Raw genomic sequence first — 134,374 nt, forward strand, 5'->3', positions numbered from 1 at the left:
CCATTGGTCTATCCATCTGTTTCTGTACCAGTACCATGCTGTTTTGATTACAACTGCCCTGTAGTATGTCCTGAAATCTGGTATTGTGATGCCTCCGGCTTTGCTTTTGTTGTACAAGATTGCTTTAGCTATTCGAGGTCTCTTGTGCCTCCATATGAATTTCAGCATCATTTTTCTAGATCTGCGAAAAATGTCTTTGGTATCTTGATTGGGATTGCATTGAATCTATAAATTGCTTTTGGGAGAATGGACATTTTGATGATGTTGATTCTTCCAATCCATGAGCATGGAAGAGTTTTCCATTTTTTGGTATCCTCTTCTATTTCTTTCTTTAAGATTTTGTAATTCTCATTGTAGAGATCTTTAACGTCCTTGGTTAAGTTTATTCCAAGGTATTTGATTGTTTTTGTAGCTATTGTGAATGGGATTGATCTTAGCAGTTCTTTCTCAGTCATGGCATTGCTTGTGTAAACAAAGGCTGTTGATTTTTGTGCATTTATTTTATATCCTGCCACTTTGCCAAACTCCTCTATGAGTTCCAATAGTCTCTTAGTAGAGTTCTTTGGATTCTCTAAGTACAGAATCATATCGTCTGCAAAGAGGGATAGTTTGACTTCTTCCTTCTCAATTTGTATTCCTTTGATTTCTTTTTCTTGTCTGATGGCTCTGGCTAAAACTTCCAGAACTATGTTAAATAGCAGTGGTGAGAGTGGGCATCCCTGTCTGGTACCAGATCTCAGTGGAAATGCTTCCAACTTTTCCCCATTCAATAGGATGCTGGCTGTGGGTTTTTTATAAATTGCTTTGATTATATTGAGGAATGTTCCTTCTATACCCAATTTGCTTAGTTTTCATCATGAAAGGGTGTTGAATTTTATCAAATGCTTTCTCTGCATCAATTGAGATAATCATATGGTTTTTCTTTTGCAGTCTGTTAATGTGGTGAATCACATTGATTGATTTGCGAATGTTGAACCATCCCTGCATACCAGGGATGAATCCCACTTGGTCTGGGTGGATGATTTTCCTGATGTGTTGTTGTACTCTATTGGCCAGAATTTTATTGAGGATTTTTGCGTCTATGTTCATCAGGGATATTGGTCTGTAATTTTCTTTCAGTGCTGCATCTTTCTCTGGCTTAGAGATTAAGGTGATGCTGGCTTCATGGAAATAATTTGGGAGGATTCCCTCTTTTTCGATTGTTCTGAATAGTTTGAGAAGAAATGGGATTATTTCTTCTTTAAATGTCTGGTAGAATTCAGCAGTGAATCCTTCTGGTCCTGGGCTTTTCTTTGTTGGGAGGCCCTTAATTACTGTTTCAATTTCTGTTTCAGTTATGGGTCTATTTAGGTTTTCTATGTCTTCCTGGTTCAATTTTGGTAGATTGCATGTGTCCAGGAATCTATCCATTTCTGATAGGTTTTCCTGTTTGCTGGCATACAAGTCCTTGTAGTAATTTCTGATGATTCTTTTTATTTCTGTGGTGTCTGTTGTTACGTTTCCTTTTTCATCTATGATTTTATTGATTTGGGTCTTTTCTTTTTTTAGTTAGTTGGGCCAATGGGGTGCCAATTTTGTTTATTTTTTCAAAAAACCAGCTTCTTGCTTGGCTGATTTTTTGTAGTGTTTTTTTGGATTCAATCCTGTTAATTTCTTCTCTGGTTTTAATTATTTCTCTTCTCTTACTAGATTTGGGTTTGGTTTGCTGCAGTTTTTCTAGGTCCTTGAGATGTGCTGAAAGCTCATTTATTTGGTATCTTTCCAATTTCTTGATATAGGCAACTATTGCTATAAATTTGCCTCTCAATACTGCTTTTGCTGTATCCCATAAGTTTTGATATGTTGTGTTGTTGTCTTCATTTACTTCCAGAAAGTTTTTGATTTCTCTTTTGATTTCTTGAATGACCCAGTGTTCATTCAGGAGCATGTTGTTCAGTCTCCATGTGTTTGCATACTTTCTGGGGTTTCCTGAGTTGCTAATTTCCAGCTTCATTCCGCTGTGGTCTGAGAAGCTGCATGGTATGATTCTAATTCTTTTAAATTTGCTGAGACTTGCTTTATGGCCTAGTATGTGATCAATCCTAGAGAAGGTTCCATGCACTGCTGAGAAGAATGTAATTGCTTTCTGTGTGGGATGACAAGTTCTGTAGATATCTGTTAGATCCATTTGGGCTATAGTGTCATTTAAATCTACTGTCTCCTTGTTGATCTTCTGTCCTGTTGATTTGTCTATTTCTGAGAGTGGAGTATTGAAGTCCCCCAGTACTATTGTATTGGGGTCTAAGTCTCCCTTTAAGTCCCTTAACATATCTTTTAAATAGACTGGTGCCCTGTAATTAGGTGCATATACATTTATAATAGTTACATCTTCCTGTTGAATTGAACCCTTAATCATTATATAGTGTCCCTCTTTGTCTCTCTTAACAGTTTTTGTATTAAAGTTTATTTTGTCTGATATTAATATGGCTACACCTTCTTTTTTTTGGTTTCTGTTGGCATGGAATATCTTTTTCCAACCTTTCATTTTCAGTCTGCATGCCTCTTTGTTAGAGAGATGTGTTTCTTGTAGGCAATAAATAGTTGGGTTGTGTTCTTTGAGCCAGTCAGCCAAACGGTGTCTTTTAACTAAAGAATTCAGACCATTAATGTTCAATGTGACTATTGATACGTAGTGACTTTGCCCTGCCATTTTCCTGGAAATATTTTCTAGTATATGCTTTGAGCTTCCCATGCTCTTTTACTGGTAGGTGTTCTTCCTTTCCCTTCTTTCATATTGATGGCCGTGTTTCTGTGTTTCTGAGTGTAGCACATCTTTAAGTATCTTTTGCAGGGCCGGACAAGTGGCCACAAAGTCTTTCAATTTCTGTTTGCTATGAAAGGTCTTTATTTCACCTTCATTCACAAATGAGAGCTTGGCAGGATATAATATTCTGGGCTGGCAATTTTTCTCTCTTAGCACCTGTGCTATGTCTCGCCATTCCCTCCTACCCTGTAGTGTTTCTGATGAGAAGTCTGCTGTGAGTCTGATTGGAGATCCTCTGAGAGTAATCTGACGTTTCTCTCTTGCACATTTTAGCATCTTTTCTTTATGTTTCACTGTGGTAAGTTTAATTACCACGTGTCGTGGTGAGGATCTCTTTTGGTCATGTTTATTGGGGGTTCTATGAGCTTCCTGTACTAGGATGTCTCTGTCCTTCTCCAAACCTGGAAAGTTCTCTGCTAGTATCTCGCTAAAAAGGCCTTCTAATCCTTTCTCTCTCTCCATGCCTTCAGGAACTCCTAGAACTCGAATGTTGGTTGTTTTAATAGTATCCTGTAGATTCCCAACAATATTTTTTAGATTTCTAATTTGCTCTTTTCTTTGGTTTGACTGTATCCTTTCCTGTTCTCTGTCTTCTAAGTCCGATATTCTCTCTTCTGCTTCACCCATTCTGTTTTTAAGGCTTTCTAATGTGTTTGTCATTTGATCTATTGAGCTCTTCATTTCATTTCGATTTCTCTTCACTATCACACTTTCCTGTTCTACTAGTTTCTGAGTTTCATTTTGATTCTTCCTTAAAATTTCATTTTCACGAGAGAGATTTTCAATCCTGTCCAATAAGGATTTCTGTAGTTCAAGGATTTGCTTTGGAAGACTTCTAAATGTTCTTATCATAAATTTTTTGAAATCCGTATCTTGCATTTCTTCTATCTCATCATCTTCATAATCTTGGTTAGGGGTGATTTGTTTATTTGGAGGCATCATAGTGTCATCGTTGATCTTGTTCCCTCGATTTCTGTGTTTGTTACTTGGCATAGTTAATTCTTCTTTTGTCACTGTGCGTTTTTTTTTTTATTTTATACTATGTCTGTGTTAAGTGGACTGCCTGCTGTTGGAGGAGCCTTGGAGGTTTGAGATGGGTGCTGCCTGAGAGCTCTGCTTGGTTCTTCCTGGTTAAGGGTGTGCAAAGGTGACACCCTCAGGTTATGCGTGGTAAATCTCTCTCTCTATATTTATTTATTTATTTATTTATTTTATTTATTCAGGAGGTAAGTAATACCGCACGGCAAGGCTGTGCAGAATTGATGGTATTTAGCTACCAGTCTCTGGCTTTTACCCACAGAGTCTGTTTAGGCTCCTCTGGACTCCCACTGGGTTGCCTAGGCTACTGAATTGTAGTGACTCAGTTCCTTAGCTCTCCCCCGTTGATATGTAAATCCAGAGAGGGGGCCTGCGCTTTGTCTCTTGCGAATTCTTCAAGCCTTGCAGCCTTGCAACCTTTGCAAGGTTAGGGGAAAGAGAAACCCCCAAGCTTTTTTCCTTCTTTCCGGTAGTGAGTTTGCTGCACTTTCCGGCCCCCCTCTAGATTCTGACCCCCGTTTCCCCACCAATGTCTCGGGTTATTGAGCTCACCTACCCTTCCAGCGCCGATGTATGGACTCAGAGCCCTGGACGTCGCAAGTCTCCCCACTGTTGTCTGTGTGGCATGCACTCCCCTTCGAGCACTGGCGCACAGACCCTGCGGCTTCCGCGGCTCGGTCCCGTGGCTCGGCTTCCGCGTGGTGGGTGACCTTGTTCTCCCAGTAGGTCCTCCAATTCACAGCCACTCGATCCAGAAGGGTTTCCTCTGCAATATTTTCCTGGTTCTTTTTTCTGAGGCTACCGTAACTCCCCTTTTATTAAACTAAATTTTCCCAGACTATCGGTGCGCGCCCTCACTATTCCGCCATCTTGGCTCCGCCCTGAACAAGCATAACTTAATTAAATAATGGGCAAAAGGCTTGAACAGACACTACAGATAATGAATGGATGGAAAGCAATACAAAATGGTACTCAATATCATTCATCATCTGAGAAATGCAAACTAAAACCATAAAAAAACCACTACACCTGCATCCAAACATTTAAAATTGCAACAAGATGGGGGAATCTGAAAAACATTATTCTGAGTCAACTAAGCCAGTCCCGAAGGGACAAATATCATATGTTCTCTCTGATTGGCGACAACTAACTGAGCACGAAAGGGGAAACCTGTTGAAGTGAAATGGACACTATGAGAAACAGTGACTTGATCAGCTCTTGTCCTGACTGTTGATGTACAATGTAATACTTTATCCATTTAATATTTTTTCTTTGTTTTGTTCTAGTACTGTTGGTTGAACTCTGTAATTAACACACAATTATTCTTAGGTGTTTAAATTTTAACTGAAAAGTGATCCCTGTTAAATATAACAGTGGAAATAAGAGAGGGAGGAGATGTACAATTTGGGACATGCTCAATCGGAGTTGCCCCAAATGGTGGAGTTAGAATCATGCCAGGGGATTCCAATACAATCCCATCAAGGTGGCATGTACCAATGCCATCTCACTAGTCCAAGTTAGGTCTAAGAGTCAAAGGGATCACACAAACAAGTCTAGCGTCTGCTAATATTAGCTTACAAAATCAAAAAGGGAGAGAACGATCCAACATGGGAAGCGGGATACACAGTAGACTCATAGAATGGCAGATGTCCTAAAAAGCACTCTGGCCTCAGAATCAGCCCTTAAGGCATTCGGATATGGCTGAAGAGCCCATAAGAGATTTTAGGCATGGAAAGCCAAGACACTTTGGAAAAAAAAAGAAGAAGAAAACCTAAATGAAAGATCTCTGCAAGTGAGATTCCAGTGGAAAGAACAGGGTCATCAAAGAAGGAGGTACCTTTCTCTGAAGGGAGGAGAGAATTTCCACTTTGACTATGACTCTGTCAAATAAGATTGAAGTCAGCGAACTCAAAAGGCTTCCATAGCCTTGGCAACTCATGACTAGAGCCTAGGGAGATTACTGACACCATAAACAAGAGTGTCAAATTGTTAAGTCAACAACAGGAGTCACTGTGTACTTACTTCTCATGTGGGATCTGTCCTTAATGTGTTTTCCAATGTGAAGTAATGCTATAACTAGTACTGAAACAGTATTTTACACTTTGTGTTTCTGTGTGGGTGCAAACTGATGAAATCTTTACTTAATATATACTGAATAGATCTTCTGTATATAAAGATAATTGAAAATTAATCTTGATGTGAATGGAATGGGAGAGGGAGGGAATGGGGATGGGAGGGGTGCGAGTGGGAGGGAAATTATGGGGGGGGAAGAAATTGTAATCCATAAACTGTACTTTGGAAATTTATATTTACTAAATTAAAAAAGAGAGAAAAAAATTCACTATTACCTATTCAATATTTCATCAGATTGTAAACACTGTTGGTTTATAACAAAAATTTTGAGGTTAAATTTTTTTTTCACATTACATATTTGTGTCTTTATTTTACTTCCCTCTTGCATTAGTGTTTGTGTTGTGCCTAAATTGTAACTTAGGATCATCATTGAGCTATTTCCTCATAAACATTATGTTATTTTTAAAGATAATGACTCTTTATTTTTATTTATTTATTTGTACTTATTTTACAGGCAAAGTTAGACAGTGAGAGAGAGAGACAGAGAGAAAGGTCTTCCTTCCGTTGGTTCACCCCCCAAATGGCCGCTACAGCAGACATGCTGTACCAATCCGAAGCCAGGATCCAGGTGCTTCTCCTGGTCTCCCATGCAGGTGCAGGGCCCAAGCACTTGGGCCATCCTCCACTGCCTTCCTGGGCCTCAGCAGAGAGCTGGACTGGAAGAGAAGCAGCCGGGAGTAGAACCCAGCACCCATATGGGATGTCGTGCCGCAGGCAGAGGATTAACCAAGTGAGCCACGATGCCGACCTCTATGTAATTTAAATTGTTAGAAATACAGATGTCCTACTCTTTAACTGTAGTTTTATTAGAATAATATATCTGACTTGACTATGGAGGGCTTTTCATCCCATATATTAATTGAATTTTATTTCTTAATTTTTGAATTAGTTTTTAGTACTTCAGTTTCTGGTTACATTGGTCTAATGAACCCTCTTTTTGTTTTGATTATATTGCTATTTGTTATGATTATTTCTGCTTCTATAAATTTTCATGTCAGAATCCTGAAGCAGTTTCTAAATTTTAAAACAAAAGCATGGTTTTTAAATAAACATTCCTGGGGCCAAGTGCCATGGCTCACTTGGTTAATCCTCCACTTGCGGCGCCAGCATCCCATATGGGCTCCGGGTTCTAGTCCTGGATGCTCCTCTTCCATTCCAGCTCTCTGCTGTGGCCCGGGATGGCAGTGGAGGATGGCCCAAGTGCTTGGGCCCTGCACCCGCGTGGGAGACCAGGAGGAGGTGCCTAGCTCCTGGCTTCAGATCAGCGTAGCGCCAGCCATAGCGGCCATTTGGGAGTGAACCAACGGAAGGAAGACCTTTCTCTCTGTCTCTCTCTCTCACTGTCTATAACTCTGTCAACTAAAAAAATAAATAAATAAAAATTAAATAAATATTCCTGGAAATTTGCAGGACATGTTAATACCATGTGGATCCAGATCTTCATTTAAAAAAATAGTAACAAGAGAATGTTTTTGTTTTTGGTTTTTTTTTTTGCTTCTATAATTTTTTAAATAAGCATTGCTTTTCTTGATAGAAGGCAAATATTTGATTTTCAACTTAAATGTGGTTATGCTAAAAGGAAAATCATTTACTATAAGTTAGGTAAACCTCAGATAATGAAAAATAATTCAAGAAAAATAAGGCTTGGACCCAGAAAGACAAATATGGTATGCTATCCCTTATAAGTGGTAACTAAAAGTTAAGAAACAAACAAAAAAAGAAGAAAAAGAATGAAATGTCAGTGTGTATCAGTATTGCAGCAAAAATGGTTTTGTAAAACTTTGTTTTATATCTTTGTGAAACCAATGATTAAGAATGTTATATTAGGGGCTGATGTTGTGGCATAGAGGGTAAAGCGTTGTGCCAGCATTCCATATGGCTGCCAGTTCAAGTCCTGGCTACTCCACTTCCAACCTAGCTCCCAGCTAGTGAACTGGGAAAAATAGCTCGAGGATGACCCAAGTACTTGTTTCCCTGCACCCATATGGGAGACTTGAATGAAACTCTTGGCTCCTGGCTTTGGTATGGCCCAACCCTGGCCATTGTAACCATCATGGATTGAACCAATGGATGGAAGATCTTTCTCTCTTTTTCTGTGTCTCTTCCTTTCTCTATGACTCTGATTTTCAAATAAATGAATAATTCCTTTAAAAATGTTATCCAACTATAGTTTTAATGATCTTGATTACTTTATAATTTGTATAGGTGAAATGGTCATTTTCCCATTCAGTTATTGTTTATGGCCATGTCTATATTCCCACTAAACTAGTGTCTTTTGGCTTTTTACTTGTTTAACTTCTTATTTAGCAAAGTATTAAGCCTTTTAGTGTAATGTTAGTTTAAAATACATTATCTCAAAAACTAAAAACCAAAAAAAGGGGGAGAAGGAAAGAGGATAGGAGGGAGAGAAGGGATGAGAGGGACTATCATATGTTCTTAGAATTGTATCTACTAAACACATTGAACCTGCTAGAAACTAATTAAAAATTAAAATGAAAAAAAGAAAAAGAAGGTCTTTACATAATTTGTCAGGGAAGGCAGTGCTGGGGGAAACATATTCTCTTCTGTCTGGACTAACACACGTAGATGGACAAAGACCAGACTAGGAGGAAATGGATAAATAGTGTGAAATGGTGTTTTATAAACCTAAATAACTTTTTGATTCCTATATTAAATGTGTGAGCACAAGTGAACAGCATAAAAATGAATTTCCCACACACACTTTTGGAGGATACTGTGGGACACAAACAGGCAGAGAGAGTATAATGTGAAAGATAAAATGCCTTGGAGCGGGCAGGCCTTAGCGGCGTGAACACGGCTCTGTGTGTGTGACAGCTGGGTCAGAGCCCCTCTGGGCAAGTGTACGTTCGGATGCTGGTGACACAGACATAGACATGTGTACACGGGTTTATATTACACAAGCTAGCATTTTTCTTGTACTGAAAATCAAATTTGCTTTGTAATAGTTTGTACATTTTGCCTCTGACAGCAAACATTACAAATAAACAGGAAATGAACAAGCAATAAAATAAAATACTCACTATAGTAAAGGTTCATTGAAAATGTTCAGATAAAAATGGAAACAACTGTAAAAATATTTCTTTAAGTTTAAAGAATGTAAGCTTACGGTAATTTCCTTATTACTGTAAACACTTCATTTTTCATTGTATCAAATGAAGGTTATTTGACAGAACTTCTAATTAAAAGGATCAATTTCCCAATATATGGATTTCATTGTGTTTTAAATAGTGAAAAGCCACTGATGTCTGTGTTACAGGTGAATATTAAGCAAAGGAACATTGGCAAGGGCGCCTCCCACATCATATCAGCTCATGCAAAGGATGACACAGCCGTCACAGACACCAAGGTTGCTATGACTTGGCCACAGTTCTCATGACAGTGTCATCTACAAACTATTAATAAGCTGGGGCTTAGATAGTATTTTCCACCAGCATTCATATCTTTTCATATGAAAAACAGATAAGGGAGGAAGAGTGAAGCGAAAGCACTATTCTTAGAGAATTTAGCTACTGAAATCTGAAGTACATTAGAAAACTATAGTACTCTGGTCATTTTTTCTTTCTTTTTACAAAATACTTAGCTATTCATTTGAAAGACAGAGAGAGCTAGGAGAAAAAGAGAAGAAACTTGTATTCAGGGGTTAGCTCCCCAAAGGGCTGCAATACCTTAATCTGGGCCAGGATGAAGTCAAGCACTCCAGCCTAGTCTCCCACATGATGGCAGAGACCCCCGTACTGCACTTGAGGTGAGTCCCTTGGCCTTCCCAGGCACTTCATCAAGGAGCTGGATCCAAAGCAGAGGAGCAGAGCTCAAAGGAGCACTATGATATAGGATGTCACCCTCATAACAGTGGTGTACCCACTGCTACACAATTCCAGCCCCTGGTTGCTGAGAGGTGTCATGGGTAGGGGCATGTGTAATCCAGAACTTTATAACTCGTGAAAATTAGCTATAAATTCAGAGAATGAAAGGAACCACAAGAGCAAGACCTAGAGGGTGTTTTTTTTACAGTGTACTTGGAAAATACTTAATATTCAATTATAAATCCTTTAAAATAATATTTAACTAGTAAATCTACACGATGATCAATGATGACAGTAAAGTCAAAATAATTTTATTTAAGGCAGTATATTTCAATAGAGGTGGATTATTATGTCCTTTTTTGTTTCAAGCTGTCTCCAAATAGTGAAATATTCAAATAAATTAAACATATTCTCCTAGCTAAAATTTACACTGCATATGCCTTTTCAAGCTAGAATGTAATCTTAAGTTTGTCGTTACATAATGCAGACCCTTGTAAAGAAAATATAACATACCCATATGTTCTTGAATCTTAATTTGAAAAGTAGGGGCTAATAAGCCTCAATACATATTTTATTGATTATTTGTATTTTGCCAGACTGAAGGGATGCATCTGGTTAATTGACTATGTATGGGTCTTTAAATTACCAGCTGAAATGAACAGTGGTATGGAGGACATTGGATTTATAGATTAAAAAAATCAGCTCTAAAGAAATTGGCTTTCCGTTCTGATCTCAAAGCATGACATAGAACTTACAACATGTTGCCCATAAATCCAATGAGATATCTCATTCTCAATTCTTGGGGAATAATTTGAGTATGTTAAATAATATTTTCAAATTCTAAACATTTAATATAATTCTTTCAGAATTTTTTTTTTATTTGACAGGTAGAGTTAGCCGGTGAGAGAGAGAGACAGAGAGAAAGGTGTTCCTTCAGTTGGTTCACCCCCCAAATGGCCGCTACGGCCGGCACTGTGCCGATCCGAAGCCAGGAGCCAGGTGCTTCCTCCTGGTCTCCCACACAGGTGCAGGACCCAAGCACTTGGGCCATCCTCCACTGCCCTCCCGGGCCACAGCAGAGAGCTGGACTGGAAGAGGAGCAACCTGGCCTAGAACCGGCACCCATATGGGAGGCTGGCACCGCAAGCGGAGGATTAACCAAGTGAGCCACGGCGCCGGCCCTAGAATTTTAAAATAATGACATATGATTGACATTTGGCACAGTGGTTAAGATGCTGCTTGAGACACTAATATCTCATAGAGTGCCTGCTCTGAGCCCCAGCTCTGCCTCTGTATACTCTGTGATGCATCAAGTGATAACTCTAGTACTCTGGTTCCTTCCACCCATGTGGGACACCCAGATTGAGTGCCTGGCTCTCTGGCTTTTGGGTCAGCCTGGCCAAGTCCCAGCTACTGCAGGTATTTGGGAAGTAAACCAGCAGATGGGGAAATCTCTGTGTATTTCTGTCTCTCTCTCTCTCTCTCTGTCCTTCTGTCTTCCAAATAAAATGAAAATTAAAAAAATAAAAATACTTCATAGTGTTAGAAACATGTTAATATCATTTTAAATAGTTTCTTTTTAAATATCTTACTAACAAAATACTCAATCATATTTTCTTGTGAAAAGTGAAAGCATTATGGGTAAGTTTAATTTCATTTTTATTCCCTGTTCCTTGTTTTGTCTTCTTCACCAAAAGTAACTTTTTCTATTTATAATAACTGAAGGCATGCAAACCTCTTATTTAGAAAAAAATACCATTTATTTTGGTCAGAAATCTGAAATTTGCAGTACTCAGATGAGATTCTTAAAAGCTAAGGAGTAAATTAATCTTCCAGCTGACCTGCTGGCTGTTGATCACGACTGTTGGCTGGGCTGAGAAGTTTGATGTGAATCTGAGACAAAATCCCTGAACTTTGCGTCTGTGTGGACCCGGCTCGCTCAGGACATGACGGTTCACTTGCAAACTCATGTAACGTGAAAAAGACATGCAGGCAGAAGCATCATCTCCTCTTCTGTCAGCCTTGGGAATAACCCAGTATCCCCTCGTGTCATGTTGTCGTCATCAAGACAGTCGGAGAATCCCTCCCAGTGTCAAGGGAGTGAAAATGTAGTTTCCAGCTAAACATTCTGGAAGTTCATGAGCAGCCATGCCTATTACTGCGATCATGTTTAGAAAATGCATTCTGTCACAGTTCATTCTTTTGCCATGACCATTTGCATTTTGTCACATGCAAAATACAATCCTCCCTCTTTCATCCAGATTCTCGTTCAGTTGTGGTATCAGGTTAAGATTTGAAGGAAAATGGGATCAGGCCTGTATATATGTGAGGTTCCTTGTATATATTTCCCAAGCCAAAACACTAAGTAAATATTTTAACATAATTACGTTCAATATGAAATATCTATGTACATGGGATAGTTTAAATGCCCTACACATTGAATGCACACCAATGGGATAGGAAAGGTAAGCACTGGGGCTTTTTTCACCCAGAAACAGCAAGCAAAGGGCACCCATGAATCCCCAGCCCATTGCACTTGTAGCATCCAGTGGGCAAAATGCAGTGAACCTTGAATCGTTTGGTGCCACTCTCTTTGTTTTAGTTTGTTTCTGAGACACCGCCCATATAGTCCATGAAATCACCATGTATCCCTCTGTTCCAGCTGAATAGCATGTTCTCTGGGTCATCTGGGAATAACATTAAAATCAGTTAAAAGAAAAAAACCATAACTCAGATATAGGGGCTCAATGACATGAAGTAAATCAGCCTGTAGTACATAAAAACGTATGTGTGTCAAACATCAGCAAAAAGATACTAATTATAAAAGCAACACAATTGAAAATATATTAAACAAAAAGTTCATTAATAGTCCTGAAGGAAGAATGAACTTTACAGAAATGAATCATAGAACTTGATAGTAGATAAAAAGAAATGGTAAATGCAGAACAGCAGAAAGCAAAAAATAAGACTCAAGAACAGATGATGGTGCCATAAGCATAATATATGTGTGTACTGGAGTCCCAGAATTTGTGGAAGTGCAAAATAAGATGCATGTATTCAGATACGCCCAGTGTTTCTTCATTTAGTATGTGTATGTACACAATGTTCATATACTATCATATGTGCAAGGCATATAGCTGTTTCTCATTTACTCACATGGCATTATTTGTATATACACATTATATTTACATCACAGAAAGAAATTCTAGGGAATCACTTTTTTTCAGATTTGCCTAAAAAAATAAAAAGTTTCTAGCCAACAGGCTCTCAAATCAGAATTTAAGAAATTTTTACTTGAATGGCTTGTGATAAAAGGAAATAGGCTTAAAAATTATATTGTAGAATATGTCATGAATAATCTATGGCACTCAACGAAAAACCCATACTCAAATTTGTCATTTCTCTTCATTAATGATGACATGTATATTAAAGGAAAGTCTTGGTCATCAAAATGGACAGTGTAAGGGGACAGTATGAAATAAATCAAACACACAAGAACTACTGAAGAATATCTACTATTTCTTACTACACTGGGAAGCATAAGAGAAAATAATATAAGGTTAGGAAATTAATTAATCAATACAGATCATTCAGAATATGAGGTGTCCTTTATGATCACCCTCTTTAAACAATAGGGCAATGTTTGATCCTGTAAAATGCTGAATTAAAAGCTCACTTAATTTTATGTATTTTCAATTGAAATTAATAATTGTGTATACTATGAGGTAAATGCAATGTTTTGATCTGTGTACACATTGTAGAAAGATTCAATCAAGTTTATTAATATATTAAAATTATGTCTTCTCAAAATATTTATTGGGTGTCATTTATGTGCATTGTACTGCTCTAGGCAGTAGAAATTCTACTGAATTCTTAGTAAAAGAAATTAAGCTAGGAATGAGCAATGTAAATGGGCAAGTTCTGTTTTATGTGAAATGTTGGAAAGCATAATAAAGAAACAAATAATCACAGGGGTTGCTGTAGTTTTATGTGATTGTGTTCCACAGATCCTTGTGTTGGAAGCTCAGTGGTCAGTGTGGCATATGGAGAGGCAGAGAGGGGTTTAAGAGGTGGACAGGTCATTATGACCATTGCCCTCAGAAGGAATTAAAGCAACTGTCCCAGAGATGCTTTAAAATAGTGGGTTGTTTTAAAAAAGCGATCCTTGAGCCATCCATTTCTCTGACCTCCTGACTTGCCATGGGACCTTTCCTTCTCACTTGTTCCTACCATGTTGCCTTCTGTTGGGACAGGATGCAGCCAAGGGTGCACTCACCAGAGCTAAGCCAATTCTGACATGCTCTTGATTCTCCAGAACTGGGAGGAAAGAGACCTCCTCCTGCAGATTTTAGCTAATGCTTCAGATTATATTTGTTTACAAAGGGATAATTGGTCACTCACAAGAAATGAGATTCAGTTCAAGATAGCCATGTTTTATATGAAATGAGACACATTAAACTGCACACATTGAAAGTGTCTATTTCATCTCCCATATGTTCCATGAAATCACCACCACAAGCAAAAAACTGAACAGGTCTATCACCAGACACATTCGCATGTCCTTTCACAATTGCTCCTGTAACCCACCCCCCCCCAGTCTCTGCACATCCCTGCGCAGTCACTCTTCTGCTTTCAATCCCTGCAATTTTTTTCATGCAATTTTATAAAAATGTAATCATACCATAAGTATTGTTTAAACTCTAGCTTACTTCACTCAGAATCTTTTCATCATTCATCTTGTATAGACCAGTTGTTCATTGCATTTTTTGTTGAATGTGAGCATGCTACAGACTGTTTCGTCTTCTGTACATCCATGGCTGCTTGGGTTGTTTCCAAGTTGTGTCTATTGTACGTACAACTACTGTAAAATTTCTTGCAGCAGCACTTGTGCCTTTATTTCTTCTATGAAAATGCCAAGAAAATGATGTCTGTTGAGTTATATGGTAGGTATACATTTAAAATCATAAGGAACTGCCAAAATGTCTTACAAAGTGATAATACTATTTTACTTTCCACAAGCATTGTGTGAAATTTCCAGTTATTCCATGGATTGCGATTTGTGGCTGAGTGTCTCCAATAATCTGCAGGCATCTTCCAACCTTCTGGATTCCTTGTGTAATCCTCTATTTATTAGTGCAGGTAGAATTTACTGTATTCATTTACTCAATAGGATACAAAGTAATGTAACAAAAGAATGAGGAAAGACTCTGGCAATAGCTGATGATGGAATTGGGCCTTCGATTCAGCAATCTGCAAGCAACTGCACCCTCCAACACTACAGTAAGCTGGGGAGTGGATCCTTCATCAGCTGAGCCTTGCAGGAGATTCCAGCTCTGAACAACAGCAATTTAGTAAGAGACTCAGAAGCAGAGGACCCAGCCAAGAGATGCTGGATTCCTGTGCTACAGAGATCATAAGATAATGTAGGTGTGTATTTTAAGCTCTCAGATGTATGTTGACATTTCATCTTGTCATCTAGACGTTGTATCACTTCACATAGTTAAGAAAGATGAGTGAGTACAGGACAAGATACAAGGGTACTTCAAAGAGACTGTAGAAAATATAATTAAAAGAACAATTTTATTTTTATATAAAATACTTGAAATTCATGCATATGAAGTATCTTGAAAAAGTTAATGGAAAATAAGCATTAGAAAATAAATATAAATATCTTTCTATTTTGAATATTTTTCTAATTCTGGACCAAAATATACTTACCTTTTAGAACTATTTTTCCATGGTCCTCTTATGTACCCTCTTATTTTGAAAGATCATGTACATACAAATTTTATTATAGTATTTGTCCAAATTGTTCAATACTTACTAGTTATTGTTATCTATTATTTTGATTAACTTATAAACTAAAATTCATGATAGATAGCAATGAATAGGAAAAATAGAATATGGGCTTTAGTATTCCGCAGAGTTTCTAATGTCCACTGTGGGTCTTGGCACATACTCCCTGTGAGTGGAGGTGACACCACTTCCCACAAGACTTGTGTCCTGTTTGCTAGGAAGTCTGGTCACATAGTCTGGTCATATAGTTTGTCCAATTTTCAGTTGGGTGCTTTCTTAGCTTTAACAGATTTTTATACATTGTCTTCCAAAATTCATTGTCAGATACATTCTTGACAAATATTTTATCACACTCTAAAGCTTATGTTTCCATTTTCTTAACAGTGTCTTTTGAAAAGAAGATATTTTAGACTTAATGAAGTCTAATTTATCTAATCATAAATTTTTCATGAATCACCTTTTATGCTGCACTGACTCATTATTGATCTACAGTGCATGCTAAAATTAATTAGGGATCAATTTCAAGACATCGATTATCAGAAATCTCCCCTGACTCACTGAACTCATGTCTTCCAATAAATATTCTTTATATATGTGTGCAAAATAGAAAATATTAGCAATTGGTATTGATTTGAATAAAAGAAAGCAATACACTGAATGATATAACAGCTTTTTTATAAATTTTGTTCAAGTTTAGGCAAAGTATATATTGCAAATAATATTGGATAAGTCTGAAACTGTTGTTTGTTGCCAAAATGGATTGTAATATATGAATTCTGACCTAAAATTTTGACCCAAATATTTAGAAACATATGAGAGTGTTTATGTTGTAGGATCTAGTATCAGAATCTAATCCAAAGATAATAAGGTGCAGATATTTACAAGTAAATTTTAGTGTGAAATAGACTATTTTTAATACAAAAATTGAAAATATTCTACCTTAGTTAATATTTTAAATGACAAATAATGTTTTCTATGATTAGATGTTATTCATGAATTTGATTTATTAAACTTTGTTCTAGAGAAAGAGGTTTTGAAATAGAAGATTTAAATTACTGGAATTTTTCTATTAGCTTTATGTAATTTTTGGAATGTTATAGACGGTGACTTATTTTAGAGTAAAAAACAAGTGACAACTGAATGGTTTAGAGCTATCTATCTATCTATCATCATCACTCTGCCTTTCAAATAGATAAAAATGAAAAAGTAGTTTCTAAATAAAAAAGAAGTATAAGTCATCACTGAAGTATTTTTTTTTTTTTTGACAGGCGGAATGGACAGTGAGAGAGAGAGACAGAGAGAAAGGTCTTCCTTTGCCGTTGGTTCACCCTCCAATGGCCGCTACGGCCAGTGCACCGCGCTGATCCGAAGGCAGGAGCCAGGTGCTTCTCCTGGTCTCCCATGTGGGTGCAGGGCCCAAGTACTTGGGCCATCCTCCACTGCACTCCCAGGCCATAGCAGAGAGCTGGCCTGGAAGAGGGGCAACCGGGACAGAATCCGGCGCCCCGATCGGGACTAGAATCCTGTGTGCCGGCGCCTCAAGGCAGAGGATTAGCCTATTGAGCCACGGCACTGGCCTGGACTATTTTAAATACTAACTAAACTAGTAAAGCAAAGTAGAATACAGATAGCTCCTAATACCAGAGATGACAATGGAATTACAGACTCGTTTGCTCCTCTTCTTACCAGTTTGTGTGTTATGCTTTAACCAAAGCGATTTGAGTGGAAAGGATTGGATGATTTCCAGTAGGGTCTAGTTTGAAAAATTAGAAGAAAACAGGACACCAAACTTTGCTCTTAGAATGTATACTCCCACACTTCTTGTGTTCATATATATATATATATATATATATATATATAATTTGACAGGTAGAGTTATAGACAGTGAGAGAGAGAGAGAGAGACAGACAGAGGGAAAGGTCTTCCTTCCATTGGTTCATTCCCCAAATGGCTGCTATGGCTGGCGCTGTGCCAATCTGAAGCCAGGAGCCAAGTGCTTCCTCCTGGTCTCCCATGGGGGTGCAGGGCCCAAGCACTTGGGCCATCCTCCACTGCCCTCCTGGGTCACAGCAGAGAGCTGGACTGGAAGAGGTGCAGCCGGGACTAGAACCTGGCACCCATATGGGATGCAGGTGGAGGTTAACCAAGTGAGCTATGGCGCCGGCCCTGTGTTCATATATTTGTATTGACTAATTTTTCAAAAGCAAAAATATGCATAGTGTGTAGTGTATTTGTGCTATTATTGTTTCCTCTACTTATCAGATGTGTTGAGAATCATGGAGAAACTTGCTGGAGTTTTTGAATTTTTGAACTTGTAAATAATGTGTGTTTATGCCATAAGTAAGATATGTAACATGTATGTTTGCTTTATTTTTTATAGGACCAGTATTTAATGAAACATTTCTACAAATGCATTTTATAAAAAATAAAGTTTAAAATAAGAATTTTTAATAAGAAGTTCATTTTTAATAAGAAGTTTTAAAAAAAGAATTATCCTATGACACTGTGAATCTAAAGGCTATACCTTTTGCCTACGGCCTGGTATAGGTCAGAAAGAGTATAGTCAGCTAACCCGAGATAAACATGAACACAAAAAGTGAAACGAGGCGGCCGGCACTGTGGCGTAGTAGGCTTAGCCTCTGCCTTTAGCACCTGCATCCCACATGTTGCAGCTGCTCCTCTTCTGATCCCTCTCTCTTTTTATGGTCTGGGAAAGCAGTGTAGATTGTCCAATTACTTGGGCAACTGCACCTACATGGGAGACCCTGAAGAATTTCCTGGATCCTGGCTTTCAGATTGGCTCAGAGTGAACCAGCAGATGAAAAACCTTTCTCTCTGTCTCTCCCTCTCTCTGTCTGTAACTCTACCTCTCAAATAAATAAATAAATCTTTAAAACAAAGTGAACCTGTAGTTTTCTCATTCATACTCACAGCAAAACAATCAAAGTTTACTTAAACAGATGATGAATGTCACTGTCGCTTTACATTGTTCTGTTACTAGATCGGAGAAAAAGGAAGTATAAATGTAAAAACAAGGGAGTTATTACTTCATGTGCAAGAAGTTCATGCTGAAAAATTAACTAAAAGAGCAATAAGCTGAAATAACTTTAGAAACAAGAAATTCATAACTGTGGCTATATCAAAATTGAAGAAATATTTCAGAAATCATGAGAATTTCAATTAGCCTTTTTTTTTTGGCTAGTCACATCTTTTTTCTCAGGGCGTGAGGGAAGGGAGTTACTAGCCTTTTGAAACCAAGGCTGTGAGACTTTCTCTCTCGTGGCCTCAGAATTGCTGTTTTCAGCACAATAAAGATTAAATTTGCCACAAAATTTGAATGTGGCCTGTGGGCATTTTTTTTCCAGGATTTTACATGTTTCACATATGCCCGAAATGGTACAGACAAAACCTCTACCTGTTGAATATTTTACTTATTGACATCTACGGTTGCCAATCAAGAATGGAGATGAAATCGCCCATTGAACCATGTTGAATAGAATGATGTATGACGAATCTCAATACTGTCAGTCATCTCTGGTCCCTCTGAGATAAATGAGCCACTTTGCCACATACACAGTCTTCCATGCCACTCCTTAAAGAGTGCAAAGCTCAGAACTGCTTGGGGACTTGCAGAAAAGTGAAAAAGGGAGGAAATAATGTGTCATCTCACTGCTTAAAATCACAAAATTAAAAAGCAAAGAACAAGGAGTGAAAAAAGCTTGCATGCTGCTTATATTATTTGGGGAATAATTACACAAGGGCAGCAAGTGATTATTCCATGAGGATATTTCAAAAAGTTTTGGGAGGTGGAATTAAGAGACTTATTTAATGGCAAAAATTTTGAAATCCATGCATTCAAGGATCTTCAAATGAGTATTACACAGAAGCTATGCATGCATTTCAGCTTTTTTTTATCAAAATAAACATCTTTAAATTCCATATCCACTGTTTGAATTGTTGTCATACTGTTACATTTTTTAGTTTTGAAAATTCTTCTATTTTAAAAAGATTGAATTGAATGATAAAGATCTCATAAAGAAAATGCATCCTTTCCAGGCAGCCTTTTTAGATGGCTACAGATACTGGAAGTCATGAATAACAGACAAAAGGGTAACATAAAGTTAAGGCTGAAAGTGTGATTGTGCAAGTTTGGGCTAAAGCCTTACAGAGATCAAAAGGACACAGTGTGAAATCACAGAAAGAGTGCTTTTTTTGACAGGCAGAGTGGACAGTGAGAGAGAGAGACAGAGAGAAGAAGAAAGAGTACTTTTTAAAGATAAGGATGTGCTCCACATATCTTCATATCCAAAACAAAGGAATTTCAGGAAGCTTAAGGGCTGGAGCCAAAGATGGAGAAGGGGTTATCTTCAAAGATTTGTGGATGTGCCTTTTGTCTAATACAGTGGAAACCAATAAAAGCCATGAAAGGCCCACAAGGTAGTTATAAGATTATACTGGCAGAAAAACTATTGGCTTTTATTGAAAAGGATCAATAGAGTACAAAACGAAAGGGGACTTCTGGGCACCCAGTATTTCACCAACAGGAAGCCGGCCTGTCAGATACAACTCAGGCACAGATACGTGCAACCTGTCGTGGAAAAGGAAATCTGAGAACAACTTACAGGGCAGAGTCCCGAGCCCAGAGAATGGAGCCAAAAATCCACGAAGGATCACTCTGAAGCCTTGAGACTTCCATTGGTTCACTCCCCAAATGGCCGGAGCTGGGCCGATCTGAAGCCAGGAGCCAGGTGCTTCCTCCTGGTTTCCCACGAGGGGGAAGGGGCCCGAGCACTTGAGCCATCTTCTACTGCTTTCCCAGGCCACAGCAGAGAGCTGGACTTGAAGAGAAGCAACTGGGACTAGAACTGGCGCCCATATGGGATGCTGGCACTGCAGGCGGAGGATTAACCTAGTGCGCCATGGCACCGGCCCCGATATCATGCTTCCTAATGTTTCCTGTGTCTCTATGTTGCCATCTGCACTTCCAGTGTAAAAGACCCTTTGTCTTTATGTAATAAGTATTATTGAAAAGAGTATGTCTCTTAGATGGAATTCAGGGTGTCACTTGGTTTGTTGCTTTGGGTTTGATTCTAGGTGAGCCCAAAAGTGTATCCTTGGTGTGATTTCTTATAAAATGACAACGAAACAGTGGTTTAGTATGCAGAGGGTTTTTGCCCCCTTTTTTTTTGTGAGATGTGACTTTGAGGCAATTGTGATGATTGTGGAATTCTCACAGTAAATTCAGTGTCCAAAGAGTTGGGTATGAGTAACGGTGTGAATTGTGATAGCCAGGACCTTGTTCTTGGTGCAAAGGGATAAAAAGGGGGCTGTCCCCTTGCACTACTTGCAAGTCTGAGTGATACCATGGCTTATGGCATCAACAGCTGTGCTTCTAGGGCTATGTGACGTGCATGGGACCTGCCCTAGGTCCTGCTGGGAGAGCGCAAGGGGTGCTTTGTCTTATATCATCAAAACCCTAATCTCGAGACTGAGTGATGTGAAATGAACCCTGCTCCTGTCCTACAGGGTGAAAATAAGGTAAACAGGAGGTTTTGCTCTGGCAGGTAAGTTCTAGTACTGATTATTATAGTCCTGGTGTTGTGGGATATAGTAGGTTCAAGTGCCAGATATCCCAGGGAGGCAGCCAGTATTGGAGATGGTGGTAGCCACCTGGCTGCACCACAGTAATGCAGAAAGAGCTCTCAAGACATCATCAGTGTGTGCAAGTTAGTTGAAACATTATAATACCAACTGCAACAGTTGTGGCTTTGAGAGGCTTGGATGGAGCTGCTGTCAGTTTTCCTTCAGCGTGCAAGCTGATTTTGGGGTTTGTGCATGGGGCTCCCATTACTGTGTGCTAGGAGGTGCAGAGGCAACTTCTTCAGGCTGGGTACTATTTTTATATGCTGGTGATGATGCTAGCCCCACAATGCTGAGGGGAACAAGCCAGGATCATGTAGAATGAGTAGCCCAGTGTTTATACCCCAAACTCTCACAGTTGGAGAATGCAGGGAGCCTGCTCTCCACACTGTAATCTTCTCTGACTCTGGCTCTACTTGCATTTGGTAGCAGTGGAAACTGTTTGCTGTTTACAAAGTTAGAACCGAGATCCACCCTGAATCTGCACATTCAATTGAGTCTGGTTCTTCTGGGGGAATGGGGATGGCAGGAATGCAATGTGGCTTCCCTTCTTCAAAGCCAAGTAGTTGCTCAGACCCCGGTCAGCTCCCCCGGCTGGATTTAAGTCAGTGAAGGACTGTGAAATTCCAATGACAGGACATCTGGCGACTTCTTTCTACCTTGCTCTAGGAAGATGCTGACTCCCAGTCAGCTGCTGGCTTCCTAGATGCAGGGTGTGGCCAGTGAATCTGCCAGCCACAGCTGCCTGCCTCTCCTATTTCCTTGTTGTACCGGAGTCTCTGTTCCGTTCTGCCACTTCTCAAATGAGAATTTCTGGCCATCAGTTCCTTGGAAATATGTTCCTTTATTGGTTTTTTGGTACTTTTCTGCTGTTCAGGTCAGTGCAGTGTTCAGTGTATGCTGTTCAGCCAGCTTGGATCTCCACAGATTTTTTGGTGATTTTAAATCTCTTTTTCTTAATATTAGATTAGAAAATATGTTGTATGCTTTTAAAAAGATTTGTTTATTTTAAAGTCAGAGTTAGGGAGACAAGGGGAGGCAGAGAGAGGTCTTCTAACCACTGGTTCACTCACTAAATGGCTGCAATGGCTAGAGCTGCGCTAATCTGTAGCCAGTAGACAGGAGCTTCTTCCAGGTCTCCCCTGTGGCTACAGGGGTCCAAGGACATCTTCCACTGTTTTCCCAGGCCATAGCAGAAAGCTGGATCTGACGTGGAGCAGCTGGGACTCGAACCAGCATTCATATGGGGTGCCAGAACTGTAGGTGGTGGCTTTATCCACTACGCCACAGCGTGAGCCCCTGTTGCAGGTTTTGGATTCAACTTCTTTTTCATATATATATATATATATATATTTAAAGATTTATTTTATCTATTTGAAAGACAGAGTTACAGAGAGGCAGAGAGAGAGAGAGAGAGAGAGAGAGAGAGAGAGGTCTTCCATCTGCTGGTTCACTCCCCAGATGGCTGCAACGGCCAGAGCTGTGCCGATCCGAAGCCAGGAGCCAGGAACGTTTTCTGGGTCTCCCACTCGGGTTCAGGGGCCCAAGGACTTGTGCCATCTTCTACTGCTATCCCAGGCCATAACAGAGAGCTGGATCAGAAGAGGAGCAACTGGGACTAGAACTGGCGTCCATATGGGATACTGGCACTTCAGGCCAGGGCTTTTACCCGCTGAGCCACAGCACCAGCCCCCGTTTTCATATATTTTTACAAGCATCATCACCTATTCTTTGGCTTTTCTGCACATATTGTTAGTCCTGGATTTTTCACAGTTTTTAATTTTTAATGATGTCTACCTTCTATTAATTCTCTTAGAAGTATTCTGGTGGTTTATAAAACCTAATCTTTGTGAGTGGTTCTTTATTGGGTCTTAACCATGAGAACTTGGTGATGAAGATAAAACTCATAAAGTAATATCGTTCCTCACAGACCACAGATAAGAAGTTTCCAGTTCCCAAACTAATGAACATTCAGTCTCCACAAATTCATCAAAGTTAAAATTTCACATTTCTCTCAGTTTACAACTCCTGCAGCTTCTGCTCCAGAAAAGTAGAACATGGCTGTGGCTGTCCGTGTTAACCTGTCTCTCCAGATTTCATGGTGCTGACTTGCCTTGCAACCTCTGGTATATGACAGATCTAAGAAAAGTCATTGAAATTCTTATTGGGAAGTTTTTTGCTGCTATAAGAACCCAAGAGACATGTTTCAAGTTCTTTCCATGTTGGAACTAAAGTGTAAAGTTAATAGCATATTTTATAAATAAGTTTTACCACAGTAAATTTTATTTTAAAAGGAAAAAAAGATAGGCTAAAGAAAATTATTACTCAGCTGTATCATTTACACCATTGCAGAAATGTCTCACATGGAAAGAAAATGCGCATGAACTAACTTATGAAGGTGAATTCTGCTGCAACCTGCCACCATAGCGCCACAACGCACTTGGTCAGTTTATGAATTGCATTACCATACTTTAGAATGTCATGTCTAATTTATTTTTTGTCAGAGAATTCCTTTTTGATTGATCATCTTTAGAATTACCTAAAACACCAAATGTTTTATCAATATTTAATAAATAAGCAAACACACTAAGTATAAATTATGATGAACACAGTTATCAAATTTTCAGAATTCATCTGTCAATGGTATGAACATTAGTAAATACAACAAAAACAACTTGTAAATAATGGTTTCTGTGTTGAAAGCCCTGAAGCTTACTAGCAAACCTGCTGCATTATTAATGTGCAAAGGCAAACTGTTTCCATTTTCATGGAATATTTTAAATGTGCATTTATTGGGAACAGCATTGTGGTATAGCAGGCAAGGTAGCTGCCTGCAAGACTGGCATTGCATTTGGGTGCAGTTCAAGTCCTGGCTGCTCCATTTCCAATCCAGCTCCAGGATAATGTGTCTGGGAAAGAAACAGAAAATAGTCCAAGTATTTGGGCCCCATACACCAATTCGGAAGAACTGGATTAAGCTCCTGGGTCCTGGCTTTGGCCCAGGGCTGACTGTTGAAACCATCTGGGGAGTGAACCAATAGATAGAAGATCGATCTCTCTCTCCCTCTCCCTCTCCTTCTCCCTCTCCCTCTCCCTCTCTCTCCCTGCCTTTCTCTCTGTGTAACTCTAGCTTTCAACAAAAATGAATAAATCTTAAGCAATATTTATTTATTTATGAGTAGAAACAAATATAGTGGTTAGGAGCTCAACCCAGTTTTCCCATGGAAGGCATATAATTGTTTGAACCATCATTATTAATTTCTTTTAAAATATTTAGATAGAAAAAGAATACGGGGAGAAAAATCTTTTAAAAATGTGAATAATACAGAGATGATAATCCTGGAAACAGACATGTAGAACAAGTTAAAGGAGTTGAGAGAACTCTCAAGGAAAACAAACTTGTTCAGGTCTCTCTTACATGCGAGGGTCTGTCTTCATCTCATGAAACTTACAGTATAGATTCCCCTGTTACATATGCCCCCCCCCCGACTGTTGAAGAACCATGTTCTTCAACAAACTCAAACACTTGTTTAGATTTTAAGTGAGAAACAGAATCCTTCTCTGAGTACTTAGAGCTAAAGACAGGAAGTATGGCAATGGCATTTTGCCAGGGAGTTACCCTTTCCAAACTGCAAGTGCTCCTGAAGTAAAGGTTGGGCCAGTGTTTATTCTTCGCCACAACTTTTCAACTCAATTGTCCCCAGTGAAACACCAATTCCTAATAGATCCCTTCAGCATCCCAACTCTCCTTTCAAGTCCACAGAGAAGGATCCACAAGAGACCCTGCCTGGTGGGTCATTAGCACAGACAGAAGGAAACCTGCTGCCCCTATAGTCCCGATGAGAGCAATAAGGACTACCTGCAGCTGATCAAGTTGCTCTGTTGTGCTGCCCAAGACCCTGCCGGGGGATATTCCAAGGCTTAAATGCTCGGAAGGCAAGGCCAGGATAGGCAGGAAAGTTCAAGCAAGAAGCTACTGAAAACCTGCCATGCTGTTTCACTGATACAGTATCATATCCCTGCTGAGGACTCACAGAGAGGAAGGAACCATTTCTGAACTATATTGCCAACATCAATTAAAGTTAGAAAAAAAGACTAAATTAAATCTGTGTTCTCTTTTTAGGAGATGATTTTACAAAGTGTGTGTTACATGATGATGCAAGAAAAGTGCGCATTTTAAAATGTTTGAAACAGATCTGTAATCTCTGTTCCTAATGGCTCAACTCTGCCCCTAGCTTTAAGAGCAACACTCATTCCTTCATTGATATCCTTGGTCAAAATTCCCTGATATTATCAGGACCACGATGTATTGAAAACAACAATATTCCACTTTGACTATGACCCTGTCAGAATAAGATCGAAGTCGGCGAACTCAAAAGGCTTCCATAGCCTTGGCAACTCATGACTAGAGCCTAAGGAGATTACTGATGCCATAAACAAGAGTGTCAAATTGTTAAGTCAACAACAGGAGTCACTGTGTACTTACTTCTCATGTGGGATCTGTCCTTAGTGTGTTGTCCAATGTGAAGTAATGCTATAACTACTACTCAAACAGTATTTTACACTTTATGTTCTGTGTGGGTGCAAACTGATGAAATCTTTACTTAATATATACTAAATCAATCTTCTGTATATAAAGATAATTGAAAATGAATCTTGATGTGAATGGAATGGGAGAGGGAGTGGGAGATAGGAGGGGTGTGAGTGGGAGGGAAATTATGGGGGGGAAGCCATTGTAATCCATTAACTGTACTTTTAAAATTTATATTTACTAAATAAAAAATTTTAAAAAAATTTAAAAAAGAAAACAACAATATTAAACATCATCCAGGCTGCAGAGCTCAGAGGATCATTATCAAACTTCTTAATAGCCTGTCTAGCAGACTTTATGAAGTAATGAAAGTAAAAAACTCAAGGAAAAGCATAAATATGTTTTCATTTAGAACCTATTAGAACTATAAAGTCTACTTCACAAATTTTTTGCATCAACTTACTTAATTATGGTATTTCTATTAGGAAATGATTTCTAAGACCATCAGGCCAAAGGAGGAATTGAGGCACAAAATGAATAATATGTTTTTTATGTCAGTTTATTTATGTGTGCTGCATTTTCATGTATTCCAAGAATATCTTCCCAATCTAATCCACATACCTAATACAAATCATCACTGCCTTTTAAATCTAGTGTGATGTAAAAATGCTTTACTCACTTTTACAGTATTTATTGTGTAACTACGACGTGCTCAGTCCTAAATGATAAGAGGGCTCTAGCACATAAAAGTGGTTACTTCTTTCAAAACTCATAGGAAAGCACAGGGCTAGTAAATAAGCCTAATATACTAAGTATGGTTTGAGAAGTGTTAAGGAATAAAGCAAATAATATACTTCATGCCTTAGAATAACTTTTCATTAATAAAATTGATTCAAATGTAGCTACCTCAAATTTTGTTGAGATTCCCTCAATTGAATTGAAGGCATATGTACCTCCGTCAAAACAAGAATGTAATACATACAACTTATGAGGAAATTGAGTAGTGCTTAAATCATAGAATTACACAAAATCACCAAATTTAAGTCAGTCATTTGGGATAAAGACGCAAATGTTTATGATTGTAAGAAGAGTACATTTGCATCTCCTTAATATAAATACTTAATACATCAGACATGCCATTATTATTTTATTAACCAAATGGCTCATAACAACAGCTAAAGTTGTAGTTCTTAACACTTAATTTCAAACTGCTGCCAATTTGTATGATGCATTTTAAACTGGAGAGATGAACCATACTCTCTGTTGTAAAATATTCCACTCTGGTGGAAGGAAACTGTAGAGTAGGGATAATCATTCAATCATTTAATCATTCAAAAAAAAAAAAAAAGAAAATACAGCATACAATCCCCCACAATCTGCGGAGTTTCGTATCTTTCATCAGAATGATCCTGTTTGTTTGTTTGTTTGTTTGACAGGTAGAGTGGATAGTGAAGAGAGAGAGAGAGAGACAGAGAGAAAGGTCTTCCTTTTGCCGTTGCTTCACCCTCCAATGGCTGCCATGGCTGGCACACTGTGGCCAGCGCACCGCGCTGATCCAATGGCAGGAGCCAGGTGCTTCTCCTGGTCTCCCATGGGGTGCAGGGCCCAAGCACTTGGGTCATCCTTCACTGCACTCCCGGGCCACAGCAGAGAGCTGGCCTGGAAGAGGGGCAACCGGGACAGAATCCGGCGCCCCGACCGGGACTAGAACCTGGTGTGCCAGCGCCACTAGGTGGAGGATTAGCCTATTGAGCCGCGGCGCTGGCCATGATCCTGTTTTTAAATACAAATTGATGACTTTGTAAACTTAAAGTATGTAGACATTGAGTACAACAGTTTAGAATTTTCTGTTTGAATACTTACAAAGGTTTATTTTCACTTTAAAATTCATATCCATACTCAATGCTAATTATTAATCATATCTTTTTTTTAAGATTTTATTTATTTATTTGAAAGGCAGAGTTACAGACAGAGAGAAGGAGAGACAGAGAGAAAGGTCTTCCATGCAGTGGTTCACTCCTCAGATGGCTGCAACGGCCACAGATGGGCTGATCCAAAGCCAGGAGCCAGTAACTTCTTCCAGGTCTCCTACATGGTTGCAGGGGCCCAAGCACTTGGGCCATCTTCTACAGCTTTCCCAGGCCAAAGAGCTGCATCAGAAGAAGAGCAGCCAGGAGTCAAACCCGTGCCCATATGTGATGCTGGCACTGCAGGCAGAAGCTTAGTCTACACCACAGTGCCAAACTCTATTAATCATATCTTAAACACTGTTTTTCAATACTCCCATCACACTGAAATTAATGATTTAACAAAGTGTCCTATCTGTGCGGCAGCAAGTTTCTGTTTTTCAGGTAGATAGCTAAATGCTTTGTGACTCTTAAAATCATGAAGACAAGTGTTGCTTTTTGGTTTTTCTTTTTTTTTTGGTGGGGTTCATAGATTTTTCTTTATTGAGAGACAGTTATGTATGAGGGAGAGACAGAAAGAAAGGTCTTCCATCTGCAGGTTCACTGCCCAAATGGCTGCAACGCCCGGAGCTGGGCGATTCAAACACAGGTGCCAGGAGTTTTTTCTGGGTTTCCCATGCAGGTACAGGGGCCCAAGCACTTGGTCCATCTTCCACTGCTTTCCCAGCCCACAGCAGAGAGCAGGATCGGAAGTGAAGCAGTTGAGACTAGAAGCAGTGCCCATATGGGACAACTGCACAGCAAGCAGAGGCTTAGCTAACTATGCCACAGTGCCTGCCCCAAGTATAGTTTTTAATAATGTGCATTTAATAAAGTGTTTAATAAACTGTTTTTAAACAATGTAAACAAAATAATTTTTATGATCTACTCAGATATTTATGGTATATTCTTACATGTTTTCTATTTGGTTTGAGTCATTGCTACATTATTCCTTGATACCTAAGTCAGAGATCTGAATTTTGCTATTTTTTAAATGAAGTTCTCTTAGTTTACCTAGTCAGTAATTAATGATTTCCATATATGAGGAAAAATATTACTTTTGTTCTAATTTGTCCAGTTATCTCTTATCACATTTTTTTCATTTTTAATTGTAGGTTCATAGTGCAATGAGCTACTTAAAACCAATATTGAACTAGAATTTGCACTTTGTTGAATTACATGTTCTTATTTTTAAATGCTATGGTTTTTTGTTTTATTTTTATTTTCCTGGTAATAACATCTTACACTTCAACAATTGGGGATGATCCAGGTTAAAGCTCTAAATTATTATAGAATGCTTTCATTTATCTTCATTCACATTTGTGAATTATGTCAGATGCATTTCACAACTACTTTCTAATAGGAGAAAAACATTTTTGGTTTGACACATAAATCAAAGCAATTTGAATAGAAACAGTTTCCTTGGATAAATAGTAGAATTATTGAATCAGGAGACAATGTGAGACACAATTGTCTCCTGAAATAATAATTTCAAATAGTTGTTTGGTTAATTCAATTAATTATCCATTTATAAATGGTGAGGGGTTGTATAAGTTGTAACATTTTGAGTCTGAACCCATGATGTCAACACTCCCTAAGAAAAATACTTTATCCTATCTCATTCTCTGAACAACAGTGCGTTGAGAGCATGTCAAGAGTCAGACATTCTACTGTGCCTTAGGAATACAAGGAGATGCCACTGTGTTCCCTCGACTCTCAGCCATTCTCAACAAGTCACTCTCTCCTGAAACAGCCCAAATGCTGTCTGTCATACTTTCTAGCCTGTTAGTTTTATGTGACCATCAAAGCTTTGTCAAGCAGCAGAGTTTCTCAGTGTGAAGACATGAGCAGATGTGGCTGAGTGACATGTTGGCGGGGTCCACAAAGACTGCGTGCTGCAGAGCTCACGGACATCTCTTGGTGAAATGTCATCCATCCTTTCAGCTCCTCCTCTCAAATGATTTGAGAAAGTTGGGCTCCCATCAGTTTCTGAAGGTCTCTACAGGTGTAACAAAGCACTTCTGGGAGGAGTTAGAGTGCCAGAGATTTCCTAGGAAGCAAAGTCCGAATAGTTGCATGATTATCCAATGAAGGAGTCTGTGCTGTGTGTGTTGCGTGTGTGTGAGTCTGTAAAAACTCCATGCCTGAGGTACTGTTCTAGAAGCTAGAAGACAATATTAAATGAACAAATGAAACTCCTCAAATCTATCTATTCTTGTATGGAAAGAGAAAAAAAGTAAGAATATTAATAAATGATGCCAAGTAAACAAATACCTAGTGGATCATATGGAACTAAATGAGAGAAATAAAGCAAGGACGACTCCTAAAGCCTACTGTATTGGTGTGGAAGTGTGCTTTTGAACTCAAAATAGAAGAAGGCCTCAAACTGGGAATAACCTGCAAGCAGTGGCAGGTGTTGAGGAAATCCTTTGGGCCATCAGAGGTAACAGCAGCAGCTGCAAACACAATGACCTAAGGTGGATTGCTGTCCACTGTGTCCAAGAAGCTAGAGGGCAGAATAAATAACAGGGTGCAGAGAAGGAAGTCCAGTGAGAAAAAGCAGAGTGGGCAGGATGATGCAGAGTAAGCAATATGAAGAATTACTTCTTATTTTGCAAGAGATACTACATAATTAGAACATTGAACATTTGGGGCGAGGTCATGACGCTAGATGACTTGCCTTCTGAAAGTCTTATTATAGCAGCCATGCTAAGAATGGCCCACTGAAGACAAGAAAAGGAGCAGGGAAATCAGTTAGAAGATTTTGATCCAAAGAGGCAATGATGTTCAGTTCAGGGTTGTAACATTGACCACTGGTGGTGGGGACATGTGGTCAAATATTCATCACCTAGAGTTTAGGCTACAGAATTTACTGAGAGTCGATGTGAATAGGAGAAAATTAGAGATGCTAGGATTAGTTCCTAGATCCTAGGCCTGAGACCCAATCACAGATATGAATTTTCTAGGGAAAGGGAGACTAGGAGAGAGATTTGCAGAAATGGAGATGAGGGTGTTAAAGTATTACATGTATGGCTTGAAATCCCTGTTACACATCTGTGGTGAAGATATCCACCAAACAGATAATTAGTTGAGTTTAGAAAATAATCAAAGTTAAAGATAAAACTGGAAATCTTCAGCTTACAAAGACCAGATGGGATTTCATGGGCAGTAAGAATGATAGAGAAGAAACCTGAGGGTCCACCTGGGAGATACTCATGTTCACAGTATGAAAGTTTGAGAATGGAGTAGCATATTAGAATTGATATCACAAAGTAGTAAATTATATTTTATACACTTTCAATTAAGGTTCTTATTTTGCAATTTTTGCTAGTCTTCTAATATCCCAACACTTTCTGCCAAGGTAAGTGTTGTCTCAGGCATTAAATAGGTTTCTACATGAAATACTATGCTGTATTTCATGATCAATCAAGATACCAAGACACATGTGAATTAAAATCCCCCATTATAGTTCTTTGGGGACACTACAATGATATATTTCAATTATACCTGAAACCATACATGTGAAATATATAACACAGTTAAAAAGTCATAATATTAAAATTTTTGGTGATTACTCTTTTTAATCAATTTTCCACTTATCTCAAACTATAGTTGTTTTTTTTTTTTTTTTTTGACAGGCAGAGTGGACAGTGAGAGAGAGAGACAGAGAGAGAAAGGTCTTCCTTTGCCGCTGGTTCACCCTCCAATGGCCGCCGCGGCCAGCGCGCTGCGGCCGGCGCACCGCGCTGATCCTGGCAGGAGCCAGGAGCCAGGTGCTTTTCCTGGTCTCCCATGGGGTGCAGGGCCCAAGCACCTGGGCCATCCTCCACTGCACTCCCTGGCCATAGCAGAGAGCTGGCCTGGAAGAGGGGCAACCGGGACAGAATCCGGCGCCCCAACCGGGACTAGAACCCGGTGTGCCGGCGCCGCAAGGTGGAGGATTAGCCTATTGAGCCACGGCGCCGGCTCCAAACTATAGTTTTTATATTACTTTTCATATTGTCACATTAAGATGATCACCCATTACTTAATATTTTAGTCATAGAATTTTAATCAGAAATATAAAAATGAAACCAGTACAGTTTTTCAAAGGAAATGACTTTCATCTACTGAGTGCAAATATACACTGACAAGAACATGAGGATGAATTATTGTTATAAAAATATCATAATTATTTCAGAATGCCTTTTCTCACTATATGTGAAAAGCGTTCCCGTAGATTTTCTCTAAGAACAAAATGTTGCAGTTCTTGGAGAACTGGAATTGTTTACCCAATGATTTTAAATTCAACACTTGTCAAGACCTTGGAGAAGAGATATTGAATAATGATGACTGGGCCCTGCCCATCTCAGACTGAACATTGCACTGTGGCATCACCCCAGAAAGATGTGATGACCTGAGAGCTTCCTGACTCATACCGTCACTCTCTGTATGCAGCACAGTTAGGGCAAAATCACCTGAATTAACCAGCGTCCCATATGAAGGAAGCAGAGGTTGCCCACTAGGAAAACTGCCCATATCTAAGCAATTCTAAAGCAGGCTGTATCTATGGGAAAATCACATTTTTTATGAAAGAATTCATCACACAATGGTTTTACTGCATGTAGTAAATTGGAGTTTATTTACTCCAGAGTATTATCTTGAGTAAACATCTTCCTTATAATGCTTTGTATGTACTACAAACATTACATATATCACACGATACTCTGCTCTTACAGGATGTTTTGTGTTCTTTGTTATATTGTACTATGTTCAATTATATTATCATTATAAGCGTAGCAGTTAATGCTACCATCCCCTGGGCTATAAATATCTTTTAAATAAAATTTTTCTATAATTTATATTTATTTACATACCAACAACCAATTTATTATTAAAAAAATTTCTGTACAAAATTATGGTCTTACTGTGGAGTTAATTTGCAACAAAATGTAATTACATATATAGGATTCTGATGCATCTGCAAATCCATCTAATTAAAAGATCTGCACCTCATAATGGAAAGACTCCATGAGATAATTTATGCTAGAAATGATATTGCCTGACTTACCTCAAGCGGTAGAGTTAGAAACATACCAGGGGATTCCAATTCAATCCCATCAAGGTGGCATGTACCAATGCCATCTCATTAGTCCCGGTGATCAATTTCTGTTCACAATTGATCATAATGATAGGACTAAGCGCCAAAGGGAGCACATAAACAAGACTAGTGTCTGCAAGTACTAGCTGATAGAATCAAAAAGGGAGAGAACGATCCAACATGGGAAGCGAGATACACAGCAGACCCATAGAATGGCAGATGTCCTAAACAGCACTCTGGCCTCAGAATCAGCCCTTAAGGCATGCGAATCTGGCTGAAAAGCCCATGAGAGCATTTCAGGCATGGAAAGCCAAGACACTCTGGGGGAAAAAAAAAAACTTAAATGAAATATCTCTGCGAGTGAGATCCAGTGGAAAGAACGGGTCATCAAAGGGAGGAGAGAACTTCCACTTAACCAAGGCCTTGTCTAAATATGATCAGAGTCGGTGAACTCAGGGGGCTTCCATAGCCTTGGAAACTCATGACAAGAGCATAGGGTGATTACTGATGCCATAAACAAGAGTGTCAATTTGTTAAGTCAACAATAGGAGTCACTGTGCACTTACTCCTCATGTAGGATCTCTGTCCTTAATGTGCTGTACATTGTGATTTAATGCTATAACGAGTACTCAAACAGTATTTTTCACTTTAAGTTTCTTTGCGGGAGCAAACTGTTGAAATCTTTACTTAATGTATGCTAAACTGATCTTCTATATATAAAGATAATTGAAAATGAATCTTGATGTGAATGGAAGGGGAGAGGGAGTGGGAAAGGGGAGGGTTGCGGGTTGGAGGGACGTTATGGGGGGAAGCCATTGTAAAGCTGTACTTTGGAAATTTATATTCATTAAATAAAAGTTAAAAAAATAGTCACATTGAATGTTAATGGCCTGAAGTGTCCAGTTAAAAGACACCGATTGGCTGATTGGCTTAAGGAACAAAACCCATCTATTTGCTGCTTACAAGAAACACATCTTTCCAACAAAGATCCATACAGACTGAAAGTGAAAGGCTGGAAAAAGATGTACCACGCCAACAGAAATGAAAAAAGAGCAGGCATAGCCATCTTAATATCGGACAACGTAAACTTTACCACAAAAACTGTTAAGAGAGACAAAGAGGGGCACTATATAATGATTAAGGGATCAATTCAACAGGAAGATATAACAATTATCAATGTATATGCACCTAATTACAGGACACCAGTTTATTTAAAAGATTTGTTAAGGGACTTAAAGGGATACTTACACCTCAATACAATAGTACTGGGGGACTTCAATACCCCACTCTCAGAAATAGACAGATCAACAGGACAGAAGATCAACAAGGAGACAGTAGATTTAAATGACACTATAGCCCAAATGGATCTAACAGATATCTACAGAACTTGTCATCCTACACATAAATAATTTACATTCTTCTCAGCAGTACATGGAACCTTCTCTAGGATTGACCACATACTAGGCCAGAAAGCAAGTCTCAGCAAATTCAAAAGAATTAGAATCATACCATGCAGCTTCTCAGACCATAAAGGAATGAAGTTGGAAATTGGCAACTCAGGAATCCCTAGAGCATACGCAAACACATGAAAATTGAACAACATGCTCCTGAATGAACACTGGGTCATAGAAGAAATTTAACGAGAAATCAAAAATTTTCTGGAAGTAAATGAGCATAACAGCACAACATACCAAAATTTATGGGAAGCAGCAAAAGCAGTGTTAAGAGGAAAGTTTATATCAATAGGTTCCTACATCAAGAAATTGGAAAGGCACAAAATAGATGAGCTTTCACTGCATCTCAAGGATTGAGAAAATCTGCAGCAAACCAGACCCAAATCTAGTAGGAGAAGAGAAATAATAAAAATCAGAGAAGAAATCAACAGGATAGAATCCAAAAAAAAAAAAATTACAAAAAATCAGCCAAGCGAGGAGCTGGATTTTTGAAAAAATAAACAAAGTTGACACCCCATTGGCCCAACTAAGTAAAAAAAGAAAAGACCCAAATCAATAAAATCAGAGATGAAAAAGGAAACGTAACAACAGACACCACAGAAATAAAAAGAATCATCAGAAATTACTACAAGGACTGTATGCCAGCAAACAGGGAAACCTATCAGAAATGTGTGAGTTTTTTTTTTAACAGGCAGAGTGGACAGTGAGAGAGAGAGACAGAGAGAAAGGTCTTCCTTTTGCCGTTGGTTCACCCTCCAATGGCCGCCGTGGCCGGCGCGCTGCGGCCGGCGCACCGCGCTGATCCGATGGCAGGAGCCAGGAGCCAGGTGCTTTTCCTGGTCTCCCATGGGGTGCAGGGCCCAAGCACCTGGGCCATCCTCCACTGCACTCCCGGGCCACAGCAGAGAGCTGGCCTGGAAGAGGGGCAACTGGGACAGAATCTGGCACCCCAACCGGGACTAGAACCCGGTGTGCCGGCGCCGTAAGGTGGAGGATTAGCCTAGTGAGCCGTGGCGCCGGCCAAACCTATCAGAAATGGATAGATTCCTGGACACATGCAACCTACCTAAATTGAACCATGAAGACATAGAAAACCTAAACAGACCCATAACTGAGACAGAAATTGAAACTGTAATAAAGGCCCTTCCAACAAAGAAAAGCCCAGGACCAGAAGGATTCACTGCTGAATTCTACCAGACATTTAAAGAAGAACTAACTCCAATTCTTCTCAAACTATTCAGAACAATTGAAAAAGAGGGAATCCTCCCAAATTCTTTTTATGAAGCCAGCATCACCTTAATTCCTAAGCTGGAAAAAGATGCAGCATTGAAAGAAAATTACAGACCAATATTCCTGATGAACATAGATGCAAAAATCCTCAATAAAACTCTGGCTAATAGAATGCAACAACACATCAGAAAGATCATCCACCCAGACCAAGTGGGATTTATCCCTGGCATGCAGGGATGGTTCAATGTGCGCAAAACAATCAACATGATACACCACGTTAACAGACTGCAGAAGAAAAACCATATGATTATCTCAATTAATGCAGAGAAACTTTTGATAATTTTTCATGATGAAACCCCTAAGCAAACTGGGTGTGGAAGGAACATTCCTCAATACAATCAAAGCAATTTATGAAAAACCCACGGCCAACATCCAATTGAATGGGGAAAAGTTGGAAACATTTCCACTGAGATCTGGTACCAGACAGGGATGTCCACTCTCACCACTGCTATTCAATATAGTTCTGGAAGTTTTAGCCAGAGCTATTAGGCAAGAAAAAGAAATTAAATGGATACGAATTGGGAAGGAAGAACTCAAATTATCCCTCTTGGCAGATGATATGATTCTTTACTTAGGGGACCCAAAGAACTCTACTAAGAGACTATTGGAACTCATAGAAGAGTTTGGCAAAGTAGCAGGATATAAAACTAATGCACAAAAATCAACAGCCTTTGTATACACAGGCAATACCACGGCTGAGAAAGAACTGCTAAGATCAATCCCATTCACAATAGCCACAAAAACAATCAAATACCTTGGAATAAACTTAACCAAGGACGTTAAAGATCTCTACGATGAGAATTACAAAACCTGAAAGAAAGAAATAGAAGAGGATACCAAGAAATGGAAAACTCTTCCATGCTCATGGATTGGAAGAATCAACATCATAAAAATGTCCATTCTCCCAAAAACCAATGCAATACCAATCAAATTACTGAAGACATTCTTCTCAGATCTAGAAAAAATGATGCTGAAATTCATATGGAGACACAGGAGACCTTGAATAGCTAAAGCAAACTTGTACAACAAAAACAAAGCCGGAGGCATCACAATACCAGATTTCAGGACATACTACAGGGCAGTTGTTATCAAAACAACATGGTACTGGTACAGAAACAGATGGATAGACCAATGGAACAGAATTGAAACACCAGAAGTCAATCCAAACATCTACAGCCAACTTATATTTGATCAAGCATCTAAAACCAATCCCTGGAGTTAGGACAGTCTATTCAATAAATGGTGCTGGGAAAATTGGATTTCCACGTGCAGAATCATGAAGCAAGAACCCTACCTTTCACCTTACACAAAAATTCACTCAACATGGATTAAAAACTTAATCTACGACCTGACACCATCAAATTATTAGAGAGCATTGGAAAAACCCTGCAAGATATAGGTACCGCCAAAAGACTTCTCGGAAAAGACCCCAGAAGCACAGGCAGTCAAAGTGAAAATTAACATTTGGGATTGCATCAAATTGAGAAGTTTCTGTACTGCAAAAGAAACAGGAAAGTGAAGAGGCAACCGACAGAATGGGAAAAAATATTTGCAAACTATGCAACAGATAAAGGGTTAATAACCAGAATCTACAAAGAAATCAAGAAACTCCACAACATCAAAACAAACAACCCACTTAAGAGATGGGCCAAGGACCTCAACAGACATTTTTCAAAAGAGGAAATCCAAATGGCCGAAGGACACATGAAAAAATGTTCAAGATCACTAGTAATCAGGGAAATGCAAATCAAAACCACAGTGAGGTTTCACCTCACCCCGGTTAGAATGGTTCACATTCAGAAATCTACCAACAACAGATGCTGGAGAGGATGTGGGGAAAAAGGGACACTAGCCCACTGTTGGTGGGAATGCAAACTGGTTAAGCCACTATGGAAGTCAGTCTGGAGATTCCTCAGAAACCTGAGTATAACCCTACCATTCAACCCAGCCATCCCACTCCTTGGAATTTACCCAAAGGAAATGAAATTGGCAAACAAAAAAGCTGTCTGCACTTTAATGTTTATTGCAGCTCACTTCACAATAGCTAAGACCTGGAACCAACCCAAATGCCCATCAACAGTAGACTGGATAAAGAAATTATGGGACATGTACTCTATAGAATACTATACAGCAATCAAAAACAATGAAATCTGGTCATTTGCAACAAGATGGAGGAATCTGGAAAACATTATGCTGAGTGAATTAAGCAAGTCCCAAAGGAACAAATATCATATGTTCTCCCTGTTCGGCGACAACTAACTGAGTACCAAAGGGGAAACCTGTTGAAGTGAAATGGACACTATGAGAAACAGTGACTTGATCAGCTCTTGTCCTGACTGTTGATGTACAATGTAATACTTTAGCCATTTTAGTATTTTCTCTTTGTTTTGTTCTAGTACTATTGGTTAAACTCTGTAATTAACACACAATTATTCTTAGTGTTTAAATTTCAACTGAAAAGTGATCCCTGTTAAATATAAGAGTGGGAATAAGAGAGGGAGGAGATGTACAATTTGGGACATGCTCAAGCTGATTTGCCCTAAATGGTGGAGTTAGAAATGTGCCAGGGGATCCCAATACAATCCCAACAAGGTGGCATGTACCAATGCCATCTCATTAGTCCAAGTGATCAATTTCAGTTCACAATTGATCACACTGATAGGTCTAAGAGTCAAAGGGATCACACAAACAAGACTAGTGTCTGCTAATACTAACTGATAGAATCAAAAAGGGAGAGAATGATCCAACATGGGAAGCTGGATGCACAGCAGACTCATAGAATGGCCGATGTCCTAAATAGCACTCTGGCCTCAGAATCAGCCCTTAAGGCATTTGGATATGGCTGAAGAGCCCATGAGAGTATTTTAGGCATGGAAAGCCAAGACACTTTGGGGAAAAAAAAGAAGAAAACCTAAATGAAAGATCTCTGCGAGTGAGATCCCAGTGGAAAGAATGGGGCCATCAAAGAAGGAGGTACCTTTCTCTGAAGGGAGGAGAGAACTTCCACTTTAACATGACCATGTTGGAATAAGATCGAAGTCGGAGAACTCAAAAGGCTTCCATAGCCTTGGCAACTCATGACTTGAGCCTAGGGAGATTACTGACGCCATAAGCAAGAGTGTCAAATTGTTAAGTCAACAACAGGAGTCACTGTGTACTTACTTCTCATGTGGGATCTGTCCTTAGTGTGTTGTCCAATGTGAAATAATGCTATAACTAGTACTGAAACAGTATTTTACACTTTGTGTTTCTGTTGGGTGCAAACTGATGAAATCTTTACTTAATATGTACTGAATTGATCTTTGGTATATAAAGATAATTGAAAATGAATCTTGATGTGAATGGAATGGGAGAGGGAGCAGGAGATGGGAGGGGTGCGAGTGGGAGGGAAAATATGGTGGGGGGAAGCCATTGTAATTCATTAACTGTTCTTTGAAAATTTATATCTACTAAATAAAAAATTTTTAAAAAATTCCATGTGACTATTTTCTTTCATATAATTCTTCCTACACAATTTAATTTCATATATACTACAACCCCACAAGACAACTGTCACTGGTGTAGTGAGTGTTTAGTCAAATGTACTGAGGGTCCCCTCCTTGTTGTCCTTTCTTTTGTTCTTTGTTATAGTCTTCATTTCTGTTTCCTGCTTGGGTCACATTGCTTCTGTCTCAATTAATTTCTCCCTGTCTAGAGCTGTTGTCTCTCCTATTCTGTCTTTAGCAGCTCTGAGGGGGAATTCCATCAGTCATCACTCTATTTTCTTGTGTATGTGTGTGTGTGTGTGTGTGTTCATGCATGTGTGTGATCTCATATGTGATCCTAGTTGTTGTAACTGTGCATGCCTTGCCCACTTCCTCTCCGATTTTATTCCACATCTTAGATTTTATGATTTTTATTTATTTTTCAAAGCAATTTTCATAAAAGAAAAGTACTGCTGTTTTATGTGTCATTGTCCTCTGAGACAAACCAGCTTTCCTACGATCACTAAGCTCATCACTTTCAGAGTCCAAATTCAAATAAAGTCTTGAATAATTTCAGTTTCTATACCCTTTCTGCTCAATGAAGACATCATCAATTGCTACCTTGAGCTCTCGAATATGCTTAGGAATTTTATGAGGACGTCTTCTGTGTCAGCCATCATACAAGAGGTTGAGCATGCTGTGGACAACAGAGCCAGGAGGAAGAAAGTATATAAATATCAGAACTCTCCCAAAATTTCAGGAGCAGGGAAAATAAACACATATATAATCATCAAGAAAATGTGTTATAATATATGCATAGTTATTAAGTATGAATATGGGTTTTGATTATATTTCATAGACAAAATTATATTCAACTTCTCAGATGAAAAGGCATTGTCAAGGTATTGAATGAATGGCAGATAGTAGAAATATTCTGGAATGTTTCTTGTATGTGATGGAGAACTTTTGTTCATTTCAGACATAAAGTATCATGAGACAAGATGTGCATAATGCTAGAAAATAAGTGCTTAACTTGAAAAGCCTAAGTTTGTCTCATTGAGTAGAGGGTGACACCAAGAAGAGATATTTCATAATTTTAGCCTGTCTACATCTATTTTTTTGCCTACTGAAAGACTGCTTCCAAAAGAAAGAAGGAAGGGAGGGAAGGAGGGAATAAAGAAAGGAGAGAGGGTAGGAATAAGGAAGGAAGGAATGATGGAAGGGAGGAAGGGAGGAAAAGTAAAGAAATAAAAAGAAAATAAAGAATGAAATTAAGGGAGAGAAGAAGGAGGAGGAGGAGGAAGACGAGGGGTATGAGGAGGAGGGGGAAGAAGAGGAGGAGGGGGAGAAGGAGAAGAGGAGGAGTAGGAGGAGGAAGAAGATGAGGAAGAGGAGGAGAGGAAGAACAAGAGGTGGAGGAGGAAGAAGAGGAAGAGGAGGAGGAGGAGAAAGAGGAAGAAGAAGAAGAGGAGGAGGAGAAAGAGGAAGAGGAGGAAGAGGAAGAAGAGGAGGAGGAGGAAGAGGAAGAAGAGGAGGAGGAGGAAGAGGAAGAAGAGGAGGAGGAGGAGGAAGAGGAAGAAGAAGAAGGAGAAAGAAGAAAAGAAAGCAAGAGTGAAAGCAAGACAGAGCAAGAAAGAAAGAAGAAAAGAGAGAGAGAGAGAAAGAAAATAGGTAGAATACAACTTTCCATTACCACAGACTAGCAATATTACAGACAGAGGTGATAAATTTTCAAATTAGAGGCAGAACAAAATATAAACCCAGTCACTTTACGTTAAAATACCGAAGTAAAGTTCATAAGAACTTACTGAAATTAACGGCACTACTGAGCAAAGTGGCAGCCCTGCACTGAAGGTCAACCCGAAAAGTTGACTGCAGTTAATAAATAACATGCAAATAGTCGCATGTCTAGTCTGCCTGCCTCCCTCTTCCTCTGCACTGTAACCCCCAGCATAGATATTGTCTTTTCATAATCCCTTGGAACATTCTATGACATGGTAATTAAGCTATGAACAATTTACAAAAATACACAAAAAAATGGGAAGGGAAATCAACATATAGAAAACTTCGTTAAAACTTGCAAGGAAAACGTTCTAGACTATAACAGAAAAGTAAATATTCTTAGCTAAAAAAAGTTTTATTAATTCCTTAAGAAGAGAAACTACAGATTTCTATCTGAATTCATCTGAGATATTTCATATTTATACTTAAATTAACGGTAAGGTGGGGCCGGCGCCGTGGCTCACTAGACTAATCCTCCACCTTGCGGCGCCGGCACACCAGGTTCTAGTCCCGGTCGGGGTGCCGGATTCTGTCCCGGTTGCCCCTCTTCCAGGCCAGCTCTCTGCTGTGGCCAGGGAGCGCAGTGGAGGATGGCCCAAGTACTTGGGCCCTGCACCCTATGGGAGACCAGGAGAAGCACCTGGCTCCTGGCTTTGGATCAGCGTGATGCGCCAGCCGCAGCGCGCCAGCCGCGGCGGCTATTGGAGAGTGAACCAACGGCAAAGGAAGACCTTTCTCTCTGTCTCTCTCTCTCTCACTGTCCACTCTGCCTGTCAATGTCAAAAAATAAATAAATAAAAATAAAAAATAAAAAAATAAAATGGTAAGGTGGAATTAGTTTTCCTTCCAAAGTTTGTTCATTCTGTTGTTTTTTTCATCATTTTGTTATCGTTTCATTATTTCCTTTCTTTTTTTTTCTTATGTTTTTCTTTTTTTAACTTTTATTTAGTAGTAAATGTAAATTTCCAAAGTACAGTTTATGGATTACAATGGCTTTCACCCCCAAAACTTCCTTCCTACCCACAACCCTCCCATCTGCCACTCCCTCTCCCATTCCATTCATTATTTCCTTTCTTAATACCAAGTCCTGAGATAAGGAGCAAGCAGAGATTTTTCTGGTTAGCTCTCCAGTTTACAGATCACACATGACTTTTACAATTAGATACTAATGCCAACAAATGCACTAAACAAAAGAGGGGAAAAAAAACTCTACTGCATGAGAATCTAGGAAAAATTATTTTAGCTTGCACTACAAATTGCTAATGAGACACAGTATTTTAAACAGTCATAAACATCATCATAACCAAACTACTTAAAACATTCAGTTTGTTCAATTCAAGGTATTTCAAATATTTGGTCTAAGCAGTTCTGTTTGCTCCTTTCCATTTTGGATTCAATCCAATATATACATCAGTTCTATTCATTTCTAGCATTTCTTGTGATTTGGTAGTAAACCAATCCTATGATTCTGTGATAAAAGAAAATTCTTATATCTGTTACTTCAAACGAATAGTAAAATCCTCATTTATACTTCCAAAAGACTTTTTTTGTATTTTAAATAACCTTAAGCTAACACAAAAGCTGGTTAGTTCAAAGAACTCCCATAAACTCTCCATGCTGTTTAATCAAGAATTTATATTTTGCGCTATTTGTTTGTAATCATCCCTGTTCCTTTTCTCTGTGAGTCTGACTGTACACAAACACATAAATGGGTAAATATACTAATTTTCCTGTGTCATTGTATGCTTTCTAGGGAAAAGGTATACTCTCATGTAGACATAGTACAAAGTTCAGGACATTTGATATTGATACAGTATAATCATTTAACGCAAGCTTCAAAATGAAATTCCAAGAATTGTTCCAAAAATGTCTTTATAAATATTTCCCTGATTCAGGATTCATTGTAGTATAATGTATTATATTCTGTTGTCTTTTTTGATCCTGATCATTTTTTAAACTTTCTTTGCCTACCTTGACTTTCACAGCTTTGAAGGGCATGGGTAATTATTTTTTTTCTTTTTTTTCTGGCCTGTAGTTTTTTTTAACTTTTATTTAATGAATATAAATTTATAAAGTACAGTTTATGGATTACAATGGCTTCCCCCCCGTAACTTCCCTCCCACCCGCAACCCTCCCCTTTTCCTCTCCTTCCTCCTTCCATTAACATCAAGATTCATTTTCAATTCTCTTTATATACAGAAGATCAGTTTAGCATACATTAAGTAAAGATTTCAACAGTTTGCACCCACATAGAAACACAAAGTGAAAAACACTGTTTGAGTACTAGTTATAGCATTAAATCACAATGTACAGCACATTAAGGACAGAGATCCTACATGAGGAGTAAGTGCACAGTGACTCCTGTTGTTGACTTAACAAATTGACACTTGTTTATGGCATCAGTAATCTCCCTATGCTCCAGTCATGAGTTTCCAAGGCTATGGAAGCCTTTTGAGTTCACCGACTCTTATCTTGTTTAGACAAGGTCATAGTCAAAGTGGAAGTTCTCTCCTCCCTTCAGAGAAAGGTACCTCCTTCTTTGATGACCTGTTCTTTTCACTGGGATCTCACTCACGGAAATCTTTCATTTAGTTTTTTTTTTTTTTTTTTTTTTTTTTTTGCGAGAGTGTCTTGGCTTTCCATGCCTGAAATACTCTCATGGGCCTTTCAGCCAGATCCGCGTGCCTTAAGGGCTGATTCTGAGGCCAGAGTGCTGTTTAGGATATCTGCCATTCTATGGGTCTGCTGTGTATCTCGCTTCCCATGTTGGATCGTTCTCTCCCTTTTTGATTCTATCAGCTAGTATTTGCAGACACTAGTCTTGTTTATGTGATCCCTTTGGTTCTTAGTCCTATCATTATGATCAATTGTGAACAGAAATTGATCACCGGGACTATTGAGATGGCATTGGTACATGCCACCTTGATGGGATTGAATTGGAATCCCCTGGTATGTTTCTTTTTATTTTTTTATTTTTATTTATTTTTATTTATTTATTTATTTTTTGGACAGGCAGAGTGGACAGTGAAAGAGGGAGACAGAGAAAAAGGTCTTCCTTTTGCCGTTGGTTCACCCTCCAATGGCCACTGTGGCCGGCACACTGAGGCCAGCGCACCGCGCTGATCTGATGGCAGGAGCCAGGTACTTATCCTGGTCTCCCATGTGGTGCAGGGCCCAAGCACTTGGGTCATCCTCCACTGCACTCCCTGGCCACAGCAGAGAGCTGGCCTGGAAGAGGGGCAACTGGGACAGAATCCGGCGCCCTGACCGGGACTAGAACCCGGTGTGCTGGCGCCGCAAGGTGGATGATTAGCCTAGTGAGCCACGGCGCTGGCCTCCCTGGTATGTTTCTAACTCTACCGTTTGAGGTAAGTCAGCTTGAGCATGTCCCGAATTGCACATCTCTTCCCTCTCTTATTCCCACTCTTATATTTAACGGCAATCACTTTTCAGTTAAGTTTCAACACTTAAGAATAACTGTATTGATTACAGTATTCAACCAAAAGTATTAAGTAAAACAAACAAAAAAATACTAAGAGGGATAACGTATTAAGTTGTTCATCAACAGTCGGGGCAAGGGCTGATCAAGTCACCATTTCTCATAGTGTCCATTTCACTTTAACAGGTTTCCTTTTTGGTGCTCAGTTAGTTGTCACCGATCAGGGAGAACATATGGTATTTGTCCCTTTGGGACTGGCTTATTTCACTCAGCATAATGTTTTCCAAATTCCTAACAGGGATCACTTTTCAGTTAAAATTTAAACACCTAAGAATAATTGTGTGTTAATTACAGAGTTCAACCAATAGTACTAGAACAAAAAAAAAATACTAAAATGGATAAAGTATTACATTGTACAATAACAGTCAGGACTTTTTTTTCAATTTGAGTTTTAGTTTCACATACATTTTTGAAATAATACATGAAAGTGCTGATATCTCTTTTCAATATGTTAATATCAGGAAGCACATGATGTTAATTTGACCCAATATAGTGATGTCTATTTTATGACTGCTTAAAGATAATCCACCAGATACTTACCATTAAATTTTTATTTTATTTTATAATTCAAAATTGTTATCATCAAACTTTTTCCTGTAACATTGACCTGTAAGATTTATCATCTACTGATACTTTTCGGACTCTTTAATTTCTTTTTCATATTTATGTGTTGTCCTCATGTGGAGAAAGAGTTGCTGTTTCTTCTTTTATTTATTTATTTATTTATTTATTTATTTATTTTTTGACAGGCAGAGTGGACAGTGAGAGAGAGACAGAGAGACAGGTCTTCCTTTGCCATTGGTTCACCCTCCAATGGCTGCCACGGTCAGTGCACTGCGGCCGGTGCACCGCGCTGGTCCAAAGCCAGGAGCCAGGTGCTTCTCCTGGTCTCCCATAGGGTGCAGGGCCCAAGTACTTGGGCCATCCTCCACTGCGCTCCCTGGCCACAGCAGAGAGCTGGCCTGGAAGAGGGGCAACCGGGACAGAATCCGGCACCCCGACCGGGACTAGAACCTGGTGTGCCGGCGCCACAAGGCAGAGGATTAGCCTAGTGAGCCGCGGTGCCAGCCGCTGTTTCTTCTATTTATTGTTACTCATCCATTCACTTCTGTCAGCGTGTATTTACATTATTGTCATTACTATCAAGCCTCTCACAACGATTCCCTTTTCGCTTTACATATGTGCAACCATCCTTTCAACTCGTTCTTACTCTCGGGTCAAGAAATTAATTCAGGTCAGGGCAGGCCCAGGGCAGGAAAAACTTCAGTCTGCAGTGCCGGCATCTCATATGGGCACCAGTTGGAGACCTGGCTGCTTTACGATCCAGCTTTCCACTATAGCCTGGAAAAGCAGTAGAAGATGGCACAAGTCTTTGGGATGCTGCACCCCCTTGGGAAACCCTGAAGAAGCTACTGGCTCCTAGATTGAGATTGGCCCAGCTAATAAATAAATCTTAAAAAAAAGAGCTACAGAACAAAATTGTGTAATTATTTGAACAGCAAGTTCATCAAAAAATAAAATGACAAAGTGCAAGTTTTCTGTCTGTTGAATGTATCTAAAACATAATTTTTTTAACTTTTATTTAATGAATATAAATTTCCAAAGTACGACTTATGGATTACAATGGCTTCCCCCCCATACCGTCCCTCCCACCCACAACCCTCCCTTTTCCCACTCCCTCTCCCCTTCCATTCACATCAAGATTCATTTTCGATTCTCTTTATATACAGAAGATCAGCTTAGTATACATTAAGTAAGGATTTCAACAGTTTGCTCCCACACAGAAACATAAAGTGAAAAATAATAGATGATTTTTTTAAATGATGATGAAATTAGATCAGACCTATTGTCATGTTTAATCACAGTGAGAGTCAAGTTGGGAATTGATAATTTCTTTTTTTTTTTTTTACAGAAGATCAGTTTAGTATGCATTAAGTAAAGCTTTCAACAGTTTGCACCCCCATAGAAACACAAAGTGAAATATACTGTTTGAGTACTCATTATAGCATTAAATCTCAATGTACAGCACATTAAGGACAGAGATCCTACATGAGGAGTAAGTGCACAGTGACTCCTGTTGTTGACTTTACCAATTGACACTCCTGTCTATGGCATCAGTAATCTCCCTATGCTCCAGTCATGAGTTTCCAAGGCTATGGAAGCCCCTTGAGTTCTCCGACTCTTATCTTGTTTAGACAAGGTCATAGTCAAAGTGGAGGTTCTCTCCTCCCTTCAGAGAAAGGTACCTCCTTCTTTGAAGACCTGTTCTTTCCACTGGGATCTCACTCACAGAGATTTTTTTGCGAGAGTGTCTTGGCTTTCCATGCCTGAAATACTCTCATGGGCTTTTCAGCCAGATCCGAATGCCTTTAGGGCTGATTCTGAGGCCAGAGTGCTGTTTAGGACATCTGCCATTCTATGAGTCTGCTGAGTATCTCGCTTCCCATGTTGGATCACTCTCCCCTTTATTTATTCTATTGGTTAGTGTTAGCAGGTTATGTGCTCCCTTTGACTCTTAGTCCTTTCATTATGATCAATTGTGAACAGAAATTGATCACTTGGACTAGTGAGATAGCATTGGTACATGCCACCTTGATGGGATTGAATTGGAATCCCCTGGTATGTTTCTAACTCTACCATTTGGGGCAAGTCAGCTTGAGCATGTCCCAAATTATACATCACTTCCCTCTCTTATTCCCACTCTTATGTTTAACAGGGATTCATTTCAGTTAATTTTCAACACTTAAGAATAACTGTGTGATAATTACAGAATTAAACCAGTCATATTAAGTAGAACAGACAAAAAAAAAATACTAAGAGGGATAATGTATTAAGTTGTTCATTAACAGTCAGGGCTATGCTGATCAAGTCACCGTTTCCCATAGTGTCCATTTCACTTCAGGAGGTTTCCTTTTTGGTGTTCAATCAGTTGTCACCGATCAGGGAGAACATATGGTATTTGTCCCTTTGGGAATGGCTTACTTCACTCAGCATGATGTGTTCCAGATTCCTCCATTTTGTTGCAAATGACTGGATTTCCTTGTTTCTTACTGCGGTATAGTATTCTAAAGAGTACATATCCCATAATTTCTTTATCCAGTCTACCGTTGATGGGCATTTAGGTTGGTTCCAGGTCTTGGCTATTGTGAAGTGAACTGCAATAAACATTAGGGTGCAGACCGCTTTTTTGTTTGCCAATTTAAATTCCTTTGGGTAAATTCCAAGGAGTGGGATGGCTGGGTCGAACGGTAGGGTTATCTTCAGGTTTCTGAGGAATCTCCAGACTGACTTCCATAGTGGCTTGACCAGTTTGCATTCCCACCAACAGTGGGCTAGTGTCCCTTTTTCCCCACATCCTCGCCAGCATCTGTTGTTGGTAGATTTCTGCATGTGAGCCATTCTAATCGGGGTGAGGTGAAACCTCATTGTGGTTTTGATTTGCATTTCCCTGATTACTAGTGACCTTGAACATTTTTTCATGTGCCTGTTGGCCATTTGGATTTCCTCTTTTGAAAAATGTCTATTGAGGTCCTTGGCCCATCTCTTAAGTGGGTTGTTTGTTTTGTTGTTGTGGAGTTTCTTGATCTCTTTGTAGATTCTGGTTATTAACCCTTTATCTGTTGCATAGTTTGCAAATATTTTTTCCCATTCTGTCGGTTGTCTCTTCACTCTCCTGTTTCTTTTGCAGTACAGAAACTTCTCAATTTGATGCAATCCCAATAGTTGATTTTGGCTTTGACTGCCTGTGCCTCCCGGGTCTTTTCCAGAAATTCTTTGCCTGTGCCAATATCTTGAAGGGTTTCTCCAATGTTCTCTAATAACTTAATGGTGTCAGGACGTAGATTTAGGTCTTTGATCCACGTTGAGTGGATTTTTGTTTAAGGTGTAAGGTAGGGGTCTTGCTTCATGCTTCTGCACGAGGAAATCCAGTTTTCCCAGCACTATTTATTGAATAGACTATCCTTGCTCCAGGAATTGGTTTTAGATCCTTGATCAAATATAAGTTGGCTGTAGATGTTTGGGTTGATTTCTGGTGTTTCAATTCTGTTCCATTGGTCTATCCATCTGTTTCTGTACCAGTACCATGCTGTTTTGATTACAACTGCCCTGTAGTATGTCCTGAAATCTGGTATTGTGATGCCTCCGGCTTTGTTTTTGTTGTACAAGATTGCTTTAGCTATTCGAGGTCTCTTGTGCCTCCATATAAAACATAATTTTCATTATCGCAAAATTTTACCTAAAATATTCTTTTAAAATAGTAATTTGAGAGGGTGAACATTGGGATTAGCACTTTAGATGCTGCTTGGGAGACCAGCATCCTATATTAGAGTGCCTGGGTTCCAGTCTAAATCTCTGCTTCTGATTCCAGCTTCCTGCTAAGAAACACCCTTGTAGACAACAGGTGATGGCTTTAAGGACTTAGGTCCATGACACTCAGGTGGAGATTCATATGAACTCTTTAGCTCCTGGCTGCTGCCTGACCGAACCCTAGGTTTGGGGGAATGAACCAACAGATCGAAGATCCCTCTTGGTTTCTGCCTCTCTCTCTCTCCATCGCTCTACCTTTCAAATAAATAAAATTAAAAATAACTAAACAATGGTAAGTTAATTTATTCAATGTAAAAGAGCTCAGCTATAATTTTATACTTCCTTTTTATTGAGTTTGCCCTATCTGAGATAAGACTGTTAAACTCTCTGGGCACTACTCAGATTTGGTTCTGCAGGTAAGCAAACATAGAAGCATCTTCAGTTTCCTGTACACGTTTTTCAATTAACACTTACCCTTTGGATCAGCGTGCTTCTCCCCAGGGTAATGCCACGGGCAGCAAAAATGATGAACTTGCTTTCTCAGACTCCCTCCAAAGCACTGAGCTATTTTAATTGTTGATCCATGTGGAGAGATGATTGATGCGAAAAAGAAATCAGAAGTGCTCACTATCACACTTTATAAAATTCCCTTCCATTTATCATTCAGTATCCAAAAGCCCTCGAGATTAGTTTTGTTTAAAGATTATTTGCATTTAAATTGTAGGGATCTAGTGTAGTAGTTGTATTTTATGACTGAGGTTAAAAGCGAAAGTCATCAGTGGTTTAATCTTTTGTTGTTGTTGTTGTTGTTGTTGTTGTTGACAGGCAGAGTGGACAGTGAGAGAGAGGGACAGAGAGAAAGGTCTTCCTTTTGCCATTGGTTCACCCTCCAATGGCCGCCGCGGCCGGCGCGCTGCGGCCGGCGCACCGCGCTGATCCGATGGCAGGAGCCAGGAGCCAGGTGCTTTTCCTGGTCTCCCATGGGGTGCAGGGCCCAAGCACTTGGGCCATCCTCCACTGCACTCCCTGGCCACAGCAGAGAGCTGGCCTGGAAGAGGGGCAACCGGGACAGAATCCGGTGCCCCAACTGGGACTAGAACCCGGTGTGCCGGCGCCGCTGGGCGGAAGATTAGCCTAGTGAGCCGCGGCGCCGGCCTGGTTTAATCTTTTAAAAACAACATTCCCTAAAGCAACCCAAAGCATGAACGTGCCGTAGTGTTTAGTGGAAAGCTCTCCAGTGAGGGGATACTGTGGAGTCAACAATGTGGAGGAGAAAAAAAAAAGTCTTTATTTTCTGCTAGGTTGGAGCCAAAAATACATTCCAGCAGAATAATAGTTCTTGACGTGGGCTACTTTTTACAAACAAAAATGAAGCTTATTATTTTCTAAAATTACAGTTGCATAAACCAATTGTTTCTCAAGTGTCATGCAGAGTTAACTGACTGCCAGTAACCTAAATTACGTTGTTACCTTACAGTTCAATTTCAAATTGTTAAGCAGAGAAATCTAGAAATGCTTAGAATGAAAACATTAGGCATAAAGTAGATGGCAACTTTGCATTATAACAATTCTAAATAAATTGTACACAATGCAGGTTACAACTGTGACTGTAAAACATAATTATCCATATTCCTTCATTCATTCTGGAGAGTTTGAAGGGTCATTCATATCAGGTAAACAATCATACTTTTCAGTTTTTAACAGGAAATATATCTCATTTGAGTGACTCTTGAAAGCCTTTCATATTACAAAGCTCAAGAGAACTCTTAAATAGCCTCCATAAAATTCTTCAAATTCATCCTATTAATTTTATTTCTATGCTGGTAAGTGCAAGGACACTGTTTTACATTTTACATTTAACAAAAAGAGAGTACATCTAACAAACAGGGCTTTTAGAGGTCTACACAGTTCAGGAGGTGAAGGCTATCTCTACAGAAGGAAGGGGGTGCAATTTTCTCCACTGGGTGCACACTGACTCTTCTCTTCTTGGGAACTTGTGCTGAACAACCTAGAGATTTCACTTGGCCATCATGTGTTCACTAGGTCATGTTGAATAGATTCCTAAGAAATATGGGGGGGGGCTGCGCTTTGCATAGCAGGAAAAGCCGCTGCCTGCCATGCTGCCATTCCATTTGGGTGCCGGTCCTAGTCAAGGCTGCTGCACTTCCATTCCAGCTCTCTTGTGTGGCCTGGGAAAGCAGTAGAAGATGGCCCAAGTCCTTGGACCCCTACACCTTCATGGGAGACCCAGAAGAAGCTCCTGGCTCCTGGTTTTGGATCGGCACAGTTCCAGCCATTGTGGTCATATGGGGAGTGAACAAATGGATGGAAGACCTCTCTCTCTCTCTGCCTTTTGCCTCTCTGTAATTTTGCCTTTCAAACAAATAAATAAATCTTTAAAAAAAGAAAAAGAAATATGTGTGAGAACACATTAGTACACTAATTATTGGAAGTGGATTTTAAAATTCTATCTTTTCTTTATATCTTCTAGCAGAAGACCGGGGGAAAGACTTACATGATTTAAAAAGAAAAGAACAATATTTTTCATAATTTGTATAGTTATTAAATACAATAACCAAAATATTAAGAAAATTGATGTTATTCACCTCACTTATGTTCATACTATTCCAGATGGCACATCTATTTAAACTCACCAAATCTTAAGAGCCTTTAAATATATGTAAATCCATATATGTCTAATCTGACTCAGCAAAGATACATAAAATATAAATATTTTCAATAAAATTATAAAATGCATATTTGTTTTTTGTACACCAAAAGTACTCTTATCTTCCCTGAAGTTGGCATCTAAAACAAATGAATACATACAGATGAAAATGTTTTATAAAATACCACGGAGGTCAATGTGACGCACACACAGGTGGTGTCCTTCCCTGGGGCTCTTGACCCCTGATTCTCATAAGCAGTGGTTTTCTTCCTGGTGTTTCCAGATGTCAGGGGGAAAGAGCAACTTTTAGGAACTTGCCTGATGTTGATGCTCTCCTGATTCTTCCTGGGTATTTTGCATGATATGTCACGAGTCTCTGTCTTATTTCAACCTCCTGTTTTAGAAGGCTTCCTGTGACACCATGTCAGGAAAGCAGGGAGACTGTGTCCTTACTCCCAGCCGGGGTAGAATTCAAGGTTCTCATCTGACTCCCCAGTGCCAGGCAGTCTAGAATTCAGGCTTCTCCACCAGACCGTTGCTTGCACTATTCTAAGAATCCTTATAGGAGATTAAAAAAAAAAAAACCTCTAAATTTGAGGAGTGTCTTTGGGGAAGGTAGTCCAAGTCTCATTGTAAGCAGCCTGGAAGGGTTGGGATCAGTTCATAGGTACCCTGTGGAGGGCACGTAGAGAGGACTGAAAAATGGCACTGGGACTCCTGTTACCTAAATTAGAGAATAATGATATTACCAAAAACCAAATTTTATAAAATTACCCTTAGTAATTTATAAAATTATTTGTAACAATATCATTTAATTGAAAATGTCCCAGCACTGAAGCATATAAAAGTTGTAATTGGCTCAAATTATTTCTATGTTTTCCTTTGATATAACAAATGCAGGTATTCCTGTGTGGCTCTTTCTGACTGCAGCACCACAAATGTGTATGGATTACCAAATTGTGACAACAAATATTGTATATTAAATGATTACAATTATTTTATTATAGCTTTTTAACAGCCTCTATGTACATTTTGCATTCTCAATCATATTGCAGCATAATTAGCCAGAGCACTGTATCACTATATCTTTTTTGATGGGATTGTGTGCACTTACTTTTTCTGCAATCTTTTCTCTTAAATTCTACTTGTTGAAAATTGGATCTGGAAAAGAAAGTAGTAAACTTCAATTATTATAATTTCCATGCATCAAAATAAGACTCAAATTCAAAAATTCTTTTTTAAACAATTAAAATGTAGAAGAAAACATTCCTTGACATAAAATTGAAATATAGACAGCCAAATTCTCATATTCAAAATGCAAATGAAGGTATATCTAAAATTCATACAAAATAGAAAAGCTGAAATGTTTAAATTTTTTATTTGAATATAGCACAGTTGGTATATTTAAAAATATTTGCCAGTAAATGAAATTAAAATAACCTGATTATTAAGGGGCAAAAGACATGAATAACAATTTAAAGAAATTTTTTTTGGAGATAACACATTTGCTAAAATAATCTTTGTTGTAAATTACTCAAAGCTTTTAAAATATGTATAATTTTAAAATTTAACTGACAAAAATTGAAGATACTTTTAGGAAACCATCTGATATTTTAATAATTTATATATTTATTTTAATATTTACATGTCAGAAAGAAAGGGCGAGAGAGGGAGTGAGAGAGAGAATCTTTCATCCACTGCTTCACTCCCCAATTGCCAGCAACAGTCAGGGTTAAGTCAGGCTGAAGCCAGGAAAAAAAGAGCTTCATCCTGGTCTCCCACATAGATGGCAGGAGCCCACGTACCTGGACCATTATCTGTGTCTTCCTGAAAGTTTATGGGGATCTGGACCAGAAACCTGGAGTAGCTAGGACTCCCATCAGTCTGATATGGAATTGCGGCATCTCAAACACTGACTTAACAGGCTGCACCACAGTGCCCATGCATCTTGTGGTGTTTTCATGCCTATGCACATTCTGCAATACCCAACTGGGTGAATGTCTATCTCCTCAAATATTTATCACTTTCTTATGGTGAAAACTTTCAAAAATCTATCTTTTGAAAAAATAGGACCTTACTGCGCAATGCAACCCAAGAATTTCTTACTCCAATCTGACTACATATTGGTACCCAAAACTTATTGAATTTCTTCACTTGGAATTGTCTTTATATACCTTAAAGATAATTTCAAACATCAAATGCAATAATATATTTATGAAGCCCTCAAGGAACTTAACCACTGAGAAAATGGAGATCATCTACTTTCAAGTGCTATGTGCTGTCACTGAGATATTCACATGCGGTTAGCTCAGAAGACAGGGAAAACATCTGGCCAGGGGCCGGTGCCATGGCTCACTGGGTTAGTCCTCCACTTGTGGCGCTGGCATCCCATATGGGCGCCGGTTCTAGTTCCCGGCTGCCCCTCTTCCAGTCCAGCTCTCTGCTATGGCCCAGGAGGGCAGTGGAGGATGGCCCAAGTGCTTGGGTCCAAGTGCTTGGGCCCCTGCAGCCATATGGGAGGCCAGGAAGGAGCACCTGGCTCCTGGCTTCAGATAGGCGCAGTGTGCCAGCCATAGTAGCCATTTGGGGAGTGAACCATCCGAAGGAAATCCTTTCTTTGTCTCTCTCACTGTCTATAACTCTACCTGTCAAATAAATTTAAAAAAAATCTGTCCAGCACATTAGCTTATTTTGTGGAATGATAAGGGAGAAGTAATTACCAGAAGGAAGTAAAATTTGGGTTCAACCTAGAAAACATAGTTGGATGTATTTGACTCAACAGGAGCTGAAACAGAGTTTTTGGCAGAAGTCCATGGGTAGATGTAGGGAGGTTCCAGTGATACTACAACGATTAGATTCATTGCAACCAGAATACTCAGGCTGCAAAAGGGATGTGACGTAACACCCAAGCAGCAAACAGAGCAGGTTATAAAGAGTTAAAAGTTGCAAACTGTACCTAACAAACAAAGATGAATAGATGACAGAATTTTTTTTGACAGGCAGAGTGGACAGTGTGAGAGAGAGACAGAGAGAAAGGTCTTCCTTCTGTTGGTTCACCCTCCAATGGCCGCCACGGCCAGCACGCTATGGCTGACGCACCGCACTGATCCAATGGCAGGAGCCAGGTACTTATCCTGGTCTCCCATGGGGTGCAGGGCCCAAGCACTTGGGCCATCCTCCACTGCACTCCTGGCCACAGCAGAGAGCTGGCCTGGAAGAGGGGCAACCGGGACAGAATCCGGCGCCCCGACCAGGACTAGAACCTGGTGTGCCGGCGCCGCAAAGCGGAGGATTAGCCTAGTGAGCTGCGGTGCCCACCAGATGACAGATTTTTAAATAGAGGGCTGATCTATATTTCAGGGCAATTTGGAGGATACTTGAATACTCCATGGAATAAAGTTCAGTTTCTATTAATAAAGCTTCTTACGGTTAGTAACTATCCTCCAATATGTTTAAATTCACTTTGTAGTAAAACTCTCATCCAGGCTGGTGCTGTGGCTCACTGGGTTAGTCCTCTGCCTGCGGCGTTGGCATCCCATATGGGTGCCAGGTTCTAGTCCCGGCTGCCCCTCTTCCAGACCAGCTCTCTGCTATGGCCTGGGAGTGCAGTGGAGGATGGCCCAAGTGCTTGGGCCCTGCACCCCATGGGAGACCAGGATAAGCACCTGGCTCCTGGCTTCGAATCAGCGCAGTGTGTCAGCCGCAGCGCGCCAGCCACGGTGGCCATTGGAGGGTGAACCAATGGCAAAGGAAGACCTTTCTCTCTGTCTCTCTCTCTCTCACTGTCCACTCTGCCTGTCAAAAAAGAAGAATATTTCCTACTTAAATTCACATTAATCTGGTTTAATATTTTTCCAAATGGTTACAGTATAAACATATGGCTATTTCCTTACAATTATTACATTGTTGTTCATGACAACAGAAAACCAATTTAAATATAATGAAATTTTTTGTAATTTCCTATAATTTAAAAATGTGTAAGAAATAATTTTCTTTTTCTCAAAAGCCACTTTCTTAAAATGAAGAAAGCTAAGCTTTTGCAAAATATTTTAAAATATATTTAATTGTTATTAGGATCATATATATTAAAACAAGATAAGAGAAGAAAGAATGACTTTTATTTTTAATATGTTTCAGATGCATTAGAGTTTACCAAAAGAGTCCATTCCACTTAAATTGCTTCAAGTATCAGTAATACTAAGCTCTTCAAATTCTTTTAGTAAAATTGCAATGCTAAAATTTTTTCAGTCTTGAAAAATCACTTTAGCAAGTGTAGTAAATTTGTGAACATTGCAAAATCTTTGGGCATATATTTCAACTTTTAATGTCAAGTTTTAGTCATCACAATATAAAATTTTCTTTTTATCACATAATGTTTTTAAATATTAAAATTATGAAAAAGATATAAAAAGAATATTGGGAAGTTATTTTATGTTAATTCCTTACTTCTTCCATTCTTTCATATTACATCTTTTCAGATATTTATATATATTAAAATATTCTTTGAGGTAATATTACAAAGTAATAATGTAATATTCAATCCTACCCATTGGTTTAGCCAATGTTTACCCCTTCATAGACTTCTTCCAGGTATGAAAGAGAACTGAGGGATGCCATTGGGAGTGATCAATCTCTCTGAGCATGGGCGCCATTATTTAGGTAGGGTGATACATGGTGTCTGATTGGACTGCTGAAAATTCCTGTTTCCCTCCATTCACCACCCACCATCTAAGCACTGTCCACAGCCTTTGCCACAGGTGGTTGGAAGAAGTTCCTAGAAAAGGGAGTTGTGAAAAACTGGTTGCATTATTGGCCCTAACTTTTCATGCTCTCCTGTGCCTGGGCCTTGGACAGTGTCCTCTCTCATCGACACTGAACTTTACTTTGCAACGTGTTAGACAATGCAGCAGTAAACGAGGCTGGAAAAGTGCCTTTGCATGTCCAGTGTCTGTTGTGAGCACTGCCACCAGCTGGGCTGGCCTGCAGGAAGCATGATGGGGCATGCAGAAAGAACTGAAGCACTTGTCTGAGATCTTCTGCAAGCAGGCAGGTCCCATGTTGAGAAGCACAAGCACGCCTCCCAGGTAGTTGTTGAAGTCACTACATTTTGGAATGGTTCACTACCAGCAATAACAGGTGTGATAGGTCAGCCATTCCTGGGGTGTTCCATAAAGCACCAGTTCTTATGGACCCATTCTCCTCTGGGATCTCCAGACTGAGAATGAAAACATTAGGCATAAAATAGATGGCAACTTTGCATTATAACAATTCTAAACAATTCTGCAGGATCATAGAATAAGAAGATAGTGGAGAATATTGGAGGGAAACACAAAGATAGACTGCTCTCAATATATTTTTTTTGGTTACATTTAACTTTTAAACTTTAAGCCATGTAAATATTTACATACTTATAAATCTAATTTTAAATGAATAGTCCCTAACTATCTGAGACAACTTGGAATAAGCGAAACTTTTGCTGTAACAGAGAGGCGATACCAAGGCCTTTAATAGGAAGTGGTCTTGATGATGACGATGATGACCACAGCATAGGGCTCAGTTGGATTCCTATCCAAAAAGATTCTTATCCAAAAGTTCTAAATTATAACAGCAGTAACCCCAGTAGCAACTCCAGAGGAGTACCCAGTGTTTTTCCCTATCCAGTCTATATTTGATGATCTAGTTGTCAACAATAGGACCCAGGGGTTATCTTATAAACAAAAAAACTTAACTTACTCAACTCAACAATTTCTGTATTAAAATATCATAATTGTGTAGCTCAAAACATTTGCTGAACTAGGTAATCTCTAACTGCCATTAAGCCATTTTATTTTTAGTAACATTGCCAAGAGAGCTATTCTGTTTTTCCACCTAATAATAAATGTTGTAAGCATGACTGAAACAGTGTGTGATTTAAAAAAAAGAGCTTCCCTGTTTCTAGTGATAGAAACATCAATTTTGCTAGTCTTCAACCAGAGCTTCCCTACACACCCCTGGTGGCTATTTGGGTTTAGGTGTTTGAGGAAGACCCTGTCAAAATGTAAGTGTATAATATATATTTGTGCATTTATATATGTAATGGCTAGAGATCCAACCTTCTATTGTTTATAAAATATTTAAATAGAATCCTTTTTGTATTCCTCAAAATGAAACATTTTTGGCATAAATAAGACTTTAAAAATTTGGTGATAACTACAATCATGTGAAAACACTTTAGTGAGAATGAATCTTCCTAGTGTACTGTCGCTCCCCCTCTTCATGGAGGAACGACACTAAACCCTGCCTAGGCTTCATATCCGAGTCACGGCACCATTATGTCGCTCCCCGTCTTCGTGGAGGAACGACACTAAACCCTGCCTAGGCTTCATATCCGAGTCACGGCACCATTATGTCGCTCCCCCTCTTCGTGGAGGAACGACACAGGACCCTGCACTGTTCTCTTGTCTGCTCGGCCCTCCCCGGGTTTGCTGCTGGTTCTTCCCGGGTTGGCTACCGTCCCTTCCACCTCCGTGGAAGGGCGGTTACCCCTAGCCACTTTCCCCACTTCCGCGGGGGAGCGGCACACCGCCGGCCGGCTCTCTCGGGGGCTGCACAGGTGTTCCTCTTAGATGTTCCCCTTAGATGTTCCTGGTGCATGTTGTCTCTCTCCTCCTTTATAGTCCTCTTCCGCCAATCCCAACTCTGCTACCCACACGCCGAGTACGCTGCTCTCCTCCAATCAGGAGCAGGTCCTGCTGTTTATTGGTTGAACTGGAGGCAGCTGTGTAGAAGCTGTTTCTCCCTTCTCAGCGCCATATTGTGGGAGAGCAGATGCATAGAATAAGTCTTAATTCCAGTAACTTAGTCTAGTCCGAGTTGCTCCCCACAGTGTACTGCTTTAAAATGTTAATGTACTCTTCACAAATGATAAATTCAATCTTGTTACATTGTATGCATGAGCAGTACTGACTAAACAAGACTTTAAATTATATAAACATAATGATTATAGCTGTCAACAGAAGATTCAAATCAATGAACTTTGTGCAGTTCTTTCTGTGTGTGGACATAAGGTAAAATTCAGAAATAGCTGAATGACTCATTCGTCCTGTAACTTGAGATATAATTATAATACCAGTGGCAAAACAAAAGATACTACCAGAATAAAGGTTATCATAATGATATATATAGCCAAACATATGCAGAGATGTCCTTACTTAAATGTATATGTGGCAAGCCATGAGACAAGTGAGAATAATAAGTTGCATTTGCTCTGAGGTACTGAACAGACAAGTGTTCCACACTTGATTCCTTTTGCTGCTTCTCTCACAGACAAGACCCTGGTTCAGCTGTCCTTCCTCATCTGGGGCTATCATTTCAATGGTCCCAGCAAGTAAAAATGTACATACCAAATAATAAGCATAAAGCTGGAAAACAATAGAATGAAACAAACTTACAACAGTCAGTGGCAACAGCAAGACCCTTTTCAAGTGATTCCTAAATTGCAAGGACCTGAGGAATAGCTAGCAGAAGAAATAGGAGGTGCTTTAACGGCAGCGAGGGTCAACAAGGTTCTACAGGCAGTGGCTGAGAAGTGGTAATGGAATCCAGATGCAGTGGCTGGTGAGATGGACCTGGTTCTCCAGAACATCCCAGGATAGTAACTTGCTCCTGGGTGTACCGGTGGGGTGACGGGAACCTGAAGACTTAACTTGACAATTTTGGGTGCTTAGAGTCCACACATCTAAAAGAAGGGCTATATAAGCCAAACATGCTTCAAACTAGCTGTATTCTATCCAGTGGCAAAGGCTGCTGTGCCCTTCCTACTTGCTCCATTACCTGCTCCTACTCCGTGCAGTTAATAATGAACTGAAACTTCAAATGAAATAGAGATGCGTTTGCTAGACAGTAATCCTAGAATCGCCTGTGCAAATCACCATCCCATCGTTAAAGCTTGCAGCTTAAGCCCCCAATTTAGTCATCTGTACTCTTTATATCTGTGCTATTAATAGGACAACAGGTGCCTCCTCTTCCCTCTAAGGTTGGAATATTTGAAGAGTTGAATGAATGACTAGACATAGAAATTTATGACCATTATTTCTATTTCTTACAGAATCGTTCAAGTTAGAAGGTAAGATTACACTTGTTAGGTCCCCTGTGGTGGCCAGATTTCTCCATTCTCTAGCTTATATTGTGGACAGACAGTGTTGCAAAAACAAAGTATGCTTTTTCTCATTCACCACATCCCGTCTAAGGGTTTCCCAATCCAGGTGTGACTCCATGGGAAGGCAAAGGAAGAAAAGAACAAAGAGAGGAGAAGAACAGGTCATGGCTCTAGGGACGCACTGTTAATAGAATAAGTACAGCCAGCACAGCATCTCACTAGGCTAATCCTCCACCTGCGGCGCCAGCACACCGGGTTCTAGTCCTGGTCGGGCGCCGGATTCTGTCCCGCTTGCCCCTCTTCCAGGCCAGCTCTCTGCTATGGCCCAGGAAAACAGTGGAGGATGGCCCAAGTGCTTGGGCCCTGCACCCACATGGGAGACCAGGGGGAAGTACCTGGCTCCTGGCTTCTGATCAGCACAGCGCGCTGGCTGTAGCAGCCATTTGGGGGGTAAACCAATGGAAAAGGGACACCTTTCTCTCTCTCTCTCTCTCTCTCTCTCTCTCTAACTCTGCCTGTCAAAAAAAAAGAGTAGAATAAGTACAATCTGTCTTCCCAATGTCCTTTGGTGCCCTGTGCAATCCCCATGCATCCCTTTGTATACCTGCAATACCAGATCTTGAATATGATCCATGATGTCCCTGTGTAAGGGCCCCTTCACTTTCTCCAGATGTTTGAGGTCTCTAGAGAGAAGGGTGTAAGAGGTTTGTCATGAGAGCTCTAAGGCTTCAGTTCCAATGCTTTAGCATGATGGTACCCTGCTTTGTCTTCAGGTCCAGGCTTTAGAGGTTGGATGATCATTAAAGTAATCCTGAAAGTTATCAATGAAGGGAGAGAGAACATAAACCGAGAGAGAGTTATGGCTGTTTTACCACTTCAACAGTGTATTCTACCTATTTTGAATATTCTTATAACTATACTCTGCCCTGTATTCAATAGAAATTGTCTGAAGGATAAAAAGGGAAAATACAGGAGACTCCAACTACTTTGCCCTGCTTTTTTTCTGAAAGAGTTCCAGGAACTGTTATGTTGATGTCATTCTTGGATTTCTTGTTTGTTGGATTTCCAGCTGTGTCTAATTCTTGAACAACAACTCAATGGTTCTCAATACAAGGAGAAAGGTCCTGAAATGCCCAGTGTCTTTTTTTTTTTACAGGCAGAGCGGACAGAGAGACAGAGATAAAGGTCTTCCTTTGCCGTTGGTTCACCCTCCAATGGCCACCGGGGCCGGCGCACCGCGCTGATCCGATGGCAGGAGCCAGGTGCTTATCCTGGTCTCCCATGGGGTGCAGGGCCCAAGCACTTGGGCCATCCTCCACTGCACTCCCGGGCCATAGCAGAGAGCTGGCCTGGAAGAGGGGCAACCAGGACAGAATCCGGCACCCCGACCGGGACTAGAACCCGGTGTGCCGGCGCCGCAAGGCGGAGGATTAGCCTAGTGAGCCGCGGCGCTGGCCGTCTTTTGTTTTTAAATGTGGTTTCCAGAAATGCTTTTTTTGGAAGAAAACTAGGAGGTGTGCCTAGCCACTTGGGTTTGCATGAATTCTATTCATATGTACAACCCTCCAGCAGAGCCAGCCAAGGGGGCAGGACAATGAACCTGAGTCACTGTAATCCACCCATGAATACATGAATCTTACACACCTGGTCCTGGTAGCTTCAACCTGAGTTTTTCTTTCTTTTTTTTTTTTAATAAAAACAATATTTTCTGTTTGTATTTACAAACTAGGGGCTCATTCATTTTCATTAAATAGATAGAAGGCAATAAGAAGAAATTATTTTGTCTCCTAACTCCTAATGTTTTCTGAAAATAGGAAAACATCCCCATATATTGCATCTTTTGCATTAAGGATGGTTTTTGGGGTACAGCATTTGGCTTAACAGAGAAGGCACTGGTTGGGACATTCACATTCTATATCAGATGTCTTGACTTGGCTCTGTTTTCTATTCTACCTTTCTGTTGTTGCTCACCCTGGGAGGCAGAAGGTAACAGGTCACTGCTGCCCATGTTGTATATCCAGACTGGGTTGTACTCTCCTAGTCCGGTCCTATTCAAGACAGGCAATTGTGGACATTTGAGTACTGAACCAGTGAATGCTAACTCTCTGTAGCTCTGCTTTTAAATTAACAATACATAAATATACTTAAATACTTTAACCATCCGTTTATCCAAAAGGTATAGCAACAGACACACACACACACACACACACACACACACACACACTGAGGGAGACCGAGAGCCAGGGAGAGAGAGAGAGAGAACATCCATCCTTTGGCTTACTCCCAAATACCCACAATAGGTCAGGCTGAAGCCAGGAGCCAAGAACTCCATTACAGCTTCCCACGTAGGTGGCAGGGACCCAAACACTTGAGTCATTTTCTGCTGCCTTCCTACATGCATTAAATAGGGAGCTGGATCTGAATCAGAGCAATCAGGACTCAACATGGCAAATGGATATTGTATGCCAGGTTTGCCAGTGGTGATTTAACCTACTCCCCCATGACACTGATCCCCTAAAATGATATTTTTAATCATAAAATTTTGATCTAGCAAAGTGGTGTACAAATTATCAAGCATGTGGTAATATCATCCTTAAGACTGCCAAATTATGAAATTTATTTTATAGATCTTGTCGCTCCCCCTCTTCGTGGAGGAACGACACAGGACCCTGCGCTGTTCTTTCGTCTGCTCGGCCCTCCCTGGGTTTGCTGCTGGTTCTTCCCGGGTTGGCTACTGTCCCTTCCACCTCCGTGGAAGGGCGGTTCCCCCTGGCCACATTCCCCACTTCTGCAGGGGAGCGGCACACCGCCGGCCGGCTCTCTCGGGGGCTGCACAGGTGTTCCCCTTAGATGTTCCCCTTAGATGTTCCTGGTGCATGCCGTCTCTCTCCTCCTTTATAGTCCTCCTCCGCCAATCCTAACTCGGCTGCCCACACGCCGAGTACGCTGCTCTCCTCCAATCAGTAGCAAGTCCTACAGTTTATTGGTTGAACTGGAGGCAGCTGTGCAGAAGCTGTTTACTTCTCTCCCAGCGCCATATTGTGGGAGAGCAGATGCATAGAATAAGTCTTAATTCCAGTAACTCAGTCCAGTCCGGGCTGCTCCCCACAGATCTCATGCTCTACTCCAGGACACTGCACACCTCCTACCCACCCTCAATCTATCCCCTATCTCAGTAACTTTTTTAAAAAAGATTTATTTATTTACTTGAAAGACAGAGTTACAGAGAGGCAGAGGCAAAGAGAGAGTAAGTCTTCCATCCACTGGCTCACTCCCCAGTTGGCTGCAATGGCTGGAGCTGCTCCGATCCAAAACCAGGAGCTTCTTCAGGGTCTCTCATGTGGATGCAGGGGCCCAAGAACCTGGACCATCTTCCACCACTTTCCCAGGCCATAGCAGGAGCTGGATTGAAAGTGAAGCCGCCGGGATTCAAACCAGCACCCGTATGGGACACTGGGGGCGGCTTAACTTGCTGTGACACAGTGCCAGCCTCCTCAGACTTTTATCTGGAATATTATATAATAAATTTTTTCGTAATTTTATCCTTATACAACATAATATGGTTACGGGAATGAAGAAGGCCATCTAATCTTGTCTCACGTAGAAGAAGAATTTCCACATGGACAGGACAGTGAGCAAAGCAAGGTTCATTTGTCAGAAAACTGGTACAGCAGTGAGGAGAGAGGCTCCAAGGGAGGAAGACCCATAGACACTCGCCAGTGTGTGGTCTTTTAAGCACAGTTTGGGGGTAGAGCACTCTAACAGCTCACAGTCAGAGGGCTGGGAAAAAAAAAAACCCTGAGAGGCCAGAACCACAGTCTTGTCTAAGCTGCTCAGGATAAAATACAAAACCCATCAGAAGGCAAGAATTGGTAATTCCTTGCAATACTCCCAATAAAACTAGAAAGTCAGAGGGTGAGAGCGCTACTTCTTCATGCTGAAGGCAGTCTCTGTGGAGAAGCAAGCGGTTAGTCCATTCTTACAGGGACTCTGCCCTTTTCTCATTGCAGTAGGAACTGGACCTTCCCAAATGCTCCTGCCACAGTGCCGTCATCCACAACAAGGTCCTCATCAGGGTGTCAGTGAGGCCAGTGCCGTGCCCTTGAAGCCTCAGAACTGTGAGCTAAGTAAGTTTCCTTTCACTCAACCATAGACCCCAATTCAAGTATATCATCATAGTAACAGGAAATGGATTAAATAAACTTAGTTTAATATTCCTCATTAACACCTAACTAAACCTTGGCTGTCACATGCATCCTCACTGAACTTGTTTCTCCTGAAAGCAAACTGCAGCCAACTCCTGGAATGCCTGCTGCCCCTGCCTTCCACTTGCCCCTGGTTTCAGTTAACGATGGCTCTTGTGTCTGTTTCTGGGTCAGGGAGGCTTACAGCATCATTTCCCTTTGTCTTCCCTGCTGAGTAGTTTCCTGCCATGCTTACCCCTGTGTCTGTAATGTGAAAAACATCCGTCCTACCTAAATTACCATTCAAGTGTAATACCTTTTTTATTTAACCCTGAGTGCATGGCTGCTTCCTTTAATCCTACTCAATCTACCCTGAACAGGGAAATACCTAAAGGAGAATTTACGGTCCCAAGATTCAAACATCATTTCTCAGTGTACTTGGAAATGCTTTCAAAATTGATGTTCAGTGAAGTTTCAGATCAAAAATTGAGCATAGATAAAGCCAAGGTCATGACTAGTCAGCTCACAGTTATTTCTGTAAAAGCTTACCTAGAAAGAACAACCCTGCTGTGCTTTGTATCTCAAATGATGAATTAACATAAGAAGCTGAATTAAAGTATTATGAAATATGGGCCCCATTCTGGCCAAAAAAGTATTCAGGCATGACCTCACCAATTAAGCCGCTAAAGTGATATGACAGAAAGGTCAATGCAGGTTTAAAGAGTGCCTGCAACTCCAATAGGAGCTGGGCTCAGGTGAGCATGAACAGACTAAAGTGACAGAGCCACAATTTATGTATTCTAGAATCTAGAAAATCCTTTGCAATTATGCCCTGTGACTCTAGATTGCTTCTTTTATTTACTTTCGAGAAACATTCAGTACTCATTTGCCTCCCAAGTCCTCCCTGTTCATTGCTTGCAAAGCAGATATGGCATAGTAAAAAATTGACATTATCTGTAGATGGGAAGGAGTTAGTATTTTTGTGATCTCTTGTTCAAAATGTAAAGGACTAACAAGCAGTCTCTGTTTAAACACATAATGTAGTTCTTGAGTCTGAACTAACTTCAGTAATTTCTACACAAACATGCATGCGTGGTCTAAATGTATTCCAAAAGTTTAGTGTGACGACCAAGAACTTTATGAGCCAAATTTATAATAATCTATACTTTGTGGAAATAGGAAGGTTGTATTAAGATATTAGTATATAATTTCTTTTCATCGTTTGATTTATTTCAACATCAGTACTGCTGAAAAAAATCATTAAAAATCCCCCACTTTGTATTTGTTTTCCTATTTTTCTTCCTCTGGAACATATCTGAAAGCTTCCTAACATGTGTGTTTCATGAATCATTGTGAGAACATATCTACCACATATCTGACCCATGAACTGTGAGAAATCATTTCTGACTTTTTAACCCAAGTTTGAGTTCTGGATCAAGCATGAACAAAAAAAAAAAAGGTGAGACCATAAATACAGCAAGCAATTCAAAGCATGAGTAGCAGAACCAGGTTGGGAACAAGATCAAATCAAAGCAGCCTAACACTCATTCTGTTCTCCTACGTCAAGTGTATTAACAGAAATTAAGAGAAAAGTAAGAATGTAAGATCATACTAAGTTAATTACCTAACAACATGCAAATCTCCTCTGAGTTATTGATAAATGGTGTCATTCTGTGGTTTTCCCATCCCCATTCTTCCACTTCGTAGGAGTAACGAAACATCAGATATTGTCAGGTCCTACCTCTGTGTGCATCTATAAACAAGAGGATACACATAAAGCCACTTTGAGCATTATAAAATGACTGTAAAATACTTACCAGCCTTAGTCTATTTCTCTGATTGTAGGCTAAGCATATCGGTCATCAAAATCTTGATGTGTTGTGTTAGAATGTGAATCTAATCAAACTCTATTTCGCATGGGGAGAGACTTCACCTCCTATCCAGTCTAGGCTGTGAGCACGCACGCACCACTCAATCTTAGCTCACACAAACTCATTACAGTTTCTTGACCATGCTTTCATGGGAGAATTTATTTCTTTCTGCAGACACTACAATGCATGGAAATAAGATACTTAGCCTTGACTAATTACTGAATCTGGATTAAGCCCATAAGCATAAAATGTGTTTCTGAAGCCATTCTGACCCTAACCCCATGATGACAGCTAACGTGGGTGTGTATGAAACATTCTGAGTACACATGATCACTAACTAGTGCTCTCAGTGTAAAATGACATTTTGGCTGTTCTTAAGTCTGGCAAGTAGAAGAGAAAGTAGCAATGTAAATAAAACTTACTGGGAAAATAAATTAAAATGTGAGATTGGAATGACATGGAAATTGAGAGTGTTTGCTACCCACAGAAAACTACTGCTAAGGGAGATAGATGCTGCTCATCCATGCTTTGTCTTCAAGGAGCTCAATGTTTAGCAAATTAGACATACATTTCTCTTTACATTAAACAGAACAATCCATTATGAATGAAGGTCTGGAAGCTAAAGATAATGAGAATATTATCAGTTGAGGATTTCAGGTTAACATTGCTATCCTGGGTAGCATCTGAGATGAGAATTAAGGGCCCAGTTGATTTCTTGGTGTATATAATACGTGTCATGAGTACTGGGATACAGTGAAAATGCAGTCCGGGACCTTCTCATACGAGACTTCAGCTGACACAATATTTTACGTTGAATTTATTAGATAGGGTCTAGGTAGTGAATGTTTAGTTCTAGAAAATGAAATGATCAGGAATACACATTTTGGAACAACTACAATAGCCTGCAGCATTGAAACGATTATAGTAAAATGTGAAAGAAAGTAGAAGGCAAGATGAGACAAATGCCCAGTGATAGTGATGCTGAGATAGAAAAAGGAGCCAGGACACAGATGTGAAGTTGCATAAACTGTTGGCCATCAATCATAAGATCAAGGGAAGGGCTGGCACTGTGGCACGGCGGGTTAAAGCCCTGGCCTGAAGCACTGGCATCCCATGTGGACTCTGGTTCCTGTCCCAGCTGCTCCTCTTCCAATCCAGCTCTCTGCTATGGCCTGGGAAAGCAGTAGAAGATTGGCCAAGCACTTGGGCCCCTGCACCCGTGTGGGAGACCCAGAGGAAGCTCCTGGCTCCTGGCTTCGGATCAGCTCAGCTCCGGCCGTTGCAGCCATCTGGGGAGTGAACCAGCGGATAGAAGACCAGTATGGTAAGATCTCTCTCTTTCTCTCTCTCTCTCTCTCTCTTTCTCTGCTTCTTGTATGTCAAATAAAAAATAAATAAATAAAAGAATTAATAAATAAATATAAATCATAACTGATGATATATGTTGTGTATAAGAGAGGATAAATGGATTTTTAAAACATTTTTGTTCACTTTGCTTAAAGCAAGAGAGACAGAGAAACAGTTGGAGAGAGATCTTCCATCCTCTGGTTCACTCCACAGTTACCTGCAAAAAACCAGCCAAGGCTAGGCCAGGTTGAAGTCAGGAACAAGGAACTCCAGCCAGGTCTACTACATGGTTAGCAGGGACCCCACTACTTAAGGCGCCAGCACACCGGGTTCTAGTCCTGGTCGGGGCGCCGGATTCTGTCCCGGTTGCCCCTCTTCCAGGCCAGCTCTCTGCTGTGGCCAGGGAAGTGCAGTGGAGGATGGCCCAAGTGCTTGGGCCCTGCACCCCATGGGAGACCAGGATAGGCACCGGTTCCTGCCATTGGATCAGCGCGGTGCGCTGGCTGCAGCGTGCCCGCTGCGGTGGCCATTGGAGGGTGAACCAATGGCAAAAGGAAGACCTTTCTCTCTGTCTCTCTCTCTCACTGTCCACTCTGCCTGTCAAAAAAAAAAAAAAGGAGCCAGGAACTCAACTGAGGTCTCTTATGTCTCTTATGTGGGTACCAGGGACCCAAGGAGATGAGCCATTGCCTCCTGTCTTTCAGGTGTGCATTGGCATGAAGCTTAACCAGGAAGTAGACCAGGACTTGAGCCCAGACACTCTGATACTGCGTGCAAACATCCCATCTGCATCTTAACCACTATGTCAAATGCCAACCATTTTAACAACGTATATTTATTTATTTATTTGAAAGACACCAAGAGTTCATTACATTATTTTTTTAAAAATATTTTATTTATCTACTTGAGAGACGGAATTACACAGAGAGAAAGGGAGAAAAAGAGAGAAAGGTCCTCTATTCATTGATTCACTCCCCAGGTGGCTGCTATGGCCAGAGCAAGGCCAATCCAAATCCAGGAACCTGGAGCTTCTTCCAAGTCTCCCACTTGGGCCCTCGTCCACTGCTTTCCCAGGCTAAAAGCAGAGAGCTGAATCAGAAGAAGAGCAGCCAGGGCACGAACTGTTGCCTGTATGGGATGTTGGAGCCACAGGCAGAGGTTTAGCCTACCACGCCACAGCAATCACCCCCATCACATTCTTGATATATGACAGTCTTGTGTTTGTATAGAATGTTTTCTATTAGTTACTCATTTAATATTTGATATCTACTTCTTATAAATCAACATATGAATGGTTATTTATGTATTTTTACACTATTTAAGCCACTGTTGGATAATTAGGAAATAAAGAGAAATTTTGAAAATAGAATAACTGGAAATAATTGAAATGTACTCAAAGCTATAAACTATATTAACAAATTTAACAGGAGTCACTTTAGTACATTTCAAACATCATACATTTCAGATAAAGCATAAATAAAAATATTACAGTATTCACTATAACACATATATGTGAACATATCAAGGATGCAATTTTCTTACCCAGAAAGCAGTAATTTATTTATTCATTTATTTTTTTAACTTTTATTTAATAAATATAAATTTCCAAAGTACAACTTTTGGATTATACAGGCTTTTTCCCCCATAACCTCCCTCCCACCTGCAACCATCCATCCCATCTCCTGCTCCCTCTCTCATCCCATTCACATCAAGATTCATTTTCAATTATCTTTATATACAGAAGATCAATTTAGTATATACTAAGTAAAGATTTCAACAGTTTGCACCCACATGGAAACACAAAATGTAAAGTACTGTTTGAGTACTAGTTATACCGTTAATTCATGTAGTATAACACATTAAGGACAGAGATCCTACATGGGGAGTAGGTGCACAGTGACTCTTGTTGTTGACTTAACAATTAACACTCTTGTTTATGGCGTCCGTCATCGCACGAGACTCTTGTCATGAGTTGCCAAGGCTATGGAAGCCTTTTGAGTTCGCCAACTCCAATCTTATTCCGACAAGGTCATAGTCAAAGTGGAAGTTCTCTCCTCCCTTCAGAGAAAGGCACCTCCTTCTTTGATGGCCCATTCTTTCAAAGATGCAATTAATTGCCTCATATTTTCCATATGTTATAACATCCATAATTTCAATTCAGTGACTCATATTTGCTTCTACATTTTGGAATTCTACTGGACTCAAGCAAAAGAGACTAATTTTTCATCAAACTGAGGTCTTGAATTCTGGGTTACAAAATAATTGATTCTTAGGAAAAGTATAGAATTTGCCAGAAAATATAAAAATCTATCAATGAATAGATAAGCTTCAAAAATATACCCATGGGACCAGCATTGTGGTATGGTGCAGTATTTAAAGTCACCGCCATGGGGTTGGCGCCTTGGTGAAGTAGGTTAATCCTCTACCTGTGGTGCCAGCATCCCATATGGGCGCCAGTTCTACTCCCGGCTGCTCTTCTTCCAATCCAGCTCTCTGCTGTGGCCTGAGAAAGCAGTGGAAGATGGCCTAAGTGCTTGGACCCCTGCACCCACATGAGAGACCAGGAAGAAGCACCTGGATCCTGGCTTCAGATTGGCGAAGCTCCGGCTGCTGCGGCCATTTCGGGAGTGAACCAACGGAAGAAGACCTCTCTCTCTGTCTCCCTTTCTCTCCATCTCTCCCTCTCACTGTTACTCTACCTCTCAAATAAATAAATAAATAAATAAAATCTTTAAAAAAATAAAATAAAGCCACTGCCTGTGACATTGGCATCCCATATGGGCATTGGTTCAAGTCCCAGCTGCTCCACTTCCTATCAGGCACCTTGCTGGTAACCTGAGAGAGCTGCAGAAGTTGGCCAAAGTACCTGGGCCACAGCCATTTAAGAGACTTGGATGAAGCTTCTGTCTCATGGCTTCAGCCTGGCTCAGCCTTGGCTACAGCAGCCACTTGGGCAGTGAAGCAGCAGAGAGAAAATTTCTTTCTCTCTTTGAGTCTCTTCCTCTCTCTGTAACTCTGTGAATTTGCAATAGTTTTATCTCACTTTAGATTAACAAATTAAGTCAGTGGGAGATGTGACAACTGGCTTAAAGTCGTAGAGTCAAACCAGAGCCAGAATTTTAGGTAAAAATATTTCAATTCCAGAAAGCATGACCTTGACCACTGTCGGGTTACCAATAGGTGTCTGTGAAAATCTAGTTCATGATTGTGATGTAAAATTCATAGGCACAATTTGATGCTCATACACATTTTAGAGATTTATTTATTTTTAAGATTTTTTTTATTTATTTGAAAGGCAGAGATACAGAGAGAGAGGGAGAGACAGAGAGAGAGGACTTCCATCCTCTGGTCATTTGCCAAATGCCTACAGTGCCTAGGGCTGGGACAGGCAGAAGCCAGAAGCCAGGAGCTTCTTATGGGTCTCCCACATGGAGCACTTGGGTCATCTAACTCTACTTTTGTAGGTGCACTGTCAGGAAGCTGGATTGAAGTGGAGCGGCCAGGAAATCTAACCAGCCCTCTATGGGATGCTGGTGTAGCAGCCTTTGTTTTAATCCAGTATGCCTGCCCCAACACTCATATTTTTAATGTGTCATCTGTAAAGATATATATTTAGAAATAAAGGGCTTATTGAAATTTCAAGTAAAAAGATTTTGCAAATGAACTCTGAAGAAAAAAAGTCTTTGAATATGATCTGTATTTAGAAATATCTAAAGAATTACCAGGGAAAAATTGGTATCTGGCCTAGGAGTAGAATAATGCTGAGAGATGAAGTTACAGCTGACTACAGTTTACTGCATTTTTTATATCAATATGAAAAAAGTCATTGAGATTTTTTTTGTTTCTATTCATAGCCTTTTAGATGTAAATTCATTTATTTGTTCTGCTCATTTTTCACATATTATGGAAATCAGCAACTGCAAGGAATAAAGTATGTATTATATCATAATGTACTGTAAATTTTTTTAAAGATTTATTTATTTATGTGAAAGGCAAGATTACAGAGAGATGGAGGCAGAGAGAGGGAGAGGTTTTCCATCTGCTGGTTCACTCCTCAAAAATCAAAAAAATCAGCTGGAGCTGTGCCGATCTGAAGCCAGGAACCAGAAGCTCCCACGTGGGTGCAGGGGCTCAAGGACTTGTGCCATCTTCTACTGCTTTCTGAGGCCATAACAGAGAGCTGGATCAAAAGTGGAGCAGCCGGGACTCCAACCGGCGCTCATATGGGATGCCGGCACTGGCACTGGCTACGCAACTGCGCTGGCCCCACTGTACTGTCAATTTTAAGTACCAACATCACAACTGAGAAAATACAAAGTAGTTTAAAAGAATGATCAGAGGTGACTTGCATATAGACTAGGAAAAAGCACAAAGTTGATTCAAGTTTTGGAATTAGCTATTCTTTGTTGATAGGTTTTTAGCCTGCATGAAAGATTACATCAGCCTCGAAAGCACGACATATTTTGTTTGCCCTCACACATTATCAGTCTAGATTTGAGATTATAAAGTGTATTTTCCTTTCCTATTATTATTTTTAACATAGATTCCACTGTCAATTCCACAAAGATGAAAAGTTGTGTTAGAAATGTTACGTCACGTCTTTTCTTTTTAATTAACTTCTCTATCTTATCTCTGTGTCTTTTTATTCTTCCAGGACTAAAAAGGGCATTAATCAGAAGTTTCAGAGGAAAAAACATGGGATTCAAAACTTTAAAATATTACCCTTGAAATGCAAAACATAGAAAAATGAATAATTCAGCGCATCACCCAAATGCCTTGAAGAGATCCAGGTGTCTACAGTTCCTTCCTTGGCCTTAGTTTAATCATCTGTGAGCAACTTCCCGAAAACAAGCAGACAAGCAAGAGAGACACACTCCCTCCCCTCATCTCCGTATGTCTTCTCCACTCTTCACTCTCTCCCTTCTTTAGGTTTTTGACAATGTTGCTTTCTGCAAGTATAAGAAGCTGGTTGGGATGGACTCTTAGCTGTTAAGAGGCGAGTTTGGACGCAGCATTCTGTATCTGAGTGCTTCAAATCCAGACACCAGTTTCCTGCTGATGCAGAGCCCTAGAGCCAGCAGTGAGGGACTCAAGTAGTTGTGTTCTTGCCAATCTTGTTGCAGACCCAGACTGAATCCTGGCTTTAGGCTTTCCCCTGACCTACTACCAGTTTTTGCAAGCATTTTGGGAGAGAACAAGTGGATGGGAGCTCTATTATTTCTCTCGCTTTCTCTCTCTCTCTCTCATCAATGCTTACCAAATTAAAAGAAAATAATCTGATAATATCTTTTTCATTATCGTAAATAACTAAAAATGCCTTTAACAGAATAAAATAGTTGTATGATAAAGTCCAACCTGATACTTTAAAAGTTTCATTTCTTTCTTTCTTTTTTTTTAACAGGCAGAGTGGACAGTAAGAGAGAGAGACAGAGAGAAAGGTCTTCCTTTGCCGTTGGTTCACCCTCCAATGGCCGCCGCGGCCGGCACGCTGCGGCCGGCGCACCGCACTGATCTGATGGCAGGAGCCAGGAGCCAGGTGCTTTTCCTGGTCTCCCATGGGGTGCAGGGCCCAAGCACCTGGGCCATCCTCCACTACACTCCCTGGCCACAGCAGAGAGCTGGCCTGGAAGAGGGGCAACCGGGACAGAATCCGGCACCCCAACCGGGACTAGAACCCGGTGTGCCGGCGCCGCTAGGCGGAGGATTAGCTTAGTGAGCCGCGGCGCCGGCCTAAAAGTTTCATTTCAATCTTTTTTTTTACACTTTTACCACACTGGTTTATTGACCAGAGAGGCTGGCTGCCACCACAGGACCTCAAACATTTTCTGAAATAATTAAGCAATATTTTTCCAAAGCTAGTTTATATGTATTAAAAAGTATATCAATTTCATTGTTTTATTAATCCCATGTAAATATGCATACACAAAACTGTTTTCTGGAGTGCTATATACTTGCATAATGAAAGTGACAGATTCAGTTGTAGATTTTCTGTTAATAAACAAAAAGGAAAAAAATCATTATTCTGATACATAGAATAAAGCATTCACACTCCAGTTTCTGCAGTGCAAATTATTTAAAAATATCTGAACAATATAATAACCCACATACCATACCATCAATACCTAAGATGACTTCCAAGAAAATGGTGTTAATGATTACATTGTCCTCTGTTGGCTTCTTAAGACTAAATTCTCCATTGCTTCAACTCAGCTCAGCAAAGATGCTCCATGTGTGTTTCCTAACTAAACGTAGGGATGGTAATGGTCTCTAATTCACTTCCCAAGTGGGTGAAGGGAAGTAATCACAATTAAGTGCTGGTACTTCACATAAAAATCAAGCCATTTCTTCACTAGAAATCATCTAGTGACTTCCTGTCCAGATGAGTTCTGAATTTTTTTAACAAGGTCTACCCTCCTGAGTCCTGCTTTGTTCTGCTATCTCACCTCCAATCTGTGCACATTGATAAACGTGTGACTGTTTCACAAATTAATACAGCGCTTCATTTTATTAGTTAGCCATGATCACCTATTACTTCATTTCTTCATTAATCTATTTATTCGATTAACACTAAAAGAGTGTGTCCAGGTACTATCTAGAAACAAGCAAAAAAAATTAAAATCCCTGTGCTCATGGGGTTTACACTTTTTTTCATTTTCAATTATCTTTATATACAGAAGATCAATTCAGTATACATTAAGTAGAGATTTCATCAGTTTGCACCCACACAGAAACACAAAGTGTAAAATACTGTTTCAGTACTAGTTATAGCATTACTTCACATTGGACAACCCATTAAGGACAGATCCCACATGAGAAGTAGGTACACAGTAACTCCTGTTGTTGACTTAACAATTTGACACTCTTGTTTATGGCATCAGTAATCTCCCTAGGCTCTAGTCATGAGTTCCCAAAGCTATGGAAGAGAGAGAGAGAGCGGGAGAGAGAGAGAGAGGGAGAGAGAGAGAGAATTCGCCGACTTCGATCTTATTCTGACAGGGTCATAGTCAAAGTGGAAGTTCTCTCCTCCCTTCAGAGAAAGGTACCTCCTTCTTTGATGGCCCCATTCTTTCCACTGGGATCTCACTAGCAGAGATCTTCCATTTAGGTCTTCTCTTTTTTTTCCAGGGTGTCTTGGCTTTCCATACCTAAAATACGCTCATGGGCTCTTCAGCCATATCCGAATGCCTTAAGGGCTGATTCTGAGCCAGAGTGTGTGGGGAACAACTGAGACTAGACTAAGTTACTGGAATTAAGACTTATTCTATGCATCTGTTCTCCCACAATATGGCGCTGAGAGAACAAACAACTTCTACGCAGCTGCCTCTCGCCAATTTGACTGATAAGCTGCAGGAGCTGATCCTGCTCCTGATTGGAGGAGAGCAGCATGCTCGGCGTGTGGGTAGCAGAATTGGGATTGGTGGAAGAGGACTATAAAGGAGGAGAGAGACAACATGCACGAGGAACATCTGAGGAACATCTGAGCAGCCCCCGAGAGAGCCGGCCGGTGGTGTGCCACGCCTCCGCGGAAGCGGGGAAAGCGGCGGGGGGTGCCGCCCTTCCACGGAGGTGGAGGGGCCGGCAGCTAACACGGAACGGTGTCGTTCCTCCGCAAGTGAGGAACCGGCAGCTAACCCTGTAAGAGCCAGGCAGAAAGAACAGCGCAGGGTCTAGTGTCGTTCCTCCGCGAATGGGGGAGTGACAGAATGCTAATAGGACATCTGCCATTCTATGAGTCTACTGTGTATCCCGCTTCCCATGATGGATCGTTCTCTCCCTTTTTGATTCTATCAGTTAGTATTAGCAGACACTAGTCTTCTTTGTGTGATCCCTTTGACTCTTAGACCTATCAGTGTGATCAATTGTGAACTGAAATTGATCACTTGGACTAGTGAGATGGCATTGGTACATGCCACCTTGATGGGATTGTATTGGAATTCCCTGGCACATTTCTAACTCCACCATCTAGGGCAAGTCAGCTTGAGCATGTCCCAAATTGTACATCTCCTCCCTTTCTTATTCCCACTCTTATATTTAACAGGAATCACTTTTCAGTTAAATTTAAACACCTAAGAATAATTGTGTGTTAATCACAGAGTTCAACCAATAGTACTACAGCAAAATAAAGAGAAAATACTAAAATGTATAAAGTATTACATTGTACATCAACAGTCAGGACAAGAGCTGATCAAATCACTGTTTCTCAAAATAGTGTCTATTTCACTTCAACAGGTTTCCCCTTTGGTGCTCAGTTAGTTGTCGCAGATCAGGAAGAACATATGATATTTGTCCCTTTGGGACTGGCTTAATTCACTCAGCATAATGTTTTCCAGATTCCTCTATCTTGTTGCAAATGAACGGATTTCATTGTTTTTGACTACTGTATAGTATCTATAGAGTACATGTCCCATAATTTCTTTATCAAGTCTACTGTTGATGGGCATTTGGGTTGATTCCAGGTCTTAGCTATTGTGAATTGAGCTGCAATAAACATTAATGTGCAGACAGCTTTTTTGTTTGCCAATTTCATTTCCTTTGGGTAAATTCCAAGGAGTGGGATGGCTGGGTTGTTGGTAGGGTTAGATTCAGGTTTCTGACGAATCTCCAGACTGACTTCCAGGGTGGCTTAACCAGTTTGCATTCCCACCAACAGTGGGCTAGTGTCCCTTTTTCCCCACATCCTCGCCAGCATCTGTTGTTGGTAGATTTCTGTATGTGAGCCATTCTAACCGGGGTGAGGTGAAACCTCATTGCGGTTTTGATTTGCATTTCCCTGATTGCTAGTGATCGTGAAATTTTTTCATGTGCCTGTTGGCCATTTGGATTTCCTCTTTGAAAAATGTCTATTGAGGTCCTTGGCCCATCTCTTAAGTGGGTTGTTTGTTTTGATGTTGTGGAGTTTCTTGATTTCTTTGTAGATTCTGGTTATCAACCCTTTATCTGTTGCATAGTTTGCAAATATTTTTTCCCATTTTTTTGGTTGCCTCTTCACTTTCCGGACTGTTTCTTTTGAAGTACAGAAACTTCTCAATTTGATGCAATCCCAAATGTTAATTTTCACTTTGACTGCCTGTGCTTCTGGGGTCTTTTCCGAGAAGTCTTTTGGCGGTACCTATATCTTGCAGAGTTTCTCCAATGCTCTGTAATAATTTGATGGTGTCGGGTCATAGATTTAAGTCCTTAATCCATGTTGAGTGGATTTTTGTGTAAGGTGTAAGGTAGGGGTCTTGCTTCATGATTCTGTACATGGAAATCCATTTTCCCAGCACCATTTATTGAATACACTGTCCTTACTCCAGGGATTGGTTTTGGATCCTTGATCAAATATAAGTTGGCTATAGATGTTTGTGTTGATTTCTGGTGTTTCAATTCTGTTCATTGGTCTATCCGTCTGTTTCTGTACCAGTACCATGCTGTTTTGATAACAACTGCCCTGTAGTATGTCCTGAAATCTGGTATTGGTGATGCCTCCGGCTTTGTTTTTGTTGTACAAGATTGCTTTAGCTATTCGAGGTCTCCTGTGTCTCCATATGAATTTCAGCACCATTTTTTGCAGGTCTGAGAAGAATGTCTTCGGTATTTTGATTGGTATTGCATTGCATCTATAAATTGCTTTTGGGAGAGTGGACATTTTGATGATATTGATTCTTCCAATCCATGAGCATGGGCGATTTTTCCATTTTTTGGTATCCTCTTCTATTTCTTTCTTTAAGGTTTTGTAATTCTCATCGTAGAGATCTTTAACGTCCTTGGTTAAGTTTATTCCAAGGTATTTGATTGTTTTTGTAGCTATTGTGAATGGGATTGATCTTAGCAGTTCTTTCTCAGCCATGGTATTGCCTGTGTATACAAAGGCTGTTGATTTTTGTGCATTAATTTTATATCCTGCTACTTTGCCAAACTCTTCTATGAGTTACAATAGTCTCTTAGTAGAGTTCTTTGGATCTCCTAAATAAAGAATCATATCATCTGCAAAGAGTGATAGTTTGACTTCTTCCTTCCCAATTTGTATCCCTTTAATTTCTTTTTCTTGCCTAATAGCTCTGGCTAGAACTTCCAGAACTATGTTAAATAGCAGTGGTGAGAGTAGGCATCCCTGTCTGGTGCCATATCTCAGTGGAAATGTTTCCAACTTTTCCCCATTCAATTGGATGTTGGCCGTGGGTTTTTCATAAATTGCTTTGATTGTATTGAGGAATGTTCCTTCCACACCCAGTTTGCTTAGGGTTTTCATCATGAAAGGGTGTTATATTTTGTCAAATGCTTTCTCGGCGTCTATTGAGATAATCATATGGTTTTCTTCTGCAGTCTGTTAATGTGGTGTATCACATTGACTGTTTTACGCACATTGAACCATCCCTGCATGCCAGGGATAAATCCCACTTGGTCTGGGCGGATGATCTTTCTGATGTGTTGTTGCATTCTATTGGCCAGAATTTTATTGAGGATTTTTGCATCTATGTTCATCAGGGATATTGGTCTGTAATTTTCTTTCAGTGCTGCATCTTTCTCTGGCTTAGGGATTAAGGTGATGCTGGCTTCATAGAAAGAATTTGGGAGGATTCCCTTTTTTTGAATTGTTCTGAATAGTTTGAGAATTGGAGTTAGTTCTTCTATAAATGTCTGGTAGAATTCAGCAGTGAATCCATCTGGTCCTGGGCTTTTCTTTGTTGGGAGGGCCTTTATTACTGTTTCAATTTCTGTCTCAGTTATGGGTCTGTTTAGGTTTTCTATGTTTTCATGGTTCAATTTTGGTAGATTGCATGTGTCCAGGAATCTATCCATTTCTTATAGGTTTCCCTGTTTGCTGGCATACAAGTCCTTGTAGTAATTTCTGATGATTCTTTTTATTTCTGTGGTGTCTGTTGTTATGTTTCCTTTTTCATCGCTGATGTTATTGATTTGGGTCTTTTCTCTTCTTTTTTTTAGTTAGTTGAGCCAATGGGGTGTCAATTTTGTTTATTTTTTCAAAAAACCAGCTCCTCGTTTGGCTGATTTTTTGTAATTTTTTTTTTGATTCAATCCTGTTGATTTCTTCTCTGATTTTAATTATTTCTCTTCTCCTACTAGATTTGGGTTTGGTTTGCTGCAGATTTTCTAGATGCTTGAGTTGCAGTGAAAGCTCATCTATTTGGTGCCTTTCCAATTTCTTGATGTAGGCACCTATTGACATAAAATTTCCTCTTAACACTGCTTTTGCTGCATCCCATAAATTTTGGTATGTTGTGCTGTTATGCTCATTTACTTCCAGAAAATTTTTGATTTCTCTTTTAATTTCTTCTATGACCCATTGTTCATTCAGGAGCATGTTGTTCAGTCTCCATGTGTTTGCATATGTTCTAGGGATTCCTGAGTTGCTAATTTCCAACTTCATTCCTTTATGGTCTGAGAAGCTGCATGGTATGATTCTAATTCTTTTGAATTTGCTGAGACTTGCTTTCTGGCCTAGTATGTGGTTAATCCTACAAAAGGTTCCATGCACTGCTGAGAAGAATGTAAATCATTTATATGTAGGATGAAAAGTTCTGTAGATATCCATTAGATCCATTTGGGATATAATGTCATTTAAATCTACTGTCTCCTTGTTGATCTTCTGTCCTGTTGATCGGTCTATTTCTGAGAGTGGGGTATTGAAGTCCCCCAGTACTATTGTATTGGGGTCTAAGTCTCCCTTTAAGTCCCTTAACAAATCCTTTAAATAAACCGGTGCCCCGTAATTAGGTGCATATACATTGGTAATTGTTATATCTTCCTGTTGAATTGATCCCTTAATCAGTATATAGTGCCCCTCTTCGTCTCTCTTAACAGTTTTTGTGTCGAAGTTTATGTTGTCTGATATTAAGATGACTACGACCGCTGTTTTTTCATTTCTGTTGCATGGAATATCTTTTTCCAGCCTTTCACTTTCAGTCTGTATGGATCTTTGTTGGAAAGATGTGTTTCTTGTAAGCAGCAAATAGATGGGTTTTGTTCCTTAAGCCAATCAGCCAATCGGTGTCTTTTAACTGGACACTTCAGGCCATTAACATTCAATGTGATTATTGATAAGTGGTAACTTTGCCCTGCCATTTGCCAAAGATATTTTCTAATATATGGTTTGAATTCCTTGTGATCTTTTGCTGTGAGGTTTTCTTCATTTACCTTCTTTCATATTGATGACCGTGTTTCTGTGTTTCTGTGTGCAACACATCTTTAAGCATCTTTGGCAGGGCTGGGCGAGTGGCGACAAATTCTTTCAATTTCTGTTTGCTATGAAAGGTCTTTATTTCACCTTCATTCACAAATGAGAGCTTTGCAGGATATAATATTCTGGGCTGGCAATTTTTCTCTCTTAGTACCTGGGCTATGTCTCGCCATTCCCTCCTAGCCTGTAGTGTTTCTGATGAGAAGTCTGCTGTGAGTCTGATTGGTTTCTTTATGTTTCACTGTGGTGAGTTTAATTACCACGTGTCGTGGTGAGGATCTCTTTTGGTCAGGTTTACTAGGGGTTCTATGAGCTTCCTGTACTAGGATGTCTCTGTCCTTCTCCAAACCTGGGAAATTTTCTGCTATTATCTCACTAAAAAGGCATTCTAATCCTTTCTCCCTCTCCATTTCTTCAGGAACTCCTAGAACCCGAATTTTGGTTTTTTTTCACAGTATCCTGGAGATTCCCGACAATATGTTTTAGATTTCTAATTTCCTCTTCTTTATTTGGCTTGACTGTATCCTTTCCTGTTCTCTGTCTTCTAAGTCCGATATTCTCTCTTCTGCTTCACCCATTCTGTTTGTAAGGCTCTGTAATGTGTTTGTCATTAGATCTATTGAATTCTTCATTTCATTATGATTTCTGTTTTAAACTGTTAAATTTAGTGCTACTCTTCCACATTACTATTTTCTCATATCCAAAGGGAATTCAAACAGATCAAATACAAAGGCATCCTGAATATTAGCTATTTTCTAAGTTGTCTTATTATAACTAACCCATTATTTTTTTAATCAACCAGAACAAATTCTGCATCAATCCCAAATACACATTAGAAATGATTAGTGAGAATGTTTTTCAATTGAATTCATAGAAACCACACGTAAGGCCAGAAATAATCCATCATCTGTGCATTCAAGCACAGCAGGAGGAAGGGCTTTGGAACACTTCCTTGTAAGTTTGCCACACGTTGCTGCCTCCACACATCTCGTTCGTGCTGTTGTGACTTGACCTGAGGACTTCCTTTGCGTGCTATGCTGTGGTTTGCCAGCCTGCAGCTGGAAGATGCTCTGTTCCCTGATGGAAGATGGGGCTTTCCCCACCTCCCAGCCAGACCTGCTTGACAATCACTCACAAGAAGTTAGTTTCACTGTTTCACACTGCACATGAATCCTGTTATAATGTGCTTTTGGAATGTGTCTTACTTGACATAATCTAAGATTTTTCAGCATGTATGCAAATATGTGTATAAAGTAACTTTTTATAGAAAAATATTATAAAAAATACACATGAAATGAAATCACCCTTCTCTGACTTTTCCTTCAGGATTCAAAATTATTCCCTTCATAAATGCTCGCCAGGTATGTAGTTTATGTCCCAGTGAAGCCTCTAGTTACTTTCTATAGTCTTTTAGTTATGTGTGATCAAGTTTTACATACCCAGTGGACATATACTGAAGAGCAACAATAATTTCTTGCTTATCTTTGGGTCACCCCTAGAGCATGGTGCACCATCTCTCACAGGGGAACACCATTATCATTTGTGAGGAGGAAAGGGAGAGTAATACCTGTGTTAAATGTAAGGAATTTTTGGCCAGCGCTGCGGCTCACTAGGCTAATCCTCCACCTAGCGGCGCCGGCACACTAGGTTCTAGTCCTGGTCAGGGCGCTGGATTCTGACCTGGTTGCCACTCTTCCAGGCCAGCTCTCTGCTATGGCCCGGGAGTGCGGTGGAGGATGGCCCAAGTGTTTGGGCCCTGCACTCCATGGGAGACCAGGATAAGCACCTGGCTCCTGGCTTCGGATCAGCACGGTGCGCTGGCCACAGCGCGCCGGCCGCGGCGGCCATTGGAGGGTGAACCAACGGCAAAAGGAAGACCTTTCTCTCTGTCTCTCTCACTGTCCACTCTGCCTGTCAAAAAATAAAAAAAAATGTAAGGAATTTTCAAAAAGTTCATAGAAAATGTACATTGTGAAAAAACTATGCATGGATTTAAAATTTGGGGGGTACCCAAATAACATTACAGTGTATTTGAATAGGATCTATTTTGCGGCACTAAGAAGAATATACAGGGTTTCACTGAGGCATAGTGGGTAAAGCTGCCACCTATGATGCTGACATCCCACAGGGGTGCCGGTTCGAGTCCCCACTGTGCCACTTCTGATCCAGCTCCCTGCTAATGGGCCTGGGAAAGCATCCACATGGGAGATACAGAAGAAGCTTCTGGCAGTAGGCTTCAGACTGGCCAAACTCCAGCTATCGTGGCCATTTGGGGAGTGAACCAGTGGATGGAATACCTCTCTCTGTCTCTCCCTTTCTTTTTGTAACTCTTTTAAATAATTAATAAAGAAATCTTTTTAAAAAGGATATACATATTTTATAAGAGCCACTATCTGAGCAACGTGAATTCTGCTACAACTGTCAAGAACAAACCTCAAATTTATCAAAATGCTTGATTAGAATGGTGAAATTGTTGATGCTTTACAACAGTTTATGGGGACAATGCAGCAGAGAAAACAGAATTTTCAGGAGTGTGACTCATTTCATGAGGGAAAGAAGGGACGTTGGTGCTTGGAGAGCCCTGCTTAGGTTGTGCTTTCTCTTTCGTACCAAACTGGCAAAGCCAGGCTTCCTCTCCGGTTCACAATTCTTTGAAGAAATGCTTCAGGATGTTGAACCCATTTGTTGAAGCTGGCATCTCTGTCCCTTCTGCTGATCTTAAGGCATCACTTTTGGCACCCACATCAGAAAGTTTGCTCCACTTTAATTTACTAGTCAGAATTACTTAAGTTAAACCGATGGAGATGGGCTTTGTGTTGTCTGCTGTGTCTGTGTTAATCATGGGTCTTCTTCAATTAGGACATCAATAAGATTACTTTTTCCTCCCAACTCAATTGGATTTTCTGTGACTGTGACTTTTGTCTTACGATTGTCTCATCCTTTTTGAAACTGAGTTATACAAATGTCTAGCTTCTTTGGAAGCATTGCTTCCATAAATTCTTTAAGGTCTATTTAGGTATTTATTTGAAAGAAGCAGTGACAGAGAAAGGGAGATAGATAGAGAAAGACACAGATAGAGACAAAGAGATCTTCCACCTGCTGGTTTACTACCCAAATGATTGTGCAGGAGCCCAGAACTCCATATGGATCTCACATGTGGCTGGCAGGGCCCCCGGTACTTAGGCCATCATCAGCTACTTTCTTGGGTACATTAGCAGAGAGCTGATTGCAAGGAGAGCAGCCAACCCTGGCACTAGGACTTTGATATGGGATGCAGCGTTGCAGGCAGTGACTTAACCTGTTGTGTGATGCCAGCCCTCCTGTTAACGTTTACTAAAACATCATCGAGGGTTTCACTATTCCCCCATTGAAATATTGCTATACATCTGATGTTTGTTCCTGCTTCAGTTGTACCAGAATCAATGGTTATCTGGTAGGGATTTTTTTCAACTAAATATAACTTCATGGCTCAAACTGGATCTTTTTTTTTTTTTTTTGACAGGCAGAGTGGACAGTGAGAGAGACAGAGAGAAAGGTCTTTCTTTTCCATTGGTTCACCCTACAATGGCTGCTGTGGCCAGCGCACCGCGCTGATCCAAAGCCAGGAGCCAGGTGCTTCTCCTGGTCTCCCATGCGGGTGCAGGGCCCAAGCACTTGGGTCATCCTCCACTGCCTTCCCGGGCCACAGCAGAGAGCTGGCCTGGAAGAGGAGCAACCGGTACAGAATCCGGCACCCCGACCGGGACTAGAACCTGGGGTGCCGGCGCCACAGGCAGAGGATTAGCCTAGTGAGCCATGGCGCCGGCCCATTTTTATTTTTTAGAATATGCATTTTCGAGTCGAGCGACCATGGCCAGACGTCCTCGCTCTGGTGGAAATGCCTGGGCGAGGGCGGCGGCAGCGGGTCCTACGAGGAAGGATGCCAGAGCCTCATGGAGTACGCGTGGGGACGGGCGGCGGCCGCCATGCTCTTCTGCGGATTTATCATCCTCGTCATCTGCTTCGTGCTGTCCTTCTTCGCCCTCTGCGGACCCCAGATGCTGGTCTTCCTCAGAGTGATCGGGGGCCTCCTTGCCCTGGCTGCTGTGTTCCAGATCATCTCGCTGGTAATTTACCCAGTCAAGTACACCCAGACCTTCAACCTTCATCTCAACCCTGCTGTCACGTACATCTTTAACTGGGCCTATGGCTTTGGGTGGGCAGCCACGATCATCCTGATTGGCTGTGCCTTCTTCTTCTGCTGTCTCCCCAACTACGAGGATGACCTGCTGGGCAATGCGAAGCCCAGGTACTTCTACACCTCGGCCTAAGGCAGGGCAGAGGGGGAAGAGAATCCTTGCCTCCGAGATCCATTCCAGAGCGAGAAACTGTTGCCCCAGGCTCCTCGGAACCTGTACTCCAGCAGTGTGTATATTATTCAGCTAGGCACAAGTGCTCTACATTTTTAGCTTGGGAGAGAAAATGTTTCTTACATGGTGTTATAGTTTCATATTCATCTTTTGTATATGTTTTGTGGAATTCAACAAGACTTGTTTCTTTTCCATAATTAACCTAGAACATGACAATATTTCCTTGTGTCTATTCTGAACATTTATATTGCATTTGGAAAAGAATATGAACATGAAACTTACCACTTGCTAAGGTGAAACAGAGAAAGCTTCTCAGAGTTCATGATCTGATCAAGTGTTTGTTTTCTTCCAGATGGGATGGGTCTACAAAGGGTTAAAGAGAAGGGGAGGTATTAGTGAAAATGTTCAGAGTCCAAAAGCAAAACCATTTTTTTCAAGCTTTCAGCTATTTAAAGAAGCAACATAGTTTCCTAAGTGCATACTGTATGTGAGGATTTGTCATTACCATCCCGGATCTTTGCTTTCGTGTGAGCCTCACACTGACTTGATATGTCACGTAGGAAAGTATTTCTTCACTGCCCAAAGTCTGCGGCTGTAGCCAGGCCTCTTTGAGAAGTGAAGTGCTATGATGAAATTTTCTCTTTTAGGGTAGTGTACAGGGTTAGGGTGTTGGGAAATGCTGTATTGATACATCCATACTGTTGCGTGTCTGTGTGTTCAGGACTGGTGTAGACGGATCGAGAGATGGACAGTCTAGTTGACCTTGGCTGATAGACATGATGAGGTCATGTTCTAAAGCCTGTTCATTGCCATCACAAAAGTGTCATCAACACAGCCCAAGTATGGATTCTTCATCTCGGGTCTTACTGGGCTTGAATCATGCAGATACAGCTCTAATAGATTGCAACTGTAAGCAGAAACATTTAGTTAAAACCTGGTCTTCCTTGGTAAACAGACTTAACATGACATAAAATATGGAACAGGAAAATTCAGGCAGGTGACTTTCTCTGAATGGCAAATACATATTGGATGGATTATTTTTTTACCATTTGTATTGACATAAAGAAAACCCAAATCATTTTGTATATCAAATCATTATTTTGTAAGTTGCAGAATAAGCCATTGAAGTTTCCATTATGACTTTCCCCCAATAAACCAGGTCTTTAAAAAAAAAAAAGAATATGCATTTTCATGAACTTTCTAAAGACATCTCATACATGTTGAGTCTTTAATGTGATCCTCTCTGATTATCCGACCTGAAATAGTATAATTGAATACTCTTTACAATGCTTTAAATCACTTTTAGTTACTTTCACATTGCGTATTACTTTTCTTCTCAATAATGATAGAAGTCTTATGAACTCAGAAGTGTGTGTGTGCACGTGTCTTTGTGTGTATGTGTTAGTTTTCTGTTATGTGTTTAGGGTCTAGAAAATTATCTGAATAATAGGCACTCCAATAATCAGCATGCTCAGTTCTCAGCAAATAAGCTGGATGAAGGAAGCAGATGCAAAATGCTATTTACTGTGATTCCAATTACATAAAATTCTAGAAAAGGCAAAAATGTAGTGACAGAGGTACAAGGTCAGTGACTTGCCAAAGACAAACAGTACAACAAGGGTAATGAAATGAAGGAAGCAGAAGAACACTTTCCTTAATGTGATAGAAATACTCCGGAAATGGGTGATTATCAGCACTCTGGCCTCAGAATCAGCCCTTAAGGCATTCAGATCTGGCTGAAAAGCCCATGAGAGTATTACAGGCATGGAATGCCAAGACACTCTGGCAAAAAACAAAACAAAACAAAACAAAACAAAAACTAAATGAAAGATCTCCACGAGTGAGACCCCAGTGGAAAGAACAGGTCATCAAAGAAGGAAGTACCTTTCTCTGAAGGAAGGAGAGAACTTCCACTTTGACTACGACCTTGTCTAAATATGATCAGAGTTGGTGAACTCAAAAGGCTTCCATAGCCTTGGAAACTCATGACAAGAGCCTAGGGTGATTACTGATACCATAAACAGGAGTGTCAATTTGTTAAGTCAACAACAGGAGTCACTGTGCACTTACTCCTCATGTAGGATCTCTGTCCTTAATGTGCTGTACATTGAGATTTAATGCTATAATGAGTACTCAAACAGTATTTTTCACTTTGGGTTTCTATGTGGGTACAAACTGTACTTTGGAAATTTATATTTACTAAATAACAGTTAAAAAAACCTTTTTCTTTCCAAATAGTTTTAAATTTACATAAGAAAAAGTGTACAGTTGTATGAAGAGTCCCCATACATGCTAAACTGATCTTCTGTATATAAAGAGAATTGAAAATGAATCTTGATGTGAATGGAAGGGGAGAGGGAGAGGGAAAGGGGAGGGTTGCGGGTGGGAGGGAAGTTATGGGGGGGGGAAGCCATTGTAATCCATAAGCTGTACTTTGGAAATTTATATTCATTAAATAAAAGTTAAAAAAAAAGAAATGGGTGATTATATTATATGCAATGCATGTCTTAATAACTATGTTAAAATGAATGATATTAAAAAATTAGAAGACACGAAAGCAATTTAAAATACTGATAAGATGATATTCATATAAAATCCAATATAAGCAATAGAATAAAACTGATATCATCCTGCAAAGAGCAGGATAAACAATTAAATTATAACATTACAAGTATTCTTCTGCACTAAAATAATAAACATGTTTATTAATTTTTATTTTTCAAAGGATGAAGGAAAAACCCTCAATTTTGTGCTAACAGTCCCAAATCTATGTCTCGATAAACCCACGCATGACACTGAGTCATTTAGTTTTTATTTGAGGACAAAGTTGGACAGATTTGTTTTCCACTTGTTTATTCCCCAAATGCTCACAACACCTGGAGCTAGGCCAAGCCAAATCTGGGTACCAGGAAGTCAGTGAGGAACTCTCATCTGAGTGGCAGAGACACAAGTACTTGACATTAGCAGGACGCTATTTTGGAAGTGGAGCCAGGACCTGAACTAGGCACTCTGAAATAGGACACAGAGTTCCCAAGTGACTTCTAATTATCTATGCCAAATGCCCATCCCAGCGCATATCCTTAAAACATGAGGATATTCAACAAAATGCTGGAATTGGAGAAATGTACATTATGATCTTTAAGTAGAAAAAGTATTCTTTAACTGATACAAAGATGCATGAAAAAATTGGACTGGGACAAATATATTATGATAAGATGTTAACAATGGGGGAACTTAGATGTAGGATGTATGGGGACTCTTCATACAACTGTACACTTTTTCTTATGTAAATTTAAAACTATTTGGAAAGAAAAAGGTTTTTTTAACTGTTATTTAGTAAATATAAATTTCCAAAGTACAGTTTATGGATTACAATGGCTTTCCTCCCAATAACTTCCCTCCCTCCCGCAGCCCTCCCATCTCCCACCCCCTCTCCCATTCCATTCACATCAAGATTCATTTTCAATTATCTTTATATACAGAAGATCAATTTAGTATATATTAATTAAGATTTCAACAGTTTGCACCCACACAGAAACACAAAGTGTAAAATACTGTTTCAGTACTAGTTATAGCATTACTTCACATTGGACAACACATTAAGGACAGATCCCACATGAGGAATAAGTACACAGTGACTCGTGTTGTTGACTTAACAATTTGACACTCTTGTTTATGGCATCAGTTATCTCCCTAGGCTCTAGTTATGAGTTGACAAGGCTATGGAAACCTTTTGAGTTTGCTGACTCTGATCTTATTCTGACAGGGTCATAGTCAAAGTGGAAGTTCTCTCCTCCCTTCAGAGAAAGGTACCTCCTTCTTTGATGGCCCCATTCTTTCTACTGGGATCTCACTCACAGAGATCTTTCATTTCGGTCTTTTTTTTTAATTTGCCAAAGTGGCTTGGCTTTCCATGCCTAAAATACTCTCATGGGCTCTTCAGCCAGTTCTGAATGCCTTAAGGGCTGATTCTGAGGCCAGAGTGCTGTTTAGGACATCTGCCATTCTATGAGTCTGCTGTGTATCCCACTTCCCATGTTGGATCGTTCTCTCCCTTTTTGATTCTATCAGTTAGTATTAGCAGACACTAGTCTTGTTTGTGTGATCCCTTTGACTCTTAGACCTATCAGTGTGATCAATTGTGAACTGAAATTGATCACTTGGACTAGTGAGATGGCATTGGTACATGCCACCTTGATGGGATTGTATTGGAATCCCCTGGCACATTTCTAACTCTACCATTTAGGGCAAGTCAGTTTGAGCATGTCCCAAATTGTACATCTCTTCCCTCTCTTATTCCCACTCTTATATTTAACAGGAATCACTTTTCAGTTAAATTTAAACACTTAAGAATAATTGTGTGTTAATCACAGAGTTCAACCAATAGTACTACAGCAAAATAAAGAGAAAATACTAAAATGTATAAAGTATTACGTTGTACATCAACAGTCAGGACAAGAGCTGATCAAGTCACTGTTTCTCAAAATAGTGTCCATTTCACTTCAACAGGTTTCCTCTTTGGTGCTCAGTTAGTTGTCGCAGATCAGGAAGAACATATGATATTTGTCCCTTTGGGACTGGCTTAATTCACTCAGCATAATGTTTTCCAGATTCCTCTATCTTGTTGCAAATGAATGGATTTCGTTGTTTTTGACTGCTGTATAGTATTCTATAGAGTACATGTCCAATAATTTCTTTATCCAGTCTACTGTTGATGGGCATTTGGGTTGATTCCAGGTCTTAGCTATTGTGAATTGAGCTGCAATAAATATTAATGTGCAGACAGCTTTTTTGTTTGCCAATTTCATTTCCTTTGGGTAAATTCCAAGGAGTGGTATGGCTGGCTTAAAGATCTCTATGATGAAAATTACAAAACCTTAAAGAAAGAAATAGAAGAGGATACCAAAAAATGGAAAAATCTCCCATGCTCATAGATTGGAAGAATCAATATCATCAAAATGTCCATTCTCCCAAAAGCAATTTATAGATTCAATGCAATACCAATCAAGATACCGAAGACCTTCTTCTCAGATCTGGAAAAAATGATGCTGAAATTCACATGGAGACACAGGAGACCTTGAATAGCTAAAGCAATCTTGTACAACAAAAACAAAGCCGGAGGCATCACAATACCAGATTTCAGCACATACTACAGGGCAGTTGTTATCAAAACAGCATGGTACTGGCACAGAAACAGATGGATAGACCAATGGAACAGAATAGAAACACCAGAAATCAATCCAAACATCTACAGCCAACTCATATTTAATCAAGGATCCAAAACCAATCCCTGGAGTAAGGACAGTCTATTCAATAAATGGTGCTGTGAAAATTGGATTTCCACGTGCACAAGCATGCAGCAAGACCCCTACCTTTCACCTAACACAAAAATCCACTCAACATGGATTAAAGACCTAAGTCTATGAACCAACACCATCAAATTATTAGAGAACACTGGAGAAACCCAGCAAGATATAGGTACCAGCAAAGACTTTGTGGAAAAGACCCTAGAAGCATAGGCAGTCAAAGCGAACATTAACATTTGGGATTGCATCAAATTGAGAAGTTTCTGTACTTCAAAAGAAACATTCAGGAAAGTGAAGAGGCAACCGACAGAATGGGAAAAAAATATTTGCAAACTATGTAACAGATAAAGGGTTAATAACCAGAATCTACAAAGAAATCAAGAAACTCCACAACATCAAAACAAACAACCCACTTAAGAGATGGGACAAGGACTTCAATGGACATTTTTCAAAAGAGGAAATCCAAATGGCCAACAGGCACATGAAAAAATGTTCAAGGTCACTAGCAATCAGGGAAATGCAAATCAAAACCACGATGAGGTTTCACCTCACCCCGGTGAGAATGGCTCACATACAGAAATCTACCAACAATAGATGCTGGCGAGGATGTGGGGAAAAGGGACACTAACCTACTGTTGGTGGGAATGCAAACTGGTCAAGCCACTATGGAAGTCAGTCTGGAGATTCCTCAGAAACCCTACGAAGAAAAAGTTAAAAATCAACGAAAATCACAAAGGTGAAAAGTTTACAGAGTTAACAGAACTCTTTGTTTAAAAACATTTTATATATAAATTACAAGGAGGAAAATACACTACCAAATAATTTTATACTATCTAATATTGCCAAAGAATTCACAGAACAGAATGTAAAATTGAAAATCAGTGAGAAAAGGGGGAAAAATAAATAGCCTTACATATGCAAAAGATTCACAGACTGTGAAAACTGAGTGGCTCGTGTGTGAAAACATGTGTAAACTGAAGCATATGTGTATAAATTATATGATACATTTGCATTTGAATGTATATCCATGTTCCTGTGTGTCTATGTACAAATACATATAGGTATGTATGTATGTATCTGCCTGTCTAATATCTGTGGACTTCACAATCAAGCTCACTATATAAGGACCATGGATTTTATGCTAGTGACATTGGAGATCTCATGTCATAGTTTTGGAACATGAAGCCTGATTTATGCATTAACATTTTCTCTGGCTATGTGCTCTGAAGCGGGGAGTAATGCTGGGTGATGGGCTCAGTGATTAGGATGATGGTTGGTATGATCACATCCCATACTGGAGTAACTGAGTTCAAGTCCCATCTCTGTTACCACTACCGGTTTCCTGCTATTCCTGGGAGGCAACAGGCAGTGATGTGATGGATGTAATCAGGTCCCTGTCACTCATGTGGGAGATCCACATTGAGTTCTTGGATCACAACTTTGGTCTGGCCCCTCTCCAGCTGTTGCAAGCATCTAGATATCTATCTATCTATATCTATATCTATATCTATAACTATATCTATCTATCTATCTATATATATATATATATATATATCACTTAAGGTAGTCGAGTTTCATTCATAATTGCCAAGCAACCAAGAAATCCTTCAGTATGTGAATGGATAGACTGTGCTGCATACAGACAATGGAATGACTATTCTTCAGAGCTAAAATGATTCATGGAGCCATGGACAGACATGGAGCACATTTAAATGGAAAGAAGCCAACTGAAAAGTCTATATGCTGGATGACTCCACCTAAAAAAGGCAGAATTGCAGGATGGGAAAACGGCCAGTGGTTGCCAACCATTGAGGGAAAGGATGGATAAACAGGGCTTTAGGAAATGAAACTGTTATGTTTGATACTATGTTGGTGAACATGTTATTATGTCTTTGCCAAAACCCCACCTTCAGTGAACCCTAACGTGAACTGCGAGCTTGGCGTGACAATGACATCACAAGGTATGTCCACCAAGGGTAACAAATGTTACTCTGGTGAGGGATGTTGATAACAGCAGAAATCATGCATCTGTCAGGTGGAGAGAATATGGCACATAACTGTACATATCAGCTTTGCTGTGAACCTGAAACCCTCCAAAATACACCACATTTAAAAAGAAAAATGGAAGAACTAAAAAGTACTAATTTTTGTATTTTTATTCATTTATTTTAATGGATCACTTATATATTTAGATTTTAATAAAAGAAAAGAATCACTCTCTGAAGATCTTTTGAATGTGATTATTAATATTTTTTCCTCAAAAACTTCAAAATAATCTTCACTATGGAGAAAAAATTAAACTGTAATCTATTTCAGGTTTTAAATTTTATTTCAGAATATATAAATAAATATTGGGAGTTGGCTTCAAGCCAGGCTTCTTAAAACAACCCTTCCTCTTAGAACATAATTTAATGCTTTGAATCAAAAAAATATACCTGGCCAGCACCACAGCTCACTTGGCTAATCCTCCTGCGGCGCCAGCACCCCGGGTTCTAGTCCCGGTTGGGGCACTGGATTCTTTCCCGGTTGCCCCTCTTCCAGTCCAGCTCTCTGCTGTGACCCAGGAAGGCAGTGGAAGATGGCCCAAGTGCTTGGGCCCTACACCCACATGGGAGACCAGGAGAAGCACCTGGCTCCTGGCTTTGGATTGGCGCAGCATGCTGACCATAGCGGCCATTTTGGGGGTGAACCAACGAAGGAAGACCTTTCTCTCTGTCTCTCTCACTGTCTAACTCTGCCTATCAAAAAATAATAAATAAATAAAAATAAAAAAGAATAAACCTGAAATGTGTTTTTCTTTTTTTGACAGGCAGAGTTAGAGAGACAGAGAGAGAGAAAGGTCTTCCTTCCGTTGGTTCACCCCACAAATGGCCGCTACAGCCGGCGTTCTGTGGCCGGCGCACCGCACTGACCCAAAGCCGGGAGCCAGGTGCTTCTCCTCGTCTCCCATGCGGGTGCAGGGCCCAAGGACCTGGGCCATCCTCCACTGCCTTCCCGGGCCACAGCAGAGAGCTGGAATGAAAGAGGAGCAACTGGGACAGAATCCGGCACCCCAATCAGGACTAGAACCCGGGGTGTCAGAGCCGCAGGTGGAGGATTAGCCTAATGAGTCATGGCGCCAGCCCTTAAATGTGTCTTTTAAGATTTTTTTTCCTTTAGACCAGCACCAACAGTTCACCCTACATAAGTAAGCTACACTGAAGATGCTGTATCTGGAGGTTCTTTATGGAATTGTTTAGAAACAGTGATCCAGTGAATTTGCACATAAAGATATTTTTCTCTTAGATTTTCAGGTTCACAGGATCACTTGATGGGAATATTTCAGGTGTTAGACAAGTGCCCTCATAGCTGTATTTTGGTTTCCTGCTGAAGTTTTGATTTCTTCATCTCAATTTTCTCAAAAAAATTTTATGGCTTTCTTAAGAGAAGAAATGTATGGGGTCCAGTGTTGTGGCATGCAGGGTTAAGCTACCACCAAGGATGCTGTCATCACATATGGTCAACAGATGAAGTCTTGGATGCTTCACCTTCTGATCACGATCCCTGAAAATGTGCCTCAAAAGGAAGTGGAAGACAGTTCAAGTGCTTGGGCTCTCTGAACCCACGTGGGAAACCCGGATAAAACTCCTGGCTCCTGGCTTCAGCCTGGCCTGACCCTGGACATGAGCCTTCTGGGAAATGAACTAGTGGATAGAAGATATTTCTCTGTGTGTCCCTTCCTCTATGTAACTCTGCCTTTCAAATAAATAATTGTTTAAAAAAGAAATGTATTAGAATCCTTTATTGCATTGCACAAAGTAATATCAGATTAACAGCATTTATTTTCCATAAGGTGATTTTCAATGATAATTGTTCGGATGGTCTGATTTTACAATCCCAACAAAACTGCATATTTTTTTTTCTGAATGCATGGGAAAAGACCGAAATACAGTCACCATTCTATGCAGAGCTGTACAAAAGCAGTGAACTGCAGGATACATAGGTCATTTATTAGTGAATCTGTAAATGAAACAGTGGAAGGAAGAAATTCAAAAAAATTTACTTGATTTCTTATATATATTTATTTTAAAATATATATTTTATTTATCTTATTCTCCATATTTTATACTTATATTCTCACATGTACTGGATTATTTTGGTGATTTTGTTTATCTATTTTATCTAGTGAATGACTATGAGAGTAAAGGGTTTAATATTCACATCAACCATTTGTTACCATGACACCCACAGGGACTCTAAGTATAGATTTAGAAAAAAATCCTTCTCTTTCCAAGAAATATTCTATCCTTCCTCTATTAGCCATGATTTATAGATGCAATTTCTACCTCCATTTATTGTAGGAATTTACACTTTTCCCTGGTTTCCATTCTGACTGAAGATAAAATGTCTAAAACATTTAATTGATTTTAAGAAAAATTCTCTTTAAATATCGATAAAGAGATAGCTACATAAACACACTGAAAACATCTGCAAATGTGCTTTTCTAGATATGTTTTCTAAGTATGTTACCAGATCATAGGGAGAAGAAAGAAATTTAGGTTAGATTCTGCCACTAAAATAAAGTCAATGTTCTGTATTTTTGTTACTGTTCAATTTGATTAGTTTGTTTTCTCCCTAATATTCATAATGGTATTCTCACCACATACTGTGGTGAGAGCTGTTTTGTAGGAAATATTAATTAGTGAGGATAATATAAAGAAAAGAGTGAGATTCTTTTAGACTCATAATGTGCAACCCAACTCAGAACTTAATATCATTATTCTGTGAGTACATCACGTTATGTCTGATCAAAAGTATCTGATCAACACCCACCCAAAATAAAAATGTTAATTTTATTCCATTTGTCATTAAGTTTATTTGTGTATTCTGTATTAATTCTATATTCATCAAGTAGTTGAAGTGGCCAGACTATTAAGGAAAACGAGAAAAGCTGGTGTAGTCAGCTTTATGCTACAATGAGAAAAGACAAATTTTCAGCTCACGGCTCTGAGGGATCATGATGTCTGAGGACAGGTCATCCCATTGACTGATTCGTGGTCTGGAGACTACATTCATTCTAGCAGAGCCCTAGCTGGTGCAGCCACAGCTGGTGTGGCAAGGGGAACACACATCTGTCTGTGATTTGACCACGGGGGCTCCTGTTTAACAAACCTAATCCAACCTAATCACTTCCCCAAAGCCCCAACTCTGAACATCATAATTGAATTACATTTCTACCCTGATGGATAGGACTTTGGAGATCAACTGCCTAATGTAAGGCCACTAGGGGACACCCAAATTAATATCCAAGCCACGGCAAAACTCTTAGAAAAATAAGTGATGGAAGACAGGATTGTGATATTCCAGATACATTCTGTACATAATTTATCTCTTTAAAAATTGTTGTATTTATTTATTCATTTTCATTTTGTTTGAAAGATACACAGATGGAGACAAATCTTCTATCCACTGGTTCACTTCCCAAACACTCACAATAGCTACTGCAGGTCCAGAATGATGCACAGGAGGTCAATCTCGGTCTCTCATAGGTAGAAGGAACCCAAGTATTTGAGCTATCCCCTGTTTCCTTCCAGGATATGCATTAGTAAGAAACTGGATCAGAAGCAGCTGAGCCAGGACTTGAACCAGAAACTCCAAGATGCTACATGGAGTCCCAAGTGCGAACTCAAGCACTTCATCAATTGCCCATCCCCACAATTTTTACTTGAAACTACAAATTAATACTCTATTAACTTTTGGAATTTGAGACAGTTTAAATATTACTCATTAACACAGAACCATTTAGTTAGAGTTACTAGTTTCTTTTATTTAGAGCTATTCTATTTTTATTAGCATTGAAAGAAACATATATTTCAAATTACTTCCATTAAAGCAAATTGACTATAAATTGTTTTCTAAATGATTGACATATAATAATGTGTAATTGACATATAATAATGTGTAACAAATAAGTATGCTTTGCATGAATGATATTACTCAGTAAATTTATTTGACATACATGACTGGAAAATATGTAATCTTACTTCCTAGAAAGAATTCTATAGTTGAAAAGCATGGAATCTTTTGAAAATAGATAATTCATTTATTTTGACTATTTTTATTAACATATGCAGTTTCACCAATACACCTATGTTTTTATTGCCTACAGGTTTAATTCCAAGACTTCAGGGTCTATATAACTGCTCCTCTTCCAATATAGCTCTCTGCACATGGCCTGGGAAATCAATGGAAGATCCAAATCCTTGGGCCCCTGCACCCACATGGGAGACCCAGAAGAAGCTCCTGGTTCCTGGCTCTAGATGCCCCACTATGGCTTTTGCAGCTATATGGGGAGTGAACCAGCAGGTAGAAGAATTCCCTGTCTCTTACTCTGCCTCTCAAATAAACAAATAAATCTTAAAAAAGAGATAAATTAAGTGATCATGCATATTCATTTAATTGGACAACTTGCACATAACTTCCCAAACTTCAGGAGTTTAAAAGCTAAAAAATTTTCAATATTTAATTGGTCAGTTATCAGGTTTTGTTATTTCTTTTTGACTGTATGTAATTGAAAGTCAACCTAAATAATCTACATAAGGATATGGCAGTGCAAGTATACTTGTATAATTGTGACAAATATGTTTATAAAAAATACCCATTATTAATTAAACTAGACTTAGTACAGATGAAGCTCATTTTTGAATATAGCAAAACAAAAAATAAATCACAGTCATATTTTCAACAAGCAATCAGATTTACAACTTAATACATTATCCTTCTTAGTAGTTTTTTTGTCTGCTCTACTTAATATGACTGGTTTAATTCTGTAATTAATACACAGTTATTCTTAAGTGTTGAAATTTAACTGAAATGTGATCCCTGTTAAACATAAGAGTGGGAATAAGAGAGGGAAGAGATGTACAATTTGGGACATGCTCAAGCTGACTTGCCCCAAATGATAGAGTTAGAAACATACCAGGGAACTCCAATTCAATCCCATCAAGGTGGCATGTACCAATGCCATCTCACTATTCCAAGTGATCAATTTCAGTTCACAATTGATCATAATGAAAGGACTAAGAGTCAAAGGGAGCAAATAAACAAGTCTAGTGCCTGCTAATACTAACCGACAGAATAAATAAAGGGGAGAGTGATCCAACATGGGAAGCGAGATACTCAGCAGACTCATAGAATGGAGAATGTCCTAAACAGCACTCTGGCCTCAGAATCAGCCCTAAAGGCATTCCGATCTGGCTGAAAAGCCCATGAGAGTATTTCAGGCATGGAAAGCCAAGACACTCTGGCCAAAAAAAAAAAAAAAAAAAAAGACCTAAATGAAAGATCTCTGTGAGTGAGATCCCAGTGGAAAGAACAGGTCTTCAAAGAAGGAGGTACCTTTCTCTGAAGGGAGGAGAGAACTTCCACTTTGACTATGGCCTTGTCTAAACAAGATAAGAGTCGGAGAACTCAGAGGGCTTCCATAGCCTTGGAAACTCATGACTGGAGCATAGGGAGATTACTGATGCCATAGACAGGAGTGTCAATTGGTAAAGTCAACAACAGGAGTCACTGTGCACTTACTCCTCATGTAGGATCTCTGTCCTTAATGTGCTGTACATTGAGATTTAATGCTATAACGAGTACTCAAACAATATATTTCACTTTGTGTTTCTATGGGGGTGCAAACTGTTGAAATCTTTACTTAATGTATACTAAACTGATCTTCTGTAAAAAAAAAAAAAGAAATTATCAATTCCCAACTTGACTCTCACTGGGATTAAACATGACAATAGGTCTGATCTAATTTCATCATCATTTAAAAAAATCATCTATTATTTTTCACTTTATGTTTCTGTGTGGGAGCAAACTGTTGAATTCCTTACTTAATGTATACTAAGTTGATCCTCTGTATATTAAGATAATCGAAAATGAATCTTGATGTGAATGGAAGGGGAGAGGGAGTGGGAAAGGGGAGGGTTGCGGGTGGGAGGGACGGTAGGGGGGGAAGCCATTGTAATCCATAAGTCGTACTTTGGAAATTTATATTCATTAAATAAAAGTTAAAAAAAGATTTCCATCTATTCCATAATTATTTCCTTCCAGTTGCACATCAAATTCAAGATTGTTGTTTATCAAAGTATGATTCTTGGGCTGGTTAGCACTTTGTCATAGTGATTTTATTGTCAATACTTGAAAACACAAACCTATTTATAAATATCCTTGGAAAACAGGAGAAATGTATTATACAGTTCCCAATTTTAATTTTTCACTTCTTTCATGACAGGTTTTTAATAGCACACATATTTTTGTACAAACTGGTTTATATTCATATATTCATATATTCAATTTTTTAGATTTTTTCCATTGTTTACAAAGATTTTATTTATTTGAAAGAGCCATAGAGAGAGTTGGGGTGGGGGAGAGAGAGAGAGAAAGAAAGAGAGAGAGAGAGGGAGAGAATGAATCCTCCAGCCACTGGTTAACTCTGAAGATGGCTGGAATGGCCCAAACTGAACCAAGCTGAAGCCAGGAGCCAGGAGATTCCTCCCGGTCTCCCATGTGGGTGGCAGGGGCCCAAATACTTGGGCCATATTCCGGTGCTTTTCTCAGGCCATTAGCAGAGAGCTGGATCAGAAGTGAAGCTGCTGAAACATGGACATGGCATCCATATGGGATATATTGCAAGCAGAGGCTCAGCTTTTTATACCACAATATTGGCTCTCCTTTTTTTCAATTTTGATGAGAAAAATTAAGTCCTTTAGAAATAATAGTCATTTAGCACTTGTAATAGTATTAATAAAATACTTTAAAACTATGTTCATTTCTGGAATCCAATGATAGCCAAATACTTAATTCACACACAGGGTAACAATGTTCAGTAATTATATAAGCATCACTGCCACAGCTTATGCCCACCTATCTTTTACTAACTGCAAAACTTCATGAAAACTACCTATTCACATACATTTTCAAACTTTTGGAAAATATCTGTAACTTTGCATATACTTGAACATTTTATGAAGATTTGAAAGTGTTGAGAATATTTTTATGTTCTTCCATTGCTTCACTGAATAGCATTATCAGTAAGTCCAGGTATGCAGCTAACCACAAGTATGAAAAGTATGGATCTGCTCTTAAAATTCGTGGACACAATCAAGTTTTAAACAGTCCGCACATCATAGTCAGACTCTGATCTTCTGCATCATGCAAGTTATTCACACTCATCTCTACATCCACGAAATTGAAGAACATCATCTTAAGGCAGATGCTAATGCTTTCTGCAAATATCTTGAAAAGTCCACCAAAAAATGTTCAGTCATTCCAAAGAACTGGATGTGAATGTATACAATGTGTTATCAATAAGGCTTGAAATCAAAGACACAATTTGACTTCTCCCTGTCTTTACAAACCCAAATTCTCAAATTTCCAAAATATTGCCTTAAAACGCTTTTTTCCCACTAATGCCAGACTGATTAAAGCATTCATTCGTGTTATGTAGAGCCTTGGAACTCCTACTGCATCCAATCAGGAGGTTCATCAGGGATCCAGCATTAGGGGGGACAAATCCAGAAAAGTAACTTTCCTTTCTCACACTATGATGGCCAACAGTTATATGATTAAAACATCACGTTTAGAGCAATTATCTTCCACATTTTCAGTATACATATTTCTATTTTAATCTAAGCATATTTGAGCTGTAAATAATGCAAATGTGTAAATGTGTTATTATAAACACTATTTTCAAGAATTACAAAGAGTCTGATACTCCATCTTTCTTCCCAGCTAACTCAGTATCGTGATGAAGTTTCATAGACATTGTCAGAAGGCTTGAGATCCTTGGGTTAGAAGCAAAACCCTTTATTATTTTTGAGTAGATGCCATAGGCTTCTAAATCTTATGGGGCCATGTGTGAGTGTGCCCATGCGGATGCTAAAAAAAAAACACAGTTGTATTTTGCTGCAGCTGAGAAACCTTAACTTTAGGCAACTATGAACATTGTAATATTCTTCTGGAAAACCAGCCCAATCTTGCCCTGAGACATTTTCCTCACTCTACCACTCAGACACAAATATGAACTCTGCCCCAGATGCACTGTATTCTCTAAAGTAGTTTGTTATGTGAACCTACAACAAAAAGAAACCTTTGGATGTCATGCTACAATAAAATTATTACAGTACACAGTGGAATCCCATCACTTTTTGTCATTGAACTCAAATTTTTGATTAAGTTCCCAACAGAACATGGTGACAACATACATTTTCATAATTTTCATTTTCTACTGTATTTTGTGAAAAAGCCTGTTGAAACTTAAATATTTTTCCATTTTTCCATAAACTAATTTTTCCTGCTTTGAATTTTCTTATAATTATCAAAATAAAGTTAGTAAAAATCATAAGTATGCCCCACTTCCGATCTAGCTCTCTGCTATGGCCTGGGAAAGCAGTGAAAGATGGCCCAAGTCCTTGGGCCCCTGCACCCATGTGGGAGACCTGGAAGAAGCTCCTGGCTCCTGGCTTCGGATCGGCACAGCTCCAGCCATTGTAGCCAACTGGGTAGTGAACCTTCAGATGGAAGACTCCTATCTCTCTCTCTCTCTCTCTCTCTCTCTCTCTCTCTGTATAACCCTGACTTTCAAATAAATAAATAAATCTTTCAAAACAAATGAATTACATCACTTCTAAGACAATTCTATTCAGTTATGACTTATGAACATTGCTCACTTTAATTGATGTATTATATGTGGATTTTTTTTTTGCAATAACACAAAAAGCAATGATTCTTCTTATAACTGATGGCATTCGACAGTCAATGATTTATAAGTGTTTTCCTTACAGCTTTGCATATTTTATCTTTTAATTTCTGAGTTTAATAATTTATATCAATTTAATAGCTATTTAATAGGGAATTATTTTGCACTTTTGTCTTCCTTTTCTGCTTTCCATGGTAAATATTGTCATTCTTGGTTTGCATGATATACATCCTAAATTTCCTTCTTTCTTTTTACCTTTTAGGAAGTTTTACTGAATTATAGATGATAAATATCAGCATATTTAATGAATCCACTTTGTTGTGTCAGTTTTTATTTAGAGATTTTAACAGACAAATGAAGTTGTACTTATTTACAGGACTTATGTGATGTTTGATTGCATGTATACATTGTACAATGCTCAAACAGGGTACAAATATTTATCTTTTCAAGCATTTCTTTATAGTAAAAGCATTTAAAAATCCTATTTTTAGATGATTTATGGGGAAATACACAGTAAATTAACATTATCTAGCTTCACCCTACAGTGCATACACTTGTGAAAATGTCACTACACTCATGGAATACACATATCCATTACATCCAAAGTTTTCTTTTGCCCCCTCCCTTTTTTATTTTCATTTGTTTTGTGGTAACAGCACTTAACAAGAGGTGTACCCTATTAAATGTTTATAGCAGAGCAGTGCTGACCAGGGTACTGCACCACAGGGCAGGGCTCTTGCAACCTAAAACTTCCTATCAGGTCAACTCCACATTTTCCCCTCTCCCAATCACTGGTCACTGCTATTGTCTTCTCTGTTTCTACAAGCGTGGCTACTTTAGGTGCCTCACATAAGTGAATCATTCAGTATTTAGTTCTTCTGTGACCAGATTAGTTCACTGAGCATAATGTCCGCCAGGTTTATCTGTATTATTGTAAATGAGAAAATTTCTTCTTTTAAATCTGAATAATATTTGTTCAAATAACTTTTTTATTTATTATTTGTTCAAAGTAACTTTTTATGTGCCAAAAATGAACTCACAGAAAGAGAAATCAAGAAAGAAATTCCATTCACAAAAGCCACAACAAAATCAAATATTTAGGAATAAATTTAACCAAAGAAGTGAAAAAACGGCACAATGAAAATTACAAAATGTTAATGAAAGCAGTCATCAAGTCTCTGCATGGAGAGGATGGATGGAGCCCTGGGCTCCTGACTTTGGGATGGACCAGCCCCAGCTGATGCAGGAATTTGGTAGTGAACCAGTGGATGGAAGAGCCCTCTCCCTTTCTTTTTTGTCATTATGCCTTTCAATTACATACATAAATCTTTTTACAATTTTCTCTTTTATTTTTATCTTGAGTAATAGAGAGTTCATCTTTAAAAACATTGTGTTTATTTCTGTTTTAATGTTATGTTCAAGCTGCTGTTTATATCTGCAAAGACACTTTAATTATGAAATATACACATTATACAAACAATTATTTTACTGTGCAAGGTATTCTAAATGTAAATGTATTAAAGTTGCATTTCAACAATCACAGTTTGCATTCATATAGCAGACTACAAGGACCACATTATTTCTCTTTCATGCTTTGGTAATAATGTGAATGTCTACCAATAAACTTGGTAAATTATAACAGAAAAATGAAAATACTTGTATGATTTTCCTAATGCAAATTTTAAGAACTGAATTTTAATAATAATACTACATTGACTAAAATGAGTTGCAACTGTGAAATAATTGCAGAAACTGTATTTTCTCAGCCATCTGCTTTCTTGACAATACCACAGTTGGGCACCTTCCCTGCCTGAATTTCACACTCCACACAACACTTAGGGCATATTCCGCATCCAAATCATCAACTAATTGGAAAATTAGCCAGAGGTCGCTTACCATGAATCGATTGCTTTATCCTTTAAAGATGCCATTACCCCAGGAACTCAGAGCATAGATCAGTGACATGTCCTGTGCTTGGGACAATGGTTCCAGAAAATAAAAGGCTGTTGCTTTCAATTCAGGTATTGTAGCCTACAGCCTTTCTGCTGCAAAAGCTGTATCTGGGGCAGGTGAAGTGCGCAGCAGGTTAGCCTGGTCCTGGAGCATCGCTTCAGCCCCACTCCTCCACTTTGGATCCGGCTCCCTGCAAATGTGCCTGGGAAGGTAGCAGATGATGGCTCAAGTATTTGCTTCCGCGACACCCATGAGGGAGAGCCAGATGGAATTACTGGCTCCTGACCTTGGCCTAGCCAAGCCCAGTCCAGCACAGTCATCTGTGGAGTGAACCAGCGGGTGAAGGGTCTCTCTCTCCAGCTCTCTCTCTCTCTCTCTCTCTCTCTCTCTCTGTGTGTGTGTGTGTGTGTGTTTCTAGCTCTGTGTGCATAACAATGATTTTAAAGTGAACAAATAAAACTTTAGAGAAGACATCTCATGTTTAATCTATGGAAGAAACAGTTTGCATGCAATGTTAAGGATCGCATTCTAACTGAAAAGAAATGTATCTTAGAATAGATACGTCTGAGTTAGAAACGAGTTTCGGGGGGCGGAGCCAAGATGGCAGAATAGTGAGGGCGCGCACCGATAGTCTGGGAAAATTTAGTTTAATAAAAGTGGAGTAATGGTAGCCTCAGAAAAAGGATCAGGAAAAAAATGCAGAGGAAACTCTTCTGGATCTAGTGGCTGTGACTCAGAAGACCTACTGGGAGAACAAGGCCGCCCGCCGCATGGAAGCCGAGCCGCGGGAGCCGCAGGGTCTGCCCGCCAGTGCAGGAAGGGGAGTGGATGTGACACAGACACCAGCGGGGAGAGTTGGGATGCCCAGGGCTCCGAGTCCACACATCGGCGCTGGAAGGGGAGGTGAGCTGAGTAACCCGAGACATTGGCGGGGAAACGGTGGTCAGAATCTAGAGGGGAGCAGGAAAGTTCACCAGACTGACTACAGGAGAGAAGGAAAAAAGCTGGGGGGTTTCTCTCTCCACCAACCTTGCAAAGGTTGCAAGGCTGCAAGGTTTGCAAGAGTTTGCAAGAGTTTGCAAGGTTTGCAAGAGACAAAGAGCAGGCCCCCTCTCTGGATTTACATAACAACAGCGGAGAGCTAAGGAACTGAGTCACTACAATTCAGTAGCCTAGGCAACCCAGTGGGAGTCCAGAGGAGAAACAGAGCCTGCACAGACTCTTTGGGTAGAAGCCAGAGATCGGAAGCTAAATACCATCAATTCTGCACAGCCGTGCGGTGCGGTATTACTTACCTCCTGAATAAATAAAATAAATAAATGAATAAATAAATAAATAATTAGAGAGAGATTTACCACGCATAACCTGAGGGTGTCACCTTTGCACACCTGTAACCCGGAGGAACCAAGCAGAGCTCTCAGGCCACACCCATCTCAAGCCTCCAAGGCTCCTCCAACAGCAGGCAGTCCACTTAACACAGACATAGTATAAAATAAAAAAAAACAAATGCACAGTGACGAAAGAATTAACTATGCCAAGCAACAAACACAGAAATCGAGGGAACAAGATCAACGATGACACTATGATGCCTCCAAATAAACAAAACACCCCAAGCCAAGATTATGAAGATGATGAGATAGAAGAAATGCAAGAACCGGATCTCAAAAAAATTATGATAAGAACATTTAGAAGTTTTCAAAAGCAAATCCTTGAACTACAGAAATCCTTATTGGACAGGATTGAAAATCTCTCTCGTGAAAATGAAATTTTAAGGAAGAATCAAAATGAAACGCAGAAACTAGTAGAACAGGAAAGTGTGACAGTGAAGAGACATCAAAATGAAATGAAGAGCTCAATAGATCAAATGACAAACACATTAGAGAGCCTTAAAAACAGAATGGGTGAAGCAGAAGAGAGAATATCGGACTTAGAAGACAGAGCACAGGAAAACATATAGTCAAACCAAAGAAAAGAAGAGGAAATTAGAAATCTAAAAAAGATTGTTGGGAATCTACAGGATACTATTAAAAAACCAACATTCAAGTTCTAGGAGTTCCTGAAGGCATGGAGAGAGAGAGGATTAGAAGGCCTTTTTAGCGAGATACTAGCAGAGAACTTTCCAGGTTTGGAGAAGGACAGAGACATCCTAGTACAGGAAGCTCATAGAACCCCCAATAAACATGACCCAAAGAGATCCTCACCACAACACGTGGTAATTAAACTTACCCCAGTGAAACATAAAGAAAAGATCCTAAAATGTGCAAGAGAGAAACGTCAGATTACTCTCAGAGGATCTCCAATCAGACTCACAGCAGACTTCTCATCAGAAACGCTACAGGCTAGGAGGGAATGGCGAGACATAGCACAGGTGCTAAGAGAGAAAAATTGCCAGCCCAGAATATTATATCCTGCTAAGCTCTCATTTGTGAATGAAGGTGAAATAAAGACCTTTCATAGCAAACAGAAATTGAAAGACTTGTGGCCATACGTCCGGCCCTGCAAAAGATACTTAAAGATGTGCTACACTCAGAAACACAGAAACACGGCCATCAATATGAAAGAAGGGAAAGGAAGAACACCTACCAGTAAAAGAGCATGGGAAGCTCAAAGCATATACTAGAAAATATCTCCGGGAAAATGGCAGGGCAAAGTCACTACATATCAATAGTCACATTAAACATTAATGGTCTTAACTCTTCAGTTAAAAGACACCGATTGGCTGATTGGCGCAAGGAACAAAACGCAAATATTTGTTGCCTGCAAGAAACACATCTCTCTAACAAAGAGGCCTGCAGACTGAAAGTGAAAGGTTGGAAAAAGATATTCCATGCCAACAGAAACCAAAAAAAGCAGGTGTAGCCATATTAATATCAGACAAAATAAACTTTAATATGAAAACTATTAAGAGAGACAAAGAGGGACACTATATAATGATTAAGGGTTCAATTCAACAGGAAGATGTAACTATTATAAATGTACATGCACCTAATTACAGGGCACTGGTCTATTTAAAAGATATGTTAAGGGACTTAAAGGGAGATTTAGATTCCAATACAATAGTACCGGGGGACTTCAATACTCCCCTCTCAGAAATAGACAGATCTTCCGGACAGAAAATCAACAAGGAAACAGCAGATTTAATCGACACTATTGCCCAAATGGATCTAATGGATATCTACAGAACTTTCAATCCTACATCTAAAGACTTCACATTCTTCTCAGCAGTGCATGGAACCTTCTCTTGGATTGATCACATACTAGGCCAGAAAGCAAGTCTCAGCAAATTTAAAAGAATTAGAATCATACCATGCAGCTTCTCAGACCACAGCAGAATGAAGCTGGAAATTAGCAACTCAGGAAACCCTAGAAAATATGCAAACACATGGAGACTGAACAACACGCTCCTGAATGAACACTGGGTCATTCAAGAAATCAAAAGAGAAATCAAAAACTTTCTGGAAGTAAATGAGGATCACAACACAACATATCAAAACTTATGGGATACAAAAAGGAGTATTGAGAGGCAAGTTTATAGCAATAGGTGCCTATATCAAGAAATTGGAAAGGTGCCAAATAAATGAGCTTTCAGCGCATCTCAAGGACCTAGAAAAACTGCAGCAAACCAAACCCAAATCTAGTAGGAGAAGAGAAATAATTAAAATCAGAGAAGAAATTAACAGAATTGAATCCAAAAAAAACATTACAAAAAATCAGCCAAGAGAAGAGCTGTTTTTTTGGAAAAATAAACAAAATTGACACCCCATTGGCCCAACTAACTAAAAAAAGAAGAGAAAAGACCCAAATCAATAAAATCAGCGATGAAAAAGGAAACGTAACAACAGACACCACAGAAATAAAAAGAATCATCAGAAATTACTACAAGGTCTTGTATGCCAGCAAACAGGGAAACCTATAAGAAATGGATAGATTCCTGGACACATGCAATCTACCAAAATTGAACCATGAAGACATAGAAAACCTAAATAGACCCATAACTGAGACAGAAATTGAAACAGTAATAAAGGCCCTCCCAACAAAGAAAAGCCCAGGACCAGATGGATTCACTGCTGAATTCTACCAGACATTTAAAGAAGAACTAATCCCATTTCTTCTCAAACTATTCAGAACAATCGAAAAAGAGGGAATCCTCCCAAATTCTTTCTATGAAGCCAGCATCACCTTAATCCCTAAGCCAGAGAAAGATGCAGCACTGAAAGAAAATTACAGACCAATATCCCTGATGAACATAGATGCAAAAATCCTTAATAAAATTCTCGCCAATAAAATACAACAACACATCAGAAAAATCATCCACCCAGACTAAGTAGGATTCATCCCTGGTATGCAGGGATGGTTCAACATTCGCAAATCAATCAATGTGATACACCACATTAACAGACTGCAAAAGTAAAACCATATGATTATCTCAATAGATGCCGAGAAAGCATTCGATAAAATTCAACACCCTTTCATGATGAAAACTCTAAGCAAATTGGGTATAGAAGGAACATTCCTCAATACAATCAAAGCAATTTATGAAAAACCCACGGCCAGCATCCTATTGAATGGGGAAAAGATGGAAAAATTTCCACTGAGATCTGGCACCAGACAGGGATGCCCACTCTCACCACTGCTATTTAACATAGTTCTGGAAGTTTTAGCCAGAGCCATCAGACAAGAAAAAGAAATCAAAGGAATACAAATCAAGAAGGAAGAAGTCAAACTATCCCTCTTTGCAGACGATATGATTCTTTACTTAGAGGATCCAAAGAACTCTACTAAGAGACTATTGGAACTCATAGAGGAGTTTGGCAAAGTGGCAGGATATAAATCAATGCAGAAAAATCAACAGCCTTTGTATACACAAGCAATGTCATGGATGCCAAAGAACTGCTAAGATCAATCCCATTCACAATAGCTACAAAAACAATCAAATACCTTGGAATAAACTTAACCAAGGATGTTAAAGACCTCTATGATGAGAATTACAAAATCTTAAAGAAAGAAATAGAAGAGGATACCAAAAAATGGAAAAATCTTCCATGCTCATGGATTGGAAGAATCAATATCATCAAAATGTCCACTCTCCCAAAAGCAATTTATAGATTCAATGCAATACGAATCAAAATACCGAAGGCATTCTTCTCAGACCTGGAAAAAATGATGCTGAAATTCATATGGAGACACAGGAGACCTCGAATAGCTAAAGCAATCTTGTACAACAAAAACAAAGCCGGATGCAGCACAATACCAGATTTCAGGACATACTACAGGGCAGTTGTTATCAAAACAGCATGGTACTGGCACAGAAACAGATGGATAGACCAATGGAACAGAATTGAAACACCAGAAATCAACCCATACATCTACAGCCAACTTATATTTGACCAAGGATCTAAAACCAATTCCTGGAGCAAGGACAGTCTATTCAATAAATGGTGCTGGGAAAACTGGATTTCCACATGCAGAATCATGAAGGAAGACCCCTACCTTACACCTTACACAAAAATCCACTCAACATGGATTAAAGACTTAAATCTACGACCTGACACCATCAAGTTATTAGAGAACATTGGAGAAACCCTTCAAGATATTGGCACAGGCAAAGAGTTTCTGGAAAAGAACCGGGAGGCACAGGCAGTCAAAGCCAAAATCAACTATTGGGATTGCATCAGATTGAGAAGTTTCTGTACTGCAAAAGAAACAGTCAGGAGAGCGAAGAGACAACCGACACAATGGGAAAAAATATTCGCAAACTATGCAACAGATAACTATGCAACCTATAAAGGGTTAATAACCAGAATCTACAAAGAGATCAGGAAACTCCGCAACAACAAAACAAACAACCCACTTAAGAGATGGGCCAAGGACCTCAATAGACATTTTTCAAAAGAGGACATCCAAATGGCCAACAGGCACATGAAAAAATGTTCAAGGTCACTAGCAATCAGGGAAATACAAATCAAAACCACAATGAGGTTTCACCTCACCCTGTTAGAATGGCTCACATACAGAAATCTACCAACAACAGATGCTGGAGAGGATGTGGGGAAAAACAGACACTAACCCACTGTTGGTGGGAATGCAAACTGGTCAAGCCACTATGGAAGTCAGTCTGGAGATTCCTCAGAAACCTGAATATAACCCGACCGTTCGACCCAGCCATCCCACTCCTGGGAATTTACCCAAAGGAGTTTAAATTGGCAAACAAAAAAGCGGTCTGCACCCTAATGTTTATTGCAGCACAATTCACAATAGCCAAGACCTGGAACCAACCTAAATGCCCATCAACGGTAGTCTGGATAAAGAAATTATGGGATATGTACTCTTTAGAATACTATACTGCAGTAAGAAACAACGAAATCCAGTCATTTGCAACAAAATGGAGGAATCTGGAACACATCATGCTGAGTGAAGTAAGCCAGTCCCACAGGGACAAATACCATATGTTCGCCCTGATCGGTGACAACTGACTGAACACCAAAAGGAAACCTCCTGAAGTGAAATGGACACTATGAGAAACGGTGACTTGATCAGCATAGCCCTGACTGTTAATGAACAACTTAATACATTATCCCTCTTAGTAGTTTTTTTTTGTCTGTTCTACTTAATATGACTGGTTTAATTCTGTAATTAATACACAGTTATTCTTAAGTGTTGAAAATTAACTGAAATGTGATCCCTGTTAAACATAAGAGTGGGAATAAGAGAGAGAAGAGATGTATAATTTGGGACATGCTCAAGCTGACTTGCCCCAAATGGTAGAGTTAGAAACATACCAGGGGATTCCAATTCAATCCCATCAAGGTGGCATGTACCAATGCCATCTCACTATTGCAAGTGATCAATTTCAGTTCACAATTGATCATAATGAAAGGACTAAGAGTCAAAGGGAGCACATAAACAAGTCTAGTACCTGCTAACACTAACCGATAGAATAAATAAAGGGGAGAGTGATCCAACATGGGAAGTGAGATACTCAGCAGACTCATAGAATGGCAGATGTCCTAAATAGCACTCTGGCTTCAGAATCAGCCCTAAAGGCATTCCGATCTGGCTGAAAAGCCCATGAGAGTATTTCAGGCATGGAAAGCCAACACACTCTGGCCAAAAAAAAAAAAAAAGACCTAAATGAAAGATCTCTGTGAGTGAGATCCCAGTGGAAAGAACAGGTCTTCAAAGAAGGAGGTACCTTTGTCTGAAGGGAGGAGAGAACCTCCACTTTGACTATGGCCTTGTCTAAACAAGATAAGAGTCGGAGAACTCAAGGGGCTTCCATAGCCTTGGAAACTCATGACTCGAGCATAGGGAGATTACTGATGTCACAAACAGGAGTGTCAATTGGTAAAGTCAACAACAGGAGTCACTGTGCACTTACTCCTCATGTAGGATCTCTGTCCTTAATGTGCTGTACATTGAGGCTTAATGCTATAACGAGTACTCAAACAGTATATTTCACTTTGTGTTTCTATGGGGGTGCAAACTGTTGAAATCTTTACTTAATGTATACTAAACTGATCTTCTGGAAAAAAAAAAGAAATTATCAATTCCCAACTTGACTCTCACTGGGATTAAACATGACAATAGGTCTGATCTGATTTCATCATCATTTAAAAAATCATCTATTATTTTTCACTTTATGCTTCTTTGTGGGAGCAAACTGTTGAAATCTTTACTTAATGTATGCTAAACTGATATTCTGTATATTAAGAGAATCAAAAATGAATCTTGATGTGAATGGAAGGAGAGGGTGTGGGAAAGGGGAGGGTTGCGGGTGGGAGGGACGTTATGGGAGGGAAGCCATTGTAATTCATAAGCCGTACTTTGGAAATTCATATTCATTAAATAAAAGGTAAAAAAAAGAAATAAGAGTTTCTGTGACAGCTGTGTGTTCAGGAATACCTGTCTCTAAAGCGGCTTTCTGTGTAGTTTTTTCTTCTTAGATTTTGTCATTTATATATCTAAATTTGAAAATTTGCTTTTAAAATACTCATTTTTAAAATTTCTTGGAGAACCCTTTCATTTTCTTTCCCAACTACTGGTAAGAAAGTGAACGTGTAATATGGAAACTCCAAAAGAAGAATCCAATCACGAACTCTGTGTAAACTCTTTCACATTCAGGTATCTCATAATATGTATCTCGTCACTAACTACTAGTAAAAATCCCTTTATGGAAGCCGGACTCTCTCAGTTATGATATTGGTGGACTTGTCTGAGTCTATCTAAGCTAATTTACAGTGTAGTCCTACCTGGTTGGGTTTAGGTGTCTGACGACACGGTCTTCCACGGTCTCTGACCTTGTGAAAGAGCTGAGTGAGAAAATCAAGTTCAGACAGGAGCTGAACACTGTGTACTTTCAGATGGAGGTGACTGTGAGAGAAGTGCTGAGCCTCAGCACCACTGAAAACCTCACTTAAAAGTTTTAAAATATTTGTTCATCATTTCTTTGGAAATTCTAACGATATACTAATGGTAAAAACTGTTCAACAATTCAATGAATGGCCACAGGGCATTGATCTGCTTAAGCAAGGGTTATAAATTTTTGGACCCACTCTTCTGTTGGCATAATTCTGAGGTGTAATGGGCATTTCAGTGTAATCTCCTGTTATAGTTTCAGAGATAAGTTAGAATGTTCAAGCACAGACTAGAAACTTGAAAACATTTTCAAAGAGATTTAGCAATACTTACAGATTAAAATAATTGTTTCAGATTCCTGTGTGTGAACTTTTCAATATCTATATTTATTAATATTATCATAAATGCAGTTACTTTTTTAAATATTTGCTTATTTGTAAGTCAGAGATACAGAGAACCAGGGAGAGAAGGAGCGAGAAATCTTCCATCTTCTGGTTAACTCATCAGATGCCTACAACAGCCAGGGCTGAGCCAGGCCAAAGCCAGGAGCCAAAGATTCTTACAGGTCCCCCGTGTGGGTGGCAGGAGCCTACGCACTTGGGCCACCTCTAACTGCTTTTCCCCAGGCTGTATACAGGAAGGTGGATTGGCTGGCAAGCATCTGAAACATGATACTTACAGGGGATGCCACTGTCGCAGGCAGTGGCTTGACCTGCTTCACCATGACCCTGGCCCCAGTCACATGGTTTTGGGATCATAGAATAATTCTGTGTCATAAATCCAATGGCCATCCTGGTTCCCTGAGTCCAAACATCCCCCTTCATAATGAGAACAAAGCAAGAGGCCGCTCTTGTGCACTGGAGTTTGCACTGTGGGCAAGGAGTAGCAAAGATCTGAAAGCAGGTGGCCAGCTACCCCTACTCCCATCCTCAAATAAGGAGAAGGATATTTTGTCCCTAGTTTAAATAATTTCCCTGTATACTCAAAGGGGAAGGATCCTGGGTTCTTACCCTTTGGAATATAATTTTCTGTTATTAAGGGTATATCAAATTAGGCCGGTGCTGCGGCTCAATAAGCTAATCCTCCACCTACTGGCGCCGGCACACCGGGTTCTAGTCCCGGTTGGGGTGCTGGATTCTGTCCCGGTTGCCCCTCTTCCAGGCCAGCTCTCTGCTGTGGCCAGGGAGTGCAGTGGAGGATGGCCCAGGTGCTTGGGCCCTGCACCCCATGGGAGACCAGGAGAACCACCTGGCTCCTGCCTTCGGATCAGCGCGGTGCGCTGGGCACAGCGCACCGGCCGCAGCAGCCATTGGAGGGTGAACCAATGGCAAAGGAAGACCTTTCTCTTTCTCTCTCTCTCTCTCACTGTCCTCTCTGCCTGTTAAAAAAAAAGGGTATACAAATTAGTGATTCAAGCTTCAGAAGTCTTGGGCACCTCTGTGTTCTTGTGTCTTCTCCACTCTGAAGCACAAACACAGAGCCTCCAAGAAGTAAATCTCGATCTGGGGTTCTCCATCTACTGTTCTACTTTTAGACAATTGATAAATGTTATTGTAATAATTTCTAAAATATTTTATAATAATGTTAAAAGACATTCAGTCTCACGTTGTTTAGTCTTGTTTATAGTTTTGTTATTTTATTGCTTTCATCAATAGTTGTGTTGTCTAGCAGGAGGATGCTTTTGAGAAACAATACAAGTATCAGGTATATGGGCTTTCCAGGAACCGTAAGTAGATGAAGATCACAACATGGATATCACTGCATTATAAAATGGTCTTCATGCACTACAGTATTGACATCTTCACCAAAGAAAAATCTCTGAAAAATAAATTTCAAATTTATAGAATATACTGATGCAGAAACAAAGACACTTTGCTAGAGCTCAAAAAAAATGATACCCTAAAGCATGTTAGAAACATGCTAATTGCTGTTGATATGGGACTGGTCAGATAGGTAGATTAGGTTCATGAGCTGGAGGCCACCTCCCCTCCTTGCCTCCAGGTCTGTCAATCAGACTATGTAGCCACTCCCTTTTTGGAAGTGAATAAAAGGCCTGCAGAGCGCTGGACCCGCCCACTCCCATGCCACTGCTCCTGCCCCTCTCTCTAGCCTGCAGCCCCTCTGGCTTGCAGCCTGCTCACTCACTTGGGCTCTCTGGACTGCTCCCCTCTCTCCTCGTGGACTGGGGAGGTTCTAGTACGGAGAGCCCTGTTTAGCCTGCTTGCCCACTCTCCCTTAATAAAGCCCTCACGGTCCTGTGGATTCTTCTCGTTTTCTACACAACTTCTGAACTTTGTCATGCTGCATGTCGTGTTTGAGCCTGTGCTTCGGATTCTTCTCTAAGTAAGAGGCAAGAGCCCGAAATATAAATTTTGATCTAACTTAGCCCACAGCAGTCTCCACTCTAGACACAACCTAAGGGTGATCTGAACTCCCGCTTCTCCCAACCCTCCCGACCATCCTCAGAACCTCTTGCCCAGCATCAGTTCTCCTCACCCAGAGCTCAGGAAGCGGCTTCCCCTGAAGTCCCTTTATATGAGTAAGGGAAGTTCTTCCAGAAGGAGTGCCATTGCCCCGATCACTTCTCAGAGACGCCATTAACCAGCGAGATCAACCACTGTAGCAGAAAGTAAGGGCCAGTCACACACTCAGCTGGACAGACTTCTCATCTGCTCTTCTAGGGGTGGTTAGCTTAGAAGGCTACTTGCATCCCAAGGCAGCCACTGTCACCATAAATCACTTATCTTCACCTCCCCAAGGGCCCACAGGAATTTTCCAGGATACAGTGTGTTCTTCCACTCTTTAATCGATCTCTCAAATTATTTACTCTTCCTCCACAATAGCTTACTGCCCCCAGTTCCCCGTCCCCTAGTAAGAGGGTGTTCCAGCTGCGGCTTTCTGGATGAGTGTTACTCATTCTGTGACTCCTGTGCACTTGCACATTAATAAATTTGTATGTCTTTTCTCTAGTTCGGTTCTTTTATAGAATCAGATTATTGATCTTCAAAGCGCAGATGTTGCCTTTCATCCTCATAGTATCAATAGTTTTCTCATATCTATATCTGATGTCCTAATGACTCAAATATATTGTTTTCCTCAAGCGTTCCATTAGATATTTTCGTTGTATTTTACCCAAACTTCAAGCCATGAAAGCCATCACAATGGGATAAATGAAAACAACGAATTTCATTTTTTTCTTCCACAAAAAATATTAGAATAACTCTTATAAGAAAAAAACTACCATTTTAAAAACATTTTTCTGTAAGTCTTATAAAGAAGTTGTACATAAATGTCCATCAGGGAAAGTGGATCTTAGGTAGCATTGCTTAGGATAGTAACCAAAATTCAAATAAATCATGAGATTATATTTCTCTTGCAGCTTATATTAATTTATGTTCTTTTTTGCTAAAAGAAATACATCAATGGAAAGGCAAAGAGAAACATTATATTTGTGAATAAAACAGAGAAAATACACTAAATTATGATAACACAAAGCTAAGTAGAAACAGCTACCTTTTCCTTTAACATTTTTAAGTTTATTAATTCTGAGCAAGCACATCCTAAGATCCCAGTGTTCTGAGTACACCTTGCTCTTCCTGGGTGTATGAATTCAGAGTCCCTGTGTTCCCTGTCAAAGCTGTGTATTATTATTCTGAAGGCAGCCTCCCAATCTCCTGACTGAGAGCATTGCTGCAAATTTAGCAAGCCAGCTCGACGGCCTTTTTCATGTTTTAATAGGTTAGCTCGAATAGCTTCACAATGTCAATAGTCGTTTAGAAAATGATGCTATTTGGAAAGAATGGTGATCCCCTTTCCCTACTGGTATCTTCAGGCCAGACTTCCACAGCCAAAGAGATGAGGAACTATGAGGCAACCGAACAACAAATGTGAAGTCAGCCTCCTCGCTTGTTCTCAGAATTGGATGAACTCCACCAAACAGATTGGGCAAATACCCACAAAAGCCAAAACCTGAGGCAGTGGTTTCAAAGAAGAAAGGGTGCTATAAAATTCTGTACATGTACTCCAGGCCACAGGCCAGAGGAAAAATGACCTAATGATTTATGTGAAGATGCGGCATTCATAGTTGCCCCTCATAAGGTTCTGTTTTTCTCAGATCAGTTATGCAAAGTCAACTTAAGCATGAAATGTTCCAGGCCATAAACGAGTGCCATCTAGGTAGGTAACACAACCTCCCAGTCTGAAGCAGGCATCTGGGGCTCACCCAGGGCTTCTTCATCTCACATAGAGTGCTTGAGTGAGTCCTGGCTCTGCTTCAGTTCCAGCTTACAGCTAACGTGCACCCTAGGAAGAGCAGGTGATGGCTCCAATATTGAGTACTGGCTGCCCACATGGGAGACACAGACTGATTTAGGGGTCTCTGGCTTTTGACTGGCCAAGGGCCAGCTCTCGTGGGCTGTGCCTCTGTTGATGGAAATTCTCTATTCTCTCTCTCTCTCTCTCTCTCTCTCTCTCTCTGTCTTTCAAATACAATAAAATAAGTAAGGAAAAATTCTTAAAAGAACAAATCCCAAATCATCATCAACTTTCTCATGATCTATCCTTTCTTCAAGGATAGTTGGCCAGTTTCTCTAATGGCACTCAACACTTTGCCTAAAAAAATTCTCCTTATTTTTGTATTTGGGTGATAGAAATGGTATGAATGGAAGCAACAGTGTTTATTTGTGCTAACAGTTTATTTCTACTTTTAGTTCATATGTAAGAATGTTTTAAATTAATTACACAAAGAGGTGACACACATGTGTGTCCCTTTGACCTCTCAAATGATCTATGAGCTGCAGCATTACAATAGAATATTGTATTTTTTTTTTGACAGGAAGAGTGGACAGTGAGAGAGAGAGACAGAGAGAAAGGTCTTCCGCTCCTTGGCGGTTTCGGTTTTCGCTGCGATTGTCCGTGGAGGCCGGGCTTGGGGGCCGCCTGGAGTGAGGGTTCTGGATCCCGGCCGAGAGATGAGAAAGCCGGGGCCTTGAGAGGTGAAATGATGAGTTATCCAAGTCACAGCTAATTCGGTAGCAGAGCTGGAATTAGAACTCAGGTTTCCTGCCTCCCAAGATTGTTAAAATGAGTCTGCGGAAGCAAACCCCTAGTGACTTCTTAAAGCAAATCATCGGACGACCAGTTGTGGTAAAATTAAATTCTGGAGTGGATTATCGAGGGGTCCTGGCCTGCCTGGACGGCTACATGAACATCGCCCTGGAGCAGACAGAAGAGTATGTAAATGGACAACTGAAGAATAAGTACGGGGACGCATTCATCCGAGGAAACAACGTGTTGTACATCAGTACACAGAAGAGGCGAATGTGAAGACCCTGGAGAGAAGTCCTTTGCGTAGTGGGACGTGTATATTTTATGAAGTTGTCTATTCTGTTGTTTGGTTCTTTGGTGATATCATTTGTTCTGCTCTCATAATAGTCAGTGATTTTTCACTGACATGGGAGTAAGTTGAATGTATAACATTGTGAATTTAATTGTAAAGAGTTCTTTCCAATAGTCAGTTTCTTTTACCTCCATTTCAGTATCCAAAATGCTAAAAGAATAAAAAAAAGACAAACCTGTTAAAAAAAAAGAAAAAAAAAAGAGAAAGGTCTTCCTTATTCTGTTGGTTCACCCCACAATGGCCGCTGTGGCCAGCACACTGTGACCGGTGTACTGCGCTGATTCGAAGCCAGGAGCCAGGTGCTTCTTCTGGTCCCCAATGCGGGTGCAGGGCCCAAGCACTTGGGACATCCTCCACTGCCTTCCTGGGCCACAGCAGAGAGCTGGACAGGAAGAGGAGCGACCAGGACAGAATCTGGTGCCCCGACCGGGACTAGAACCTAGAGTGCTGGCGCCACAGGCAGAGGATTAGCCTATTGAGCTGCGGTGCTGGCCGAATAGTTGTATATTTAATAAATATCTAAAACTCACTCTCCAATAACTTTGACAAAATTTGGTTGGGACAATTAGGAACAAAGGATAGATTATGTCAAAGTAGTAATACATTTTCTGTAATTTCTTATTAGATTTTTGGGGTAAGAATTATTCTCTCTGCTTTTGTCTCCTTTATAGGATATGCCCCTTAAGTCTCCAGACACAGTCGCCTCTGCTGCACATGGCAACTCTTCATGGCTTGGCACAAAAATGTCCACGAAATGCTGCCCTCCAAAATAACAAGAACACACAGTGACAGCAGCCTACACTTTACCATACTGTGTGTTTCTTTCTCTTTCTCTTTTTCTCTCTTTCTCTCTTTCTCTCTTTCTCTCTTTCTCTCTCTCTCTCTCTCTCTCTCTCTCTCTCCACTTAATGGACTCTGCAGCAGGCAAACTACCCAGAGAAGGAACAGCCAAAATTGCTGTTCTTCTTTGGGATCCAATGTCTTGGGAAATAGAGAATCCCACAGAGCTCAAAGGAAGAACGCCAATTGGGTTGTGCGATTTTCTCATTTTTAGTTTTCTTTGTTATGGGCCTTTAAAGACTAAGATTTGTTGTAGACTTTGAGTTTAAGGGGAAAAGGGTTCAAAGAAAAGCAAAACACATATGAGATGATAAATGTTATGTTTATATCTTGTTAGTGAGCTCCTTGAGAGTGCTTGCAACTTTGAGGTAGAGGAAAGAATATTGGGTAAATAATATTCCCTGCAGAGTGGAAGTTGTGCATAGAGAGAAATCACACAGAGAAACTTAGAAAGCCTAGATCACAAGAAATGCTTTTCAGCAGGGAAGTCTCCCTGTGAACTTACACATAGGTGAGAATGACATAAAATGCTTCTCTACGGATAATGACAGAAGTTTAAATAACTTTCAGGTGATGTCTACACAAAAAGTATAAACTGAATCATAATTCACAGTTTCAATTCAATCCAGTAATCCTATGTACAGAGTAGGGGCCATTCTGATGTGATAAATCAAAATGGAATAAAGCATTGATGAGGTTTTCTGGTGAATTATTGGATTTCCTAGCAATCTCCTGTGTGTAAATATATTAAAGGAAACTGGACTTGAAAGAAAGTATCCATTCAATAAATATGTGTTACATACCTACTGTGTGCAAGCCTGATTCTGTGTTCTGGGAACGCAATAAGAATGGAGCCATGTGTTTGCTCCATGTCCTCCACACACCAAAGTAGTGTCTTTTGCATCTTAAACTGGCCTCTTCTCACACTCTGTGGCCATAATTGTTGCAGTTTCAGGTGTGATGACCAAACTAGCAAAAATTTCTCTTTCCTTCTCCACAGTTTCACAAATAGAAGATTTTTTAAAAAGATTTATTTACTTCTTTGAAAGGCAGAGTTACAGAGAGGTGGCAGGAGAGAGACAGAGAGGTCTTCCATCCACTGGTTCAGTCTCCAGATGGCTGCAATGGCTGGAGCTGTACCAATCTGAAGCCAGGATTCAGGAGCTTCTTCCAGGTCAATCATGAGGGTGCAGGGGCCCAAACACTTGGGCTATCTTCTACTGCTTTTACAGGCCATAGCAGAGAGCTGGATAGGAAGTGGAGCAGCCGGGACTCTAACTGGTGCCCATATGGGATGCCGGCACTGCAGGCGGCAGCTTTACCCGCCACGCCACAGCGCCAGCCCCAGGTAGAAGATTCACTCTTCCTGCAGATCTTAGCAATATCAGTATATAATTATTTTTTCTTTATTAAGTCTAGAAACTTCATCTTTTCAAATATGCTTTTCTTTGGTGCTCCAGAATTGCCAGCATCACTATCTTTGCACCATGGGACCAAATCAGTAACTGATTTGACTTAATCATGACTTAATCATTGCCTGAGCATTACCTGAGAATAAGGTAATGCTGGATGATGCCTCCTAGGCTGATAATGGACAGGTAGTGGATTATTAGGATATGCTGGACACAGGGATAATTAACTTCCTGGGCCAGGTGGAGTGGCCTAGAATTTCATCCCACCACTCATAAGAGTGCAAAACTCAAAAATTGTTTCTGGATTCTACATTTAATATTTCTGGACTGCAGTTGACCACAAGTAGTTGGTATCACAGAAAGGGAAACTGGATAACAGGTGCTACTGTATCCAGGAAATAATGCAATAAGACAGCATTGTCTAGAAGAGAAGAACCACATCAGAATATATCAATAGATCGTCTTCACTGAGGACTAGGGAATCAGAAAGTTCCATTGTCGTGATGGCTGACTGCCACAGCTGCCCAAAAAGTTCAGAGTGTGTGTGTAAAGTGAGTGAATTTTATTCTACGTAAATATACCTCGATACAGGGAAACAATACCTTTTCTTTTCAGCTAGGACATGAGAGACTGTGAGAGCCCAGACCCACACAAGAACCAGCAAGACATTCTCCTGATTCCCACTGAGTTCATCTGCAGAGCAGAGTACTCTCTGGGTGAATGCTGGCCTTTTCTCCTTGGGGAAGGGCTTGTTAATTCTGGGGGCGAGCAGAGACTCCAGTCAGATTCCAACAGAGAGGCGGAAGCTGTGGGAGGCGAGAACCAGCAGAGGCCCACGTCACTCAGGACTGTCGTTGTGGACTGAAAATTGGAGCGTCATAAAATACAGCCATGGATTTCCCCTTCTTCCACCTCCCGCTCACATCCCCACTCCTAATTTTTATGAAGATCTATTTTCAGTTTACTTAATTTTTTTAATCTGGGGAATTTGTCGTTACTATCTCCTCTGCTGCGTGTTTTTTTTTTTTTTTTGATTGAAGGTTTTATTCCTGGGAATGTGCTTCTGGAGCTCTAAGACTTACACATGAGTACGAGGGCTGTGCACTATGTGGGGCCAGGAATCTCTGACAATTGTTTGAAGGTGCAGGAACAGTTTAGAGTGTCGCTCAAATTGGGCATGGTGGGGCACCTCTGGCTATAAGCAATGGGGAGAGGGGCTGTTGTGTTTACAACCCCAATCTTATGTGTGCCAGGGTGAACCAGCTGCTTTACAAACTAAAGTGAGCTCACAGTCCCAGCACTCCCCATCCACTATGCACGCAAGCTGTATAGGGCAATGACCTGTCCGCAGCATGCATCGCCAGTGTGTACGGAGCTCTGAAGTTAGGTCTGGCGGGGTCACAGGAACTCAGTCACGACCTCTGACCCCCTCAGCTCTGTGGCCTATGCCAAGAATACCCACAGAGCCCCAGCAATTTCTGGTGGTTATGTTCCAAGGGTCATAAATTGAAAATTTAAATATAATAAAATTTAAATTAATTTTGTTTAAAGAAAAATGGGGCATTAAAAGTATAAAAATATACTTAAAGCTAAAAATATTGAATAAAGAGATAAGCCCAACTGAAAATTGTAGAAATGAATATAAGTAATTGAAAATAGAAATGAAGTAGGGGCATATTGAAAAAAATTGAAAATTTGTCAACTGGAAGATGACATGTATCTGCATGACAACACAAAAAGATGAGCTGAAGAACACTTTAACAAGGGAACTGCAAGAGATACAATGGGCATTCCAGAACAATTTCTACATATTTTTCTATATTAATACATGCAATAATTTAAGAATTCCAGAAAGCACGTGGATTCCATATATATGCATTTCCCAGCTTTCCAGAATGGATATGAGCAGAGTGGAGAGAGGGCACTTTGGAATTTCAGTAAGTGGGAAACTTTGAGAATTGAAGAAAAATTCAGGAAACTAGTGAATTCCAAAGCAAAACATATCTAAGGTAAAAATGTACATTTACTTATTTATTTTTACCTAGAAACCATTTATTTAAGGTATACAAACATCATGAATTTCATGTATACAAATTTAGTGATTCTTCTCACCCTACCCTCCCTCCCGCCCACACTCCCACCATTCTTCCTCTCTCTCCTATTCCCATTCTTTTTTTTTCTTACAAAGATCTATTTTCAATTAACTTTGAAAATAGAATCCTACATTTAAAAACTATTTCAAGATTTCAGAATGACAACATTCTCAAAGGACAAGCACAAAAGATCACCTGCAAGGGAATATAGTATGTTTCAGTTAGTTGTGGAATTCTTGCGTATTTGACATATGGTGCATCGTGGACTGGTTCTAACTGGGGAACTCCACTCCCAATCTGCTGGCTCCTTGTCATCTTTTCTGCTCTCTTCTGTGGCTGCTTCTACGATCTTCTTTACTGTTTTTCATGTTCTTTACCTTCATTATGGAAACTTCAGTGCACATGAGGATTTCTGTCTTGTTTACTACTTGGGGATTGGTGAGCTTTTTTTTTTCATTTTTTCTAAATGTATATAAGGTGAACAAATTTCATGTATCTAATATATACAGATTTAGGAGCATAGTGATAAATCTCACCTTATCCTCCCTCTTGCCCACACTCCCATCCTCCAACTTTCCTCCTTTCTTAGTCTTTTAAATTTTACAATGGGCCGGCGCCGCGGCTCACTAGGCTAATCCTCCGCCTAGCGGCACTGGCACACCAGGTTCTAGTCCCAGCTGGGGCACCGGATTCTGTCCCAGTTGCCCCTCTTCCAGGCCAGCTCTCTGCTGTGGCCAGGGAGTGCAGTGGAGGATGGTCCAGGTGCTTGGGCCCTGCACCCCATGGGAGACCAGGAAAAGCACCTGGCTCCTGGCTCCTGCCATCGGATCAGTGCGGTGTGCTGGCCGCAGCGCGCTGGCCGCGGTGGCCATTGGAGGGTGAACCAACGGCAAAAGGAAGACCTTTCTCTCTGTCTCTCTCTCTCACTGTCCACTCTGCCTGTCAAAAAAAAAATTTTACAATGATATACTTCCAGTTTATTTTATGATCATAAGCTTCACATTCCACTATGTAAAGAAGTCAACAAATAGTAAAAAGAAAAAAAAAATACTGTTTCTCAGCAGTAGAGCAGGGCTGTAACCAACAATCAAATCTCAGAATGTCAGTTTTGTTCAATTACATCACATTTTTGAGCTCTTTAAACATACAGATTGCTTTCCTTCTATGATTTTAAAAGTATCAGCTCTTATTTTCTTCAAATATTATTTTTGCCATTGTCTGTGCATCCTCTGTTTGGACTACAACTTAACATTTAAGTATGTTAGGACTTCTCCTACATTCTCTAAGTTGATTAATAATCTTTTACATTTATTATGTTTTCTAATTTTTCTTTATTCTGGATATTTTCTTCTAACATCATTTTTTAAGATTTTATTTATTTATTTGACAGGTAGAGTTACAGACAGTGAGACAGAGAGAGAGAGACAGAAAGATAGGTCTTCCTTTCGCTGGTTCACTCACCAAATGGCCGCAAAGGCCGGAGCTATGCCATCTGGAGCCAGGAGCCAGGTGCTTCTTCTTGGTCTCCCATGTGGGTGCAGGGGCCCAAGCACTTGGGCCATCTTCCCCTCTTTCCCAAGCCACAGCAGACAGCTGGATTGGAAGACGAGCAACCAGGACTAGAACTGGCGCCCTTATGGGATGCCAGCGCCGCAGGAGGAGGATTAACCTAGTGTGCCACAGTGCCAGCTCCCCTCTAACTTATCTTTAATACACTGATTAATTGTAAGCTATGTCTACTCTATTGATTAACTGTTAGTTCTAATTTTACTAATTAACATATTATAAGTTCTAATGGAGTTCTTTTTAAAAATAAAATTTGTTCTTTAATTCTATGAATATATTAATTGTATTTTTCTTACATTCTCTCTGAGTCTATCTGTGATAGCACAAGCCCAATTCATATGCTGCTTCTTATTCATTTTGTGTTATGTTTTAGAGTACCTAAATAGTTTTTTATTAGAAATTAAATTTAAAATAGAAAATATTTGCTCACTACATTTGAGATTAAAACATGTTGTTTTTTTTCCCAGGGAATATTTTCATTTATTTTTGAATAGAACTTGACAGTACTTGATCCACTTAAACAAGTTTCAGACATTAGGATGTTCTAGGCATGGGCAGTGACTTCAATCTCAATCGATGACCTTGCAAAGACTAATTTAATTCTGCTTTGTACTTCCAGCTTTAGAAGACCCAACATCCATTACTTTGGACCTGTAATGTTTCCAAATTCCACTTCTACTCTCACTCACTTCTCAGATGCCTAAATATTCTTTTTGACAAGAGATGCCTCCATTATTGATCTTACCTCTCTACAATTCAATCTTATAACTTGTAGCCAATAATTTATAAATATTGACTGTCTATTTGATGCATAAAAATATTTAGTGCAATATGTTTCTGAAATTAATTTACCATTAAAAGAAGTCAAAGACCTCTCCTGTTTTGTAAGTAAATTGAATTATTTGAAGATCAGTCTTTACTTTTCATAAAAACATCATTTTCACAGGCAAAGACCTTGAGTTTATTAGCTTTTAAAAGCTGGCAAACAACATACTAATCTTCATAAAAACCTGAATTTACATCTAATTAAGGAAGACTACAGCAGCAACAACCAAAAAATGTTTAATCTAATAATATCCAATTTATAATTTCATTTATTGAAAGGTTAAAATCTCACATTTGTGTGTGTGTGTGTGTGTGTGTGTGACTTTCTTCATGTTATTTGGATACATGTTATTAAGTCTTGACCAAGAGGGTCAAACATTCTCTTCAATTTTTCTAAGTTAATGATAAATCACTGATGTCTCTGTTCATAGAACATTCATTTTAGAAAATTGTAAATTCTTCCTTTTTATTGAGATGGAAATATTGCACAAAAATTGCCCCTTTCTTCAGGATCTGGGGGCATCCTTTTGAAATGTAATGATTGTGGAAAACAGGTGGGATTCTCTGGAAGAAGGGGAGCCTAACTTCAGTAAGAGATAATTAGCAAACACCAATGGCCTCCTCCAGCTTGTCAAGTTCACTGTGAATGCCCACCAGTGCTTTCCATTGAGCTCAGGCCTTTGTTGAGAATACTTTTTCCATTTTAGTATTTTTCTGTTATAGTACTATTGGTTGAACTCTGTAATTAACACACAATTATTCTTAGGTGTTTAAATTTTAACTGAAAAGTGATCCCTGTTAGGAATCTGGAAAGCATTATGCTGAGTGAAATAAGCCAGTCCCAAAGGGACAAATACCATATGTTCACCCTGATCGGTGACAACTGACTGAACACAAAAAAGGAAACCTGTTAAAGTGAAATGAACACTATGAGAAATGGTGACTTGATCAGCCCTTGCCCCGACTGTTGATGAACAACTTAATACGTTATCCCTCTTAGTACTTTTTTTGTCTGTTCTACTTAATATGACTGGTTTAATTCTGTAATTAATACACAGTTATTCTTAAGTGTTGAAATTTAACTGAAATGTGATCCCTGTTAAACATAAGAGTGGGAATAAGAGAGGGAGGAGATGTACAATTTGGGACATGCTCAAGCTGACTTGCCCCAAATGGTAGAGTTAGAAACATACCAGGAGACTCCAATTCAATCCCATCAAGGTGGCATGTACCAATGCCATCTCACTAGTCCAAGTGATCAATTTCAGTTCACAATTGATCATAATGATAGGACTAAGAGCCAAAGGGATCACATAAACAAGACTAGTGTCTGCAAATACTAGCTGATAGAATCAAAAAGGGAGAGAACGATCCAACATGGGAAGCGAGATACACAGCAGACCCATAGAATGGCAGATATCCTAAACAGCACTCTGGCCTCAGAATCAGCCGTTAAGGCACGCGGATCTGGCTGAAAAGCCCATGAGAGTATTTCAGGCATGGAAAGCCAAAACACTGGCAAAACAAACAAACAAAAAAACCAAACACCCTACATGAAAGATCTCTGTGAGTGAGATCCCAGTGAAAAGAACAGGTCTTCAAAGAAGGAGGTACCTTTGTCTGAAGGGAGGAGAGCTTCCACTTTGACTACGACCTTGTCTAAATAAGATCAGAGTTGGTGAACTCAAAAGGCTTCCATAGCCTTGGCGACTCATGACAAGAGCCTAGGGTGATTACTGATGCCATAAACAAGAGTGTCAATTTGTTAAGTCAGCAACAGGAGTCACTGTGCACTTACTCCTCATGTAGGATTTCTGTCCTTAATGTGCTGTACATTGTGATTTAATGCTATAACTAGTACTCAAACAGTATTTTTCACTTTTTGTTTCTTTGTGGGTGCAAACTGTTGAAATCTTTACTTAATATATGCTAAACTGATCTTCTGTATATAAAGAGAATTGAAAATGAATCTTGATGTGAATGGAAGGGGGAAGGGAGAGGGAAAGGGGAGGGTTGCGGGTTGGAGGGACGTTATGGGGGGGAAGCCATTGTAATCCATAAGCTGTACTTTGGAAACTTATATTCATTAAATAAAAGTTAAAAAAAAGAAAATCCTGCAGCCCTTGGTTTCCTGAATGCTGAGTTCAATTTTTATCATCTATTAGAAGTCTTTCTCCTTTATTTCAAGTCTTGGATAAAGTTTATTTTTTTCTATTTAACTAATTTGGTATAATTTTTAAGTTTAGCTCCATATATAAACTAATATTTTGGTATATATTCATGTTACACTATTTTGTTATAAAATATTTATATTTCAATTAATATAACTTATTTAGAATTCATTCAAGTATTATTTTGGAAGATTTTTACATTATTTATACTTTCTACTCTTCAACTTAAATTATCTGTGTCTTTATATTTAAAGTATATCTTTAATAAACAGAAACAATCCTGTTACTTTATCAAGTCCTATAATTTTAATATTTTACTTAGTAAATGTAATGTAACAAGTAAAATGTAACATTTAACATAATGCCATTTACAATGGAATTTTATCTAACTGACATATTTTACTGAGGCCAATGGCACTCTTCAACAAGCACATGAAAAATGAATAAAAGTCTTAAATTTTTAATTTCAAATACAGTAGTAGAGAGAGTGTGACATAAACAATACACATTTATCTCTGGGTGCCAATTTTTCCCATTTTCTTCTTTACGCTTTTATTTTGGTGCCATCGAGTAACTCTCATTTGATTTCCTTGTTCCTGATTGAATAAACTTTAATTTCTTGCAGGTTTACTGTGCCTCTGATGCCATGCTGATGTAAGTCTTCACTGCCTTCATTTCTGTATATTCCATTAATCTGTCTTTTGTTCACTAGCCCTATCATGCTCTGTCCCAAAAACGCCTATCAAAATGAAACTTTGTGTTATTGGTTTTAGATGTCTAATTTTTTTGTTTTAGAATGTTCTTTAATCAGTTTCATATATTGAAAATCTATAGTTAAGTTTGCAGTATTTTATCTACTTTATACTTCTTTTCCAATTTTTGCTCAAATATTTCAGTAATAATAATCTGAAATTATTTCCTTCTAGTTTTACAATCTAGATAACACAGCTTCTATTTTCTGGTTTATTTCTCTGTAATACTATCCATAAAGTTTTGTCTGCACACATATTTATAAATTAGGATTCTATATCCATCATATTGTTTAAAAAGAATCACAGTGGTCCCAGAAAATGTTTTCTTCCTCAGGAGGACGCCCTCTCAATCATTTATTAGATGCTGCAATGGAGAGTTGATCTTTTCAGAATCAACTCCTAAGGATCACAATGTGAGCTGTGCCAATGCTAGATTTCAATAGGACTCTATTTCCCTCTGTTTATTCCTGTTCTGCCACGTTACCTGATTAGTATGTGAAATGGCAAGCCTGTACTACTGCAAAAGACTCAGTTCCACATCCAACATTCTTACTTTTTCAGCTTATGCTGACCCCATGAATATACTTGTCCTAAAAATACTTTTGTAGCATGTTTAAGAAAATTAAAAGCTTCAACTATATAATAATATTATACAATACCAGGGATACATGTAATTCAGTACATGTAATTACTTGGCGGAGCAATTATTATACTAAGTTTGCAAGGATAAGGAAACTTTTTCATGAATAAAGCAGGACTAAGATGCTACTTGACACACGGCTTTTTTGACCATCGAAAATTGGCTGCTCACAGCAAATGATGACTCATTACCAGCACACACACAAATGAATAGAGGGATTTAAATATATATATAATAGAAAGTAATATGATGGCTCAATTCATAGGGGCTATCAAGGGCAACAAGTGAGTTGTTTAGAAAAATAAATCATGTTAATTGGAATTCCTATATAAGGGGATTAATTCACTTGGATTTAAAAAGCTTTTATCTAGATGGGTTAATCTGGTACTTTTTAGACATAAAATGTATTAAAAGCAATTTCAAGAGCCTAAAAGGAGCTAAATGATGGGATCATAGGAAATCAATTAAAGCGTTGGGGGACGAAGAATGAAAGTATACTAGACAGTAATGTATTTAATCTAAGGCAGATGAATGGCCAAATGACCTGGGAATATAAAGTAAAAAATATCCTATGAGAGTCTAATTCTATGGGTCACCCCAAATTACCCTCCAATTCAGAAATAACTAGTATTTTCTTCTGAATACCTCCCATCAAGTACTAAAAATACATGAACCTGCCTCCATGTCTGCTAATGGAACTCAGGAAAAAGTATATAACTACTAGAACAGCTACAGTAACTAAAATTTTGTTTAGCCAGATATTTGGAGACTACAAATATATGTTAAGTTTAATTTTACAGGAAACAAAGAAAACATTGAACAAACTATTGTACTGTAATTTTCAATGCATAGGTATATTTGTACTTGTATTGGAGAGAAAAGGCTGAGATGGGCTTAGACAGTATCTGCTCTAGTTTCTATACATATATAAACTCACATTTTGTACAACCATACAAAAATATGGACGAAATACAGTGACAGATTATTTGAAACATTGATTGTCACTGTATTACTGGTCCACCAACATAAATGGTAACTGATACATGAAGAGACAATCTGGACTGCTGTGGCAGGGAAGTTAGAGAAGCTGGGGACTACCCCTATGGAATCTTCAAAAACCGTACAGAAACGAGGGTAGAAACACTCACTGATCACACTTCCACATGGCTCTGAGACAACATGGGTCTAGGAATTCAGGGCAACAGACTGACTATGAGGTAGGACAACTGCAAGAAGCTGAAAATCACAAGTAAAATATGAATGTTAACAGCACCAGAGAAGTAAAATATGAATGTTAACAGCACCAGAGAAGTAAAATATAAATGTTAACAGCACCAGAGGACTAGTTTGTTCTGAACCAAGTCTCTTCTTTGGGAACAACCAGAAAAGCTAAATAAACAGTTAAAAAAATGATCAGCTTAAAGGGACCAAAATGCCAACAAGGCAGGGAGAATTTCAGCGTGCTAATCTGGCAAAAAAAAAAAAAATCTCTCCTGAGAAAGTACAATATTGGAAACATCTTGTCTCTGAGAGTCTTACCTGTGTCAAAGAAGAAATCAACATTTTGAGACACAAAATGCAAATGCAAAGAGAGAAAATTCCTTAGGATTTATAGGAACCCAGACGAGGTACAAACCCAAAAAGCAGAGAAAAACTGCAACACCCAACCAAACGAATTTACCGATTAGCTTTCACTGGTTATGAAACCTAGTTTACAGTGGCTGAATTCAAAATAGATGAAAGGACTGTGGAAAATAAAGAAAAACTTCTCTAAAAGATACAAACATCATCAGACTTCAAAATTATTTTTACAGATGCATACATAACACCAGAAACCAATCTCAATAACATGAACACACAAGTAGCAAAGGAACAACATAAAGGCTATCAAAGATAAACTATAAATTGATTTCCAAGCTGTGGGCAAAATTAAATGATAAAATAAACAATTTGGAAAAATTATGAATTATAAAAATAATATGTAAATAGACATTATGCAAATAACAAAGCATAAATTGAATTTAAAGGGAAATTGATGGATGTAACAGAACAGACACAGCAGAGGACATAATTAGTAAGCTGGAACACCTCTGGAGAATATATTGAAGTAAACTAATAAAAAGACAGAGAGGCTGGCTTTATGGCATAGCAGGTTAAGCACTGCCTGCAGTGCCGGCGTCCCATATAGGTGCTGGTTTGAGTCCTAGGTGCTCCACTTCCCATCCAGCTCTCTGCTACAGCTTGAAAAATTAGTAGAAGATGGCCCAAGTCCTTTGAATCCTGAACCCACATGGGAGACGAGGAAGAAGCTCTTGGCTCCTGGCTCTGGACTGGCACAGCTCTGGCCATTGTGGACATCTGGGGAGGGAACCAGCAGACAGAAGACCCCTCTCTTTCTCTCTGCCTTGCCTCTCTGTAGCTCTTTCAAATAAATAAATAAAAAATTTTAAGAAAAGACAAATAAATATTTTACACAGAAGACAGCTTCAAATATATATGGGTCAAGCTAGGAAGAGCTAAAATACATTTATTTGGAGCTCCAGAATGGGAGAATAGAAAAGAAAGATTTTATAAAAAGTATAATTTTATAAAGCTTATGAGAGTCTTTATGTGAGAGTCTTCAAGAAAATAGTCATTTGTATCACATAAACATTGTGTAGCAAGATAAATAGCTGACTAGTGTCCTAATTCTATTTTGATCATGTCCCACATAAAATCCTTTAGAAATAGGAAGCACTCCTTTGGAATATATTAAATTCCATCTAAAATTTAGATCATATATTAAATAGGCCATAATTAGGTCATTCCTTTTGCAGTATGTAAATATGTGTATTTCAAAATAAAAATATTACACTGCATATATTTATGCAGCAGTGGAATCTAATATTGATAATTTGCCATTAATATATATTTTTTTAATAGTACAAGTATATGAATAAGATATATATCTATAATGTTATATATCTAGATATGTCCCTATACATAATGCTTACAGACATATATGCAATATATATATACATGCATGTGTATACATACATATACATATACATATTATGGATTCTTTGAGGTCACAATTTCATTCCATTTTCCCTATATATTATTGTTCAAATGCATTTCTTTATAAAAATCTTTTCTTATTCATTCACACTTCACACTTCATTTATTTTCCCAAAGAAATCTTTTATTTAATGAGTACAAATTTCATAATTACAACTTTAGGTATATAGTGATTCTTCCCACCATTCTTACTTTCCCACCCCTACTCCCACCCCACTTACTCCTCCCTCTCCCTTTCCCAGTCTTGTTCTCCATTAAGATTCATTTTTAATTAACTTTATACACAGAAGACCAATTCTATATTCAGTAAAGATTTCAACAATTTGCACACACACACACACACACACAACTGTTTGAGAACTGGTTTTACGGTTTACTCTCATAATACAATCCACTAAGGACAGAGGTCCTGAATGGGGAGTTAGTGCAAAGTGACTCCTGTTGTTAATTTAACAATTAACAATTTTTAAAATATTTACTTATTTATTTGAAATAAAGAGTTACATAGAGAGAGGAGAGGCAGAGAGAGAGAGAGAGAGAGGTCTTCCATCTGATGGTTCACTCCCCAATTGGCTGCAACAGCCGGAACTGCACCAGTTCGAAGCCAGGAGCCAGGAGCTTCCTCTGGGTCTCCTATGCAGGTGCAGGGGCCCAAGGACTTGGGCCATCTTCTACTGCTTTCCCAGGCCATAGCAGAGAGCTGGATGGGAAGTGGAGCAGCCAGGTCTCAAACCAGCACCCATATGGGATGCTGGCACTTCAGGCCAGGGCGTTAACCCACTGTGCCACAGCGCTGACCCTAACAATTAACAATCTGATGTACAACATCAGTGACCACCTGAGGCTCTTGACATGAACTGCCTAGGCTATGGAAGTCTTTTGAGTCCACAAACTCTGTCAGTATTTACAAGGCCATCAGCATAGTGGAAATTCTCTCCTCCCTTCAGAGAAAAGTGCATCCTTCTTTGATGGTCACTTCCTTCCACTGGAGTCACTCTCATAGAGAGCCTTCATTTAGTACATTTTTCCACAGTGCCTTGCCTTTCCATGCCTTAAATGCTCTCATGGGCTTTTCAGGCAGACCAGAATGTCTTATGGGCTGATTCTCAGGTCAGAGTGTTACTTAAAGTGATTGTCATTCTATGAGTCTGCTGCGTGGACTCCTTCCCATGTTAGAACATTCTCTCCTTTTAATTCTATCTATTAGTATTACCAGACATGTGATCTTATTTATGTTATCACTTTAACACTTAATCATAGCTATATTATCATTTGAATGCTTAATATGGTCACTTTAACACTTAAAATGGCACTTTTACCACCCAGCTTAAGGGGATTTGAGGTCCTATGGCAAGTTTTTAAAATGTACCCTTAGAAGTAAGTCCATAGGATGTATGCAGAACTATAAAGCTTTACAGTTACAAACTTATACCTCCCTCTCTTATTCCCACCCTTATTTTTGGTGACATCTATTTTAAGTAGACTTTTTATACATATGATTAACTTTATGTTAAGAGTTCAACAAACAGAATGAGGAAAAGAAAAGAAAAACTGTTCCTCGGGAGTCAAGACAAGGGCTGTTCAAGTCATTGCTTCTCAAAGTGTCAATTTCACTTCTACATATTTCCTCTTAGGGGCTCTATTAGTTATCACAGAGAAGGGAGATCATATGGTTTTTGTCCCTTTGGGACTGGCTTATTTCACTTAGTATATTTTCCAGATTCACCCATTTTGTTGCAAATGACAGGATTTCATTTTTTTAAACACTGTATAGTATTCCGTAGAATACATATTCCATAATTTCTTCATCTGGTCTTCAGTTGACAGGCATTTAGGTTGATTCCTCATCTTAGCTATTGTGAATTGAGCTGCAATAAACATGGGGGTGCATATAATTTTTTTATTTGCTGATTTCATTTCCCTTGGGTAAACTCTCAGGAGTGGGATGGCTGTGTTGTATAGTAGGTCTATATTCAGATTTGGACATCTCCATACTGTCTTCCACAGTGTCTTTACCAGTATACCCGCCCACCAACAATGCATTAGGGTACCTTTTTCCCCACATCCTTGCCAGCATCTGTTGTTAGTTGATTTCTGTATGAAAGCCATTCTAACTGGGGTTAAGTGAAACCTCATTGTGGTTTTGATTTTTCTTTCCCTGAGGGCTTGTGGTCCAGAACATTTTTTCATGTGTCTGTTGGCCATTTGGATGTCCTCTTTTAAAAATGTCTGAATAAGTCCTTTACCCATTTCTTAACTGAGTTGTTTGTTTTGTTGTTGAGTTTCTTTATCTCTTTATATATTCTGGTTATTGATTGTTTATCAGTTGCATTGTTTGCAAATAAGTTCTCCCATTCTGTGGGGTGCCACTTTGTTTTCCTGAATGTTTCTTTTGCAGTACAGAAGCTTCTCAATTTGATGTAATCTCATTTGTCAATTTTGGATTTGACTGTATCTCTGGGGTCTTTTCCAAGAGTTCTTTGCCTGACCAATATTTTGCAGGGATTCTCCAATTTTCTCTAATAATTTGATGGTATTAAGTCATAGATTTAGCTCTTTAATTCATTTGGAATGGATTTTTGTATAAGGTATAAAGGTAGGGTTCTTGATTCATACTTCTGTTTGTGGAAATACAGTTTTCCCAGCACCATTTGTTGAAGAGACTGTCCTTGCTCCAGGGGCTGGTTTTAGCTCCTTGATCAAATATAAGCTGGTTGTAGATTCTTGGATTAATTTCTGGCATTTTTAGTCTATTTCATTTGTCTATCCATCTGTTTCTGTACCAGTATTAGACTGTTTTGATTATAATTGTAGTGTTACTTGATATCTACTATTGTGGTGCCTCTGGCTTTGTTTTTGTTGCATAAGATTGCTTTAGCAATTCAAGGTATCCTATATTTCTATATGAATTTCAGCATCCTTTTTTCTAGGTCTGAGAAGAATGTCTTTGGTATTTTGTTTGGTGTCATGTTGAATCTGTAAATTGCTTTTGGAAGAATGGCCATTTTGTTGGTATTGATTCTTCCAATCCATAATCATGGAAGATTTTCCATTTTTTCTATCTTCTATTTCTTTCTTGAATCTTTATAATTCTCATCATAGAGAACTTTGACATCCCTGGTTAAATTTATTCCAAGGCTTTTTTAAATTTTTTTTAATATGTGTGGCTATTATGAATGGGATTGATCTTAAAAACTCAATCTCAGCCATGACGTTGTCTGTATATACAAAGGCTATTGATTTTTGTGTATTGATTTTATATCCTGTTACTTTACGAAACTCTTCTACAAGTTCCAATATCTCTTGGTGGGGACTATATATTTCGATTGGACCATTTGGTTTATAGTGTTAATTTACTCTACTGTTTCCTTGCTGATTTTCTGTCTGGTTGATCTGTCCATTGCTGAAAGTGTGGTATTGAAATCCCCCATTACTGTTGTATTTGAGTCTAGATCTCCCTTTAGATCTCTTAACATTTCTTTTAAATATCCAGGTGTCCTGTAATTAGATGCATATACATTTATCATAATAACATCTTCCTGTTGAGTTGATCTCTTAATTATTACATAGTGTCCTACTTTGTTTCTTTTAACAGTTTTTTGTATAGTGTTTATTTTGTCTGATATTAGGATGGCTATACCAGCTCTTTTTTGGTTTCTGTTAGCATGGAATATCTTTTTCCAGCTTTTCACTTTCAGTCTGCATGCATCTTTGTTAGTGAGATATGTTTCCTGTAGGCAGCAAATCAATGGGTATTGTTTTTTAATCCATTCAGCCTATCTGTGCCTTTTCACTGGAGAGTTGAGGCCATTTACATTCAAGCTGACTATTGATAAATAACAACCTTGCCCTGCCATTTTTCCATAAATATTCCTATTGTTGACTTTATGTTTACTTTGTACTTTTACTGGGAGATGTCCTTCCTTTACCTTCTTCTGTGTGTTTCTGTGTGCAGAACATCCATAAGCATCTTCTGCAGGGCTATGTGGGTGGTGACAAATTCTTTCAATTTCTGTTTTTCATGGATGGTCTTTATTTCACCTTTGTTCATAAATGAGAGCTTTGCAGGGTATATTATTCTGGGTTGAGAGTCCTTTATTCTTAAGACTGGAAGATATCTTGCCATTCTCTCCTAGCCTGTGGTGTTTTGATGAGCGTCCATTGTGAATCTAATTAGGGATCCTCTGAAATTAATCTGGCATTTCTCTCATGCACATTTTAGAATTTTTTTATGTTTTACTATATGGAGAGTTTGATTACAATGTGTCGTGGTGAAAATATTTTCTGGTCGTGTCTATTAGGAGTTTTATGTGCTTCCTGTACTTGGATGTCCCTTTCTTTCTCCAAATTGGGGGATTTTTCTGTTATAATTTCACTAAAGAGGCCTTTTAAATTTTTCTCTCTTTCTATGCCTTCAGAAACTCTTAGATCCCATATGTTGGTTCATTTGATAGTATCCTGTGATTAACAAAACTGTTTTTTAGTTTTCTAATTTCTTCTTCTTTTGTTTGGCCTGAATGTTTAAATTCCTGTGCTTTGTCTCCTAAGTCAGATATTCTTTATTCTGCTTCACCGATTCTGCTGTTAAGGCATTCCACTGAATTCTTTGTTCTACTGAATTCTCCATTAAGATTTCATTTTGATTTCTCTTTAATATCTCAATTTGGTCATAGAAATTTTTTGTCAGGTCATATATAGATTTCATTAGTTCATGCATTTGCTTCTGATTACTTGTAAGTAATTCTATGATCAATATTTTGAATTCTATTCATTTCTTCAATCTCATCATCTTCACAATCTAGTATTGAAGTGTTGCATTCTTTTGGGGGTGGCATATTGTCTTCCTTATTCTTGTTTCTTGAATTGGGGCATTTTTTATTTGGCATTTGGAAATACTCTTTGGTTTGTTCTTGTTTTTTTTTTTTTTTTTTCTGCTGTGGTAGCTTTTACCTTTTACTATGTCTGAGTGGATTAGTGGCATGTCTGCTCTCAGGGACTACCTAGAGGTTTGGCATGTGGTGGGTGTGGCCGAGGAGCTCTGTTTAGTGCTCCAAAGTGAAGGGTGTTTCTGATTTGACAAACCCAGATTTGCTGTGGTAAACCTCTCTTTAATAAATAAAAAAATAAGAGGTTTCCTCTTGTCTATTGGCTTAGACTCAGTTGAACTCCTCGCCTCAGTGCCTAGGTCCCAGCCCCAGTGTGCATATTATTCGTCCACTCTGCCACAAGGACCACACAAAGGATCTGCACAGTCCTCAGTGTAAGCTCAGATTCCCCAGCAATGTCCCTTGTCAGGTAACTAGTGGCTTCTATAATAGGAAAGTAATTCCTCCAAATGCATTTATGTAAATATATCTCCTGAGAAACATAATGTGAAATATTAAAGTATATTTATAGTATATATGCATAATTTTCTGAATTTGGAAATCTTTTCATTTAAAAAATTCTTCTGATATAAATAACAATTTTAATAATATAAAATTAAATACAATTAAATGTATCACATACATTCCTAGATACTTTTGAGAACATGTATAATTAATGAATGAATAAGCTTTTGTTATTAATGTTTCTGCATCCTTTTTTCAAGCAATAGTGACATAATTTCAGTAAAAATTATTTTTCTAGGTTTCAAATTTATATGTTAGCACAGAGAAAATCTGCCCCAATAAATGAATAAGTGGAAAACAAGTTTTACGAAGCAAAATCATTCAATTATTGTTCCAAATAAAAATTTCATTAATTAAATGACATTATCTATATGATAAATCTATCCCTGTGTCAATGAAAATAAAAATATTTATCATTCAATCATATGGATTATTCATCATGTTAATTTCTAAAAATTTTACCAAAAAAATCCTACCAAGATTTAACAAATGACTTTTAATTATTCATGTTACCCTTGCAATAACAGAAAATTTGTTTGAAATGTTAGCCTTTTAAGGG

At 39.4% G+C, this 134,374-nt stretch overlaps 1 protein-coding gene, 1 long non-coding RNA gene and 1 pseudogene across 2 annotated transcripts; 2 read left to right on the top strand and 1 right to left on the bottom strand.

Annotated features, from left to right (window-relative positions):
* Positions 1–7,525: 7,525 nt before the first annotated feature.
* Positions 7,526–85,050, bottom strand: LOC127485658 (uncharacterized). Its single transcript, XR_011383798.1, has 6 exons — positions 83,608–85,050; positions 65,202–65,330; positions 52,371–52,417; positions 49,063–51,980; positions 14,508–27,915; positions 7,526–11,917 (listed from the first exon to the last, which is right to left on the bottom strand). It is a non-coding gene; the product is annotated as an uncharacterized lncRNA (long non-coding RNA).
* LOC138843229 (p53 apoptosis effector related to PMP-22 pseudogene) lies at positions 82,818–84,502 on the top strand (annotated as a pseudogene).
* Positions 85,051–114,557: 29,507 nt separating the features above from the next.
* LOC138846329 (U6 snRNA-associated Sm-like protein LSm6) lies at positions 114,558–115,274 on the top strand. Its single transcript, XM_070061760.1, has one exon. The coding sequence runs from the start codon at positions 114,754–114,756 to the stop codon at positions 114,994–114,996; it is 243 nt and encodes an 80-aa protein (XP_069917861.1). The 5' UTR covers positions 114,558–114,753; the 3' UTR covers positions 114,997–115,274.
* The last annotated feature ends 19,100 nt before the right edge of the window (positions 115,275–134,374 follow it).

This window comes from Oryctolagus cuniculus, chromosome 17, assembly GCF_964237555.1.
Source record: "Oryctolagus cuniculus chromosome 17, mOryCun1.1, whole genome shotgun sequence".
Taxonomy (NCBI): domain Eukaryota; kingdom Metazoa; phylum Chordata; class Mammalia; order Lagomorpha; family Leporidae; genus Oryctolagus; species Oryctolagus cuniculus.

Coding starts and splice junctions, on each gene's coding strand:
- LOC138846329 (XM_070061760.1), top strand. CDS start 114,754: ATGAGTCTGCGGAAGCAAACCCCTAGTGACTTCTTAAAGCAAATCATC.